At 39.3% G+C, this 117,488-nt stretch overlaps 5 protein-coding genes and 2 long non-coding RNA genes across 8 annotated transcripts; 3 read left to right on the top strand and 4 right to left on the bottom strand.

Moving 5' to 3' along the window:
* Positions 1-1,339: 1,339 nt before the first annotated feature.
* ar (androgen receptor) lies at positions 1,340-38,693 on the bottom strand. The gene is made up of 8 exons (XM_082548988.1): positions 36,595-38,693; positions 28,695-28,846; positions 28,407-28,523; positions 18,277-18,549; positions 9,956-10,100; positions 6,334-6,464; positions 6,075-6,226; positions 1,340-5,574 (listed from the first exon to the last, which is right to left on the bottom strand). Exons 1-8 carry the CDS (start codon positions 37,755-37,757, stop codon positions 5,416-5,418), a joined length of 2,292 nt encoding a protein of 763 aa, XP_082405114.1. The 5' UTR covers positions 37,758-38,693; the 3' UTR covers positions 1,340-5,415.
* Positions 13,747-15,586, top strand: LOC309715690 (uncharacterized protein). The gene is made up of 3 exons (XM_082549008.1): positions 13,747-13,895; positions 14,041-14,357; positions 14,566-15,586. Coding segments are annotated over exons 1-3 (675 nt in total). The 5' UTR covers positions 13,747-13,893; the 3' UTR covers positions 14,922-15,586.
* A 25,721-nt stretch (positions 38,694-64,414) lies between the features above and the next one.
* LOC309715688 (N-acetyllactosaminide beta-1,3-N-acetylglucosaminyltransferase 3-like) lies at positions 64,415-67,979 on the top strand. Its single transcript, XM_082549007.1, has one exon. It carries the CDS (start codon positions 66,127-66,129, stop codon positions 67,174-67,176), a length of 1,050 nt encoding a protein of 349 aa, XP_082405133.1. The 5' UTR covers positions 64,415-66,126; the 3' UTR covers positions 67,177-67,979.
* Positions 67,980-70,141: 2,162 nt separating this feature from the next.
* On the bottom strand, positions 70,142-80,665 carry LOC309715691. Its single transcript, XR_014279268.1, has 3 exons — positions 79,805-80,665; positions 74,081-74,153; positions 70,142-73,910 (listed from the first exon to the last, which is right to left on the bottom strand). It is a non-coding gene; the product is annotated as an uncharacterized lncRNA (long non-coding RNA).
* Positions 74,915-78,409, top strand: LOC309715682 (piggyBac transposable element-derived protein 4-like). 2 transcript variants are annotated; one of them, XM_082548989.1, is made up of 4 exons: positions 74,915-75,443; positions 76,362-76,530; positions 76,723-77,660; positions 77,750-78,409. In XM_082548989.1, exons 1-4 carry the CDS (start codon positions 75,315-75,317, stop codon positions 78,296-78,298), a joined length of 1,785 nt encoding a protein of 594 aa, XP_082405115.1. In that variant the 5' UTR covers positions 74,915-75,314; the 3' UTR covers positions 78,299-78,409. The 2 variants fall into 2 exon arrangements, with proteins under 2 accessions (XP_082405115.1, XP_082405116.1); XM_082548990.1 differs by having other exon boundaries at positions 76,339-76,530.
* A 10,682-nt stretch (positions 80,666-91,347) lies between the features above and the next one.
* On the bottom strand, positions 91,348-92,253 carry LOC309715003. The gene is made up of 2 exons (XR_014279122.1): positions 92,200-92,253; positions 91,348-92,052 (listed from the first exon to the last, which is right to left on the bottom strand). It is a non-coding gene; the product is annotated as an uncharacterized lncRNA (long non-coding RNA).
* Positions 92,254-97,480: 5,227 nt separating this feature from the next.
* LOC309715683 (moesin) lies at positions 97,481-116,657 on the bottom strand. Its single transcript, XM_082548991.1, has 13 exons — positions 116,338-116,657; positions 105,694-105,777; positions 105,292-105,387; positions 104,883-105,157; positions 104,707-104,790; positions 103,776-103,922; positions 103,598-103,694; positions 103,334-103,497; positions 102,973-103,103; positions 102,708-102,868; positions 102,525-102,617; positions 101,212-101,436; positions 97,481-99,746 (listed from the first exon to the last, which is right to left on the bottom strand). The coding sequence occupies exons 1-13, from the start codon at positions 116,347-116,349 to the stop codon at positions 99,582-99,584; spliced, it is 1,734 nt and encodes a 577-aa protein (XP_082405117.1). The 5' UTR covers positions 116,350-116,657; the 3' UTR covers positions 97,481-99,581.
* Between the last annotated feature and the right edge of the window lie 831 nt (positions 116,658-117,488).

The following is a 117,488-nucleotide window of genomic DNA, read 5'->3' as shown; positions in this document are numbered from 1 at the left end:
AACACTAACATTCAGAGCAAATCACAGACGGAAAATAAAATGAAAGGTGAATAGAATGAATATTAGCAACTTGTTCAACCATCAGAAGCTATCTCTGTGTATGCTTAGAACCCCCACCAACCCACCCACACACACTCAAAAGCTAAATTTTCTTTTTAAAGAAGTGAAAAGTTCTTTAAATGCTCAATTAAAATACATATTCAGTAGCAATAAAGTGGGCCCCAATCCTCAGCCCATATAAAATGTTGGTGAAGCATCTCCCCTTGTGGCGCTGAATTCCTAAAGTGACCACACAGCGCTATCTGACTACTACCATTATCTTTTTTTGTAAACCCCCAACCATCCCCTGAAGAGCATAACTGGTCATGTGGCTCTTCTTCCTGTGGAACTAACAAATTCTGGGAATGAAAGAGCACAGTGGGTCTTACCATTATGCACTATGCGGTTATCTGTCAAAGGCACTTTTGCATTGTATTTATGTTGCCGTCCACTCCTCCCTCCGCATTCCAGTGTACACTGCCAGCCATCCCTCCCTACCCCATACCTTGATCCCTCTGCAGTGGATTGGATGGTTGAACTGCATCGAGCATCAATGGAAATTCCCATTCTGATTTCATGCCAATTTATTTAGCCTTGAGCTTCAGTTAATTGCAGCCAAGCGCATGACTCTCAAACGGAGGAGTGCACACAAGAACAAAAGAATGTGTGTTGTGACTGAAAAATCAGCGCTAACGTTTTCCACTCTTGCATTTGGAATTAATTTGTCTGTGTTTTAATGAAGCGCTTATCACTAGATCTGCTCACTGATATCATGGAATTGCATTTAAAGTACATTTAAAGGAGTCTTATGCTTTTAATTATTTTCTGTCTCATATATATGTAGTCATAATGACAAATGTTTATATTAAAAATAACATTATTTAAAAAAAATAATTTCAAATAATAAATAATAATCTTGGGTTTTGCGTAAGTAATCTTGACTCCTTTAAACACCCTGCTTCAGTTTTTTTTTTTTTCTACTCTTGTCTCAGTCAGACGCCAACAAGAAGGGATGTCTTAATATTGGCTAAAGGTGGCTCAAAAGGAGGGTAAACTAAAGAACTGCACCAAATCCAACTAACTGATGTCAAAATGATATCTTCTGGATATTATTTTGAATTGTGAACTGTGTTGTGATGTCACTCCAGCATAAATTAAAGGACTACTTGAAAAAAGTTGGATTTTGGCCCAAAAGTCTTTTTCATTTTATTTTGCCCCATTGTCTTTCTTTAATGCAGGTTTTTGTAAGTTTAAAATAGAATTTAAAAAAAGAGTAAAACGTGAACCTTTCTTACCCAAATAGTCATCACAAGCACTTTTATTAAATTATTATTATTTTTTAGTTAAAGACAAATCTGTTTTTGAGTTTCAAGGCTCCAATAGAGCGTAGTAAAAAGACTGAAGAGTTTATTTATTCCAAGAAAACATATACCACTTTCAGAGTCAGAAATATTTTAATTGCCTTTAAAAGATGACACCTTTGAAAAACACACATTTTGAAAAAACAGAGATCACAAAAGATATAAATCATACAATAAACAACTTTGAAAGTCAAGTGTTTGGACACAAAAACAGACATCAAACTGATCAATATATACAGTTACTGTCGCATGTACAAAGAACCCTGTTAATATGCAGTACACTGGGCACATATCAGCTATTTCAGCAAAATACAAACGCCATGACCTTCTTTGAGTACATCAGTATCAAAATTTTACAGACGCATCTATGTCTTATTAATGCACTGTTGTGTTGGCTGTGCCCGCTGTGAAATGTGTAGAAAAGCTAAACCAGCATAAAACAACAATATTTAGAACCACAGTTAATTGAATGAGTTCTTAACTGCTGCAGCAGTCTTACATATGTAATATATTTTTCTGTAGACAACATGCTTACTGAAAATTCAGTTTTCGGAAAGGTGTCTTGTTTGCATCATGACGGAAATTGGTTTCTCTGCAACTTCTAAAGGGCCAAATCACCTTTAGTCTAAACCCATAGCTGTCCACTGTATTCTCTTTCCTCCCCTAGTCACTCCGCATAGCAAGTAGTGTACAAGAAGACAAGTTAAAAAAGCATGAATATGTTTATTTGTGCAGATGAAGTTGGATGCTCTACAGGGTTTCACTATAGCTTAGGAATGAATAGGCTACAAAGGAGCTGTGAAACTGACTGTGACAGACAGTCGATCACTGTGTACTGAACAACAATTACACCACCAACCAATATACGATAAACAGGTAATACACGGATGTCTGTGCGTCACTTTCTGTAAAGCAAAAAGTTATCCATACAACTACACAAACACATAATACATGCATCTACAATCTTCTAATGGAATGTGGACTCGTTAAGTGCTGAGTTATAAAACATTATCAAATGAATGAATTGTCAAAAGGTGCAGAAAAGACCACAGAAGTTACTTTTGCTGTAAGCACAGAGCAGCTTGATTGTGAGAAGGCAGGATGTGCTACAGTTGAGTCTCAATTACATCAATCAGTTGCATCATATAAGCCATGTTGTAGGCACAGAATGCCTTGCGTTTGAACACTTGAACAGACGTCTTTAATGAAATGTAGATGTGTATAATTGCATCCATTTCTGCAAATGAATGCTTTTCGGCTGTGACTGCGATCGGTTATCTTCAAGGCATTCCACAGATTTTTTTCCTTAATTTTAATCTCTGAGGTTTGGCAGTGCCTGTCAAGGATTCTTACATTCCACATCCGAGGGCCTTCCAGTTTTTGTCTTGAAAAAAATTGAATTTTTTTTCTGTCATTTGAAATTTGTTGCTCTGTAAAACATTACTGCTGCAATCTAAGATCTCTGGCACCCCGAATCTAATTCAGTATTTGCCTGTATTTGCTGCCATCCTTTTTTGCTTGCATCCCTACAAGACGTTCAGTCCTTGCTCTAGAAACTGACAGCCACAGCGCGAAGCAGTCAGCACAGTGTTGTCGTGCAGACGAAGTAAGAGCTGTGCATTCTACATGCAGCCCTGTCTGTTACAGCTGATGACATTATGTTAGCTTTCTTCTCCTTTCTTATTGCACTTAATACTAAGTGCAATAATCCTTTCTGTCATCGTTGTATTTTTACTCAGTTGTATATAGTATTTGTATTTGTATTCTATTTTTATCTTATTGTATATTTATTTAATTTTATTCTACTGTATATAGTATTTTATTTTATTCTATTCTGTACAGTTGTGTACTGTATTTATTCTTATTGTATTCTAATTTTTGCCTCATAACTTTTGCACTGTCCACTTCCTGCTGTGACAAAACAAATTTCCCACGTGTGGGACTAATAAAGGTTATCTTATCTTATCTTATTCTCATGACTCACTTCCCAGAGGCTTCTAATTGGTCACATCTTTGTTTTAGCTTTAAAAATAAGAGCGCTTATAGCCACATTCAACTTTTAAAATAATGTACGTGGCAATGCCAAACATCGGTACTTTTTAAAGGCACTATATTTACACAGTTCTGCATGCACAAAACGAGACAATGTATCTGTTGTAACATTAGTTGCATAATGAATTAATATTTTCATGACCAAATCATATTGTTCCATTTGATAGAAAAGTCACTAAAGAAAAGAGGTTCATTTTACGCTGACTGTGGGTAAGGAAACATCTTAACAGACGGTCTTTTTTTAACTTACAAAAAAGCAAAAACCAAAACAAAGATATCCAGTCTGCATATTTGCTGTTGTAAAGACGCCGTGGGTTCTGCGTGGTGGTCTGCAAGCCAAACAAGGTCAATGTGCTGCTTAAGATGTCTAAATATTAAAGTATTAAAGTACAAAGTGAGCAGATGATGTTTCATTTAAAACGTTTTTTTCATGACTTTGCTGAAATTTCACACTACGCTATGCTTCACAACAATCACAGTACTGATCATGTTCGAGTGCTGGACAATAAAATTCACAGAAGGCTTGAAATGAATGTGAATCTTTCACCTTGTCTTTAACATGTTCTTGTCTCCTTCTGAAAACATACATCACACGTCAGAAACACTTTAACAATGGGTCAAATGAGCAGAATATACAGCTATGAGGGATTGTATTGTGGTATCAGAGGCTTCAAATAAATCACTACTGTACTGGATTTATAATTTTTGTAATTTGTTTCTTTATACTTATTGAGGCATAACTAGAATATGGACACTTATATATAAGATTTACACTAATCAGTGCACAAAAAGTGAGATTTTTGTCAGTTCTTGTAGAAGTTTAGGCCTATGACTGTTCACTGGACTGGAATTTAGGCACCAAAGAAAACATCAATGAATCGAGGTAATTGATATGGAATTTGAATTTTTGTGATTTATATCGACAGAATTCTTATATATGAGATTTTGGTCATATCGCACAGCCCTAATATCACATCAATATGTTACCGGGTGTTGCAAATCATTCAAGGGAATTCACATTAAACAGAAATTCACATTATCTACTTACATTCAGACTTCCACTAGAACCTCATTGATAGATTTGAAACAGAAATTCAAAATTCCTCCACAAATAGCAAGCATAAACTGACAAATGGCGACACGCAGGCAGTCGGTCTGCATTTATAAACCAGACCGCAGTTATTTGGAAACATTCACCAGTCTGATAGAGAATGAAGTCAGTAAAAGTCAGACTGCAAGTGTTTAGAGACTGGTTGCCTCTCACTAGGTGTGCAGCTGTTTTGTGATCGCAAAAGTGGTTGTCCAGAGGTTGACACCCTTAACCTCTGGATAGTTGGTTGCCACAACTACTTGCAATCAACTGCTGAATGTGAAAAAAAAAATGTAATCATTGGACAAGTATTAAGTAGCAAAGAGGTTGACGTCCTAATTTTACTACTGTGGCATAAAGGATGTGGGTTTTTTTGTGACTGAGCCATACGGGAATCTCACTTTCACAAATATGAAATGAATAAGTGAACTGCAAGGCAGCAGCTAAAATACTTTGGTAATCCGAATATTATTTACGATTTGTGATTTCTTTGTCCGTTATACATAACGATGTCACAAAGGTTTAGGTGATCATGTTTTACAGACTTAACTGCAAATGTAAAGCTGAATCTCTCCTCCATCAGAAAACACAAACAATCCTCTTATGATCTCATGAACCACAAAGCTGTCATAAAAAGACAGCTCTTCAGGTAAAAGCTTTAATAGTTTTGAAGAAACAATCTCAATTATGGCTAAAAAGGCAAAAACCCCCAACCCCAAACGTAAAACGCCTTGAGCAATAAAAATGTGATTACAAGGCAGGGATAAAAGCAGTCAGATTGAAGATGTGGGGAAACAGTTTAAAGCCTTAGTTAAAGTTTACGGAGGCTGCAAGATGAGTCATTTTCTGATTTTTTTAAAAAAAAATCTCCTTCTACTTATGAAACAAGATTGGTTTAGCCAAACCTGCCAAGATCTTTGGTACATGTACTGAGATTATTTCTCCAATCATCTCTGGAAAGCTGACCTTGGTGTGAAGTGACTGAGCCTGGACAAAAAGGTCAAAGGTAAACTGATGGAGCTTCTTTACGGTCTGAAACAGAGGAGAAAAGAAAAAATCATAATGTGGATGAAATTTACTACAGATAGTATTTGGACAACAGCTTGGGGCACATGAGTCAGACATACACACAGTTAACGCTCTGGCATAAAAATGTGAGGATATGAATCATAGTAAACTCATCCATTAGGCCTTTTCCTGCCTCGAAGACCACTTCTGAGATTTTATACTTCTGAGTAATCAGATTCTTTTCCAATACTAGCATGAAGGATGTTTTTTGTTATGGGCTATTAAAGTACTCCGTCCTATGTGATTTAACTGGATGTGTTTCCAACAAATGTTTTAGTGTAATATAATTACAGCTCCTTCTTTACACTGTTTTTCCATTTTTTTTCTCTCAAATTTGCAAAAGTGCATCCATGTTCCATGCATCCACAAGTGAGGCTTTTTAGAAACGTTTACAAAAGTATGAATGTATCTTTTTGGAATAAGGATTTTTGTTTTTAGCCTGAAGAAACATCTCACCAACTCACCATCTGGAGAGAGTCCATGAGTCGTGTGAGCTGGTAGAACCTCTGAGATGTGTTCGTAGTCGTTTGAAAGTTGATGAGGCGGTCGAGTTCGTTGATGTAGGTGAGACGCAATTCGTCAAAGTACTTCTGACTCTTCAGACCCTCAACGGGAACTGGTGAAAATAGAAAGAAAAAAATCATGTTCATTTCTGACTGTACTCACTCCTCTGTATGTCCACTTCTTTATGTTTTCATTTTTGGCACGCAGAAGAGTACTTACTAATGCTAAAGAGGAGCAAGGCCTTCATGCAGAGAAACTCTTCCTGGGTGATCTGCAACATCTCAAACTCCTGAGAGAGATGCCTCATCCGTATGCAGTGCTCGTACATGGTGGAAACGTGCATTCTGTGTCTGCAAACGTTAGAGAAAAAAAAGGTCAGGATGAGGGGATGTAACCTAACGGGAATGTTCAAATCGCAAGAGGTGAAGGAGAAATTGCTTTACACCTTGGACATTTCTCCAGTAATCAGTAACTACTGAAGAGGAAAGAATGTCAGAGGTTAAATCCATTTCCATCCGGCACACTGTCTTTGAATCACATTATAACAATACAGATTTGTGCTGTGTCATCTTTGACATTAGTGCTGAGGACGTTAAAAACACACAAAACTCTTTTACACCAAAATCCAGTCATCCAGCCTAAGCTCAAAGTTCATGATGAGAGCTGATTGGGAATTTAATGTTCGTGCCTGAATGATGGGCAAAGAAGACATTTGTTATCAAACTTTGCCATCTCTTCTAACACGAAATCAATTTGTCACTTATTATGAAGCCGGCAAAAGACAGTTTGGAACATATTCACATTTTTTATTCTGAGAAAATAAAGGTAGAATGAAGCAAATTTTGGGAATTAGAATACAGATGTCAAGGGGGAAAAAAAAACTCAAATTGAAAAAAAAAATGGCATGAGATAGAGAAATGAAATGGAGCTGAATTTCCACCTTCTCACAAGAAATAAATGCAGAGTTTCCAATATGTGCCGGTATATATGAATAATAGTCACCAGGAAGCGTATAATCCAATTATATTGGACTTTCTGGAAAAGCTAACGATGAGTTATGAGCCAAGGTAAAAATAAATTGTAGGTTAGAGCAAGTTTTTTCCCCAGATTCATGATGATAGTCTGGATACTGAAAAGAAAATGACTGCTCTTTAATTCTATCTCGATAGCATCGCAGTTGATAGGCTGTCTCATGTTGAAGTGGTAATGCTGTTTTATTATATCCATGAAATTAAGCCTGATAAATGTACATCTGATGTGACTGTGGTGTCTTAATTCTCCAATTATGTTGACTGTAATAGGGTTTTTACCCTCTCTAAAGGACAGCCTGCTCGGCAGGAGTAGGAGTGGTAAGCGGCTAATTTCAAAGGTAACAAGGAGTACTTGAGTGCAGTAACACTGCTGCTCACATTTCTTTCACTTAGTTTAAATTATCCACATTTCTGACTTTTATGGTTTCCACCAGCCCCAAATCTGTCCTTAAAAGTTGAGCTCCTGGTTCACCACACCTTGAAAAACAACTGACAAAGTGGTCACAATCACGTTTCCGTGACTTAGCAGGATTTGAATTTTGGACGTAGATGGCTGTACTTTTTGAAAAGTCACATTAGTTCTGGATGCTGTTGAATGTTGCTTTGATTTATATTTTATTACCCCCAAATAATACCTGTCTGTGTAGCTACTTCACAGGCATTCAGCTCATTTAATCCAGTCATTTGATCCAGTTTTTGGCAATGCTTTTCCATTCTTTAATCCGTGCACTCTTTTATACTTAAAAGTACATATGTCTTTTTTTATTTTAGGAAAGAGCTAAACTTATTTGAGGTTATTACAATTAAAACATTTCTTTTTTAAGGGTCATGATCTCATCCTCTTCCAACTCTATCAAACTTCCAATCCTTGGAGTAACCCTTTAATAGAACTTACCTAGAGTACTATCTTTTCAACATTTCATACTTTAAAAAAAAGAGGTTGTGTTCAAGAAGATGCTGCCTTTACCTACAATTTTAACAATTTTAAATATGAACCTACTAAGTGAAAATGCCAGTCATTTAGCCTTTTAAAAACTGTTCATACTCACAAGTATTTTCAGTCACTATGGAAACTTGATACAGTAAAATATCCTCATCATTTATGAGCATAAAACCTGATTTTGGTATTGTATTCTTGCATCACATTAAGTTAACATTTTTCAAATTTACATCCACTGGCTACTTTATTAGGTGCACCTCACTGGTGTCAGGTTAGGGCCCTTTTGCCTTCAGAACTATTAATTCTTCATGGTAAGGTGCTGGAAACATTCCTTGGATATTTTGGTCCACATTAACCTGGTAGCATCATGCAGCTGCTGCAGATACTTCGGTTGCACACCCATGATACAAATCTCATACAAATCTCCTGTTTCACCATATCTCATATTAGTTCTACTGTATTGAGATCTGGTGATTGTGGTGGCCATTTGAGCACAGCAAACGTCTTATCATGTTCAAGAAATCAGCGTGAGATGATCAGAGGTTTGTGACATGGTGCGATAAAAAGCAGCCATCAGCCATCACCAACACTAGGCTGCAATGTTTGAGGCAGGATTGATCCATGCTTTCATGCTGTTTACACCAAATTCTGATCCTACCATCCAAATGTTACAGCAGATATCGAGACTCATCAGACCACACAGCATTATTCCAGTTATCTGTTGTCCAATTTTGGTGAGTCCATGCAAATTTCAGCCTCAGTTTCTTGTACTTAGCTGAAAGGAGTGGCACTCAGGTATCCAGTGCTCATCTGAACACACAATATGTCCAACTTGGGCTAGACAGATGTATTGTGTGTTTAGAAATACTCTTCTGTATACCTTGGTTCTAACAAGTGGTTATGAATGATTTTCTCTTCTTATAAGCTTAAAGCAGTCTGAGTCATTTTACATTCTGACCTCTGACATCAACATTCACCCAGAATAGCCACTCACTGGATATTTCACGTTTTCTGAACTCAGTAAATCCTATTGTAGAGATGGCTGTGCAGGAAAATCTCAGTAGATCAGCAGTTTTTGAAACACTTCAAAAAACACGCCAATTTAAAGTTACTTAAATCATCTTTCTTCCCCTTTCTAAAGCTCAAAATCTGGCAGATTGTCTTAGCTGTAATTGTAACACATAAACGTAATGAGTTGTTGAAACTGAACAGGTATACTGTGCATAATAAAGTGGCTGGTGTATGCAGATTGCACATTTCTTTCAGGCTGTAACAAATTTGCACTGGTGCTGCACATATGTTTAAAACTACTGTGTAAAAGGATCCTGTACATCACCTGCTTACACTGTTTGAACCAGACAACAACTGATATGTGTTATCTACTCCCAGCAGACTGTGTCAGTCAGCATTTGATGGAGCTAAATAAGAATTCATTTCTTGTAAACATTAGTATTCCCCACTAACTCTCACACAGACATCACCATTGTTGTTGCCGTCTGAAATATTCAGATCGGATTCATCTGCACTCTGCGGTGTTACGAGAGTCTGAATGCTAAAAAATTTTCCTTACTTTAATTTCACAGCAACAAAAGAACACCTAAGGAGAAAATTGGATGAACACACTCTTTTAAAAAGCCTGAAACTATTTATGCTTTACATTTTTAACTCTGGATATGTTTTTCTGTTTGTCTGTGAACGGGAAAGAAAATGAAAGGAAGAAGGGAAGATAAAGTGATGAAGGCAAATGAGAGCAGCTGCTTTCTCGCTGGTGGTGATCTCTAAATATAATGAGGAGCGCAGCATGTCAGTGACCCACTAATGGAATCCTTTCAGAGGATTATTGAATTCTAGAATTCAGAGCTGGACATACTCATTGAACACAAGGTCTGGGGCAAAGTATAGCATCCTGCCACTGGCATTCTTATAGGACCTCCATCCCAAGGCACACACCATCACCCCCATCCATGACTGCTGAATGATAGTCATCTGGTCATCCACATGGAGATTTCTGAAACCTGGGGACATACACACACACAATCACAATCAAAAATGAAATAATCTAATCTCTATCAAAGCACTTATTGTATGATTACGTGAGTTTGAAGATTGTGCCAGGGCTCAGCATTTTTATATACACTTTTTTAAATTATTTTTTAGGGAAACTTTCAGACTTTATTTCATCAGGTAGTAGAGAACAAACTGAAGAGCAGAGAAAGAGCAAAGGGAGTGACATGAAGGGAACTGTTCAAATGGGCAGAAACCGGCAGCCTTTCACTTGTTCGACCAATTGAGCTATAGAGTTGCCATAGCCACAGCTTTATGTGACTGTTCTAGTGACCGCCTTGGGTTGAAAAACAAGACTTAAAAGAGGATGAACAATGAAACGAGCAAAAGAAATGATTCTGTACAAGTAATTTCCTACCATATAGGACTTGTACATCTTAATTAGGTAAAATCACATCCAATTTTGATATTGTTATGGTTTAAAGTTAGAGGAGTAAGCAATCTGACTGACACACGTCCCAGAAAACAGAGTTTAGTCCATTGCTGTTTGGTAATCTTCACCGCTGCTAAACTGACTAAATGAGCTGGACTTCGAGAGTATGTCAGTGTTGCCATTTTTATCTGGCAAATTATATGACTTTGCTATGACGTACAGACCCGTTGACCAATAAGTTTTGTTAGTTTTTGTCAACTACCTTTTTTTTCTTCAGAAAATAAGACAACAACTAAATAAAAAAATAATAAAAAATAATCCGCGAGGACAAAAACTATGATGCAATGTAAATACGTGACAATACGTAAAAACGAGGTGAAAATATTCTGGAAGGAGACGAGATCCATTCAGAAGTAATCGCTCATGTAGCTCCCATACTTCCTATTTGTTTCCTGTCAAAATGTGACAAAATATATCAATTGTAGCAGCCCTTGGGATCAAGAACGCCATTTATTTCCTCAGCACACACGGCTCATTCTCTGGACATCATTGAGCACCGTGAAAACTCAGTCCTCTTGCCAAGGGTGCAAACTCCTGTGAACACTTAAACAGTTGGCCCGTTTCTCATGGGGTGCTGCTAGCTTGAGTGACACACATGTCTAAGGTAGACTTTATATAGCTTTTTGCTGTGCACGACCGACTGCTCTATACAGGTCGTGCCTCTGAGCGCATCCGTCATTAATGCTACTGCGCATAAAGTTCTGACAACCCCAGTAATGATGATTTATAGTCAGGGGTGGAAGTAACGAATTACAAATACTCACGTTACTGTAATTAAGTACATTTTTTGGGTACTTGTACTTTTACGAGTAATTTTTCAAGTTTGTAATTTTACTCATACTTGAGTACAACTTACACCATGTAATCTACTTCGCTACTTATAAAATCAAAAGTCACTACTGAGTACGCCCACAATTTGAATTAATATTCAAACCTTTCGTCTGCATTTTTGCAGCCAATAAGGCCGTGCAATCGCAACCGCGCCAATTTAAGACGTAAGCAAAGAATAAACTCCGCTGCAGCAGCAGGCACAGGTGTCTGGAGGTGCTAAATGGTGGAGTATAAACTACTTTATAGACGGAAGATTTGGAGACAAAGAAGCCAAAATGGAGACAGAGGACAACACTGTCAACCATGAAAACGACGTAGAAAAGACGGAGGACGCGTGCCCGTGGCCATACCTGGAGGAATTTTTCGTGTACAGAGGGAGAAAAGGAGACCGCGTCCAGATGCAGTGCAAACTTTGTTTGACCTCTACAGTCATTTCAGCTTACAAGACTTCAGCATCTAATCTAAAAAAACACATTGAGGTAAGAGGTTTTACAACTATACGTGTATGATATTGCTTTCTTATTTTTCATGTGTTTTAAGGTTACTAGTTTGGCTAAGATATTGTCACCGCCATTGGTTAGCCTGATATTAAAATAAGACGGAGCTAGCTAATGTGCGTGTGTGCATGCATAATTGAGCTACAATTCGTAGGAATGTTTTAGCTTATTATTTGGATAACCACCGTCATTACAATAAATTAAACTTGTAGTCATTTAAAACTCACAGGCCTACAATCAGCTGGCCTATTTAAAAAAACAAACAAACAAAAAAACAAACAAACTTGAACACAGTGCTGAGCTGCATCTCAAATTAATCTTCCAGCTCTCAGCTGACATGTACCAGAGCCCGATTGATGGATCAGTTGATCAGTATCATTGGCCTGATATAGGTCTATCATAGTGACATGGCTCTTAATCAGTAGGGTTATATGTTTCCCAATATGATATATTTTTTTAAAGAACATAATGTGGATTGTTTTTATTTGTTAGCTGTATGGGCAGCATTTTTGTGTATGTGATCCCTTTTTCTTAAATTAGATTTGCTATATACACATATTTTGCTCTCTTAGTATTTTTAGGACCTGACTAATACTGAAAACTTTAGGGTGATACTGATAAAAAGGAGTTAAAAATTTAGATACTGATACATTGGTCGATACTCTTTTTACAGATAGTATACATATTACAGAACTTAGAATGTATACAGAAATTCATGTTTTTTGCAATGATCGTTCAAAATTGGTTTACACTTGTAAATAAATACAGCAATATATCTGCAAAATTTGACCAATTCACCACTCTTTTATACTATGCTCAACAATCAAAGATTAGCTCAAGTCTAGTTGAATAATGTTTTAAAAATGTGTTTTCCTTTAGTGTTAATCACAGTGATGTTATGAAGTAATGTATGAACCTGACGTATGATAATATTTATCTCTACAGAGGAAACATCCATCGAAGATTGAGCAGTACAATATCACTGTGGCATCAACATCTCGACAGCGAAAGACCACAGCCACACCAAACAAGCGCTCAGCAAATACGCAAGCCAAGTTACCAGACCTGATGTTGAGAGCTGCAAACAAACATGTTCCACAAGCAACTGTTGACAAGCTTGTCATCAATTTCATATGTGAGGGTCTACAGCCATTTGCAGTGGTAGAACAGCCATCTTTCAAAGAATTGGTTACCACATTACAACCTCAAGCCAAAGTCATCTCCAGACCCACTGTCCGTGCCAGAATCTGTGAAGCTGCTGATCACATGAAGATGACTTTGGTTGCAGCATTGGATAAAGTCAAATTTGTTGCTACCACTACTGATTGTTGGTCAGCTCATCAGAAAAGTTACCTTGGAGTCACATGCCATTGGATAGAGGAAGAGTCCCTGGAAAGAAGATCTGCAGCACTAGCATGCAAAAGATTGAGAGGGTCTCACACATTTGACATGCTTGCTGGTGCGCTTGATGATATCCATTGCCAATACAAGATTAGAGGCAAAGTTGTAAGAACCACAACTGATAGTGGATCCAACTTTGTCAAGGCCTTCCACATGTTTGGGGCACAAAATGATGCAGATGAAGCTGAAGATGAAGCAGACCCAGAAACTCTTGACCTGACTGACCATAGGGACTACCATGAGGCAAGTGCAATTCTTGATGAAGACTCTGGTTTGGAGTATCAACTTCCGCCTCATCAGCGATGTGCATGTCACCTGCTAAACCTTGTGGCAACATCTGATGCTGCCCTAGCAGAGAGCATGAATGACACCTACAAGAGGCTCTCCCGTGCAACCTTTGCAAAATGCCAGGCCATTTGGAACAAAACTGGCTGATCTCATTTGGCTAATGAAGTGGTAGAGGACAAGTGTGAGCTACAGATCATTCGTCCCAATGCAACACGATGGAATTCAACCTACCTTGCCATTGATGAGAAGGGGGAAGATGCCACCAGGAGCATTTGTGAGGAGTTCAAGGTGAAAATGTGAGTAAAATTGGACACCTACCAATATGGTTGCAAATTTTGTGAATTTTCCTTAATGTATGGTTAAAAACGTGAGCAGACTCTTAATATTAAATCAGAAGATCCCTATTATAGTCATGGTGGGTTTTGTTGTTGTGTCTTACAGGTTGAGTCCTGCAGAAGTTGCATTCCTAAGGGAGTACTGTACCACCATGAAGCCACTGGTGAAAGCTTCAAACATCCTTCAGTCTGAGTCCACTTCCTTTATGGGATGGCTCCTGCCAGTAATCCAACAACTACTGTCCAAACTTAGCAGGCTGGAGACATCAAGCAAGACATGCGTGCCACTCATCAGAGCCCTGCAAAATGGCCTTCAAAAGCATTTTGGAGCGATGATGGAGGATCCAGAGTTGGCTGCAGCTGCAGTCCTCTTACCCAAGTTCAAGACTTCCTGGACTGACAGAGCAGATGTAATAGAGGCTGGTAAGGATTCATGTGATCCCATTTTTGTGTATTTTTACATTTGAACACATGCTTAAGTGAGTATTTCACCTAATACATTGTAAGTTATTGATGGTCTGTCCTGAATACTAAACAATCCTTTTTGAGAATTTGCCGATTTTAAATTTGTGTTCAGGAATAATCACTGAAATTTAAATAACAAAATTGTGTTATCTACTTGCAATTACAGCCTTGACATACATCAAACAACATCTTGAAACGACAGAGCATGAGAGTGAGGATCAGCAAAGAGAGTCATCTGATGAAGATGAATTCTTCTCCAGACCAATCTCCAGAAGGCTGCAAAGTGCAGTTGAGCTTGATGGTTATCTTGCTTGTGCCACAGACACCATGGAGCTGCTGCACTCCTTCTCAGCCATCAAAAACCTCTCTCTTAAACTGAACACAGCTCTGCCTGCTTCTGCTGCGTGTGAACGACTTTTTAGCTGTGCTGGTCTACTCTTCACTGCCAAACGAAGTCGGATTGCCTCTGTTAATTTAGAAAACCAGCTCTTGCTGAAACTGAACAAAAGGTTCAGAAAGTAAAGTGTGAAAGAAATGCTAAGAGTTTAAGACACTTACCTGCCTGTTGTTCAGTGTATGGGGAAAAGTTTAAATGGTTCTACGCATGTTCAGAAACATTTTTGTCATTGTTTTAACAAACAAAATTCCTTCTTTTATATCTACATTTATTTACAAAACAAGTTACCTTTCTATACCTTGTTCATCTGAAAAATGTGCTTTGAACATAAATATTTATACTGGTGAATCGAGTTGAATGCCTGCTATTGACAACAGAATAAAACATCAGTCTGTTAAAAAGTAATTAATACTCTGAGTAGTTTTTGAGAACAGTACTTTGTACTTTTACTCAAGTATTTTTTTAACACCAGTACTTTTACTTGTAATTGAGTACAATTTAACCAGTGTAACAGTACTTGTACTTGAGTACAAATTTTGAGTACTCTTTCCACCTCTGTTTATAGTACAGACCAGCAGTTCATGACATCAATGAAGAAGGAAAGAGTAGACATATGGACACATTTGACGTCAGGTAAAAGAAGATGCTTTGTATTTCGTGTGGAGCAACTCCGAACCAACTTTAGGTTGGAGGTTCTATGATCTTATGATATTTAGTCGACTAAAACTAAAAGCATTTATCTGCTTAAATAACTAAATAAAAATTTGCTCTCAAAATTAACTCTGACCTCCATAAAGTTTTCATATCAGTTTTGGCTAGCAAGACCCCTCCCTCTTGTCCAAACGGGGAGGCTTCAGAATTCAGAGAGCAGTAGGTGATGTCATGATTGCTACATCTGTCTTTTATACTAAGTCATTGATAATGACACAGGACATGCTGATTCTTTATAATCTTTTAAAATACTGGATACGCATGTGGCTGGGAATTAGAATGGGAGAGAAAAGAAGGTCAGTAGATCGATGCCCACAACCAAGGTTATTATAGTAAACTAAACTACTACTAACTCAAATTAGATGTGAAAAAACTTTTTGTTAACAACAATAAAAACTAGGCTTTTAAACTTAAATGATTTAGTGAACCTGGAATATTATTTACTGATTTTCCTAAATCTTGCTTCTGACACGTTCTCCATTCAATAGAGACAAGAAAATCCACTCTGGAAACTAACTGAAACTAAGTCTCTCTAAAACCTCAGAACAACCTTTGTCCAGGACAAATGCAGACAGTTTGAACTTAAAACAGTAATAGAAATGGTGGAGAAATGGGAGAAAGAGGAGAAAAGAAATTAGTGAACCGTTAGTGAATACCCTCCCTCTTGTCTCTCCAGCTGCTCAGAATGGAAGGCATCCAGCCCTCTCCAAGGACAGAATGGGGGAAATAAAAAACATGAATGAATGAATGGGTGAAAGAATGAATAGGCTGTGGCTAGGGACTTCCCCAGCAACAAATCTTAAAGTCTATCAAAATTCCCCCCAAACACCAAACAACAAACTTTTGTGTTGTCTTTGATTCATAATTAAGTATAACGTGTCACCAAATCTATTTTTAATCTGATGCAAAAATAAATAAAATAAAAAATAAAAACACTTGGCTGTGTGGCTGGAGTACACAACTTTAATTCAGCGATCAGAAACTAAAACATTTCTGCTTGGTCAAGTGACATCTGTTTGAAAACTCTCTGTGAGTGTAGACTATAGAACCAGAGAGTGAGGAACAAATTGTGCCTGTTTTGAACTTGAATGTTATTTGTCTGTGCCAATAATTGTGTTTGTATAGATTGCAAAATGCTCATGCTTGTTCTGAACGTCACCAGACTATTTGCGTGATTCGCTTGCCATACCTGCACCAGAACTGCCTCTCGGGTCATCTGGCACATGGCCTGATGTTCCAAAGAGCAGGTCAAAAACCTTTAGTGAGGCAGCTTTTAGATTTTATGCTTCACACCAGTGGGACAGCCTGCCCATGAGGTCTGAAATTATCAAATGCATTTTCCAATTCTTTTCATTCCAATCAATCCAGCTTTTTTATTAGAATGTCTAGTTTCTTAATTATTCTTTTAAAATCTTTTTTCACGTACTGGTTTTGAGATCTCATTATCAGTTTGTTAGTCTTCTGTATAACATTTTGAATGTCATCAGTACCTGAATGAGAAGTCATATGGTAACTACTGCAGAATGGTGCACACACAAGAGCATCTATCTAACAACCTACAGGCAAAACTACTAAATCTTCACATAGCTGCAAAATCTCAGTCATTAAACAATGTCTGCTGCACATGTTTGAATTTCCTCATTGTTGTGTTTTAATATGGGGCAAATTATTAAAACAACCTTTTTCAAACATTTTATTATGGGTAGGAGGAGAAGAATAGTTTTCTGTGACTGGAAAATAACTGATTTCTTTTTCCATTTAGGTTTTTTTTTTTGGTGGGATGAATCATCAAGCTCTACCACCACAGTCCGTCTGGGTTTTGTGTCCAGGTGTATGAGCACAGTGACACCTCTTTTCTCCTGTTACATTTTTCCTATCAGACAAAAGAAAAAAGGCCACAGGTTGCAGCTCAAAAATCTATCACTAGAGCTGTTCCGCTTCATTGTCTTACAGGTTGGATGGTTCTTACGAGACCGAATCATATTTAGAATTTGAAGAAAAAAGAATAATTTATCTTAGCGTGTTTTTTCTCTCTCATCTTAACAACTGATCAAATAATACTTGTATGTGATGAGAGGCTTGTAGTTACAAAGCCATAGTAATCTTCACCTCACTCTTCAGTTCCTCTGAGCTCTTTGGAGCATTTTGGCATTCTTTCGCTCATTGTATTGGTTTCATTCACTCTCTTTGCTCTCATCAGCAGGCAGCTGTTTTTTAGTGAAAAAGCTCTCATAAACCCACAGAACCTTACATTGCCAGCACCAAATCACATACAGACAGTGACGAGCCAGTTTCATGCTGGTTAATGACAGTGAAACAAAATCACCAGCCAATTACGCAAAGGTGCGAAGTCCAGGTTTTGTGTTTGGGCAATAACTTTTTGGATAGTTAAGTTTGCGTAAGCACAAAAGTTCAATTTACATTATGAAGCTGTTTCTGTGACATACAGTTGGATGAACACAGTGAAAGAGAGTGGCTAGACAGTTTTGTCAGGAGTTTGTAGAGGCCATAACAAAGCTGAGAGCAGATGTACATGTATTTCTTAAACACAATTACTAATGCTGCTCTGTGCCTGCCGATTGCTTAAACGAGTAACAGTTTTAACTTTTAATTTAAAAGTGGCAGCCTCTGTTCGAGACTGGGCAAAGACACAAAGACAGGCTATCCGGTGTACTAATCTCTTAAAGATCAAACTGGATCCATCTGCTAATGATAACTCAAAAGCAAAAAAAGATAATCTTATCACCTCTGCTGCAACCACTGTCCTACCTGGCAATCCTTTTGCCCATTTGACCACTTTGACAAGTTGTCTCTCTCCCAGTTCGTTGAGGCTGGAGAGCAGGGTGGCAGCGGAGTCCGGCTGGCCATAGTCATGGCCTGCATTCACAACCTCTGGCTCAATGGACTCCAGGATGTTGAGGAAGACCAGGTGGGAGTTCAGTTGCACACCAGATTTAGGAGAGACATGTGGATCCACTGGATCCTGAGCACCATGCTCTTCTTCTGGGCTTTTTTGTTGTCCAATCTTCTTCAGCTTACGTGCTATAAACAAAAAAATGATTTCATGTCTGTAAAGGTAACAGTTCTCATCAAGTTCAGGTTTGACAGATTTTTTTAAGTTATCAATCCAAATCTACATCTGGACCAATACAAGGAGAAGGTTTCTTCTTATCCTGTAGCAGCCATTCTGCCTAAATGATATATGCAGAATAAAATTGTGTTATTATTAACAGCAGCTGGCTGATGCCATAAAAAAATTTCAGTTATCATTCTGATAGCTTGATTTCAATGAAAATTAATCAAATCAATCCATTACATCCCCACACGCCATCTGGAACATATGGCTCTTTTTTATATGTAATATTATAGGAAACCAGAAAAAAAGCATTAACAGACCATACAAGTACTGCTGAAATACTGCATTCCTCTTTCCAAATAATATGTCATAAATGCCCCATACTGCAACTGTGGACCGTGAACTATTTTAAAAGAAATATTAAATTTGTCTCAATAATACTCAATACTGTGCTACTAATAGACTAGAATATTGAATCATATTTGATTTGAAAGAGGACTCACTGAACAGATGAGCCTCGTCTGATAGAAAGCCTACTGTCATCATGTGCGAGTCCTTACTGGTAATGCGGACATGAAAATATTCTTTTTCTTTTTGCCTTTGCAGAGTCCTAAAATATTTCCTTTAACTATACAGTTCAGTAAATTGTGCATTTCTACCTTACAATTGTGTTTCTTTGTGCAATGTATGTATCTTAAGAAGTCAAAGACAACAAAAGCAAAACCAACAAATACTGTATGTTAAAGTAAACATACTGGTTTCCCATCTTGAGCTTAACAAAGCTGTAATTCCTTCCTCCACAAATGCTGAAAATCCTGCAGCAGCTGCTCCATATGGCAACCTGCACTTACAAACCAAATTAGAGCAGGAGAAGCTGCCAAATACATTTAGCTCTTTAGCAGTCAGATTTAAGATCACCTATAATTTTTTTCCTAGAACAGTTATATGAACGGTTAAGCTTCGGCTCAGCCTGTCATTTGGGAATGTCAGCCCTGCTGAAGAGCAAGTGACAGGAAAATACAAATGGCAACAATGTGATGAGTGTACTGAAGAACACACACTTGTGTGCTCTGGCGATTTTTGAAGTGCAACAGGATCTTTTGTACAGGCGTAATTTTACAATGTATTTCTCTGACAATTAATCTGTTGTAGTGTCTGGGGGAAACAAAAAAGACAAGAAGATGGAGAATCAGACTATGAGGAACATATTAAATTTTTAATCTGTTTTATCAAAGCTGAGTGACAGTAAAAAAGTAACTGTTAATTGTCGTGCAATTGCCTCTTGCAGCTTCTGTGTGTAAAGAATGTCTAATTAAAACTGCAGCCTGGCTCTTCAGTTTGATAAATATTGAGCTGCCAGTTATAGACACGACTTAAGTCTCTCTCAGGAGTGGCAGAGCTGAAAGAAAATTGCAGATTATATAAGATGGATAATTTGTAAGTCTCACATTTCCACTCCTGATCCAATAACAAATATTTCAAGTAAAAATGGTTTATTAAAATTTTTTCCTTTGGATTCTCAACTGGTGACACAGGCAGGCATCTGATCTTTGCAGAGAACAATGTAAATGGTTGGGTCGAGCCAACGTGACACTCTCCATACTTGAGTTGAAGCCAATATAAAGAGACAGAGACACCCAATGGGTGGATTCAGGCTTTGTTACGCTCAAAGACTTGGTCTAGGAACAATAAATATGTCAAATCAGTGACAACCACCTGCATTAACTTGCATACGTTGCATACGCTTTGGCATCCGTGTCAATATTTCCAGCTCAAAGTGGTGGTAAATAAGCTGCTCCCTTATCCAGAACAAACCCATTTTCTCTCATATCAAATTCCACAGGCGAACTTTACCACTCTTTTTTTGCCAGGTCGATTAGTTGCTTTTGATAGTATCTGCATCACAATCACAATATTTATAGAATTCTATTTTTGGATAACTTCATCTCATGTGTAATGTCTTGCATTCTAAGTTTTGTCATTAGTTGTAAATTTTGTTTCTGAAATTATGAAAGTGTGATAGGATGGCAAAACTGAACATTAAACCAAGTCACAAAGCGTCACGTGCCAGAGAAATGCTCACATTTCTATATAAACATAAGAACTGTAAATTCAACATGCAAGTTCTTTACATTGTATACCATAATAATATATGGTAATGAAATCACCAGGACAACAATATAATATTTTGATCAGAATCATATATATTGTCCATCCATCCACACGGCATTTGAGTTCTGTTTTGGGAAAAATGCAGCTTAAACTCAGTTGAATGGAATAACATAATTCATTCAAATAATTTATTCAAAAAACAGTGAGGGAAATACGCTCAGGATAAATGTACGTATTACAATCAGGTTAAGTTATTTTTAGCTCGTAAGTGTGTAAATACCTTGAAATTTTACATTGCTGTGATGTGACGAATCTAGATTAAAAAAACATTTAATAACGAATGTAATAAAACATTTAAAAACAGTTCTTAGTCAGCTTTTTGGAGATAAATATATTTCTTAATTGTTTCTGTAAGAATAAAAACTTATTAAACCTTTACTAGTTCTTCCTATTTTATCTTTGTATTACTTTAAATACCAGCAAACTGTAAATAGATATGAAGTTAACTCTGAACCATGAAATAATCTAATTAATCTTTCATGCAATTTATTTTGTTTTTTCAGAGAGAAAAAATCACAATGGAATGTAGAATTCTCAAAGACTCACAAAAACACATGTATCAGGTTTGATATGCTTAGCTTTGAAGCGTTAAAACAATGAATCAACGCTGGGACAATGTAAAACTTTCTGTTCAGTGATCATTCTGGACTTCACACCGCAGCGTGTTTACTTGGAAACACAGATTTAGTGTCCCTGTCAAAATGTCAAGTAAGTGCATGAAATGTAAATCCTTCTGAAAAGAAGTGTTCATTATCTCCTCTTAATTACTACTGTTCTGTTTTTTGTATAGTATTTTATGCATTTGTACACACGATATCGTGTGTGATGCAGCTGATTTGAAAAAAAGAGAAAAAAAACTATTTGACTGCACAGAAAACATTAAAACTAAATAAAGAAATAGCAGAGAAAGCTCAGAGGTTAACGAAGAGAAATTATTATTCAGTTTATTTTGCCTGTTTTTGTCTCTTCGTCCTGGTAAGACATGTTGTAATGCCCTCCTTTCATGTTATTTACTAACCAGTTTTGGTTGGTAAGTCTGTTATTTCAGTTAAATCATTTTGAGAGTTTTCTGATTGGCTGTTAAGCACCAAGAGAGAAACTGTAACTGCTTACAACTGTCATTAAGTGTTTTAATTACTGTTTTAAAATGGGGTTTTTTGTGTGTTTTTCTGAAAAGACTGCACTAAACAAACAGAATAACAACATAAAAATTAGTTCTATATCTAATGAGCACTTGGATTTTTTCTTTGAAGAGAAAATGGTGAGATATTATATAGCATTTTAGTAAATTAAATCTAATTAAATAAGTAAATGAACTTTAGTTATTTATGATTTTTGTCTTGCTATTGCTGCCAGTATAAAGGGATTAGTTAAATCAGTATTTGTCAAAAGCATCTTGGCAGTCACACAAAGGTTGTTCTGAGGTTTTAGAGAGACTAAATGACTCCAGTTCTTTAACAGTACAGGTGCTATATGAATTTGAACAAATTGGTGTTTTTAATATTGGTGAAATCAAGATCTTTGTTAATTATTAGATAACACCAAAAAAGTTTGGGACGATGTATAAAATCTAAATGAATCGCTGAAAACCCATATTTTAATCACATGAGAACTTGAAAATTATCACATTTTTAAACCAACTAAGTGTACCACGTTAATGGCTGTGTTTTTACCACAGTGTAGTATTCCTTCTTCTTTCAACAACAGTCTATATTTGCCTGGAGACCAGATCCTGGACTTTGGAGAGGAACATTGTCCCATCTTTGTGCGATATAAGAGTCTAGCTGGGCAACAGTCCTGGGTATTCACTAGAGATGGCACGATACCACTTTTTTATGTCCGATACCGATACCGATATCATAAATTTGGATATCTGCCGATACCGATATGAATCCGATATAGTGTTTTTTAATCAACAAAACTGTTTTTTAAAATATCTTGCTGCATTTTGCAAGTCTGCAAGTTCATACTCAAGTTTAAAACAACAACTACACTAAAGCTATTCTGTTATACCTGTATACAAAAAAAATATTTCATAGTTCAGCAATACTGATCAATCTAATAAACTTAAACCTACACCATCCTCCCTATTCTGGTATTTTAAAGAGTACTTAGCGTAAATATTAAGCAACCTAACTAATAGGGTTCCAACTCCCAGCAACAACAAAAATAAATAAATAAAAAATAGGGAACCACCCCTCACGCTCCACCTCATGATGCTTAATCAACGTAATCAACCTTAATTTGATGCAGTGTGAAAAAAAATGCACAGAAATCAATTATTTTTCAAGAAATATTAAATAGATTCAACATCTTTCTTCAACAAAATTGCAGACTGCACAGATGGTACCTTCCCAAAGGAAAATGTACTATAGCTTACTAGGGTATATATATTAGACTTAATAGTCACTATATACAGTAATTGACTTCTATTCATTTTACATCAAATTAAAACTTTGGGTGTCAGATAATTATTTATTAAAAGCTAGACATTTTAAATGAGAATAAGAAAGAAAAGTATGTCTTTGTGCCCCCTTTTCCCAGTTAATGCCCTATCGGCCCCCCTGGCTAAACTTTGCTAGATCCGCCCCTGCACAGTTACCAGCCGTCAGCTACGTAGAAAAAGATCCTGGTATAGAAAGTAATATTAAATAAATTCTAACAACAGCTTATCAAGCTTAAACGTGCTGCTGTTGTTCAGCCGCTGGTTTGCTCTTTCTGGCGCAAAGTGGACCAAAAACAAACAAGAGAGACTCACGACAGAAAAGCCGATCAGCTGATCATTAGCAGTTTCACGATTGAAGTAGCAGCCGGAGAGCGAGAGGCAGTCGCTCGTTAAGCTTAACGTGGGAATGCTTTACAAACATTCAGAGATGGACTTACACACTTGCTTTACTTCTCTCGGGGATAACTTTGTCGGAGATGAAATGCCAGGTTGCTAGCGAAGCTCCAAATGCTATCCAGACCACCGACAGGTCCCGCATGCCACAGCTGCTCTATCACGTGATGGATACTGCTCCGACGTTCTGAGGCGAGTTACGGCGTGTTGCAAGTTTTGTGAGGTGCTTTCGTGATATTTAATGGATCGGATTACATTTTTTATTTTTCTCCGATATCCGATCCAGTAATTTAGGTCAGTATCGGACCGATACCGATACGTAATATCGGATCGGTCCATCTCTAGTATTCACTGTCACATTTTTGTTTCATGACGCTATTTTAATAGCTGCAGCAAGTGATTTAGTATTATCTTGCTGAAATATGCCAAGCCACGCCTGAAAAAGTTGTCTGGATAGGAGTATATGTTGCTCTAAAACCTGTATATACTTTTCAGCATTGGTGCCTGTCCAGATGTGTAAGAAGTCCAAAGGCACTCAAACATGCCCATACTGACAGAGATGCAGCGAGTCCCTCTCCTCTTTAGCTCAGAGGTTTACATGTTTTCCAAAAAGTTTTTTGGGGTTTTTTGAGATAATGTCCGTGACAAAATCTTACCTGATCTGTGAAGATCTTGTCAGAGGAGACCAGTGAGAGGCTGAGTGACTGCTTCAAAACCACAGACTGGGATGTAATATGTAGTCCACAGGCAGTGTTGGGGAGTAACGGAATACATGCACCTCCGTTACGTATTTAAAATACAAAATATGAGTAACTGTATTCCGTTACAGTTACCGTTTAAAAAGGGGGTATTCAGAATACAGTTACTTTGTTGAAATAAAAGGATTACACGGCGGTATTTTCCTCTTTCCTTTGTTAGGCTATGCCCTCGCTATTTTTGGCAATTCCACGCCGGTGGAAACTCAAACAAAACACGAATTAAGAGGCTCAAATGCCTGTGTCTCAATCTTGCGTCTCATAATGACGTGAAGAAATATAAAAAAAATTTATTTAATATGAAAGCAATAAGAGAGTGTTACAGGCATCGCCCTAAAGAATGTAGCCTCATGGGCAATGTAGTGCTGCAGGGAGAATCGACTGCCATACCCGTTATGTGTCTGTGAGCGAGGGAGGGAGAAAAAGGAGAGTACGAGCTGTCACCGAGCAGAAAGAGTGCTCTCTCCCTTCCTTTTAACTCTTTATATCGGACTTCAGATACAACATCACTAAATGTCACCTCCAGAAGTTCTCTTATGATAAAGTCATCAGTGGTTGTGTATCTGAGGAGAATGATCTGGAGAACAGGAAGGTCATCACTGACTTTGTCATCTAGTGTGAACTCAAACACCAGTTATATGAAGCAGATGGTGGTTGACTTCCAGAGAAAACTCCCATCACATTGTTGAACATCAGGGTCAGGAACAAACTGCTGGGAGTTCACCTTGTAACACTAAACTGGACTGGTCACGTAACACTTAAACTTTTGCAACAGGGGCCAAAGTCAGCTTCATCTGTTGGGCAGGCTGAGTTCTTTTGGGGGTTGGACATTACTGAGGACATTACTCAGATCACGGCACCTAATATTGATTTTCAACATTGTCCCTTGCAAGCAGATCTTTCTCCAGATTGTGGGACTCTTTCAATGATGATATTATAGTATAAGTATAATCAGTGCTTGATGTTCAAAGGCGTCAATTTTATGTTGAGGAACATTTTACTGAAATTGTTCCACAATTTGTAGATGCATTTTTTTTTGCAGATTGGTGAATCTCTGCCCATCTTTACTCCAAAGAAACTCTGTAAGATATTATTTTTATAAATGCTTATGTTACTAACATGTTCTCTATTAACCCAATTAGTTGCAACATGGGGTTACAGCTTTTTATTGCCCCCATCCAAAGTTTATTGAGATGTACTGCTGAGATTAAATTGAGTTATTATTTTTCATGAAAAAGTAAAATATCTGTTTAAATATCTTTTTAAAATAAAATATGGATTTATGAGATTTGCAAATAATTGCATTCTGCTTTGATTTACATCCTACATCTTTGGAATTTATCTTATTTATATCAATCAGAGAAAGCATGCAAACAGGGACACAAACCAGCACCTCACAGGTTACTACTTGACTGCTCTAACCTCAAGTCTTTGTCTAATCCAAGTTGCCCAGATAGCAGATATACGTAACCTTGAATTCAACCATTTTGGATGACAGTTCTTAAGGGATCTGAGCCTCTGCCTGGCTTGGGAAGACTTTGGAATCTGACAGGAGGAATTAGGGTAAATTGCTGGGGAAAAGGTCGTTCTACCTTGAGGCAAACGGAGAGATGTGAAATACTAATGTTATAGTTTGAACTCTGGAAGTGTTGTGCTAGAATTACAATAACGAGAACTGCTTGCTTTTGGACAAAGCCCAATTCTAGGTGTTCAAAACAAAGGAATACGACCCAATGGATGGTACAGCTGCAAAGCAAAACTCTGACGTGAAATCTGTATTCTACTGCCTGATTGAATTCTTGGTCATTTGAGCTGCTTGCCTATTCTTCTTGTTCCCTTCTCAATGTCAATTCTATCTTCATTACTCTGACCATTCATTTTCTTGCTCACCATTTGCAAGCTAATCAGTCTTCAGATGTCCATCCTTCAAATCTCTGTGTTCTTCTGTCACTCTGCCTTTCAGACTCTTTGTTGCAACCTGGCTCCAACTCATCTCCACCCCATCTAAGTCACTATATTAGTTCTTCATCTCCACCATCAGCAGCATCTAGACTCCAAGACTGTTTTGCCCTACCATTGTAGGTTCTACGATCTGCCATGCTCTACCTTCTTTGGAGTTTACCAGCAATATAGTTTATTTCTGAGAATGTGTACTTCAATGAATTATGTTCACTTGTTTCAACAATCTGTTATTGTTCAACAAAAAACAAAAAACGAAGAAGTAGATTTAACTCTCGTTTGTTGACTGTGAAGCACTAGCCAATGTGAATTTTAACATCCATCTCTTATATTCAGGTCTTCAGGTACTTTGAAGCCTTTATTTGACTTGGAAAGACTAGCATCAGTAATCAAAACAAATTGATAAGAAAGCGATTGACTTACCTCGAGGCAGACAGGGAACTATGAAACACCATGGTAAATGGTAAATTGACTGGTTCTTATATAGCGCTTTTCTACTCTCACTAAGCACTCAAAGCGCTATTATATTTACTGAAGCATTGCGCTAGCCCTGCCCTATAATTCAGATAACTTCCATTACTTGTTTTGGGATAAAACCTGCACATAATCCTGGATAGTACAACTGAATAACTTTTACCACTGTAATAAACTGACTTCATGACTGTGATTTTTTTTTAACTAAAGTAATATTACAAAATCAAGCAGTGGAACTTTGACAGAATGGCCCCAATTCACTGAGCTGCCTTATTTTTTCAACAAATGCTGGAGAAAAACAGTGGCTTATGTGCATCATTATTTTATAAAGGTTTAACTCTGACTTGCAGATTGTGATACACATCTCTTATACTCTTGTCAAAAGAAGTCAGGGGTTGGGTTCTGAAACTGCAAAGTTTTTAAAGAATGTTAGGCAGTGTAATGTTCTCCATGAAATGTATTTCCACTGGGACAGCAGATGTGCAGTGAGCTTTCCTGTGACTGCTCAAAATAAAACTCCCATCATGCTTTGGTGAAAGTAACTGTTTGTTATCTGTTTGCAGATGTAATTAACATTCCAGAAATAATATGGAATTTAAATTATAAGAATAACTCATAAGAATTATGATTAAAATAAATGCTAGACAGACAGACCTTCTAAACTACAAGAAGTGAAACAAATAGATCAAATCTAGTAGTAGGGTTATTATTTAAGGCATATAGATGCCAGTGGATTTGACATTTGGTAATACATTAATCATCATATTCTCTAAGCATTTTAGGACTTTAAAGTATTTCCAGTAAAACACCCTCTGGGATAATAGGACAAAACATATAATTTCGCTGCTTCCACTTCCACAAAATTATTGCCATATATTTCCCTGTTAGATGCCAAGAATGAATTACATGTCTGTGATGAGAAGATAAGTGAAAGGAACTTTTTAGCCACAACCAGAAAAGGTGTCCCTTTTTACTAACAATCACAGCATTAGATCACATTTTCCCTCCATGCGTTTGTCAGTGACTGGTGGCAAAATTACCAGCATGTCTGCTGCTTTAATTCACATGTCTCATGTCAGCTTTGTGCTTCTAGTACAATTTTCACCGTTAACAGAATGAGAAAATGGAAGAGAGTGAAAATTGAACACAAGCCTAAAATTAGTGCACTACATGTCAATCTTTACAGCCTAATATGACGAGCAGGTCTTGGTGACAGTAAGGAGAAGTGAATGGAAGAGGTCTAAATTGCATGGCAGCTCAGTCAGGGGCTTGATTATCAGTAACATCCCCTATTGTGATGATGCTGCAATTGAAGAGAGCCAGATAAGATGTGCAGTGCAGAAAGAATAAAATACTTGGTCTGAGGAAACCATTAATAGTGTCACTTTCAGGGCTTCACTTTTTTTGTAGTGCTTTGTTCATCTTTTTTTCCTCTCTCTCTCTCTCTCTCTCTTTTTTTTTTATATATATATACACACACACACACACACACACACACACACACACACACACACACACACACACACACACACATATATATGTATATATATATATTATATACCATTATAAACCATAGCATCAAGTCAACAAGTATTAGCTGCTTCTTTGCAAAAATCCATCCCACCTCCAAGAGTCATCCCAGCTTCAAAGCACTTCTTCAGGCGACAGGAGGGGCAGTTCTTTCTTCTTAGCTTATCAATAGTGCAGTCATTCTTGCTGGCACACAGGTATTTCTGCTTGCCTACAGGAGAAACCGTGAAACAATGTAAAAAAAATGTAAATCACTTAAACTGAAGACAACCATGAGCAAACACAAAACTCTTTAGGAACTATTAATGTGTAGAATAAAGAGCCAGAATCTCAAGTGGACTGGCATAAAACTCACAGCCCAGTTGGATGCTTTAAGATTTACCTTCGGCAGCCCTTTTGAAGAAAACCTTGCAGCTGCCACAGGTGAGTGCGCCGTAATGGCAGCCAGATGCCTCGTCCGAGCAGATAAGGCATGTCCTCTGTGGGGGAAAGAAGAACTCCATGGGAAACATGTGTTCTCTACTGGACTCAAACCTGCAGTCAAACACAAACCCCCCCCCCCAAAACAAGCCATTTATAAAATCATAAACCATTTTTATCCCACACGAAATTAAACTCATACTATACCACAAGTAAGCTACTTAATTCACTCATACCCAAGACCCATGGTAAACTCTAGTAGTTAGGTAGTTAGGTAGTTATAAAAAAGAGGACAGGCCGATGATGAAAGTGTGGGAAAGACTGAAGCACCGTGGCTATGGTACGGAGGGGGGCTGGGGTGAGTTGAGTGAGCTGCAACCTTGGACACAGAGAGATTGGAGACAACTCAGACACAATGCTGCCTCGGTGACGTGCTACTCAGATATCAAGGTTCGGTGTAAAAGAGACAAGCATGAAGTGAAGAGCCTCACTGTGTCCTGACTGATTTTAAGAATAAATAAAATATTCTATCAGAATGGGAAAACTCGAGCATGACACGTATGCATCTGGGCTTTGACAACTTTATAATAATAAGCAGCAAATCTAATTTGAATTCATTTTTATATGAGCTCTGTTACAGTAGACTTAAGTGTTTTAAGGAAGGGCCCTTTTGTTCAAAGCTTCACATTTATTTAATGCTTAACACTAACACACAAAGTCTAATTAGATTTCTTCGACACGTAGGTCCGGCTTGGTTGTGATTAAAAGATGACAGTTTGAGCAACGAGAGTTGAGATTATACAGAGCAACCTAGTATTCTTTTGTAGCCCAGGATCTGCTGATGATAAATGTGAAAAATATGCATGTCAATATGCCAATGCTCGGCGCACAGAACAAAAGAGGCCGCTAATAATCCCAACTGACAGATGAGAGCTTGAACTGATCAGATTTGCACATAATGTGTTAACAGAGAAGGTGACAATTTTCTCTTAACCCAGCCAGCCAAAATGTGGTATCCTATTATGCATAATTGTGTATATCCTAAGGCATGCGGTACTTTCCTTTTTTGAAAATAACTTACTGATCCAGCTTTTTGCTGTATTTAAAGACACTGTAATAGGCAAATTATCTGGGCTAACCACATTTAACTCTTTTATTGAAAACAGGAAGCTAGCAAGATTGGTTCACTGGTAGAACAAGTGCAACATGTTTCTTTTTTTTTTTTTTTTTTTTTAAACAGGGAGACTGGCTTTATTTTTTCTTGAATAAAGCCTGATGGGGAACACGCTTTTTATCTACTATAAAGTTACTCTAGTTACTTACTCTGTGGATTTGTGTGAATCCTTGAAAATGTGCTGACCTGCGTGGTGCTCACTTGTTTTAACTTATGTGTTTACATACAGTTTTAGGACGCCAGGTACTTTAGGGCACAGTTAATGACAAAAGATTCATGTTTGAAAAATTCCTAAGCTATCGTGCCAATCACCTGGATCGTGCTAACATCCAGGCCAGATGATGTAGTCCAAAGAGAAATTGTTATAAACACTTATTAGACATTTCCACCTAATCAGGCAGTCCCATTAAAATAATTACTTTAGACAGAGCAAAATTCAGTAAAAGGATGAAAAATAGATACATGCAAATATGCCTGATATAAACTTTTACATTATTGTTGTTGTCAGTCGTATGCTCACTCACACACCACAGCGGAGTGTGGCATTTATGTGTGTCTGACTGCATGCTATATGGTTTTATTTGACCTTTATTGCAATTTTAAAATACAAAAAAACAAACATCAGAGTTTAACAATATACACACTTAGCCTTCAGCATTTGACGTTTTAAACACTCTGATGTCATCTTCTGAATAATTACATTTGAATATAATTGGTATAGTTGTCACAGCGGGGTGCGCCGATGTGTGCGGAAACAGGACCCAAAAGCAGATGATGACGAGGAATAGTAATGATTAACAGAAAAGTGAACCTTTATTGCGATGACGGCAGGAAATGAACCAAGAGACCAAAGCAAACAGGCAAAACACTAAGAAACAAAACACTGAACTGACAAAACACTAAAGGTACTAAGACCAAAAACTATAACTATGACCGAGGTGGAAAAATAAACAGGCTATGACTATGGTGAGAATAAACAGACGAACTGACAATGGCATGAAGAAAACAAAAGGCTTAAATACAGACATGAGGTGATCAGGGGAAGTGGCGACACATGGGGGAAAACAGCTGACAGACATAAACCTAATGACAGGACCAGGAGAGGAAAGCTAAATACAATGAACAAAGAACACATGACATTGTCAGAATAAAACAGGAAATGACAACACAACTTAACAGACCTAATACGTGATGAAATAAATAGAAAACCCCAAAACATAGAAAACCCAGGAACAATAACTGCCTAAACTAAAGGCAAATAGGAAATAACACAAACTAATAACATATCAAAAAATACAAAGAAAACTCAGAGTGCTGGGTCGGAGACCCAGCCTGTGACAATAGTGACCATTTAAATATTTCCAAAATGAACAGATATTATTCAGGTTTACTCTTTACCTTGAAGCATATACCTCAAGGTAGTATTTTGCTACAACGTAAAAGTACAAATAGATAACTTTCACAGGTTAAATGAGACTTTTTCTGTTGCAATAATTAGCAAAAATTGTCCTGCAACAGCCACCTCCATGCTTGATCAGACACAATCGAGTAAAATGTTTAAGATGGTTCCTATTTGGTCATAGTCAGTTCAGCTTGTTTTTGTAGTGTTCCGGGATGGAACTAAATAAATTGGTAAACATCTGTTTTCATTCATTTATGTGGTCATGACTCATCCTTCACATACAAGAGGCGCTAGTCGAGCATGAAGTATTATGGCCTGATTTGACAGAGATCGCATTTACTTTAAGTACTGTATAATAATAATAATCACCGAGTAGGTTTCTTTACTGAGTTACTGTACTATGCAAGCCTCTCGCTGCCATTTGTGCTGCCACTCTGCATACTTGGTTGACTCCACACGCAGACGAAACAGAAACATTCTGTGTCCATTTCCTGCTCTTTGTTACCAGTCTTGTAAAATTCTTCAAAGCTTGGCTGGTTGCTATTTTTCTGCACTACCAATTAATGTCAAAGGGTAACCAACCAATCACAAGTTATTTTTGTAGAAAATTGCTGCTCAAAACTACTCCTATTAAGATTTTAACCAGAATCCTTCACATATCTACCAGACTGCCGCCGTGTCGCACTTCCGATCCCATATATGTCCCCGGGGGTTTGTTTCCAAAAACTTAACTGCTGCGAATCATTGAGGTCTGCAGCATTCACAGCGCTGAAAATGCAGTTTTAATGCTGTGAAAGTTTCAATAAATAATCTCTTTGTCTAAAACTGGAACTCTGGAAGGTTTAACAACAAAGTGCAGTAAACAAGAAATATCACATGGTAATACTAAACTGTATTTAACAGCTATTAAATTACAAATTGAAAAATTAAAGCATTTTGTTAAAATTATTTTTTTTCCCATAGTAGGTAAAATGTCTTGACTTTCCATCAGGCGTAGTCCCAGAATTTAATCAAAACTACAACTTTACATAATTGCCTGGCTAAATAACTCCATCCAGCTGTGCAGCTCACTGCCACGAGGTCCAAATGGGTAAAAGCATGCCTGAGTTTTCTCAGCTCTGCTTTGCAGTAAAACCACACAGATGTTCCTCATGCTCACAGCAGGTGTAACTGCAACATATACACATAACTATTGCAATGCATTTTTTCCAAACTAAATGATAGCAAGGCACAAAATCTTTCTGTTAAAACCAAATCTAAGAAGCAGCAACAAAAGGTAAAAAAGCAGGCTCTCGCTCATGGCATAAGAGAGATTTTAGCAATGTGGTGACAGGAAAAAGAGTTCAGCAGAGATCAGCTTTTTGCAAATGAACAGCAGATCATTGCTTTGGTTGCTAAACAAAGGCTGAATGTGTTTACAACTGGCTATGTTATTTATTTATTTCAACTTTTCTTTCCTACTTTTGTATTTTTTTAATATCCAAAAGTGTTCCATTCATTGCTCCTCAAACATCTCCCAGTTTTTGTAGTGGTGCAATTGTACAAAACATCCTGCACCTTAAGTCTTGAATCGTCTTTATGTTGTGTATAGATAGATAAAAAAGACAAGACAAGCTTGACTTGGAAAACTGTATAAGCAGGGTTTTGAAAGGGCTTCAGACATTAAGCAATGTCTCGCTCACTCAGTGTCCTCATGGTCTAAACTATAAACCACATAACCTCTCTGAACTGAGTGTGAGGACCTACTGATCTGTCACAGATCAGCTGCTTTCGCTTTCTAATTTTCTGTTTTGTGTTACTCTAACTTGCTATCTACATTGTGATCAGATTCGTGCTTTGCATCTTGCCACCATGCAGGAATGCCTACTTTGGAATCTTCCCCATAAAACGCCAGTCAATACCCTCAGAGGTCAGTGGCATCAAGTGTAAGAAAGTTTGCACCTTAGAGCTCTCTCTTTACATCTAGACAAGCTCCATTCGTTTGAAAGTGCCATTGAATACATATAAAAATAGGATTAGGAAACATAAATCGGTTTGTGGACGTCCATTTCTAAAGCCTCATGCTGAACATTTTTACTGCTGCCATCTTGTTTTTTTCTTACACCAAACATAAGTGCCAAATCTCACTGTGGCCCTGAGAACACTGCACTCATCTGTTAGTGATTTGTCATGTTAAGATAAGATAAACCTTTATTAGTCACGTGGGAAATTTGTTTGGTCACAGCAGACAGCGGACAGTACAAAGTTAAGACCATCAAAAATTAAGAAAAAACAATAGAATAGAATAAGAAAAAATAGAATAACATACTGTACAAAATAGAATAAAATACTATGTTGCATAAGAAAAATTGCACTTGCCAATATTGTACATAAGGGAGACTAGGTGAAGGTTACCATGGTGTACTGGATGTGTGTGTGTATGTGTGTGTGCACGCGTGTGTGTGCGCATATGTGTGTGTGAGTGCGCGCATGTGTGGTAGTCACAACCTAAAGTAGAAACTGACAATTAAGACCACGGTGATATAAAGACAATACTGACTATGGTGATAAATCAAAAGAGAAGGTATAGCAATTCTTTTCGTAGACCTCTACACAATCCTCAGGCATCTCCACCAGCTGATCTGCAATTTCCAGATCTGACATTCATGTCCTAACAGCCATGTGCTTTCTTTTTGTTGTTTTGATTCACTCTGCTGCTTGAATTTACACAATTTCAGGCCTGTCAATCAAACAATGTGCATTGCTTTAAACATCCTGAGTCTGCCATGCCTGCAAACAGCTGACCTCAACAAGGCCAGTGGCCAAGAATGCCTTTCAGTGCTAGAATTCAACAATATTTCCTTTCTGAAATCATAAAGGAGCTAACATCCCTGTACAGAATAAGGCCGGTTTACCAGCAGTGAAATACAATGAAATGTATTTCAGTGAAATGCTGGCTATCAAAGCTGAGGAAACCCTGTAGAAAATGTTTCAGTCTAAATCATTTATGTAAAAAGTCATCAAAAAGCAAATGATGGCACTGCTTTCATGAACCAAACCCTTGCTACATTTTTAAATGGTAAGTAATAATCTGTAACCAATTACATTCAGAGAATAACCTTCCCACCACTCCACGCTGCCTCCGCTACAGGTAAACATTCAGTCAAGGCAAATTACCATAAAACTAAAATAATACATATCTTCTGCCAGAAGGTAAACATGCAAGGGCTGGGAGTCTTTTCAGTTTAAACCTTGAGCAATCAAGCTGTTTTAGTGCCTAGAAAGAGCGAGTGAGGTCATCTATGACCCCATTTTATTCCATTTTATATAGGAATTCCTTTTTTAATGCATTTATCAAAAATACAACACAATCATTTCCCCACAAGGAACACTCCCATCTACGACACATGTTCTAGTATCGTAAATTATTGTTTTAAACCTGAGCTAACCCATCAACATCAACTGAGCTGTTTTCACTGAGCATTAAATATCTGCCCCAAGGCTTCTTCGGCAGTCAGTCTTGCTACTCTAGGTTTGTTAGCCATGTTTCACAATAATACAACACGATGTAATCATTAGAAGTGAAAAAGTGGAACAAAATTAAAACCCAGTAATGTCTAAGTGAAAAAAATCCATAAAACTTTCCATTACCCTTCTCTACACACAGGGATCAGTTCCTGGGTGAAAGTATGAAAAGTTAAAGAAGTAGACTGACAAGTTAATTCTGGAAAAATTTTTTATAGATTAAAAAATATATAGGTAGATATAACATGGTTTCAAAAATGACCTTCTTGGGTTGACTGCTCAGTAGATTAGGCAGACCACACTGCTACACCTCCTCTCAGCAGCTTTGTACAGAAATTCACTTTACACCACGCAGACAGCTATGCGGTACTGAACACTAACAGCCAAAGGAAACAGTGTCCCTTTTCTGACTGCACTAACAATCATTCACCCAGGTGAATTTGAGAAAGCTCTGCACAACACCAGCAGACAACACCTCTGTGTGGCATGCACGTCACACGATGGCTGTCAGTTAACGTGCCCACTTTGGGTGCTTTATAGTCTGAACTAAAATGTGTTGAGAGATTTTAAGAACCTGACACACTCAGAAACATTTGAAACTACGAAAGCACCAACTGTGCGTGTGGCTTGGGGTTTTTTGTTAACTTGTGTTGTTAATTATTCCCACTTTTGTGCCACAGAAACATCAAAATCTTCTCGCTAAAACAAGACTGTCTGCATCTCTTTATCACATTAACTTTGAATGCTTAGCTAGAGCCAAACTGATGTGAAACATCACCCAGTGGCCCAGGTAAATTAAGTTAAACTAAATCTTATTTTCAGGTACAGCCACCAAGGTCACTGTCGGGTAATACAAATGTTTGTCTATAAACTGCCTCATCTTTTTTGTCAGAATTCAAAATCATGGGGACTAACATTTACAATAGTCAAGGAACAAACAAACTTGAAGAAAAAGTCAAGCAGTGATTTTCCCCCTTTTTCTCCACTCTGTCATCATCTGACTTTATGAAATGAATACATCCACTATCATCTGAATACATACAACACTCTCTCATTCACTTTATTCAGAATTTTTTTTTTATTAAAAATAGAATCAAACTTTATTCATTACAAATGTTTGGAGGAAAAGGGTTGTTAAAATGTTTCCATGTATCGCTTTGATCTCCTTTTTTTTTTTTGCTGTAGCTATAATCAGTTTGGCATACTTCAATTATTGTCTTTTTTAAAAAATTAGACTTTCACACAGTGTATAAAATCAGCAGCTCTGGGTTACTGTAAAATCGCCAAATATGTGAAGCAGGTGTATTTCTAGATTGGAGCCTGAAACTTCTGCCTACACATTTTCTCAGCAGGGAATTTTTTTTAAACAGTCTGTTCAGTTTGCCACTATGGTTTGGAACCAGAAAAAACAAGTGTGGGGTAAATGTTTCCTGCATCAATAAAAGAACAACAACAACAAAGAAAAAAGAAATACGCGCACACACGCACACACACACACACACAGACAGTAAAGAAATTGATATGTGGTGTAGTATCAGTTGCCTTTTGCTGTTTGTCAGTCTGTGGATTGGTGATCTAATCCTGGTCAGAGACAGACCCTCAAGCCCCCTAAGGGACAAAGGGTCAACCTGTGGTCCTGAGTTTGAATATATATATATAAAGTAGAACGTTTGGCTCGCAATTACACCTAGAACTGTTCAACCTTTGGTTATACCGCAATATGAAATACATATTTATATTGTAATCACGTAAAATTACTATTACCAGCCGACTAAAGCTCACCTGGTGTCGTTGTAAGTGACATCCAGCCATTCGCCGACTTCACCCTTCATGTAGTTGGAGTTGGGATAAGGCGTCCTCAGCATCCCGCCAGGGTACCACTGTTCACGGCGCATTACGGTCCCGTCATATGGATTGCATATAAACGGGGAGTTCGCTCCCGAGCTCTGCACGTTCATGCACTGCCTCGACCCCCAAAACTGCGAGTTGTACTTGTCGCCGAAGCTGTAATTAGGCCTGCTGACCCACGACGCCCCTGCAGATGCACTTCCCTCAGATTTGACTTTGACGCCGTACCGTTCTGCCTGAAACCCCGTGGACCTATTCTCCACGGCATCCACGACGTCTCCGGCTTCCTCCACGGAGTTGTAAGCTCCGCATGGCCTCTGTGCAGCCGCGGGGCCGAACTGTGCCAAAGGCTCCGGCGCAGCTGGGGCGTAAGGGCAAGAGGCAGCGCACGCTATGTCCAGATGATCTATCTCTTTCGGAGTTATGTCATCAGCCAGGCACAGCGTGAAGTTTTGCGCGTTCACAGATGTCGCCGTGGAAGTAAGGTGATGAAAAGCCGCCGCGGGCTCTGAACTTTTGAACATTTTCACCTGTTGCTTGTGGTCGTGTGGCGGGCGCTCATCTCGCTCGGGACACCTGTACTCGGAGAGAGAAGCCGGGGCTCCGGGACAGTTCGCAGGCACGGCTTCCACCCCGAATAAATACTCTGCGCTCATTTGGTCATTTGCGGCACACGGCGGGAGAGAAACGTGCGCCTCGCTCGTGTCACCGGACTCCATGGTCAGACCCAGAGACACGGACACAGCTTTGCAGAGCTCCCTGGCTGTTTCTGAGATTGTGGCGCAGGCAGAAAAGGAGCGAATGTCGCCCACTCGGCACTCAGCGCTTAACTCCTCCTGAGGAGCAGCAGCTGTCTGGCAGCAGCGTTTCTCCATGTCACAGGCTAGCGGAATAATGTTTCCGGATCCGTACAGGTTTGCATTCTCGGATTCTGCCAAACTCCCGGCACTGCTTCCAGTCGGGGTTTTGATGAAATAGACGCGACTTTCTTCAGTTTTTTGCGCCATACTGGCAGCGGTCACGACGTTGCCTGTGTATGATTTCCTATCCTCTGGCCAGATTTTGGCACAAAATAACTGTCTGCTCGTTTGGCTCATGTCCCAGAAAGTGTTTGCTTTGCCAGGATACTGGACTTTGCACGTCAAAAAGTCTTCGCAGTTCTCAGCAGCACAACAGCCCAACTCTCACGTTGTGAAAAGCGTTTTGGTAAAAGGTCCTAGGTGAGCCGCAGGACTCACAAACTCCTCCTAAACTGAGATGTTCAGAGTCAGGCGCTCGACTTGTAGTTGATTAAAAGGGAATTCAGGGAAGGACTCTGTGTCCGTCAAACATGGCACTTTCCCCTCCAATAGGTTACAATAAAACCAAGGCGCCAATTTAATATGTGTACTTTAATAATCAAGTTCTATTTGTCATCACGCCAAAAGGCATGTTAAGAAGACTTCACACAAAACAATGTAATGTTAGCCTTTCTGCCTCTGGTTGTTTTACATCAGACTTGCATGTGTGCAGCCCATCACATTTTTATGGGCCCACCACAGCTTTTTCTTTTTTTCTTTCTTTTTTCTTCTTCTTTTTTTTAGTAAAATTCCACAGGGTACAAACCTATTTTCTTTTTATGTCTTGTCGGATTAAAAAAAAGACCTCAGCCTTTTTGGTTTGCGTCATGATTAATCTTTCCAATAAACGCTCTCCAAACATCAGGAGCAGATATAAGTGCAGTTTATGGATTTGTAAAACCACTTCAAATTGTTTAAGATGATTTTCAAGTTGGATTTGGTACTATTTAGCTCGCTCAGAGGCCTGTCTTCAGATCCAGACTTTTAGTCTTTTTAGTAGCTTACAGAGTAAAAAAGAAAAAAAAAAACTATCAAAGTGCCATTTATCTTTTACTTCTTCACTTTTTTTTAAACTTTCTTTGACGTTTGCTTTGCACAGGGCTGGATTTCAGAAGGAAGGACAAACAAACCCAACCCATCCTAATAACCTATGTTTTTTCCAGCATAAATTGACAAAAGTCACCAGAAATTCAAAATAGAATGCACAAAATGTCCTCAGTGTAGTAGTGTAGTAAATACTCATTATTTAGCAAATTATGCATGTCTTTAAGTTATCACTGTAAGTCTGGAGCTTCTCTGGTACTTGATTCTTTCAAGGTTCAATATGTAAAATCATATCGGGCAAAGTTCTCCAAAAGATTTGTGCAATTGCAGTATGACTGCCCTCCTAACCTTTCTTCAGATTTAGTATTCTTCTTATAGATCATATCATTTAAAAAAGAAGAATAATTCCCCACAACCTTAAAATTTGCCCTGACATTTTTTGTGTCTTTGAAAATGTCTGGTTCTTGACATGAATTTGAGACAAAGTCTTGTGGCTGTGTGCGTTCTGTGGTCTGTGAGCCACACACATCTAAACATGAAACTGAGAAAACTGAACACAGCTGCAGCTCCTGTTACCTTAAAATTACAGCGTGTAATCCACAATGTAGAAACATGGTGACAGAGGAGCCAGTGAAATTCAGAGCAAAGCTGATTCAGAGCCCAATGGTCTTACTGTGACTCAAACTAAAGTGTTAAATGAGAAAGTACATGATGGACACATGTGCAAAACCTGCTCCTCCAAAATGGGCAATCACATTACTTCATAGATTGTGTGTCATGCTTGTGAGCTCATTTTCCAAAAACTGAAAAGCACTTAATCACAATAAGATGGAAAAGACAACATCAGCAGTTCTGCATGTTTAATATAGACGTCAGTAACACTTCATAGTGAGGTGCACAAAATTACTAGATACTACAGTGCACAAGCTGCGATTGAGCGCTCAGTATTATGATCCCCCTCTTCACTTTGAGGGAACATATAAGTCACGTAATCACGACGATGAAGTAATGAATTGTGTAATAGCAATCCTGTAAGACAGCTTGGGATGCCTGAAAACAGTAACTAATTAGTATTTATTAATAAATGAGGAACTCTTTCCTGTACCGGACTGTTCTGAGGTAACCAGGAACCACTCAGGAAGAAAATGGTTGAAAATCATAAACCACTTATTATGTATGATTCATCAGCATGGATCTTGCTGTCTTTTGTCTTGTGACTTATAATGATAGTCATCAAAACGTATTTATTTGTTCCTTTTTTAAAAAACAAACAAACTAATCATTAAGACCTATACATTGGGTAGATAATTCAGGCATTAACTTTTAACAAAATAAATAGCAATTTATGTCTCATTTGTTTCTTTTTAACTGTCTTTTTGAAAGAACTGCTGCTATATCCCATGTGTAACCAAAGAAGGTAAGCCCAACGTCAAAATAATACGTCAAAGTAAGCTCTTTTGGCCAGAAGTGCACACAGGAATGTTGTTTGTTTGATGGTACACTAAAACAAGTGTAAACCAAGGTATTGTTGCTTATTTCTCTTCTTTTCAACTCATTGTTTTGAGGCATTTTAAATCCTCAATTTAAGCACCACATGATTTTTAAAGTTTGGACCTCCAAATGTAACTTAAAACCTCAAAGACCCTTATACGAATGGCCAAGCTAACAACAACAACAACAACAATCTTTATTTATAGAGCACATTTAAAAGCCTTGGGCATACCAAAGTGCTTTACATAAAACAATAAAAGGTTCAAACATTGATAACGGATAAATAAAAATAAGGAGTTATGTTCATAGATAAAAGCTACCAATAAGAATGACTACAGCACATGGGTAATAGCAAGATAAAAGCTGTACCACCATAATAAAAAACACCAATAGAAAGATAGGAGGGAATTAATACAAGAGGTCAATAGGTCACAGCAACCAAACAAACAAGCAAACAAACCAGCAATTAAAAGGTGGAGAAGGCAAGTTTAAAAAGATATGTTTTAAGCTGTGATTTAAAAGAATGAATAGAATCAGATGCCCGGATGCCAATCGGGAGATTGTTCCAAAGCACAGGTGCAACAAGAGCAAACGATCGATCACCTCTAGTCTTAAGTCGAGATCTGGGCTGAGCCAGCAGTAACTGTGACGATGACCTTAAAGCCCTGGCAGGAGCATAAGGGTTTAAAAGGTCCTTAAGGTAGCTGGGTGCAGTGTTGTTAGTAATTTTAAAAGTAAACAACAAAATTTTAAATTGAATACGATATTTGACAGGCAACCAGTGCAGATCGGCAAGGACAGGAGTAATGTGGGCAAACTTGCTGGTTTTAGTTAGAATGCGAGCTGCAGCATTCTGAACTGTCTGTAATCTCTGTAAAAGGGAAGAGTGGAGACCACAATAAAGTGAATTACAATAGTCTAGCCTCGACGTTACAAAGGCGTGGATGAGCTTTTCGAGATCTTTATGCGGGATATAGCGCCTAGCCTTAGAGATAAGACGAAGCTGGTAAAAACTAGATCTGACAACAGCAGACACTTGTTTGTCAAATGAAAAGGAGCTGTCAAATAAGACACCCAGATTCCTGACAGTATCAGAGAGAGAACAACTAAGAAAACCAAAGGCATCCCGGAGTTTGGCACGAAGGGCATTACTACCAAAAATCATAATCTCGGTTTTCTTCTCATTAAGGATAAGAGAATTCGACAACAACCACTTCTTGGCCTCAGACATGCATTCTCGGAGGCTATTCAGAGACAGAGCAAGATCGTTGTTTAGCTCAAAATAGAGCTGGATATCATCTGCATAATAGTGATAAGCAATATGGTATTTCTCAAAGATGGCACTTAAAGGAAGCAAGTATAATGAGAAAAGGATAGGGCCCAGCACAGATCCCTGGGGGACACCACAGCAAACAGGTACAGCCGAGGAAAAGGATGTAGCCAGATGTACCGTAGAGAGCCGATTGGAGAGATAGGATTTAAACCAATCCAGGGCAGCGCCCTTGATGCCTACAGTGTGCTCAAGTCTCGCTAATAAGATATTATGGTCAACCATGTCAAATGCCGATGATAGATCCAAAAGCACTAAGACTGAGGGGCGTCCGTTGTCAGCCATTAGTAGGAGATCATTGAAAACACGAAGCAATGCTGATTCTGTGCTGTGATGTTGTTTGAAGGCCGATTGAAATTTATCATTTATATTATTCTCATCAAGGTAGGTCTGCAGTTGGAGCAGAACCACCTTCTCAAGTATTTTAGCCATAAAGGGAAGCTTAGAAATTGGCCTAAAATTGGCAAAATCACTAAGCTCAAGGTTCCTTTTTTTTAGAACAGGTTGGATTATGGCATGCTTGAGAGCTGAAGGTACATAGCCAGAAAGCAAGGAGAAGTTCAATATGGACAATAAACAAGGTCCAATTACACTGAAACAATCCTTAACAATACGGGATGGGAGTGCAAGCTCTAAGCTAAGCCTAGTTGAGTCTGGCAAGTATTATTTCCATGAACTCAAGGAGTCCTTATGCCCAGGCAGCTGAAGAAAAAAAAAACACAAACCCATTGCACAGTGGCCAGGTGGCATATATATATGAATATTTTCAGTATTTTAATAGAAAATTGGCTTTTTAAAATATTTTGGAAACTTGTAAAAATCCTCACATCTATACAGTAATTGTAAAAGCATCACTTTTAAAATACTGATTGTATGTGGCACCAGCTAAGAGCAATGGCACAGTTCACATCTTTGAATCATAAGCCTGGAAATGGTCCACTTTTCTCCAGATATATCCAGCAATGGATATACGCAGGGTGTTTTAACTGCAATAAGTCAGATCAAATATGATTTCAGCGACGAAGCTTTACTCCTGAAAAACTCACTCTCAGCTTCTTTTTTCCATATAATTATTCTAAGCACACCGGTTGGATACATTTTCCACTCAAAGCCATCAACGTGTTTGCCTTTCAGCTGTCAGTGATTCTCAAACTAAAGCACTAAATGTGTGTCAAACACTGAGCCAACAAATGTTAGCTATAGTCATTAAACAGCATTGAACTCCTATTAACAGTATGAGCTGTCTGACCCTAAGGCACGTATTTATTTGAGTAGTTTCAGTGCAAAACTGTCTTTGCCTCCATAAAATCCGTGGCTCTAACCAGATCACTGACACTAAAGCCAATTATGCACTCAGAGCTAACAGGCAGGTTTGCTTTGCTTCTTGGAGGGAATGAACATTTTCCACTCTTTTCACACAGACACAGAAAACAACCCAGATCTGATGCGATTCAGGTTGTCTCTGCCTCGTCTCACTGTGTTTTTAAAATCTCCCCATTGTTTGCTCATTTACTACTCCCAGGATAATAGAAGGGTGATTGTGATTTTTGAAATGCCTTTAAAGGCAGACAGTAACAGAAAAGCTGCCATACAAACTGGGGAATCTGATGTTTGAACCAGAAACAAAAGATACCTTTGAAGTGCATTACAGAAACTCATGCAGCATTTTTCTGCTTTCCCCTTGCATTCTTGTTACGAAACCAATCTCCTGCAAATCCCTCACTTTTCTGGAAATATAAAACTCCATAGAATTATCTTTTCAACTGCTCTTTGTTTATGAATGAAATAGTTTTTTTTTTTTTTTCATGTCTACGGTTTCATATTATTTTAACAGATTTTGGAACATTTCATTTAGCATGTCAAACTTTGCTGAGGCTACTGTATACAGCTCAGTCCAGACCTTATTATCAAAGCAGATATTTTTAAGTAATTGTTGACCAAAACAATCTGAGTGAAGCTGAAAAATATATCTGAGCCTTGGAATGGAGGTATAAATGTACTTTAAATATAATTGTATTTAAATATAATTCGGTCTAATCAACAATATGCAATATGTTGCTACTCTGCAGTGCGCTAGTTATGATAACTTGTTACTTAATGCTAGCATTTTCATTTTTCCTGTTTTTTGTATGCATGAAGTTATAGTCTTAAAATAACCAAAAAAACATTATGTTTTTGTTACTTTTGTCATCCGAAATACAGAGCAACAGTGAAGTGTAAAAAAACGAACATATTTAGTTCTACTTTGAAACAGTAAAGCCATAAACCTTCATCCCTACCTGTGTATGTGCAAACAAATCAGAATAAAAGTCACTTCATTAATAGTAAACAAAAATATAGCATAGCCTAATAGCTTTAAAAATAAGCAAGTGTTTTACTTTTATGTTGACTAAAGCGTAGCTGAGATCAAGCATAGCGACAATGTGTTAAATCTTAAAAGATGGGGGGGGGGGGGGGGGGGGGGATTTTACTGTAACTTCTGAAACAGCATGTAATTGGTAAGAGTAGCTATTCTTTACTCTTTTTCTTGCATTGAGTCTTTTTGTTGCCATGAGTGCACAAACGCTTTCAGGGCTGAAGCATGTGCCTTCAGGGATGGCCCTGAATGAATGAGCAAGCCTAAGCTCCTCCTTTTAGATGCTATCTCTGCCTGAAAAAAATGGCATCTAAACATATTGCATTCCACACAATCACGAGGACAAATCGATGCCTTATTGCTTGTGATGAAATAATTGGAATTTAGGATTCCTTATAGTAAAGCATGCAACCCCATTGGTAACTTGTAATAACAGTGTAATAAGAATAGATTGGGCCACACCCCTACTAATGCCTTTTCTTTTAAAAACATGTCATTTCCTTGTTCTACCTTCATTGGAGGTAAGGCAACTCTATAAGGCAATTAGTATATATTTTTAGGTAAAACAACATCCTAATTTCAAAAGAAATACATGGTGAATGTTGGGAAATTACACCCTAAATTACATGCCAAATTGTGGTGCTGCCAGACATTTTCATGACTGAGGACTATTCTTCTGTTGCACATAAATTAAAACAGAAAAGCAGCTAGTGGTGCTTTTACAGGAGCAACCTCTTGATGGTGCACAGTGCTCCTTTGGCCCCAACCCATCACAGTCCACACAGCACAGTTCTTACTCTTTACATATACGAACAAATCAATGTCACATTTACCGTGCCCCTAGTGTACAACATTTCAGTTTTGATATGTAAACTTCACCGTGTCTGTTAGTTTTACAATTTCACATAATAATTGCTTTGATTGGAAACAGCTTGTTTCTGTCTTTTCTGGTGTTGCTGTAGCAAAAGCCGCTGTTTTTTCCTTTCTTTTTACTGCATGCTGTAAAATAGCTCATCTGTGACTTAGGCTGTATTACTGCAGAGTAGATCCAGAGACACCTTCATAGCCCATTATACTCATTTACATAAAAAAGCATCAGTTCTACATAGCCATTGGAGACATGTTCTCTGCTTGAGCTGTGTCCTCAGCACTGTGAATTTGTCTTGACACTGATCATTACAGTTTTTTTCTTAGGCTGAGTACTGATCGTAACTTTTCGCAAAAGATGGCCTTCACTAATATTTAAAAAAAAAAAAAATCTTCCTTATCTGACCGCTTCCCCCATGGCCGGCTTGAAGACTCAGTGTGGGAGGCAGCCTTCTGTCATTCTGACACAGTGGCCATTCTTTTTGAGCTGTTTCTGGAAGAGCAGGACTTTAGCTGGGGCTTTTTGTCTCTTGAAATATGCTGACATTTACCCTCTAGTTCTTTCTTAAAATGTCAAGGCTACTCATCATCACTAGTGAAACCCTTCAAATGATTTGCAACATTCAGACTTCTTGTCTGATTAGGATACATTTGGGTAGAGTAACCAGTGAATAATAAAATTAGCTCATGCCATGGAAAGATGCTGTGTGAGAGTGTCCGTATACATTTCTTGGACTTTTTCTTTTTTCTTTTCTTTTGTCAAATGTCATATTTTAGGTCATGGGTTTAGAGCAATCTCAAGGCTTTTCTGACACAAAGCACAACAGGAATCACAGCTTTTAGGCATGTTCAGGGCAATTAATTATGGTTAAATCATATGAATGCGCAATCAATGAATCAATGAAGTACAAAATTAAAAGGAAAAAACTGAAACAAATGTGAATGGAGTACAAAGAAAGTTCCAAGAGTTACAATGCTGTTTCATACAAATAAACAGTAACTTGTTCAAATGCATCGGCTAAAAAACCAAACATTTTGGCTAAGCATAATTGCGGCTCTTTTAACTTCAGTTTATGCTTTATAATATGATGTCAACATTATCTTTTAGTTTTAGCCGCGATGATAAGACTGTGTGACATAGCTGTATGAGCATCTTTTAAGATTTCCAACAAACAAACAGTCGCAATATTGTTTTAAATTATGTGTAAAATGTAGCGGTGTTATCTAATAACCAGAGCTATTGTCAGCTGTTGAGTGTAATCAGGTAATCAAACGGAAAAAATATCAGAGGGGATGATTATCCCACATTCAATCAGATAAAGACTCCAGTTCCTGCAAGTCAGCTTTCACTGTCTCATTATGTTTCCTGCTGTGCTGAGCTTTCTACTGTCCAACAAACCGCCCCTAAGACCTGCTCTTAGACCCACACAGAAACTGGAGCTTGAGCAGTGCACATTGTAGTTCCAAGCCAATGAATAAGAACCAAGATGGAAAAAAAATCACCAACTGAGAACACATCATGACACAATATTGTATGAATGAATGACTAAAGTTTATTTTTCAGGTTATATTATATGGAAAACAAGTTAGGCCGACTAAGAGTTTAAGTACAGTATTAAAAGCCCTCGGCCTTGGGACTCTGCCTTGGCTTGCTACTAACAGAGCATGTCTGCCAAGGCTGTCTTTTTTTGATCCGTGTTTGCCTTGATGTTGTTTACAGTGCAGCCTGAGAGATAAAATGCTGGGACTCCCACATGAGCCTGTTACTTACATCAGAGCTGAAATAGCAATATGTAAAAGTTAATTTATTTATTTAGTTATTTCTTTATTAGCTGAGAGTGATTGTGGTATAATAAATAAAATACTTACATATATGTGCATAGAGGTGTATCACTGCAGACACAGGCAGGTGTCTAGCCTTACCTTGTCTTTGTGTATAAGACCATACATGTGCTCCCATCAGCAGTTACCACCATGCTGACAGCACATCTCCCCTCTGCCACCCACAGCCAGCTCATTGCTCATTTTGAATACAAAAAATTCCTTACAAAAAAAGGAATTCACGTCTTGGCTTGAAAGGAGTTAAAAGATTAAAGTGTTACTGCTATTCTACAAGTAATACCAGGAACAACCTCTTTAACACCTCGCTAAAGATCTTTTAGAAGGGTGTTTTCTTTCTTTCTTTTTTTAATCCAGGAACTCACATGCTGTTTGTTTGTGACCTTGAATATTCCACTTTCCCAGATTTCTCAGTTTTTCAGGAGAAGAAGGTCTAATATCTCAGCCTTGGCATTTGCTTCCTAGAAACCTTGCTTTCTCAGCTCTCCCACACATTCGTGCCTTTATCCTCACCCTCTTTAAGCCCCACACTGATGGTAATATTAGCATTAATACATTGCTGGCGGTAGAAAAATAATAATAGTAATTTGACTTTGACAGTTCTTTCCAAATGTTTAAGCTGAAAAAAAAAAAGACTGTAAGAAAGAAATTGGCTCCCAATTTTCTCACTCCAAAGCCAGCAATTGTGAAGCCAGGGCAAACACGTCAGGTAACAATAAAATATCAGTGTAACAATATGGGTAAGTCAGTTTAATTGAGCACAAGATGTGAAATATCTCTCAAATTATAATTTCTGCTAGGTGACTCAAGCAAGGCTGCTCTTGGACAAGGGGGAAAAAACTACGACTTGCAGGTGTTAAATGTTGCTGTCTGTGTTTTTTTTTAAATCGAGGACATTTTGATCTGGCATTAATTCACGGCCTTCATAGTTCTTGCTCTTTTGCTGGAACAAAATTCAGTCCTTCAAGTGGATGGACAAAAGAAAAAAAAAGTAACCTAAAAAGTATCATGTTGGAACTCATGCTCTTCGACTTGTGCAAACATGCTCACATCCAGATCTCAGAAGGCTGCTGTGCCCACTCTTGAGTTCATGTGGTTTACTGCCACATCATTCCAGTTTCATCTTTCCACAGTTAGCTGCGGAGCTTTTTCATTTTAATCAGATATGCACTTATTTTCCCAGATGTTTTTCCTTCCCGCACTGAGTCAGTTTTTTGCTGACTACATCTGTTTTGTAATGCCTGGTCTTACAACATGCAGCCACCGAAACAGTAAGGCATAAATAAATGCATAAGGAAAAATTAATGCAACCGTGACAGTAGACATCAGATGACTGGGGAATGGCTCAGAGTTAGCGATCTGATGAGGGCGACTCAAGTCCAGTTTGATTTTTCACTGTGCTCAGTCTTGATTTGAACATTGCGGTTTCACTGGGAACAAAGTTGCACTGCACTAGTGTATTGGAAACAGACAGCAATCTGAATAAAGCTGAAGCCTAATCAGGTCAGTTTGACATGCTTGGAATGAATTTAACAACAGAGATATGGTTTGAATATTTACACGACAGTTCTGTTTTAAATGACAAAAAACGAAAAGAAAAAAAGCTCTCTTTGAATTTGTTAACTACCTTTTTTTTTTTTTTTTTAGCTTAGTGTTCTTGGCAGTTGATACAAGATATTTTAATTCTGTATAGCCAAAAAGTTTATATTACATTAGCAGACTTGACTGACTTCATGTTCCCAAGTCTAGCGGCACATGGTAGCACCTGTGTGGCAGTCAAAACAGAGAAACAAACCAAAAAGTTGCATTGCTGTCATCTGATCTTCAGCTACTATCATAGCCACTCCTTTCTCATAGCCACTCCTTTCTCTCCAGTTTGATTTTTGTTTTTATTTAACTCAGATGTGATTTCACAGCAGACATTACAGTCTGCCTATCTTTAAGCAATATTATACAAATCAGTCACATTTATCCTCTTTTGTCCGTGCAGTTCTGGGCAGTAATTTATTATTATGTCTGACTATGTGTGTTATTTATTCATGTAAAATAAAGTCTTTCTGTGTCCTAGACAGTCTTACATTTACTAAGACCACAGTGAAAAAAAAAAAAAAAATAAGACCACAGTGTCTTCAGTGGGAGTCTGACTTTTCCTAGTAGACGCCATCTAGTGGCCAATAATGAAACGGACACTTGCCAAACCATTATCTCCCTGTGATGTGTGCTTCCTGATGCTCCGTTTTTATTTATTTATTTTTTTTACAATTTAGACAAAAGCTTGATGTATTTCTGTTTTGATTGTTTTTTCAGTTAAATTATTACCTTTAATGGATGGGGAAAAATAATTCTCTTAGACATAATCTGACTGAAAAGTGATTAAAAATAAACACAAAAGCAATGACAAGAAATAATGCAAACAGATTCACTTGTGCTGAAATCTCAGCTGGTGATGTAATAGAAGTGAATAAAACACTGAGACATTGTCCTCTCAGTTCTTCCAGTGTACTGCAGTTCAGTGGGTGATTGGTTCAAGTGCTGTCATGCATCTGTGAAAGCATGCGCTTGAGGAGGAGCAGGAGCAGAGACAGGTGGGTTATATATAACCCATGTCATCAACTTTGCTGTCCCTGTTTCATTACTGTAAAATGCAAACGATGTAATTTTGTAAAAAAATATGTACATTAGATATGTGTATGTAAAGTGAAATCTTAGCCTGGTTTATTATTTTAGCGATGAAATAATTAAATTATTTTAAAATTATTTTAATAATTTAAAAATCAAAAATATTTTTTGATTGATTTTGCAGCTGCATGGACCTGCAGCCTTGGATGATGACTCAGTGTAGACAGAATCATAAAGGGAACACAAAAATAGGACATCCCAGAACTGAATGAATGAAATTTCCTTTTTAAATACTTTGTTCTTTACATTGTTGAATGTGCTTACAACAGAATCACACAAAAATTGTCTGATCCAACTTTGATGTACTGTCCTTAAAATAAGTCAAAATGAGGCTCAGTAGTGTGTGTGGCCTCCACGTGTCTGTATGACCTCCCTACAACGCCTGGTCATGCTTCTGATGAGGTGGTGGATGGTCTCCTGCGGGATCTCCTCCCAGACCTGGACTAAAGCATCCGCCAACTCCTGGACATTTTGTGGTGCAACGTGGTGTTGGTGGATGGAGAAAGACATGATGTCCCAAATGTACCCAATTGGATTCAGGTCTGGGGAACAGGCGGGCCAGTCCATCATCTTGCAGGAATTGCTGGCATACTCTAGCCACATGAGGTCTAGCTTTGTCTTGCATTAGGAGGAACCCAGGGCCAACCGCACCAGCATATGGTCTCACAAGGGGTCTGAGGAACTCATCTCGGTACCTAATGGCAGTCAGGCTACCTCTGGTGAGCACACAGAGGGGTGTGCGGGCCCCCTAAGAAATGCCACCCCACACGATTACTGACCCACTGGCAAAACCGGTCATGCTGGAGAAGGTTGCAGGCAACAGAACTTTTTCCACAGCATCTCCAGACTCTGTCACGTCTTTCGCATGTGCTCAGAGTGAACCTGCATTCATCTGTGAAGAGCACAGGGCAGTGGTGAAGTTGCCAATCTTGGTGTTCTCTGGCAAATGCCAAACGTCCTGCACATGCACATTTGTGGCCTGCTGGAGGTCATTTTGCAGGGCTCTGACAGTGCTCCTTCTTGCACAAAGGCAGAGGTAGTGGTCCTGCTGCTGGTTTGTTGCCCGCCTACGGCCTCCTCCACGTCTCCTGATGTACTGGCCTGTCTCCTGGTAGTACCTCCATGCTCTGGACACTACGCTGACAGAGACAGCAAACCTTCTTACCCCAGCTCGCATTGATGTGCTTATCCTGGATGAGTTGCACTACCTGAGCCACTTGTGTGGGTTGTAGACTCCATCTCGCTACCACTAGGGTGAAATCACCGCCAGCATACAAAAGTGACCAAAACATCAGCCAGGAAGCATAGGTATTGAGAAGCGGTCTGTGGTCACCACCTGCAGAACCACTCCTTTATTGGTGATATCTTGCTAATTGCCTATAATTTCCATTTGCACAACAGAATGTGAAATTGATTGCCAATCAGTGTTGCTTCCTTAGTGAACAGTTAGATTTCACAGAAGTGTGATTGACTTGTAGTTGCATTGTGTTATTTAAGTGTTCCCTTTATTTTTTTGAGCAGTTGAAAGATACTCAGCCCTCCTGCAGGTGTCACTGTTGCAGTGTCATTTTACCATCAGCTCTTCTGAATTCGTTTCCATTGCTTAGCACATACAGGCTGAGTATTGCCAGACTAACATGAAGTTTATCTTCTTTGTTAATTCCATAAAACTCATAATGCATATTTGTTCTGGGAAGAAGATCTTAAATGTTGTACATTTTACAAACAACAATGCATTAATTATGTAAACTATTAATCACACACAATCAAAAAAATAAAATAAAAACAAAACAAAACTCAAACATGCATTTCTGATAGGTCCTAACAGTTCTTCTGTCCCCTTTCCCCACATAAATATAACCCTACCCCTAACCCCAAACAGGTTAATTGTAAGCTTTTTGTGTTAAAAATAAATTTTAATTGTATCCATAAATATAAATATACCCTGGCAATGTTGAAATATGGTAAATTTTGTTTTTTTATAGGACATTTATAACAAACAACAACAAAAAAGCTGCTGCAGTTTTGGTTAGATAATGTGCATCCTGTTTCTTTTACAACAAGTCTTAAAGCCAATAATTTGGTATGACCACCTTTATTCTTCAACACAGCCTGAACTGTCATAGGCAAGCTTTCTTTAGTCTTTAGGAACACTTTATCAGTCTTCCTGAAGGACGTTTGGTGCTCTTCCTTGGATGTTGGCTGCCTTTTTTGTTTTGCTCTCTTAAGGAGGGCCAATTTATGACTGATATTGTGTCATTTTGTATTATTTTTGGGATGATTGCCATGCTCAAATGTGATTTCATTGCCACTCAGATACCTTCCAAATAATATTGCATGGTATTGTGTGGTGGATCAAAAACCTGATGTTATGTTTCCAGTGTTTCCAATACCACTGGCTAAAACGTAACCCCAAGCATTTCAAATTTGGATGAATAATTCCACAAGACCTGTTCAGTTCAGTTCCTGTGTAATATTTCCCTGTTTTCTTTCCTTAATAATAGATTCTTGATAGCCACCTTTCCAATGAGACCATTTTTGACATTTTTGATATCAAAGATATCAAGGCTTCTGACAAACATAGATGGATCAGCTGAAGAGCCAGGTGTCTCTGGTCCTGTGTCCTATTTCACAAGGACATGATTTTTCAGATGCTATTCATCCACTGTAGATAGATATTTTTTAAGGTCCAGTTTCCTCAATTCTTTTAAGGGCATACCATGCAGGGCATGTCAAGTTTCAGTTAATTTCTCCTTGTCCAAAAAACCAAAACAAAAACAGTGGAAAGACCTCCAGAAAATCTGAAAAACTACTTTAAAGAAATCAAGAAAGTCTGTCTCTCTGACAGAAAAATATAAAGAAATAAGGGTTTACTCAAGCCTTTTGTTCAGCAGTGTTTTTGTATAGTGTACAGCATGAATTGCTTGTGGTAGTAAGCTCTATTAGTGTTTCATTCACAGTGAGTCACAGGAAAGCTGATGGTAACATTGGTCAGTTTTTGGGCTGCCTCAGAAAAGAGGAAAACTAAGTCTATAGAGGTAAGAAAATGAGTGCCAGTCAGATAGTAGAAGTGTATAGAGATGAGTCAGTGTGTCTTGATATAATAGTCACTGCCACTCACAAAAACCTAATAATCCATCCTTAGGGATCATGGTAAGAAACACCATTTTCACTGTGTTGCTGTTCAGAGTAAAGAGGAAGAGGGAAATAGAGATCACAAGGATGGTGACAGGGCAGGAAGAGGAGATGACATGGAAGTGAGGAAGAAAAGGAGCAAATAATGTAAGATGACATGTAATGGAGCTCTTCCAAAGTGTTGTTATCTTTTTAAATTTTATAAAACAAGTGGAAAGTAGCTTTTAAAAATTTTCAGTAATTTGGATAGTAGACTTCTGGACCCAAACACTTAAACATGGATTTGGTTCTCCTCCAAAAGATGATTACATGAGTATGTCTTTGCATAAAGAATCTTGTTGTAAAGTGGTTTTGAATATGTTCTTTCCTGCACAGATCCACTTTTGAGAGCATCAGATTAAATTGACAGCAAACAAAAAATACATTCTTGCATTAAAATATAATGTATTTGTATTTATCATGTGTTTTTATATAAGCATACACTGGCCACTTAATTTGCAACAGCTGTTTAGCTGTGGATTTCAACACGATCAAGACCACCGACTAAATTTCAAACCAAGTACCAGAACTGGGAGAAAGGTGATTTAAGTGACTCTGAATGTGGCAGAGGTGGGACCAAGTCATTGTTTTGCAAGTCTCAAGTAAGTCTCAAGTCTTTATCCTCAAGTCTCAAGTCAAGTATCAAGTAATGTCAGGCAAGTCAGAGTCGAGTCTCAAGTCACTGGTGTAAAAGTCCGAGTCAAGTCACAAGTCTGAAACTTTGAATTTCAAGTCCTTTCGAGTCTTTAAAAAAAAAGAAGAAAAAATAATGTTGCAGTTATGCTAAATGTAAATATTAGACCATGTAATTTTAAAATCTGTGTTTTTCTCAACACATGACAAAATAGTGAACTTAGAAAATATACACAAATTGTGAAATTGCACCTCTTTAAAATGCAGCTCAATTAAACCTAGCTCCAAGAATAATTTTCACCGACAGTTCTGAGATAAGCTGCATGTTATTCTTGGATGCGGTTGTAGGACCAGCTTTAAAATCGCATGACAAAAATATCATATACATTAAAAAAAACTGTATCACCAACGTAGCCTGGACAACATTTGCTAGTTAGATGAAGTCAGCTATCTCATCTTAGCATATTTATATGCATATTTATAATCATACGGTTCTTGGAGTGAGTGCATACACTCATGAAGTTTAGTAACTTCAGGTCACTGCAACAAGCCCAGGTACAGTTTACCGACGGATGGGTACAGGACCTTGAAATGCACCGTGTAGAAAGTAAAGACCATCGTACGTATCATAAGTTTACCAGTCTCACAAATTGTCGTCATAAATACACATTCGTTAACCGTTTATTAATAGGACCTTTGAGCTCAACGGTAATTAATTAGTAGTGGAAATAATTTCTGGTAGCATCACAGAAATGTAGCAGTGACAATAATATTGTATGCTGTAATCGTACTGGGCAATTAGTGATACAAAACAACTGTTTTATCCTGTGAATAAAAGTATATGTTTTTGTCAATGTACCATAATAACAGAAGCGAAACGCAATATTGTGTCAGGACAATTCACTATTTATGCACAATAAACAAAGGAGCATAGCGCGACAATTTCTGTTCAGCGCCAGACTTGCTTGTAACCTATATCACTAATTATGTTATGAAAATGACGTATTAACTACTAAAAAACACTGACCTTCGTGTAAATGCTTGGAGCAGACTAACCTGTGAGCTGGAGGGTTCTGGGACGTTATATTTGATCTTTGAATGGCTGCGATCCAGGCCATCCGTTGCGTCTTTGTTACTTCGGAAACATGGCTTGAACAATTTCTCTTCAACGACGTAATCTGATAACAACCGATCTCTTTACCCGTCAGCTTCTCGTGGCTGTCATGCGACCGGCTATTGCAGTTAATAATACAACGGCTTCTTGACATTTTTGTGTTTCTTTTTATCGCTGTATAACTGATTTCAATTGAAAGCCTGCGTGCGCTAGTACCGCTTGCCACGAGTTCCCAGAATCCTTTGCGGTTCTACCCGTGAATGACGTCACATTTTCAATCTCTATATAATATGCATGTTAAATTTTATATTTGGGGTAAAATATCAAGTCTTTTCAAGTAAACCGGTTCAAGTCCAATTCAAGTCCCAAGTCATTGGTGTAAAAGTCCAAGTCAAGTCACAAGTCTTAGAACATTTTTTCAAGTCAAGTCTAAAGTCATAAAATTAATGACTCGAGTCTGACTCGAGTCCAGGTCATGTGACTCGAGTCCACACCTCTGGAATGTGGCATGTTTGTTGTTGCCAGATGGGCTGGTTTGAGTAGATCATGTTTATCTTCTGGGATTTTCCAACATAAACATCTCTAGTGTTTATAGAGAATAGTGCAAAAAGGAGAAGTTACTCAGTGACCAGCAGTTCTCTATGGATAAAAATTGCATTGTTGATGCCAGAGGTCGCAGGAGAATGGTCAGACTGCTTCAACCTGAAAGGGAGGTAACAGTTACTCAAATTTGTTACAACCAAGGTATGCAGAAAAACACGTCTGAATCCACAATGCGTAAAAAAACATGAAGATTGCCAACAGCAGCAGAACACCACACTGGGTGCCACTCCTTTCAGCAAAGAACAGGACGCTGATGAGTCTCTGTTCCTGCTCAGGTGTTAAGGTTAGAATTTGGTACAAAGAAGCATGCATAAATTGTATTAGCAGCTCAGGCTGCTGCTGATGGTGGAATGGTATAGGGGCTATTTTCTTGCTTTGGGCCCCTCAATACCAAATAAACATGGTTTAAACACAAGTCTAACTTGTTGCTGACTATTTCCATCTCTTCATAACCACAGTGTACTCATCTTCTTATGGCTGAGCTCAGATCGTCTTAAACATAACAACGCAGCACTGTACTCAAACTGTACAGTCCCCAGTCCTCGAACCAGTATAGCACCTTTGGTATGTCACGTAATACGAGAGTCATGTGATGTGCAGTCAACAAATGTATTGTTTCTTTAGAATGATAAATTCTCAGTAAAAATGTAATAAGTCAGATTCAAATGTGATATTTGAAACCTAAAGACAAACACATTTTAATCACACCTTAAACTTTGGGTACTGAACAACAAAGCCCTGTAATAATTTTGCAGATACCTGCTACTTGGGAATCTTGGAGCATACCTATCAGACTCTCCTTTCACTGCTTTATGAAGGGAATTCTTAATGAAAGAATAAAGTTACGTTGAAACCAAGCACACCATTGTTTTCCTTGTGACATTACTATTGAAAAAACAAAAGTTGTATCCAAGATGGCCGACTTCTAAATGGCCACCATGGTCACCACCCATCTTGAGGAGTTTGCCCCCTCACATATACTAATATGCCACAAACAGGACTTTAATATCACCAACCATTCCCATGTTATTACAGTGTATCCATATAAATGGCCCACCCTGTACTTGCATCTTATATATGAGAGTAATTATGAAAAAACAAGAAACATGTAAAACAAGTCAACTGTCAAGAGTTGATGCCAATCACCTTTCTTCTCCAGGTTTACATTCACCATCGCAATGAGTTGCTGTCATGTGATTGGGTGATTCCATATGTACGTTAAAAAGCAGTTGAATAGGTATCTCTAGTGAGTTGGCCCACGAGTATACATCGTGCAATCCAGAGAGGGAGAATGAACTTGAATATCAGAACTAGAAGCAGTCAGAAAGGCAATGATCCAAAGAGACAAATCTGCGCTTGTCTGAATGCCCCACTGGTGAAAATTTAAACAAAGTTGTATTTCGGCAATCCTTTTAGAGAATTCCTTCTTTGTTGCCAAAGCAGTTGATGAAGACAGAAGAAGTCGCTTCTTGTCAGACTTGGATGTGTGTGTGGGTCACAACTTTATCATCTGCACTGTGAATTCGTACCGTGTGCTTTCTCATCCCTCTCCATTCTGCCAACACATGTCCTGAGAAAAAAAGGATTGAGGATTTTGACGTTGCACTCAAGCATTTTGTGCACCCCTCCTATGTTAACAAAGCCTCTCTCCATTGTCTTATTTATGCCTTACTGACATATCTTACCCACCAAAAAGACTCACTCTAACAAGTGTCCCTTCCTCAGTTAAGTATGGCTGCATTTAAAAGAATGGACCTATTAATGAGCTCACTGAGCTCTGTGGTGTTTTTATTTGAAGGACCTTTTTCATCGTACACATGGAACATGTAATCCTTCTTCAAGCATCTTTCCACCTCAATTAACAATCTCTTCCAAAAGGATGCTCTGCTCCTCCAAGCACAAGTCAGAGTGACACTGAGAGTACAACACCCACAATGAACAGGGTCACACTGCACCACACTGAGTAGGCAAAGGCAGTACTTACAGTGGGGAGCCTACGTTTTGAGGAGCACCAACCTATATGGCAAATTACTTTTCATTTAAAAATTTCTGAAACACTACAATAGGTAAAAGAGAATGTGATTCAACAGTACGTCTACAGTTGTGCAAGAGCATGACTTAATCCTTATAATCATGAATGTGAAGAAGAGAGCTTTTTTTTTTCCTTTTGTTGATTAGTAAATTGCTGCTTCAGGATCGGTCTGTAACACAAGCTTGTACTCCTCAGATGTTTTTTTCTTTCTTTGGTCAGTTGCTTTCAACTTTTTAAACTTTGCTTTGCTTCCCTTTAATGCATTTATACTTCTCATGTTTCCCTGTTAAAAAAAAGAAGGAATAATTATAAGCATTTATCCTTTGAGTGTGTGATTTTTTCACAACATATTATACATATACAGCATATAGTTTTCGACATATTCCGCATACTCTGAATAAATAAACATCCTCTTTGAAACAGTGGCTACAGTTAAATGAGACATCGTGGCTCAAGAGTTGGGAGTTCGCCTTGTAATCGGAAGGTTGCCGGTTCGAGTCTCGGCTTGGACAGTCTCGATTGTTGTGTCCTTGGGCAAGACACTTCACCCGTTGCCTACTGGTGGTGGTCAGAGGGCCCGGTGGCGCCAGTGTCCGGCAGCCTCGCCTCTGTCAGTGTGCCCCAGGGTGGCTGTGGCTACAATGTAGCTTGCCATCACCAGTGTGTGAATGGGTGGATGACTGGATATGTAAAGCGCTTTGGGGTCCTTAGGGACTAGAAAAGCGCTATACAAATACAGGCCATTTACCATTACCACCAGTGTTGGTCAAGTTACTTGAAAAAGTAATCAGTAACTAATTACTGATTACTTCCCCAAAAAAGTAATCCCCTTACTTTACTGATTACTTATTTTCAAAAGTAATTAATTACCTAGTTACTTAGTTACTTTTTAAAAATACGATTTACAACCTGAAGAGGTGATAAAGCGATAGATCTTTCAGCCCAATTCTACTTTTTCTACATAATCCATCATACAAAATGTAATCAAATGGAAAAGTCTCTTTTTTTTAACTTGTTTTAATCTTTTAACTTTATGCATCAAGCAAAAATGTAATTATATGCAACAACATTCTCTGATTTGAATAAATTAGTTTAACATTTAAACCTATTTTCGACACATTCCAGCACATAAAATAAAATATTTTTTGTGTTTACACTCACTCTTTCAAATAGATGCAAGTAAAACACAGCAGAAAATAAATAAAGTCAAAGACTCAGTGGTCCTGTTGCTCTATTTTCACCTGTAAAGCAGGACTGCGGTAGGCGGAGGTTTACCCTGGTGCAGGTGTGCCGCGGTCAGTTGAAGAATCCGCGAGTTTCTCTGTGAGTTTCCCATTACGTCGTTGCGCACTCTGTGCTTGCTTGGAAGTTTAGGGGTTTTTTTCGCTGTAAAAAGAAGTTTTCTTCCCACGCACGATGGACGCTAATGTTTTTGTCACTGTTTATGGAATCAAACTCAAAGTAAGGTCAGTACTTCCACGCTTTAAACGCTGCACGCTCATACTCTCTCCCACAATCGATATGTGATCCATTGTTGATCTGCACACAGCTGTTGTCACTAACGGCGCACTCGCTTACGTCACTGTCGTGAGACATTCTCGTAAAAAAAATCACGGTTTTAGTAACGCAGCAACGCAGCGTTCCTACGAGAAAGTAACGGTAATCTAATTACCATTTTTGCAATAGTAATCCCTTACTTTACTCGTTACTTGAAAAAAGTAATCAGATTACAGTTACAAGTAACGCGTTACTGCCCATCTCTGATTACCACAGAATTTTATTTAGCAAAAATATCAACTGAGGCAATATTATTCTTTGGCCTAATGCATATGTCTGCCTTTAGCAGCAAGTACTCTGAATTTACTGAGGGCAGACTGTTTTCCAAGAAAGAAAGAAAGACAGACAAACAGAATAGACAGACATTTTCCAGACTACAAATGCCAGAGACAAACTGTGACTGGCTGAGTAAGTTCTATTCCTTTGCGCTCAACCTGAAACTTCTATCAGTTCATCTTGAGAGACATGCAGGGGTGTACTAGAAATTTCAAATGATCTGGTATCATTAATTATTTAATCAAGAATAGACTATAAAATATCAACTTTAAGTTCCTTGAAAGGATAAAGACTTTGCATGTTCGAACAAGTGAAAGATTTCGCACTTTGTTGCTTGCAGGGACAATGTGAGGATAGATGTTTATCAAGGGAAAGGAATCAGATAAGAGAAGGCATAAAAATACCTTCCACGGAGTAGTTTCATTTCGATTATTTAGGCAACATTCAGTTTAAGTTATTGTGAAAGAACTTGTTGAAAGGTAACTTGGTGCCATGGAATAAAACACATACTGTATATTCATAATACATATAATTATGTAGACAGACAGTCTCTCTTCAGACTTGTGATTTTTAGAGCTTTAAAAATAAATGTGTGTCCTGTTTGAAGAGACCTAATAGGAACAAACAAGCCTTTTTCATGAGAAAGGGGATTTCTTTATATGGTTGAATAGTGGTTATATTGATCACATTAATACTGTAGTTCCCAATCCCATCCCAGTTAAAATGTGGATATTTAAGCTGAAACAGAAGCAGGCCATGTGTTAAGTTTCATCTCTTTTGTTTTACCTAGGACAGTCTCTGCGTGGAAGCTGTTGTATGCTACATGGATTGCATCTCTCTAACACAAACTTTTAGCTTTATAATATCACCAAGGTATGACAAGTGTCTTTGTATTATTTAAATGTATTTTTATTCTACATCAAATAATAACAAAAATGTATTTTAGAAGAATGGTTTGACTTGGGTTTAGGGTTGGTCTCAAAGACTACACCCAGCCTAAATACATGCGGGTAACAGGCTTCAGTTAGGAGCCGTTTCTTACCTGCACACATTTTATGTTGACTACCTGAAGGATACTTACCAAGTGAGCTCATCCACCAGTATGTCAAGGTAACTGCTGACACACACACACACACACACACACACACACACACACACACACACACACACACACACCAGTTTTATATTGTTTATCATTATCAAATTTATCACAATAACATTTATTAATACTCCTTTTAAAACTCCACAAATTATGTAATGTCATTTTCAGTCTTTTTGCACACACAAAAGAAAAAACAAACTCAAACTACTTTGCAAGAAATCAGAGAAGCTGGTTTGTGCTTGAGATATCATATATGATACAGTTCTTTGTGTAAGAAGTCAGTTAAGTCCATTGTTTTTCTTAACCCTTGTATGGTGTTCGGGTCTGTGAGACCCGTGTTCAGTTTTTTTCAAAAGAAAAATTAAACAATTAATTATTTTTTCACGTGTAAATGTGTTGTGTCTTTCCACTCACTCCACTTGATTATAACTGATTTATTTATAACATTTTATATAAAAGAAAAACGAGAAGCACATTAATTCATAAATGTGATCTAACAAAGGTAAAGGGAAAAAATTAACCATGTTTGCTGTTCATATGTCTTGTAATTGGGATGAAGTAAACATCTGTTGAGTAATTTAACATAAAATTGTTTGATAGTGTTAATTTGGAAAGCCAAAACTCTAGCGGGTCCACCAGACCCATGAACACTGGCTGAGTAACAAAAATACGAACACCACACAAGGGTTAAATATTTTTAACACTATTTCACGTTATGTGGTAGTGTACAAACAAGTTTTTTGATACATATATGTACATACATATGTGCTCCATGGACATATTTGTCCATAGAACAAAAAGTCTTAAATGCCTGTATACTTCCTATAAGTACGGGGGGTTAAACAAGGCAACAACTAATGGAGTAAACAGCTAATATGACTCATGTAATTTATTTGAAGTGTGCAGAGTTTTGTGTTTAATCTGAAAGGTAAAAACTTAAATGCTTAATCATTTGAAAGGCTCTAAAAAGTCAGAGCATTAGAAAGTGAAACGGCAGCACAGTGAGGGCACAGCGATGCGATGAAGGCTGTCCCAATTCGAAGGCTGCTTGAAATGCGGCCCTCAAATGCGTCCTTCATTTCCCTGAATTTTAAGGACGTAGCGGTGTAGACTTCGTGGCCCAACATATCCCAGAATGCATAGCGCGGCGGTGGGTGTGGATAATTTTGCTGGGGGGGAAAAAAAAAAAAAACGGCGGATGAGGGGCGCCCGAAGAGTAAACTTTAAGTACTGAATATTATGTCACTTATTTATGTGCAAATGTTTAATAACGAAGAACATTAAAACATTACTGGTGGCCACAAGTCAGCAAAGTTATGTGACATTAGTGACATTAGGCCGGCCGCGTGGGAGACAGCGGCCGGCCTCCAGAGATCAGGAGCTGATGTCCAGCTGATGGCTGATGGCCGGTGACGGTGCACTGGTCGACATGGCTTGGCAGGCACCAGGCCTGGACGTGGCTTTGCAGGTCCAGATAAGGCAGGGGGCTGGACGGGCTCCTCGGTCGGGCCCTCCAGCTGACGAGATGTGATGCTGGTTGGGTTCTCTAGAACCCACAACTGGCGAAACAGACCCAGGGCCTGCAGGTGCAGAGTCGTCTGGCTGGAACGAAGCGGACCATAGCTGCGCAAGACACACAGCTGGCTCACGGTGCAGTGGCCGGGGTTGCACAGTGCAGTCAGGCTGTCCAGGCATTGACAATGATCCAAAGTTCATAGTGGGTTGGATGAGCTCGAGTGAGCTCTCCACTGCTGGACTCAGCGGGCCTGAGTCTGCTGAGGTCTGAAGTTCGGCATCTGAGGAGGCCCTGGCGAGAGGCTTAATCTCAGAAGTGACTGGTGAGGCAGCACATAGAACATCGTTAGCATAAAAATATTTGAAACCATAAATTCTCAGTTCATGATCACTTTCGGTAACTCGAGTGGTTGATGCCAACTCCCTGTAGGCATTGTCAACATAATTGTTCATGGTAGGATTACAAATAAGTCCATAGCTGAATTCAGAGTCGCATAAAGAGGCAGACATACTCGTGGCTGGCCTAACACTCTGCAACTGAGAAGCAGTGTCATCAGAGCTCACGTTCCCGTGCATTTGGTCTTGATCACTGTCTGCACTTCCAACATCAGGGATTACAGTATTAGAATCCACTACAATCTGCACACGGGAGCAACACTGTCTCGGATGTACGAGCCGGCTGCGGTAGAAAACAGTCTGAGGTGGAGAGAAAGGTCACGCAGCCCTCAGCCATCTTTGAGGTTTCACAACCATTTCCAGCAGGCTCAGAAGCAGACTGTACAGTTGACGTATGAACCTCTTTCACTGTCTCATGAACCTTGGCTTCATGTGGTGTGGCTATGGGAGCAACACTAGAAAAAGTCCTTAATTCTACAGAGTCAAGAACATGGTCTGTGATTTCTTTATGTGCTTCTTCAAAACAGTTACACAGTCTTTTCACTATCACAACACGACTCTAACTGTCCCTCGGTCTTAACCAGAGTTAGGTCGGCCACAGCATGGATGTCTATGAAATCATGATTAATGACAGGGCAGTCTTTAGCACCAGTTTCTTCGTAGCCAGGCCCACAAAAGGGAAACCCAGTACACTCTACTATATCAGGTTCATGAGATGAAAAAGCACAGTCACTCACCTCCGTTATAAGAGGAGTCTGGGACAAAACTAGCACGGGTGCTGACTGGACAGCTACTGCCTCCACCCGGGAATCAGATGCGGGTATAAGGTCGAGCAGCGCCACAGCCGCCTTGGAAGTGCACCCAGGGTCCTGAACATGCATTTCAAGGGGTGCTAGCAGAGGGGCAATAACAAAATTAGACCTTAACTCTTCAGAGACATCAGCACAGTTCAAACAGTCTTTAGTTGCTCCTTGAGGAAAGCTAGACAGTCTCTCTTCAGACTTAGAAAATGGTTTAAACAGAGTTTCAAACATGGCATGGGGTGGCTTGGTAATTGTTAAATTGTCTGAGTTAACAGGATTTAATTCTTGATCACACACAGAACTAGGACTGCTCGCTGATGATTTCAGCACATTAACTCGACAGTCATGTGATACAGAATACTTTGAGTCTGAACCTTTACTCCCAGCATCTTTCATTATTTCAGAAAAACTGACTGCAGGTTCACTGTGTGAGTCTTAATGGTTGATCTGATATCCTCGTGTTGGTGTTGTTCCCAGATCATCATACTAAATGTTGTTCCAGGATCAACATTGCAAGTGACCAATCAGAATGTTGTGACGTCATACTTTTGCGACTTCGGGAAAAACCGGCGTAAAACAAAAAACTGTACTTAAGCTGCGTGAAACCGCCTCTGTCCGCCGATCAACGGACCCTGACCCTAACCCTAACCGTAACCCTTTAATAAACAGTAAGCAGAATTGATATTGTCCTTGCAACATTGGAATTTCATAAATGCACGAATGGCTTGGCGCGCAAAGGAATAACGTCACAACAATGTGATTGGTCACTTGCAATGTTGAACCTGGAACAACATTTTCATGATGGTCTGGGAACAACACCAACACGAGGATATCAGATCATCCGAGTCTTAATGCCCTCATCACTGGTTAACTCAGAAAAAACCTTTGACTTGGTAGGATGACACAGTACAGAAGTACAACAGTTGGTGGCTGCCAATAATGGTGGGTTAGTTATCACAGTGTTGCACTTTACAGAAAATCCGTCCTGTACTGCGCTTAAAACCCCCGTAGAGCAGGGCGCTAGGCTAGTGTCGGCGGATACAGACACATTTTCATCAACGGCAACATTAGAACTAGTGATCGTAGTACCAGATTCAGACGTTGTCTGCTCAAAGCTTGCTGTACCAGGGTTAAATAACTCTGGAACAAGACAGTTACTGTTTGCATCAATACAACATTCAGGTTCAGAAGTTATGACGCCGAGGGCACAGTCATCTTTATTGCTATTATGGTTGTTAACTGGTTCATGGATGCTGTAACCTGCCGAATCAGCCAGGTCACAGCCAGACAAGAACGTTTTATTCACAGCTGCCCCTGAAACACTCTCCTTTGACTTGAGGTCTTTGGCTATGGGGCTATATACAGCGTCAGAAACTGAGTCAGTGGTACTCACGACTGGATGGCTGATGGAAGTTAACGCCTCAGATGGCATTAACTGAGGGACTTCCTTAGGCTGAGGCTCGGAGCGCCGACAGCAAGAGCGCCGCTTCTTTCTATCCGTGGAAGCTGGCGGAGTGAGGGGTGGAAGTCCCTAGAAGCTCCGGGGACCCCCGAGAGCCAGTCGAGTTCCCCAGAAAGAGTGCTCGTGCTCCGGAATGAGCCAAGGCCTCCACCGGCGCTCCTCGTCCAACAGAGCACTCAGTATTTGCTGTCGCTCTTCGTGGTCCAAATCTACTGCGTCTAGTGCTTCCCCACATTGCACCGTGGCAGGAAAGTGGCGAGACTGTGATGGCGATGAGGTGACTGAAGAACTGGAAGGCGATGATGGCGCAGAAGAGTCTGGTGCCATGGCGAACCTCAGCACGCCGACTCTAACCGCCTCGGGCTTGCGAGGCAGCGCGGTGCAGACAACGTTCTGCAGATCCCCTGGCAATCCCTCTATGAAAGCCGGGTATGCAGATATCAAACAGCTCAGCTGAGCTCTCACGGACTCCTTCTTCCTCTCCGGTCCGCACGCGGAGAAGATGATCCACTTTCCATGGAGCACAGTCAACCGAGTGTTGAACTCCCATTGGTCCTCACAGATGTCCGCTAGGCCCATGATATTCGCGTCCTACTGTCACGGACTGCCGGGGCAGACCTTGTGGAGTGAGTAGAGGACCCAAGAGCAGACAGAGGCGAGGACACAAAACTGGACTTAACAAAAAGCGAGCCTTTATTTAGAGCCGAAAACTCACAGAAAAACAACAACAAAGTAACTGAGGGAAAACCTGAACATAGACTGGGAAACTATGACTCTACTAAGATTTAGACTATGTCTAAACAACATTCAGACTATGACTTACTATGGCTGGGAAACTGTGACAAGGGGTAGGGGAGATAACACAGACTGAGGACTAAATACACACATGAGGTGATCAGAGGAAGTGGAGACACATGAGGACACAGCTGACACACATAACCTAATCACAGGACAGGGGAAGTGAAACTAAATGCAATGAACAAAGAACAGAGGACTCTTTCAAAATAAAACAGGAAACATGATGAGACAGACCAAAAAACATGGGCTTGACAACATGAGACGTGGAACACAAAGGGCAAATGAGATTAAGATCCAGGGGAAGGGGAAATGAGGAGATCCAATAAACAGAACTAAGGCTGAACAACTTAGGGGTTTAAGAGAGGTGGATGAACTTAACCCAAACAATAAATGACAAAACACAAAGACTCAAGTTCTAACTAATAATGCAAAAACAAGAACTTAACATATCCCCATACTTAAAACAGAAATACACAATATATAATGAACTCAAAATGCTGGGTCACAGACCCAGCCATGACAAATAGATTTAAACGTGTGCACCCAATTCTTGTTTTCTTAAAAATACATTCTGTACAGTGGAAAACAAACATTTCAAAGAAATAGTTAACCACCATCCCCCCAAATTACCATGACGTGTGTATGACGAGTGTATGTAAAATAATTTACATATTTTTCATGGCCTCAACAAACCCCTCCTACAACTGAGACTGCTTGCTTTTTGCACTGGTTGACCAATTTAGCCTGATGGCTCCCTGTTACAGACCATCTAGAGACAAATTAAGATGGTTTGGAAAGGACTAGCACAAATGTCAAGCAAGTTAAACCTGATTTGATTCAACAGTAGAAACCAAAGCATGCAGTTTTCAAATATTCCTCAACAGAAACTGTGGCTCCAGTAAGAGTGTAAGTGTGAGAATGTTAGTTTTCTGTGTAAATCATTTAGAACAGCACTTCCAGCTGCATCTTTCAGTTATTCTGTAGATAATTGGGTTCCAAGAAACCACACCTGCTTGCTAGGAAATAATTTGTCCCCTTTTCTTGTTTTTTTTTTTTTTTTTTTTTGCTTACAACAAAGTTTTACTTCTGTTTAGTCTTTTTGTGTGCTAAATAAACTGCTAACCATCTTTCTTTTGTTTAGAATAATTGTGAAGTGACAAAACACTGAAAGTCAAGAAAACCTGTTAATAGAAAGATTTAGAACTTTGAAAAAGATAAATACAATGCTGATTTTTAAATATTTCAAGACTTTGCATTCCAAGCAAATTATAACTGGAGCTCAAATCCTTTATAGAATAGAATAGAATAGAATAGAATAGATCAACGAAACACATTGGTAGCATGTAGATTTGCATTCAGATTCTTACAACCTAAGTATCTACAAAGTAATAGATAGTAATATAATGCACACATTTAATGCACTCTTATCTTTTTAATGTTATTACTAATTGGAATTTTTTTGTGACCACAGATTTTTGAAACAGACCACCTTAGGAGCAAGCAGTTTGCTGGTGGTGACTGGCCTTCTCTTGACTGTTGCTATTTTCTGTAAAAATATGTCAGACTCCCGAGATTCACTTCTTGAAGAAACCAGGAGAGATGATGTCATTAAGCCACCACAAATCACTCCAGCTCATCATATTTCCTGGTCAAGATGTCAACAAAACATGTCTGTTGCTAACATTAAGAACTTCAGCGCACTTCCTGATCATATAAAAGACTTTTTGTACTATCGCCACTGTCGCCATTTCCCCATGCTGCTGGACATTCCTGATAAGTGTGGAGGAGCTGAAGGGTCCTCGGATGTTTTTCTTTTGCTGGTCATTAAAAGCGCTCCTGTGAACTACGACCGCCGAGAAGTACTGCGCAAAACCTGGGCTAAGGAGAGATTACAGAATGGTGTGTGGATCCGAAGGCTTTTTATCTCAGGAACAACAGGTGTTGGTTTTGAGAAAAAGAGACTGAACACACTCCTTAAAATAGAGCAACGTGAGAACAATGATATTCTTCAGTGGGACTTTAATGACTCATTCTTTAACCTCACCTTGAAGCAAATACTCTTCCTCGAATGGATGGAGAGAAACTGTCCACATGCTCGCTTCCTGCTAAACGGCGATGATGATGTCTTTGTCAACACAGATAACATGGTTGAATATCTACTTCAACTTAAGGACAATGATGGACGGAAACACCTCTTTACTGGCTGGGTGATCCGATATGTTGGCCCTATTCGAGAAAAGTGGAGTAAATATTATGTTCCAGTTCAGGTGTATGAGTCAGAGTCATACCCTCCTTACTGTAGTGGTGGGGGTTACATTTTATCTGGCTACACAGCTTTGGTTATATACAATATGTCCCACTCTATCGCTGTTCTTCCCATTGATGATGTTTACTTAGGAATGTGTTTGGCCAAAGCAGGACTTAGCCCTGAGCGGCATGGTGCAGTGAGGATAAATGGACTTCACGTTCCTTCCACTACAGCTGATGACTATGACCCTTGTTATTATAGAGGAACTCTACTTGTTCATAGATTCCTTTCAGCAAAAATGTACTACATGTGGAACAAGATACATGACCCTAATCTGAAATGCTTTGCTAGTGGCTAAAAAAAAAAAAATCAATCATGACTTTGCCTGTACTCATTGATGCTGGCTGACTCATTTCTACTTAATTTGCTATACATATTCAATAAAATGCCAGTGTGGATAATACAGGCTCAACCGAAAGAAACTACTTTGCTTCAATTATCCCTTTTAAAACTTACAAAGTTTTCTGTCATTTCTTTATGTGTTATTGAGGTTTTTAAACTGGGGTTGTACATAATTGTGTGGAGTTATGTGGCAAGGTGCAATAGTCTGTCTGTTACACTCAAAGCCTTGTGATGTATCTGAATATAGGTCATAAACAAAAGGGTAATTATTCACTGCATATAGGGTTCAATAAAATACTTCCTGGTTACCAGTGGCAAGGTGAGGACATTTACAAATTAAAGTTAATAAGTGTGTGCTTCAAATTGAGTGAATGAAAAATTACATTACATAATTAACACAATCTTTACATGGTAATGGGACAGTATAACTGCATATACTTACAAATATTTCAAAATCACTGTATCCTTTAGTTATGAAGTTATTTTGTGCACATTCTGGGAATTATAAATAAATAAACACAAGAGACAAACATCCCATTAATTTTTGTGTGTAATCAGTTATAATCTTTTTATTTATGAACCCTTTTACCAACATTCTCAGGGCTGAACAGAACAATAGCTTTATTGCTGGATTTATAGATAAATAACACAAAGGGAAGGCTAAGTGACAGATGCCAAACAGAACATGCTGATACAGAGAATTAACAAAAGAAAAGGACACACAGCAGGAGGGAGATTGCGACACTGGATCGAGGGAGACAGACGATACATACAAGAGGGAATCAGAGAAGAAACACCTGGGGAATACGGTTGAACATGATCAAATAGATGAGACGGGAAGTAAAGTAAACACCAAGCACACAGGGCAAGAGAGCGCTAGGGACAGAGGCATGAATAGGGACGCTGACTGGCAAATAAACATGGAGACAAGACTGACTTAACAGGGAGATGCTGAAGGAAGCACACGGAGACGAGACCAAATAACAAACAAGAAAACCTAAACTAGAAATAATGTTAAATTCAAGAGTGGGAGAAAACTAAACCAAAAAAGTCTATAAGTCTATAAGCAATGATGAATAAACTGGACCTAAAAATTCATAAACACAAAAACACTGGGACAACGACCCAGGCACCCTAACAATGTGCCAGTCATGTATCTGTAATGTCAGTGCAAAAGCATTCTGCACAAAAGAGCAATCCACCGTGTCTTTCTTTAAGGTCGTTTACATGGCAAGTATATGGCAAGCAAGCTGTAATGTGTAGCACTAGAGTAATTACTGAGTATATGGTCTAGTATTAGTTATGAATTAGAATTAGTAATTACATTTTGGAGAGGTTGTTACCAAACACCAACAGAGTGAATCACAGTGGGAAAAATACATTATACAGTAAACACAGTCACTGTGCAATCAAGAGTCAGGTAAGAGTTGCCAAAAACACTGACTTTTTCCTGCACTACAGGGGAGCATCAAATGAAGGTCTTCCTTCTCCTTAAGCAGTAGGCAGGCACAGGATTGTCAGCAAGTGAGGTAATTATCACAGGTGAGCTGGAATGAATGGTAGTCTTTACAGTCAGTAGTTTTCACATTCCATTTCCATTAAATTCAGTATAATTCTGAACAGTTCCCCAGTGCTCTCGAATGATATTCAAAGTCTTCTTTGGATGTTGGCTTTGTGCTGTTCACCTTAAAGGTGCTGCTTTAAAAATGTTGAGATCTGGGCTCTGAGGAGGCCAGTCAATGACTGATAGTATTGTTTTATGAGATTTTCTTCCTGTTTTACTTACTTTACTTATCATATAAGGCTTATATGATTTACTCATGAAAGTGGCCACTTTCATATATTGTTTTAGTAAGTATCCAAAACACACAAGTTTCATTTATATAAATTTTCAAGGGATCTTACATCTGTTTTCACTCTTGTATTCGTTTCATACAAGTTTCACGCAAGACAGATACAAACTTTATAAGATTTATATATATCTTTTCCATATGGGTCTCCTCACAGCTTGCCTTACCTATAATGAGGTGATCACAGTAAATGACATATTATAATATTCATTCCATGCACTATTCAAATGGACAGGACAATGGTATACTGGTAAACATTACAGCGTTTCTTTGCAAGACAAAATAGCATGTGTGATGCTGAGCTCAATTTCTGAGTCAGCTATATGCTTTGCGTTACGCATTTAAATGTTTACTGCTTTTTTCTCTCCTGAAACTCAAAGATGTCTCAGAAACTTAGACAAAGTCTGGTGATCCTACTCTGCATCTCTGAGCATTGTTTTACCAGTTTTTTCTTTCCTCCTTCCAGTTCCGTTGTTTTGTACTTCATTTTATTATAAAATTCTTGTAATTTTACCTCTCAAAGTCCTGGAGAAAAAGTTTTTCTTCTTTCGGTTTTATGTCCAGTTCTTTTGTCTTGAAGAAACTGCAATGTTTCATCAAGCTTTATTTGGAGCACTTGTATTTTTCCTCCATGTCTTCATGCTTTCAATAAATTTCTGTTTTATGTCGTGTTGCTTTCTCTCTTGAAGCAACTGTTGATTTTTGTGCAGTGTCTTATTAAGCTTTCCCTGCAGCACTTTTTATGAGGATATTTTTTTGCTTGGACAAATTATCAGTAAAGTTTCAACCCCTGTTGTTTTTTTTAAAAAATGTGTTATAGCAATACCATACACCAAAAGACACACACATATATTTATGATTATTGGATACTGTAACCCAGGATAATATTGTTTGGTGTCAATTGTATTTTATATTTTTGGGAATTGTCCTCAAATCAATGTGAGTAGTTGTATTTTCATTGCTGTACTTCTTTTGTACTTTTGTTTTTGGTATATTGTTCTGTTATCAGTTGCACCACACTTTTCAGTCGCAATTTATTCATTTTTTTTAGATATTTTAGTCATACATGAAGATTCAAGGTCTTTATTGTTAATACAACAATATACACAGTGAACTAAGCACACAGCCCTGCAACGATCCTGTAATCAGTCTGAGGACTTTGGAAGTGTTATTTCCTATGAAGACAGACTGGGGCCTGTCAGTTAGGAAGTCCAAGATCCAATTGCAGACAGTGGTGTTTATTCCTAGTAGGTCCAACTTCTTTACAGGTTCTGGGGAATGACTGTGTTGAATGCTGAGCTCAAGTCAATAAATAGCATTCTTACATAAATGTCCTTTTGAGAGAGAGAAAGGTGAAGAGCAGGCGAGATGGCGTCATCTGTGGAGTGGTTTGGACGGTAAGCAAACTGTAGCTTGTCTAGATTCTTGTAATCAATCCAGGCCATGCACAGGTTGTTCAGTCTAGTCTTACAGTCTCAAATGACTACTCTATCTACCAGTAGCTGGTGTTTTGCCCTTTTGGTGTCTCTGGCAATTCCTTTCTGTTCACCGCACAATATCGAACTATTGGATAAACCTCGGTAGGGATGTTCTGACATAAACGGTAGTAACCAGACCGAAAAGCAGCGCACATTTCGGTGCTTTATTTCGGTGCTTTTTTTCCTGAGCTGTGCACTTCTAGCCAATCATTTTACGTTTCTGAGAATAGTAGGCGGGTCCAGGTACGTACGTTCTTTTAGAGCAGAGCTACAGATTAAAATGTCCAAGGTGAAGCGGTCAAAAGTCTGGCTGTACTTCACAGCAAAATATGCAAACTCAGCAGCAACAAGTACTTTAAGCTGATACTGTGATACTGTCAAAGGAGGTAACACCTCAAATCCGATGAAACACCTGGCGATGCATAGCGTTTTTTTTAAAAGCCCAGAAATGCGCCGTATTTGATAGCTTGCTGCGAGACCTCACACCGAGCGCATCTACTGCGGGTGGGTTGGCTGTTATGCAACATCCCCCAAAAACACGAAGAGGAGAGTCCTGGCCCCTAGCCCTGCCAGTGTAGCAGAAATGATGATGAATGATGATGCAGCAGCAGCCGTTCTTCTCTGCGTGAGTAGCTTCATGTTATTCGAGTGTAATTTACGTTGAGTAGGCTAACCACGTTATTACATTAATGCATGTAAGGTGAGCTAGCAAACATCATCATAGCTACATGCGGCTGTCTTCTTGTTTGATGGCAGATACTCCCTTCACCCTGGCCAAAAAGGCTAAAATGACCAAAGAAAAAGAGGGAAACAGCTAAACATGAGAGGTTTTTGGACAAAGTTTGTGTTTTTTCCATTGTTTAAGCACTGCTTCCAGCCAAGAGTGATACCATATATGCCCCATAGCTGCAGAAAAGGCTAACATTGTTATCTTTTTACAAAAACCAGCTGAACATGAGAAGTTTTTGGACCAATTTTGTGTTCTCCATTCTTTAAGCACCGGTTTGAGCACTGTTTGAGCACCGGCACCGTTTCAAAAGTACCGATTTGGCACCGGTATCGGATAAAACCTAAACGATACCCATCCCTAAACCTCGGTCATTTCACAGAAATACAGAATAGTGACAGGATACTGTCATTGCCTATCCCTAGTCTGGTAGAGGAGTTTAAATGTGAAAAAGTGAGGCTTGAGATGTCACTGATGGACTCCCGGGACCCAATAGTGAGAGGCACTGCTCCCACCCTAGAAACGGGGAGGAAGTGGACCCCAGCCACATCTGTGCTACAGGCCAAATCTGCTCTTCAGCATCGTGATGTGGTGGGTCACATCCAACAGGGCAGAGGAGGATTTGGTCCTGGAGCAGTAACACCTCAGTGGCAACAGGCATCTGTAACTGAAGGTCGAAAAACGGTGGTGGAGGAGGTGCGTCAACAGGAGGAAACAGCCAGACATGCCAGTGCCGTAGCGGTGGCCAAGCAGGGTTGCTGGATGAATTGGGAGAGTGTGGAAAAGAGGAAACTCTTGTTGGGTCAAAACATGTGACCCTGCTGGAATTCGACCACGAGAGACTGCAAACACAACACAAGAGCCACTTGAATGTTTTTACTTGAAAGGCGAGACTGCGCTCAGAGAGCTAACGATCACAGGGCGATCGTGGCTCAAGAGTTGGCAGTTCATCTTGTAATTGGAAGGTTGCTGGTTTGAGCCCCTGCTCGGACAGTCTTGGTCGTTGTGTCCTTTTGCAAGACACTTCACCCGTTGCCTACTGGTGGTGGTCAGAGGGCCCGGCGGCGCCAGTGTCCACCTTTGTCAGTGCGCCCCAGGGCAGCTGTGGCTACAATGTAGCTTGCCATCACCAGTGTGTGAATGACTGAATGTAGTGTAAAGCGCTTTAGGGTCCTTAGGGACTAAGTAAAGCGCTATACAAATACAGGCTATTTACCATCTAACACAAGCACCCCTGTAGCCCACACTCCAAGCTTCAGTCTCCTCTCAAAGTCTTTTATTCAGCTCAGTTACACAACCCCCCACCATAAAACCCCTGTGGTGTGCCATAAAAACTAAGGCACTGTGTGTGTGCATGCACGCACATTCAAATGCATGCATTTGAATGTGTGTGTGTGTGTGTGTGTGTGTGTGTGTGTGTGTGTGTGTGTGTGTGTGTGTCTGAAATGGTATACCAATGATTGGGAGAGGTTGGAGTGGTGCTTTGGTGGGGACTCTAATTGAAGTCTTCTGACATTGAGGACAACTCCTGCAAAACATAGCAACATCTGAGCGCAAACCAGGCCAGAAAAAGTATCGCTTGATGCGAGCGGTGGTCTTATGCTTCCCTAGGTGGCCAGCCCAGGGAATGGAGTACCCCAAAGTAAGCACTGTTTCACGGGCTACTTTAGGGACCACTAACTGTTTAACTTGGCCGTGCTGGTGGTATAAGATGCCATCTTGCAGAATGTACAGCTCTTTATTTGTGTCAGATTCAATAGAGTCCTCTTCCTTAGCCCTCAGCAACATGGCAGACAAAGTTGGATCAGCCTGCTGCATTTGTCTGATGTTCGTAGGTACTGAAAAACCTAAAGGCATATCTGGAGCAGCCTGAACTGATGTCTTTCCAACAGTGTGTTGAAATTTTTCACGTCTTCTTTGACTGCGTGGCTTCTGAGACTTCCCGGGATCTGTCTGTAGTTCAGCCTCAAAGAAGGATAAAGCACTGAGGGTTGCATAATGCTCATCCTGATTTTTAGTTTGAGCCCTTGTTATTGCAACATTGCACTCTTGCACTTCTCTCAACAAATCATAGATGACTGGCAGATCCTCCCCAAGAACTACAGGATAGGGCAGATTACACCAACCTTTAACAGATAGGGTGTCCCCTGCACTTCAATAAACAGATCAGCAGTAGGGTATGGTCTTTCATCACCATGTATACAGCAAACTGATATGGTTTCAGAGGGGCATGTGTAATCTTTAGACACATATTTCCTGTGTACCAGAGTCTGTGTGCTGCCAGTGTCTATTAAAGCATTAATTTCTTGTCCATTAATCTTAACTGTGGTGATTTTATTTGACTGCTTTCTCTCAGATTTAATATCCAGATTCTGGTGAGGCACAAAACACATCTGAGATAATTTGCTTTGATTATTAGGACACATGGGCTTAGTGTGACCTTCCTGTCCACAAAGGTAGCACACTGGCGGCCTTTTACCTGGCTTCGAGGTATTCAGAGGCTGCTTTTCCCTTGTAAAGGGCTTACCCACACCCGTCGCTGACCTCTGAGGATGCTGAGGGGGTTGCGACCGACGTGAATCTCTGGCAGCCTTCCATGCACTGTTGCCCCATGGCTGACTCTTACTTCGGGCAGCTACAAACACATCAGCCAGGGTGGCGGCCAGGGCCGTGCAGAGAGGTTTAAAGGGGCGGGTGCTCAAAGTTAAAAAGGGGCACATTGAACCAGGCTGAATAACAACAACACACATTCATCACGAATCTAATATGGGCAACAAGGCAAAGCAAACGTAGCCGATGTTTTACCTGATGGGTACAATGTTGCTGTTGAGGGGTTGCTGTGGATAGTGCTGGAAGGCAGGGCTGTGTTGATCTGAGACTGTAGACATTAAAAAGTCCATAGGAGAGATGGTAGCTGATTAAACAAGTGTCATGAGATAATAACAAAATGCAAAGATTGGTGACAGCACTTGGAACCATAAGGCAACAAAAACTGTTATAAATAATTTAGGCTCTGCCTGTAAATCACTCTTTGCTTCTCTTCTTCCTTCCATCCCATCATTTCATATATCACTCTCCACTTGCAGTCTATCTGAGAACAAAGCACAACTTGCTATTGCAATAAACTATAATCTAATTATCCACACCTAACAACTCTTGCACTTAATCTAAAATAAAATGATGACAGAAAAATGTTATAGCCCTGCCTTTAGTAGCCTCACACAGCTCCTACTGTTTCCTCCTCATGTCCTTACCAGGCATGTCTGGACAATGTTATATCATGAGTAATTTTTTTTTTAAAAATCCATCTAAATAAAACACACATGCACGCACACAGTGACATTTTAGACCTTCTTCAGAATACTGTATATACTATGGGCATCACGGTGCTGATTCAGAATCCTTACATTATTATTTATTACTAGAGCTACAATAATAAAGCAATGAGGGGGAAGTAATAAATATGAAATAATGTATTTATGATGATTCCATTTGTTTCACTATCCACTCTGTGCAGGGCAAAGCTTATTACATTTTTAAACTGTAGAGATACAATAATCTTACTGCTGTAAAATCCAAATTTTGTCTTATTTAAAATATAAATCTGATATAATCTGCTTCTTAATGTATGTTCTTTAACACTGGAATTCCCAGCTTCTACCGTTCTACCTTTAAAAGCCGGAGAGCAGTCAAGTCAAGAAGGCTTCTACCTGAGACCCCCGCGGAGTCATCATTTTGCGTTTCTACCTTTAAAAGCCGGAGAGCAGTCAAATGCTGGAAGTGGAAGCTAAATTGGCTAGTCATTCATATGTATATTGGGTCGTTACCTAGGAATTCTGGAGGGAGGGGATTGGGGGAGAAATCAACACACATGAGTCTAGGTCCTTTGTTGCTGACATTTATTGATAAAAACAGTAGTTTCATTTCATGTTATTTCCTTTTTCATTTCAAGCAAGGAAGTGGATGTAGTTAGTAAGTAAGATATTTCAGACATTATTCTGACACAGAGGAGGAGATACTGGAATTATAATTAGTATCTATGCATGCATTTGTGATTTTGTTTGACCTTCCCATTGCTCACAATTTGAATTTGTTCACACTGCAGATGAGTGTCTCAGTCCCCAAACAAGCTCTCTTTTTCGGTGGAGAAGCAGTCTCCTCATCCGCAGTGAGTGTGGAGAAATCAACACACATGAGTCTAGGTCCTTTGTTGCTGACATTTATTGATAAAAACAGTAGTTTCATTTCATGTTATTTCCTTTTTCATTTCAAGCAAGGAAGTGGATGTAGTTAGTAAGTAAGATATTTCAGACATTATTCTGACACAGAGGAGGAGATACTGGAATTATAATTAGTATCTATGCATGCATTTGTGATTTTGTTTGACCTTCCCATTGCTTACAGTACAAAAAACCAACCATTTGTACACATATGTACTAATAATAATAAAAAGTGAGTGCAACACTGCAACCCATCACCCCGTCGTTCAGTGGTCGTTGATCAGTGGTCCATTGTGGCACCATTCAGAGCACTGGTACAATAGTACCAGCAAGATATGGGAAGACATTGCAAATGTACTTGGATTTTAGGTTGCAAGCCACCCAAAACTTGATCCCAAACTTGTCAGGTTTACTTGCAATATACTGCAGGAAACCCGTCACCCCGTCGTTCTGTGGTCCATTGTGGCACCACTGATCAACGACCACTGAACGACGGGGTGACGGGTTGCATTGTTATGTGGTCACACCCCCGTCGTTGATCAGTGGTCCATTGTGGCACCATTCAGAGCACTGGTACAATAGTACCAGCAAGATATGGGAAGACATTGCAAATGTACTTGGATTTTAGGTTGCAAGCCACCCAAAACTTGATCCCAAACTTGTCAGGTTTACTTGCAATATACTGCAGGAAACCCGTCACCCCGTCGTTCTGTGGTCCATTGTGGCACCACTGATCAACGACCACTGAACGACGGGGGTGTGACCCCGCTGATCAGTGTGACCTGACCCCACTGATCAATTGTGATCAAGGGTATATATATGATACAATCTCACTGCACTTAGCCTAACCCTTCATTGCCCTGAAGAATCCTGTGGTGTACGGACCTCCTCTCCAAGGAAAGAAAATGCAGAGAAGACTCACCACCCAGCAGGCGTTGGAAATGATCCTGGCGGAAGTCGACCCTTGTGACTCGGATGGAGAAGACCTAGAAGTTCAGCCGGATTCGGACTCAGAGCTGTCTGATCAGTCTTCCGGTTAGTTTCATTTCATGTTATTTCCTTTTTCATTTCAAGCAAGGAAGTGGATGTAGTTAGTAAGTAAGATATTTCAGACATTATTCTGACACAGAGGAGGAGATACTGGAATTATAATTAGTATCTATGCATGCATTTGTGATTTTGTTTGACCTTCCCATTGCTCACAATTTGAATTTGTTCACACTGCAGATGAGGAGACTGCTTCTCCACCGAAAAAGAGAGCTTGTTTGGGGACTGAGACAGCGAAAGATGGCACAGTGTGGCGTGAAGAACATGTGGGGACCCGTCTCCCTTTCACCCCTATAGAACCGTACGCTGCAGATGGAGAGCCAACGGCTAAGGCCAGGAGAAGTATCTTGAGTCGCCTTCAGAGCTTCCTGTGTTTCATCACTCTTGACATGCTTCGTAGCATTCAAGAATGGACTATTCAACATGCACAGCAAACGGAGCATGTTTGTTGGTTCATGGACCTCCCTGAACTAATGGCATTTATTGCTATTGTCATCTTGCGGGGGGTTTACAGGGTTCCATCTGTAAATGACTGCTGGTCAGCAAACCTGGGAAACCCACAGATAATTGGAACTATGGCACGAAACCGCTTCCAAGACATCATGCAACACCTACGCTTTGATGACAAGTCCACCCGCTGTGATCGAGCAAAGACTGATAAGTTCGCAGCAATTTCCAGTGTGTGGGGATCATTTGTCACCAACTGCATCACGTGCTACAACCCTGGTCTACATATCACCGTTGATGAACAGCTTTTCCCATCAAAAACTCGGTGCAGTTTCCTGCAGTATATTGCCAGTAAACCGGACAAGTTTGGGATCAAGTTTTGGGTGGCTTGCGACCTAAAATCCAAGTACATTTGCAATGTCTTCCCATATCTTGGCAAGGACCCCAATCGTCCCACTGGGGAGAGACTTTCCGAAAATGTAGTTATGAGGCTGATGGAACCATTCCTGGACAAGGGCAGAAATGTTACCACTGACAATTTTTTCACATCGCTTTCACTTGCGCAAAAACTTCTTAGACGGAAAACCACCATCCTCGGCACAGTCAACAAGATTCGCAGGGAAATTCCTCAATCCACTAGACAGACAGATCGCAATGAATTCACCACTCAGGTATGTTGCAGGTCTTTTGTGGTTCTATGTTTATGTGTTTCATTGTGTGTAAAAGGGCTATGGAATTAACAATTTATCTTATTTCTTAGGTGTTTTCAACCTCTGCTGCCACGCTGACGGCGTATGCGGCCAAACGGAAGAAGACAGTATATATTCTTAGCAGCATGCACAGCGTGGTTCAGACCGAAAACACTACCAAAAGGAAGCCAAACACTGTCACCCTTTACAACAAGACAAAGTGTGGCGTGGATGTGATGGACCAGATGGTTCGGGAGTACACTGTCCGCAAAGGAACACGGCGCTGGCCAGTTGCCGTGTTTTATAACATGATTGACATGGCAGCACTGAATGCACATGTGCTGTATCAAGAATGCACCGGGACGAAGGAAAGACGGGTGGACTTCCTGGTAGCCCTTGCAACCGAATTGGCTCACTCTCATGTAGCTGCGAAGAAGGAAAGAAAAGAACAGTTGCTTCGGACACAACCCTCCACACCGAGCCCTGGAAAAAGGGCCACGTGTCAGGTCAAACACAGATGCAAAAAAAATCAGGCCACTGTGCGATGTGTTCACTGCTACAGGTACACATGTGGTAAATGCAGGCGACAGATACCGTGGCAGTGCCAGGATTGTGAGTGATTGCTGAAAATGTTGTAATGTACTCACTCAATTTTTGTTATTATTTGTAAACATGTGTACAAACGGTTGGTTTTTTTTCTATTTTCATCAATAAATGTCAGCAACAAAGGACCTACATGTGTGTTGAGTTCTCCCTAAGATGGCATACTGAAACACTCCAAGTGTTTGCAAGTAAACCTGACAAGTTTGGGATCAAGTTTTGGGTGGCTTGCAACCTAAAATCCAAGTACATTTGCAATGTCTTCCCATATCTTGCTGGTACTATTGTACCAGTGCTCTGAATGGTGCCACAATGGACCACTGATCAACGACCACTGAACGACGGGGTGACGGGTTGCAGTGTTGCACTCACTTTTTATTATTATTAGTACATATGTGTACAAATGGTTGGTTTTTTGTACTGTAAGCAATGGGAAGGTCAAACAAAATCACAAATGCATGCATAGATACTAATTATAATTCCAGTATCTCCTCCTCTGTGTCAGAATAATGTCTGAAATATCTTACTTACTAACTACATCCACTTCCTTGCTTGAAATGAAAAAGGAAATAACATGAAATGAAACTACTGTTTTTATCAATAAATGTCAGCAACAAAGGACCTAGACTCATGTGTGTTGATTTCTCCACACTCACTGCGGATGAGGAGACTGCTTCTCCACCGAAAAAGAGAGCTTGTTTGGGGACTGAGACACTCATCTGCAGTGTGAACAAATTCAAATTGTGAGCAATGGGAAGGTCAAACAAAATCACAAATGCATGCATAGATACTAATTATAATTCCAGTATCTCCTCCTCTGTGTCAGAATAATGTCTGAAATATCTTACTTACTAACTACATCCACTTCCTTGCTTGAAATGAAAAAGGAAATAACATGAAATGAAACTACTGTTTTTATCAATAAATGTCAGCAACAAAGGACCTAGACTCATGTGTGTTGATTTCTCCCCCAATCCCCTCCCTCCAGAATTCCTAGGTAACGACCCAATATACATATGAATGACTAGCCAATTTAGCTTCCACTTCCAGCATTTGACTGCTCTCCGGCTTTTAAAGGTAGAAACGCAAAATGATGACTCCGCGGGGGTCTAAGGTACTACCCCGAAATGACTGCTCTCCGGGGGTGTAAGTGTTAAAATACAGCGTGTGTTTTTAATATATTATAATTATAATAATGCATAATTATGTGGACATGCATATTAGAAATATAATCCCTCCAGAAAGGCAGGAAAAGCCCGGAAACTTACTTTAAAACTAAATATGTTCCCTAAAACGGTGACAGAGCTACAGACCCATGACAGCCTTACACAGGTAGCCAGCAGGTATGACCAGCACTACTTGTGCAGTTAATAAAAGGACAGGTAATGTTTGTCGCGCTGTTGCACACACAGCACGCTCGTTTGTTTCAGTTCGTCAGTTGCAACAAGACAGCTTACCAACGTGTACGTAATAAGCTAATACTCCTGGGTGCTATACACTACAGTGTACGCTGTACACCTACTTACTGGTTTTGTTGCATCAGTCTGTGTCTCTGAGTTAACTTGTGTTTCTCCTACCGCTCCGGACTGCAACAAATGCGCGTGCTCTTTGTGAGCTCTTTCCCGGCTCGTAACCAGCGTGTTCTGCCGTCAAGGGCGATCATTGGTTAAATGTGATCATGTGACTGATGCAAGCCAGATCCTTTTATTTAGCAAAACTGTGATTAATAGTTAAATATTATTGTTGAGGGGCACAGACGGGACTCCGCACGCACACACACATAAAAAAATAAAGAATTTTTTTAAAAAGTTGCCTCAACATAAGGGCACTTTGGGCACCCATCAGGAAAGGGGCGGGTGCTCAAGTCCCTCTAGCCCCCCCTCTGCACGTGCCTGGTGGCGGCCTCTGCAGCAGACTTTGGATTATGCTCCTTGATCCAGACCTGAAGCTCAGGACACAGCATTCTTAAAAACTGCTCCAAGATAATAATTTCACCAACTTCTTTTATAGTTTTTTTAGGCTGAATCCACTTCTCATAAAGTTCTTTCAGTCTCGCATACAGTTCCTTGGGACTCTCATCAAAAACGTCAAGACAGCGAAATCTTTGCCTGTATGTTTCTGGGTTTATATCATATTTTTGCAAAATGGCAGCTTTTACCTTATCATATTGCAGTGAATCGTCCACATCCATATTAACATAGGCACTTCGAGCCTTACCAGTGAGAAGAGGAATGAGGTGAAAAATCCAGTCTGACTCTGGCCAGCGACAAGCAGCTGCAATTCTCTCAAAAGTGGTCAGAAAATGTTCAACATCATCTTCAACAGCTAGTTTCTCCAGTTTAGGATGACGAATATGCACAGACTGACCTGTTAATATGGAGGCTGAGCCAGAAAAATTTACATTTTGTGTGGAAAGAAATTTCTTGTAGTTAAGCAAATACTTCAGTGAACTCATTTTGTTCGGTAATGGATTAGGATTTAATTTTATCAGAAAACCGTACAGTAATATTGGCTGTGGATGACAGGGTGAAGAGAGTGGGGGTCACCCAGAGTCAGAATCCAGTGAAATATCTGTGTCACCTCTTACAGTTTTCCTGTAATCTGAGCTCAAAGATGAGGATATTAAAAGTATAGTAGAGTATATTGGGTAAATTTTATTGTTAATTTTCTCTGAATCATATAGGAATTTGGGCTGTGGATCACATGGGGAAAAGTGGAGATACACCAAACCTGGGAGTGGATTGTTAAGTAAAATAGTGTCAGGACACAAAAGACTGCGTTTCTAAGCAGGGCTTCACCCATACCGTAATATGTGCAAGGTTAAGTGCAACCACATTTTCGGTGCGGCTGGCGGTGCAGCTAGCTTGACTGTGACTTCGTAAGTTGGCTGGGTCAATCTGGGATATGGTTTTTCAATTTTGTTGTCCGGGTGGAAAATCGGGAGAAATTGGGGAGAATGGTTGATGCCTTTAAGGCCTAGCATAGCCTGTAACGTTAGTATGACCGACACATTTTAATGAGTGAACTTGACTTTAAGTGACTTACAGGTTTCTTTGAAAAATACTTTCTTATATCCAGGTTCTTCCTTTTTGCTGCCATCCTCCTTGCAGGTCCTCGCAGCGCAGGCTAGCCGCTGCTAAAACTAAACAGAGCTCCCTGAAAGGCACAGCCAATCACATTGGCCATATTTGTCACATGAAGTAGGACTCCAGTAGAGAACGTAATTTAACTCTTTCTGCACCGCTAGGTGAATGAGATGTTGACAGATCATGTTTTTTCTTTCTATCGGTTTTGTTTTTCTTTACTCGAAGAGATCAAATTATTGGGGGGGACAATTCATTAATCGCCAGATATTGGTTGGTACATGTCCCTTCCGTCCATGCCAAATCTATGCCCTTGGTTGTAGGACTAGACTTACTCAGAGCAAATACACAAGGAGACACAATCAGGTCCTCAGGTGTCTAGCCGAGAAAGTTGAGAGCAAAAGAAAATCCATTGGCTTTCATCAACATTGGTCTGGGAGGGAGACAAGTCGAGGGCAAGCCCCTCAACCCCGGACCTGGGCCCGCTGAAGGTTGTCAGGGATTGGCAGATTTTATTATTATTAACCTTTATTTAACCAGGAAAATCCCATTGAGATTAAAAACCTCTTTTTCAAGGGAGACCTGGCCAAGATAGGCAGCAGCAGGTGTCTCACAGTTACAGAAATTACTCAAACACAGGCAGCAACAACACACATGCAACAATAAGTGAAAGAATACAAATAAAATAAAATAAAATTCAAAAAAAAAAAAAAAAAAAGTCAGTTAAAATGACAATCAATCTAATTGAAACAGTTGCATGTTATGGACTTGGCCTCAAGGATTCGTAGTTTAGATTTAAAAGCACTTAATGAAATGAATTCAGTTATTTTCCATTCCTTCTGCAGTTTGTTCCAAGCCAAGGGTGCTAAATGGACAAAAGCTCTTTTACCAAGTTCAGTTCGGGCAAATGGAAAAGAAAGCAACAAGTAACCATGTGGACAAAGAGAATACCGACCAGCATGTTTCATTACAAGCAGGGAACATATATAAGAAGGCAGCAACCCAAGTATCACCTTATATATAAAACTGTATAAATGAGAGTTCCTCCGACTTACCAAAGCAGGCCATCCTACCTGAGAGTATAACTCACAGTGGTGAGTCTGAAATTTACGGTTAGTGATGAACCTCAGAGAAGCATGATACACAGAATCAACCATTCGAAGACATTGAGCAGAAGCATTCATATATAGAATATCACCATAATCCAGCACAGGCAAGAATGTTGCAGCAACAAGCCGCTTCTTTGTATTAAAAGAGAAACACAACTTATTTTGAAAATAAAATCTCAGTTTTAATTTCAGGTTTTTCACAAGATTCTCTACATGTGGTTTGAAGGTAAGCGGGTCATCAATTAAGATTCCCAGATATTTATAGGTGTGAACCAACTCTATTTTATTACCTTCAAGAGTGGTTACTGATGGGATTGTTTGGGCTTGTCTCCTTGATTTAGAAAACAACATGAGCTTTGTTTTGCCTGCGTTGAGAACAAGTTTAAGCTGAAGTAATGAGTGCTGGACAGCAAAAAAGGCTTTCTGCAAGGAGTCAGTGGCTTGGACAAGAGTTGAACCACAGCTGTAAATAACTGTATCATCAGCATAGAAGTGCACGTTTGCATCTGCACATGTAGACTAAGATTGTTTACGTAAATGATAAATAGAAGGGGACCTAATACAGAACCCTGTGGCACTCCGTTGTGCACTGTAACAAAGTCAGAACATAGACCGTCAGATTTAATGCACTGAGTCCTGTTACTGAGGTAGTTTGAGAACCATGTCACTGCTCTCTCAGAGTCCTGACTGGAAGAGTCTAAGTTTGAAAATACAATGATCAACAGTGTCAAATGCTTTTGACAAATCAATAAAAAGGGATGCACAGTGTTGTTTTTTATCAAGTGCAATAGTAATATCATTTACCACTCTAATTGCAGCTGTGATAGTACTGTGATTCTTCCTAAAGCCTGATTGATATTCAGATAAAATGGCATTGGTGTGTAAAAACTCCTTTAACTGCTCACGCACAAGAGCTTCAAGAACTTTGGCCAGCACAGATAGATTAGATATTGGTCTGTAATTAGTTAACACTGCTGGATCGCCCCCTTTTAATAGTGGAATAACAAAAGCTGATTTCCATACTGAAGGAATTTTATTCGTATCCAGTGTGAGGTTGAAAAGTGTTGTGAGAGGCTCTGCCACAAAATCAGCTGCCAGTTTCAAGAAGTAAGGATCTAGTAAGTCTGGCCCTGGAGATTTTCTAGGATCTAACAGTTTAAGAGCTTTACAGACCTCCTGCACAGAGAAAGGAACAAAGTTAAATGGCTGACCAGTGTACACCGGAAGGTTTGTGCCAGATTTTACAGAGACTGGGTTCAGAGAGTCAAACAAAGAGTCAGAAGATATAAAGTGCTTGTTAAAGCAATTCATAATCTCCTTCCTATCATAAACAGGAACAGAATCCTTAAAAACATAGGTGGGCAGAGCGTGGGAGCTTTTACTCACTGAAAGATACTTAATGATTTTCCAGAACTTCTGTGGATTATTTAGGTTCTCAGTGGTGACAGACAGAAGAAAGAAAGAAGCCAATCACTGGGGTAGCCTGTTTTCCTCGCTTTGGCCCAAGCCAGGTTGCGCTCATGAATGATATCTGCCAGCTCTGGGGAGAACCAGGGGTTTTCACGACCTTTTATCCTATATCTTCTTAATGGAGCATGTTTATTCACAATTTGCATAAACCCATCCCTAAAGAATGCCCACACTAATTCTACATCAGGGATCAATCCTATTTTCTTCCAGTCATAGTTTGACAAATCATGATAAAATGCTTGTTCATTAAAATGTTTAAGAGTTCTTTTAAAAATAATACGATGTTATGACTTGGCTACTTTAGTATTTCTAATAGCAGCAACAACACAGTGGTCACTTAAGTCGTTACAAAAGACACCCAAAGATGAAAATTTATGAGGAACATTTGTCAAAATCAAGTCAATCAAGGTAGACTTTTCGGGGCTTTTGAGATTCCGCCGAGTGGGTAAATTGACCAGCTGGGTAAGACTGATAGAATCACAAAAAGATTTAAAATCATCTGAAACAGTTTTGAGCCAATCCCAGTTAAAGTCACCAGCTAGAACAAGCTCACCATAATTTAGTCTGGACAGCAAAAGGTTTAAAGAACGCAGAGCTTCTGTGGAGGCAGAAGGGGGTCGATAGCAACAAGCAACTGTTATGCAAAGACCCTTTGCAACACTCACATTCAGAGCCAAAAATTCCAATTGTTTGCAAATTGATTCTGATAGAACAATTGTAGCATCAAATTTTGACTTAACATAAGCAGCAACACCACCACCTTTCTTAAGCCTATCGGTGCGATAGATATTGTAGCCAGCCATGCTAACATGTTCATCAGATATATATTTAGACAACCAAGTTTCAGAAATGAGGACAATATCTGCATCTGTTGATTGAACCCAGATCTTGATCATATCCATCTTGGGTAACAAACTGCGCACATTAAGATGAACTATCTTCAGCCCAGGTGAGGATTTAAATTCAGATGGTGTCTGACTACATTGCAGCTCAGGGCTTGGGTTAGGTTGTACATTACCAGATAAGAGCAGTAGTAAGACGATCAGAAGTCTCTGCTTTGTACTTATTGATTTTGACTTGTGAAATGTTGAAACAAAGCAGGATTTTTCATAACTAATTTTGTAATTGTACAAAGCAAGAAGGTTTTGAAGGTGAGGTAAATCTTTCTGTAGTTCAAATGATAAATTAATGTCCTGTTCCAAATACATTGGAAATTGTACAGGATGTATAGCAGCAGTGACGCATGTAGATCTGGGAACCATGTCTCGCAGAATGGGGACACTGTTAAATGTTCTCATCTTAGAAAAATTGAGTGTCCAAAAGTCCCCCACGGCCAATAAGCAAAGTAAAGTTATTAAAAAAGCCATTATCCAAAACACAATGATTGTTGATGCTGAATTAAATAGGCTGCACAAACCTAGGATGGCAAGTAAGGCTCCAGCCAGAAGTTCGGGTCCTGGGGTCCGTTCTTCGTACCTCGCTAAGTTAGCTGGATTTGATTGTTGACGATTTCGCGTGATCGTGGATCGTTCGGTTCCCCGAAGCTCATTCGGGACTTGCTGTCATAGCAACAGATCCGTAAGCGTAAACCTGCTCGGGAGCAGGCTTACTTTATGTAAACAGGATTAGATCGCGGCCACTCAGGTATGTCCGCTTCATTTATACGAAAGCAACAGCGATATTTTACCACTGTTTGTCCATAAATAAATAACATCAATGTAACTAAAGATAATGCAGTACTTCATCCTTTTATTGATTCCATACAGATACATACAGGTCATTTCCTTAAAAAAGGGAAATGTACTATTAATCATTCTATTTCATGTATTTGATTATTACAGATGTAATTCATATTTTAGAGTAGTAATTGTAAATTACTTCGTGTAATCAAGATGAGAGACCACGGCTATAAAAGCGAAGGTGGATTTGGGAAGTCTGTCGCAGCCATGTCCTGTCCGTATACGCGAGCAGCCCATTGCGGAAGGTGCAAGATTGATAAGGAGAGTTCTCAGAATTCAGCATATATTGCGGGATAGACAGGATCCTTTAGCTCAGCGCGACAGTGTGCTCATAGAGAGATATCGATTTTCCCGTGAGGGTATTATTTACTTAACCAACTTGTTGACGAGGGGGTGCAGGACCACCACCTGTCTTTTTTTGCTCTGCCCTTTTCTTGGTTGCTGTTATAAACAAACAAACAGATTATTTCAGGCTCTCTTTCCAAGAGACTAAAAGCAATATAAGTGATAAATATTACCATTCTGTAGAATATTCTTATATTTCACTTTTACTTGTTCCCATGTTCTAGTGGGTCCTGTTGTGGCTCTAATGTGAAAGAGGATATAATGTAATATGATATAATATGATATAATATAATAAAATAAATGTACCCTACCGCCTACTGGTGATGGCCAGAGGGGCCGATGGCGCGATATGGCAGCCTCGCTTCTGCCAGTCTGCCCCAGGGCAGCTGTGGCTACAACTGTAGCTTGCCTCCACCAGTGTGTGAATGTGAGAGTGAATGGATAGTGGTATTGTAAAGCGCTTTGGGTGCCTTGAAAAGCGCTATATAAATCCAATCCATTATTATTATTATTATTATTATTATTAAATTACTTACGAGTTTAATTTGTCAGCAACTTTCTGCCAGCCCTCTCTCCTTGCTTTTGCAGTCTTTGCAGTGTTCCCTTGCGTTTTAATTAAACTCTGAAACTCCTGAAATCCCTCAATCAAGAGTTCTTGCTCTGCTGCCGAATAATACCGAGCGCGCTCCTTCGACATTTTCGCCGACCAATCAAAGGGTTGCCGATCAATGTTTCTACTATCGATGCGTAGCCCCTGTTAAGCCACCAAGTGAGCTCACATTACTTCATCCAGCTATACTAATCGTCAACAACAGGTGTGTTCGGAGAACCGGAATAGCGAGCTCAAAGTTAGCGCGATGATTTGATCTTGGATGTAGTAAGCGAGGTACGAAGAACGGACCCCTGGTGGCTTGCTAGCAGAGGGCTTCTGCTAGCACATTCACCAATGTGGTGTAGAAGGCTTCAATCAACAGCACAGCGCCCGATATATTGCAGATGAGCTTTTCGAGCAGCACAGGCCTTGGTGTGGTGCTGATGTCTTCCACTAGCAATACAGATGCAGTTGGTTTAGCCGGCAGCAAAGGCCCTGGTGTGCTGCAGACGGCCCCAGCCAGCAGATGCAAGTGGACTTGGATCAGAGGCTAATTTTTCCCACAGAGATCGTAACAACTACTCTGCGATCAGACTTCGTCCTTTGGTCTAACTCCCAAAAACTTGCGTACATCATTGAGCTGACGGTATCATGGGAGGAAGCATTTGAGCGTCAGAAGCTGTGATATGCCGACTTGGCAGCTGAGGCAGAGGACAGAGGCTGGAAGATCAAGGTGCGCCCAGTGGAAGTGGGATGCAGGGGCTTTGTTGCCAGTACAACAGCAAAACTGCTTAAAGAAACTGGGATCAGAGGACAGGCGCAACAGCAGGCTTGTGATGTAGCATAACTTAAGCAGCAAGGAAGGTGATGAGTAAATAGCATTAGCAGACGATTGAAGTTCTTTTTAAGCATATTTTATTGCTGGCATCTCCATTTTACCATAAAACAATCCATCAGGCATGCAAAAATACCACTGGCTTTATACAAGACTTTGCCCACACCTGACCTCATTAGTCCCTACCATTGAAACAAAATAGGTCAAACCAAATAATACAATTCTAAAAAAAGAACAGGAATAAAGTCATGCATGAAACTGACAAACTCATTTACTCAACTAAATGGTTTGTAAAGTAAAACACTGCATACAATATAACTCAAAAGGCTACTTTAAAGAAAACAAACAATACTATACAAAATGAAAAACCCTCCATTTGGTTACACCCAGTGATGCAATCATTGGCCTCATGACCCTATATAAACAGGAAGTAGTGGGCGGCCCTTCCCATACACCTGTCTCACATATGGGACCTGAATACACAACATGGACACCATGGTAAGTATAACCAAAGCAACATAAAGAAACATAATTTACCAGACATGTGCCTGTAAACAGAAGAAAATTGAGATGATCTGATGGTTAGTAGTGTTTGCTTTAAAACACATGCATGGATGTAAAGAATGTAACTACTGCTACCACAAACAAAACCCGGGATATTGTGTGTTAAGAGAAGTTACACCAGCAATGTCTAAATTAAAGCATTATGGCTGACTGTAAAATAACAGAACACAAAATAACAATATATGCAAGTGACAAATGGCAAATTAATTCCGTTCTAGCCACTTTGTCACAAGGCTATAAGAGAATTAGCTAACACTACTGAGAGGACCAGTCACTGGCTGTGGTTAAAAAGGTCTGACATCACTTGGGCAGCTAATGCAGTCAGCTAACCGCGAGAGAAAAGAAATATTCTGCTCTTCTCCCCTCTGCTCTTTTTCCCTTTTCTGGGAGGCAGTGGGGAGGTAGAGCATACAGCCCGATCAGGCGGGCTGTGCACTCTCCTATGTTGTCTCTTTTGTCTTACTTCTCTCTATCACCTTTTCTATCTCTTTGAAGAAGTGAGGATCCATAAATGTTAAAGAGGTAAGTATTATTTCTCAGATGCAGTGAATAGATAGGAGAAAATAAACTGTAGAAAACTAAACAGAAGAAAGAATAAGAGAAATAACAATTTAACATTTTTCAGTGAGCTTTTGCAGACTGAAGGAAGATGCAGCAGAAAACCAAAAGTGAAGCTTCCATTCTATGGTTATTGCTGAATAACGTTTCTAAACATGAAAGTTTGGCATGGCAATGTTTTTTAAATTCAAAAATCAAAATTTAAACGCAAATTGATTATTGGTTGATCCTGTCAGAGAAGACAGTGTTTTAGATGTTATACAAAAGGGCAAGTCAGACAGAAAGCACCATGAAAGCAACAACAGTGTATGTGTATGTGCTTGTGCATTCCACGATAATGAAAAACGTGAAAAATATGTTAGGCTCTTTGTGGTTTTAGATCAGTGAAATGCTACTGTACTGCAGGAGAAGGAACCAAAGCTTTGGTGCTGCCCTAGCATCTACTTTACATGTATGGACAATCTGTACATGCCACATACTGTATGCATTGGCTTTGCAAATGAACAAACAGTTATAGCAGCAACCATTGAACACACGGTTACTTCTCACAGTACTCAAAGGCTGGCAAAGATAAAAGTCAAAAAACTCTATTTACTAATTATGCCTATGCTATTATGAATGTGTTGCATGAAGCAAACATAAAACATGCTTCATAGCATTTAGCAACAATGCTACAACAAGAACATCTCTAATATGTGGTTTGGTAAAGAGGACAGCACCCAAGCACACTGGAGGCAGGATAAAATCCAAAATACAAAGGTCTTTTCTGAGACTGCCAGCAGTACACAAGAAAACAGTGAGTATGGAAAGACAATCCAAGATGGAACAGTCAAAGGGAAGAAGCCAAAAAACAAGCAAAGGAAATGTACTGGAGGGGGGGATGGATGAGGGAGCGATTTACAAGACTTGCAAAACTTGGAACTTGAATTATTTAGACATTGTGTTTGAAAGAAATGCTGGAAAGCTTTTTACTCCAAGTTCAAAGAGAAGAGGCAAAGAACAAAGGGTGACAGAGCACAGACAATTCACTGGATGATTAGCACATTTATTCACCATTGGCAGGAAAATGAACCAGTAATGAACCTGAAGAAAAGTAACATTAAATAGAATAATGGTAAATGAATAGAAATAGAATTATAAAAGAAAACAAGTTTGACGGGAAATACAGTTTAATTCATTTTGTCATACATTAACTTTCATGTAGTTGAATTTGTAGGTAGCATTTTTGTTTGGTCTTGTCAAACTCTGACACTCTTTAAAGAGAAATTCACACTCTGTAAAACAAAGACATGTGCAAGTACAATGTAAATAGGGGGAAGTTAGCATTTTGAAATGGCATTTATAGAAATGAATCAATTATTACTGAATACAGTTTTATCTCCTCTTCATCGATTTATCCTGTCCAAATTAAAGTATACAGCTTCAGCACCACTTACTGGACAAGCGTCATTACAGCAGCAAGACATAACCAAGCAAAAAACACAGGAAATACAGATAAACTAAAGAAAAATGGAAAAGAAACAAATGTAGGTCAAATTATATATCATTTGTGCCATGTAAAAGCAAACTTGGAATGAATTCTTTTTTATATCACCTGATATTTTTTTTCATAGGATCAAGTGTGAGGTGAATCCACTGGATTTAGACAGATTTTTGAAGTGTGTGTTGCAACATCTAGTAAAAAGTGCATGGCTATATATAACCAGCTGTCTCTCACAGGAGATGGTTAGACTGTGTCTGCAGTTCTTGTTATCAGAAATTATGCAATTTATAATTTGACAGCCTTATCGGAGGTTTATTTCTGCCATATAGTGAACTCAGCTTAAGATAGCAGATTGCTTTACCAATAGCCTCAGTGCACAGCAGTTTTTGATGACATCGGCTTGTATTTCATGAGGAACTGATCCTTTTGTATGAATATAAAGGATTGTATTAGTGACTCGGGGCTGTTCGGGTGGGTCATGAAACATGTGTTGATGTACCAGTCCAGACAAATGTTCATTTAAGAATATTTCCAGCAGTCTGTGAGGCTAGACAAGGCTCAGTGCTCAGTACAGCTTGACATTTGGATAAACCTCAGGAAAAAGGAAAGTAATCTGAGCTACTTCAGTTGGTCACAATGTAAAACACTTTTTAATTACTCCAATTCAAAGACGCAGGATCTAGCCAGCTGATTTCACTGCAAATGGGAGTGCCATTAACAACTAGATTGGGACCGTCTGCCTGCATAACACTGTCTTTTTAAAAGACAACGGTGCGTCATCTACACTCAATAAATTAAAGTGTGTATGACCGTTCATTGCTGATGCAAACCACAACTGCAGTGCAAATAGCTTTCATTTCTGCAGCCAAGGCAGAGTTCATGTGACTTGCACCATGTGTAACTTGCCCTTTATTCAGTGTAATTTGAAATAGATGAAGTACAGTGATAGTACTAAAAGGCTTATACGCATGACCTACGAAATCGAGTAATATATGCCTTTTAAATGATATTTACGAGATAAAAGCCTTATTTGGTGCCTTTTTCTTTGTTCTTTTGAAACAGCGGTTGGAAACAGCTATTCATTGCTATTTGAAACAGACATCCACATGTTTTCTTATGCCTATAGGCTGTACCATGTTGCTAGAGGAACAGGAAATACAAGCTAGTCTGATAAGTGTCTTCATTTAGTAGTCAGTTGGAGGATGAGCTTCTACTGCAGCACTAATACAGGCTACATAAATATGACACGTTAAAGATCACACATTTGGAGTATAAAAAAAAAACACACACACACGCATCATTTGCCTTTATTATATATTTCTCGCGCACTTGAGCAGATTATGTTATCATAACACAAATTCAGAGAACACCATTCTCTTCCCTTCTGTATGTCACATGTGAAACTGAAAAGACATGTGGCCCCACATGCGGACACAGAGAGGGCAGCTTCTCTGACGCTAAACAAAATAGTTTATGAAACCGAGAGAAACTGATCACATATATACTTTTGTGTAATGATAGCTGAACCGAGTAAAAACAGAAAAATTGTCTGTCTGTTACTGGAACATTGTTATGAAGCCTTCATGATGCAAATAAGATAGAAACAGAACCTATTTGATACAAGTAAGATTTCTGATTATTAAACAACTTTTAAGTAAACCATTAGCTTGCATATGAATTACTAGAGCAGCACAGATGATGCAGTACCTAAACATTTTACTTTCATTATTATTAATTTAACACTTTAACAGCTCAAAACCTTTACAGGCAATGTGTTTTATGCCCGTTACCTTGGAGTTCTCAATTTCTATTGGTTTAGCAGAGCACCCCGTGGAGTTGGCACATCAGCTTATGGGGTGATCTTAACTTGTAGACAAGTGACACCTCACTTGGGGTATTTGACAAACTGACACTCACTGATACAGAGTGTCCAACTCAGCTTGTCAAATACACTAAGTGGGGGGCCTGATCTCATGCAGCACCAAAGACTCTGGCTCTGTAGATTCAATGAACAAAGCATCAGGACCACTTTAAAAAACATGATCAAAAACCTAACAAAGCACACCAAGTATGTATTAATCTGATTGCATAAAGAGGTTTCCTTGGTATTGTTTCACAAACTTCATGCAAATGCGTGTGTTACCTGTTGCAGACGAGAGTCCAAGAGCAGCACTCTTCTTTCCTCTCCTTCACAATGAAGGCACTGTGCACAAGACAGCTCGTTTGACCAAAGCACTTTCAGCGCGTCAAAGAGGAAGTCAAAACAAGGAAGATAACTGCAAAGCTAGCTCTCAGGAAATGTGGGGAAATAAAGTGTCAACATGTCATGTTGTGAAATGCTGTTGACGGCTTAAATGGCTCACAACTTATGGTTTCCTGAGCCATATTCAACAGTTTTGTTCAGCTTTTGTTGCACTTATGGTTTCTTGATGCCTGCATCAGTAAGGCTCCTACATGAGCATGCACAGAGGCTCAGAGCATTACAAATCTAGGAAGTAGCGACCTCTCATGTGAGACCTAATTAATAACACTTTCACACCAGTTTGTGCAAAGTTTAGATACTGTTTCATGGTTTTATTTCAGAAAAGAGTTGCACAATTAGACCAAGAGGACATCATCATTTATTTTACTTTGTTTTAAATCACACTTCACTGTCATCACTTTAATCAAAAACATCATCTCTCACATGAGTTCTCTACACTGGCCCTCATCTTCCCCTTCCAGGAAAAGTGTTAAAGCCACATGGTTGATTGAGGCCTTATTCATTTGTCTGTTTCCACCAGTACTAATGCTGCCAGACAGCTAAAACAATACTTTCTATTGTCATACTGTTTCACATTACCGCCAAATTGTCACGACTAGAATGTGCCACGTACTTGTGCTGTGTAACGTCCTCATGTTACTCTGGACCAATGACCATGAATCAGTTGCTAGACTTCCCTAAATAGATACAACTATACTGTATGGTGAACTTCCGTAAGGCACTGAGTGAACACTGAACATACTGAATACTGGCTGGTCACATCAACATCAAGGTCACAGGCAAAGAGTAAAGAAACAGTTTGGATAATTCAAATTTGAATGGTTTGGATGAGGCACAGCTCAAGAGGGAAAAGGCCTAAACTTGAATCTTTTAACCTTTAAATTAAACTAATCCCCTATAATCAAAGATAAATGACTAGGTCGGGTATAGCACATCCTGTTTGGCACTTGGACACTGGCTGTAGATCTTTTGGGTCTTATAAGCACTTGAGCACATTGATGCCTAATCACACTGGGATCTGAGCAGGCCAGAGAAACCTTTTTGGCTCTTTGTCATGTTTATGGCTTCTCTCACTAATATTATAGGCTTTTTCCCTTTTCAATGCAGTTAGGTTCACAAGTTTTCAGACAATTTTGCCTCTATACATCACAAATTAAGTAGATGAATGATCAGGTTCATTCAAAGTGTTGTCTCACATTTGGTAGCTCTTCACTGTAACTCTCAATACGAGTCCCTAAATATATGTTGATGTAAGTGAAGTAGGTCATTATTATGGTAAAAATAAAAATAAACCTAAAAAAATTTGGGTCATTCGTAAAATTAATGAATGCGCTGTTCACTAAAGTAGATGTTTGCTGAACTTTTTTTCTCAGGTAGAAAAACCCATCTCACAACACATAGACAAGTATTGTCAAAGGTCTACAATCAGGAGACACCTTCATCAGTGGACATACAGAGGGTTTACAACAACTACTGGTTACACAAAGCTGAGCATGAGAAAGACCCACAAACAAGCAGCATCCAAAGGTGGCTGCATTAAAAGCCTGGCAGACCAACCCAAGGGAGCACATGCAGCATCCACAACTTTTTGTATTGATCTGCTAAAAACAATCGTTATATTTAAAATGATTCATTTGTCAAATTACTTTTGAGTATCTCAAAATGCACAGTAAGGATCAGTTAATTCCATTTGAATGTCACGGCTCACGTGGTTGCACTCACCTGTTACTTAATTTGATAAATCACCTTTCTTTCCCATTCTGATGCTCAGTTTGACTTTCACCAGCCGAGCATCAATGCAATGTGTTGGCACCATGTGATTGACTGATCAGACACTTGTATTGACAAGCAGTCAAACATGCGTGCCTAGAAAAGTGGCCAGTAAGTTTATATCATTCATACAGTAGACATGCAGCACATTGTATGCAGATGCAGACATGACATGATTATGTAAGTGAACTGAAGTTTCCCGTTAGGCCTGTATTTCAAAGTATGAACCATCGCTTACAGTTAAATGACTAAAGCTCTCAGAGTACAAAACTACAACACGGCTTCTTTTGTAATGCTGTTTCAAAACCTCCTCCATCAAATAAAAGCAGCAGAGTAATGCTCAGAAAAATCTATAATGATGCTATAGTTGCAAAGAGCAACACCACAAATTAAGCTCTACAATGTGGTTGTAGAGCACATTTTTATCCAGTGTTAAAAAGAAATGGAGAAATTTCTGTAACCTGAAATCAGCAAATAAAATGGTTTTATAAGTAGCCCCGGCCCTTTTAAATGCTTTCTATTTTCCCTCTCAAGCTGTGCACAGGTGGCAGTTCATCTGCATTTTTTTTCATGAGTCACCAGCGCCACGAAATGATTACAAATTTCTGTCATTATTCAACAAGCAAACTACTTTAATGGGATTTGGAGCACGTTGTAGCTTAGAGGGTGTTGTGCTGTAGTTAAGTTTCCTTCTGACAGAAGGAAAGAAGAAGAATGATGTCGAGAAAAGAAGAAGAGCTAACAGCTTCTCATGAGTCATTTTCTGCAAAACACTAAAGTACATTCTAGGAGCTTTGTTCATACAGGAAGAGTCATTGCATCTTATCTCTAAGTGGCAGTTCAGTGTGTGAACCATTTCAACACCCACTGTAGGCCACTAATACCACATATAGGGGAAGTTGGAGATTAAAAAAAACAGCACCTCCCTTTGGTGTTTAGAGTTGTTCAATTTCCTATTGCAAAAATAACAGAAAATTAGGTTACCTTCATTTATTTTGTGAAATATTTAGTGATCTACCAAAAATCAGCATTGGTGTAGAGAACTATACCAATACTACTACAACTGGTAGAATTTGGATTTCTTGTATATATTAAAATGTATTGAGTTGTCACATGGTTATCAAATGATTATCAAATTTGAAACAAAATGTTAAATGCTGCGCTCGGGCAGCAGGATCTCACATCTCCGGAAATGTGCTCTTTTGAAATGTTTTATTTTTAATCGAACATTTAAAAAGGAGACATTTAATCGAGGAGACAGGTGCCTCCTGCACTCTGCACACACATTCAAAGGTTGAAACTGCAAATTGGTGTTTATTTGCTTGCCTGAATGCTCCATGTTGAAATTGTGACACGTGGCATTTGAGTCTTTTTTATTTTAAGCAGTAAAAATCAACTCTTGGAAACATTTCAGTGAGTGAAAAATTAAATAATAACCTCCAGAATCTTCTGGTTTAAAACACAGTTCTTTAATTATTTAAACATATTGTGCAGATATGTAAACAGACTCATGTGATCTTTATAATAATCCAGTAATCAAATGTTTCACCAAAATTTGTGTGAACAAAATTAATCCTTTTCGAACTGCTGCCATGTCACCCTTGGTGCAGAACGGTGATGTGGCTGAAACTCACAGTTTGTAAGCCACCTTGTGGACACACTTGAGATTTACTTTTTGTTTTGTTCCTTTGTACTTTTTTTATACAGTGGGGCAAAAAAGTATTTAGTCAGCCACCGATTGTGCAAGTTCCCCCACCTAAAATGATGACAGACGTCAGTAATTTGCACCAGAGGTACACTTCAACTGTGAGAGACAGAATGTGAAAAAAAAATCTATGAATTCACATGGTAGGATTTGTAAAGAATTTATTCGTAAATCAGGGTGGAAAATAAGTATTTGGTCACCTCAAACAAGGAAAATCTCTGGCTCTCACAGACCTGTAACGTCTTCTGTAAGAAGCTTTTCTGTCCCCCACTCGTTACCTGTATGAATGGCACCTGTTTGAACTCATCATCTGTATAAAAGACACCTGTCCACAGCCTCAAACAGTCAGACTCCAAACTCCGCCATGGCCAAGACCAAAGAGCTTTTGAAGGACACCAGGAAAAGTATTGTAGACCTGCACCAGACTGGGAAGAGTGAATCTACAATAGGCAAGCAGCTTGGTGTGAAAAAATCAACTGTGGGAGCAATCATCAGAAAATGGAAGACATACAAGACCACTGATAATCTCCCTCGATCTGGGGCTCCACGCAAGATCTCATCCCGTGGGGTCAAAATGATCATGAGAACGGTGAGCAAAGATCCCAGAACCACACGGGGGGACCTGGTGAATGACCTGCAGAGAGCTGGGACCAAAGTAACAAAGGTCACCATCAGTAACACACTACAACGGCAGGGAATCAAATCCCGCAGTGCCAGACGTGTTCCGCTGCTGAAGCCAGTGCATGTCCAGGCCCGTCTGAAGTTTGCCAGAGAGCACATGGATGATACAGCAGAGGATTGGGAGAATGTCATGTGGTCAGATGAAACCAAAGTAGAACTTTTTGGTATAAACTCAACTCGTCGTGTTTGGAGGAAGAAGAATACTGAGTTGCATCCCAAGAACACCATACCTACTGTGAAGCATGGGGGTGGAAACATCATGCTATGGGGCTGTTTTTCTGCCAAGGGGACAGGACGACTGATCCGTGTTAAAGACAGAATGAATGGGGCCATGCATCGTGAGATTTTGAGCCAAAACCTCCTTCCATCAGTGAGAACTTTGAAGATGAAACGAAGCTGGGTCTTCCAACATGACAATGATCCAAAACACACCGCCCGGGCAACAAAGGAGTGGCTCCGTAAGAAGCATTTGAAAGTCCTGGAGTGGCCTAGCCAGTCTCCAGACCTCAACCCCATAGAAAATCTGTGGCGGGAGTTGAAAGTCCGTGTTGCTCGGCGACAGCCCCAAAACATCACTGCTCTCGAGAAGATCTGCATGGAGGAATACCAAAATACCAGCTACTGTGTGTGCAAACCTGGTAAAGACCTATAGTAAACGTTTGACCTCTGTTATTGCCAACAAAGGTTATGTTACAAAGTATTGACTTGTATTTTTGTTATTGACCAAATACTTATTTTCCACCCTGATTTACGGATAAATTCTTTACAAATCCTACCATGTGGATTCATGGATTTTTTTTTTTTTTTTCACATTCTGTCTCTCACAGTTGAAGTGTACCTCTGGTGCAAATTACTGACCTCTGTCATCATTTTAGGTGGGGGAACTTGCACAATCGGTGGCTGACTAAATACTTTTTTGCCCCACTGTATATAATGAACTGCATTCGGTTTAAAGATACACAAAACATTTAAAAGGAAAAATGACAACACAAGAAGACAAAAAGCTTTATTCTAAATTTCATTTATTGGTGAAAGGAAGACTTTAAGCAGCAAGATCTCATGAACAAACTGGGCAAGGCACTGTCTGTCAATGGTTTTATAAGTCAACATTATTTTCCTTTTTGAGACAAGACAAGCATCTTTTAATGAGTTATCACCTATGATGACTAAATTTCAAATTAGGCTGCTAACACACAAACTTTGGGGTAAAACACAAACTGCAAGGATCACAAAAGTTACTATTCAAGGCATGTAAAGGAATCTGTAGCAGCAATCCTTTGATCTGTTTTCATGGCACATAAAATAAGTAAAACTACACTGCTGATCAAAATGTGTCTTTTTTTCTTTCATTAAAAGACATCAAAATAAAATAATCAGAAATATTTATCACTAAAATAAATTTGGGCTTAATTTGAAATGTGAAAAAGAAATCAAATACTAATTTCTAAAAAAAAAAGGTTCAATGGTTTAACGCACCCTTAAAAGAATGTCCTGTACCATCTGGTTCTTCCACTTACAAAACGCTGTCTTTAAAAAAATGCTGTTCCTTTGAAAACAGGTATTGTTGACAAGTACTCCTAGTTTTCTACATTACAAAAATATCCTAAGGTGTGTCTCTCTTAGACCTTACATAATTGTATCACATTTGAAAAATCCCAAATACAAAAACACACAAATGTCATTAAATACATACAGTATATAAAAATGCATGCTTCGGAGAATGTGCCCATGTGGGACAGTATAATTTGACTCACTTGTAAAAAGGTAAACTGATTTTTCCAGTGCATGTCTGACGAAATTGTTTTATTTTACGCATTGCTTGTTTTAAGATTAAACTACAGCTTTCACCTTTACAGATGACTATGTGTTTAACAATAGAAGCCAACTTCACAAGTTACAATTACCATTGCTGTACTGGGTAAAACAATAATCACTATAATAACCAAAAAACATCCTCAGTGATAAGTAAAAGAGCAAAGACTTGATGATGATGGTTAAAAAAAATATTTTAATGGTTAAATGCAGCTGATAATTTCTACAAATTTCAATCAGATTTAATTTGCAGGTCAAATTTCAGCCTTGCTTCTTTCTTCAGCGTATGTAGGTCAGCATATGTAGATGTGCATATCAGTGCTACCTTCTCTTTTGATGTCTGAGCATGAGGAAAAAACAAGTTGCAGCGTATACGTTAAACTAAATTTGGATTCTTCAAACAACTGGATTGTTACAACATATGAGATTTGCAAATGACATACCAAGTTTATTCCGTCTCTAGGCACAGTTAGACATTTGTTTGCTTAAGCTTCAACAGCAAGTTCTACACTTTCAGCCACACAGCTGAAAGTGTAGAACTGAAAATGCAAAAAAAAAAAAGACAAAAATCCTTAGATCCTTCATATCACATTGCCAGTAGGCTGTAAATACTGTGACTTTTAACTGCTGGATGATTCTGAGCGCAGTAAAATTAGTAAATAAACTGTGAATTTTCAAAATAATAATAATAATAGAAAATATTAATAATACTGCTGCTGTTTTTTGTTCCATACAAACAATTTATTTATATTATTTGCATTTGCTCGTATAGATTGCAGTGCAATTAATTTTAAACTGCAGAAAAGCATTATTTTTCTAAAAAAAAATTAAAAATATCCAGCTTGCTGTAAAGAATCAAGTGCAAATGGCTTATGGCACAATTTGGATTTGTGAATGGCACAAAATTAAATGGATTTCTACAGCTTTTATTTAGAAATGATGATATAAAAATGTGAAAGAGATAAAACAAACTAAAAGTTGCTTGCTCAATGTGTCATGAAATGAGGCGTGAGCCCGTTACTAATATGCTACACATACCCCTAGTGAGGAATGTACTAATAAAATACAGTATGTCCCTTTTCAACCAGTGACTTGTCTAAAATTCAAAGTAAGAAATGGTAACAAACAGAACCTTCCAGATCCACATTTGTACAACATGCTGTGCTTTTGCAGCAACGTCATTTGGTGGATCTGACTTTATTTGGGTACAGAGAAAACAGCTAAAGTGAGGCAGGACTGCAGTCCAGGCAGAACGGCCCAGCTCTGTGGGCTTTTGCGTTGGTGAATGCAGACATCACATGCATTCAAACTCATCGATACGCTGTTTGGTGTTTCCTGACCGGATCTGCCTGAGGGTCTTGTACTTGTCACGTCCTGCTCGCATGTTGTCTGCATGAATGATGTCATTTGCCGTTTTCTTGCTCTCATCCCGGGCGTTGGCCAGCTCTGAGCTTAAAGCCTGGAAAGAAGGGTACAAGTATTATAAAATTACAGTTAACATGTGCGACTCGTTGTGTAATGTCATGGTGTTTTACCCATGTTCTTGCATCAACCAGTAAGTCACTTAATTGGCTCAAAATTGACATTCTACTCACTTATTTCTGCTTTTTAAAACCTGTTTTTCAAAGGGATTCAGACTTAAATGAGGGGATTACTCTTACCTGGATCAACTTCATTATTCTACTTTAAAACAAGAATCCCTAGCTGACTGTGTGTTCTTACGAGATGTAATCATAATGTTCCTTCACTTTGCCAATACAATATCAAAAAGAATTATATTTGATTTATATCCTCCCATTTCCTTCTGCAGGCCACCTCTGTCAGCATATTTTGATCCCTGTTTTTGCCTTGTGGCACCATCAGACAGTGCAACCATGAGTGCATTTCTCTAAAGATGCTCCCACAGACATCTCAGATTGTTATGGTAGAAATCAGCATCTGTCAGACCCTGAGTGACCAAATTCCCAGTGCTCAACCCCATCAAAGTTAAAAATAATGAGAAGCATGCTACTAGTTTCCCTCCTGCTCTGATACCTTCAGGCTCCGACACTGTGGACTTCCTTCCTTGCTCCTTTTTTCTGGGTTCTACAGAAGTTGATGTTTATTCTCAAGTTCACAAGTTTACAACTCCACGATAAAATGCAGAACCACTGTGGTCAGAAGCGGACTTTGACTGAACATTCAAAAACAGCAGACCACCCTGGGAAGACTGCTGTGCATGACAAACTGGTTTGAATCTATTTGAATCACGATTTTTAAGGGTAAAAATGTATGAAATCTTTACATCTGACTGTAATAATGAAGCTGTATGACACATACACGTATCTACATACAGTCATCTGACTGCTTTAGTAGCATGACTTAATTATGCGCATTCTTTATTTTTAGTTGACTAAAGCTACTTAAAATTGTGTCAACAGTAGTCAAAGAAACAACCAAAAAAATACTTAGATACTAATCAATACTAGAAAATACTGGATTAAATACTCATTTGCAACAGTATCAGTACCAAAAGTGTTGGCTTCGCCTTCTCAATCTGACACACAACTTCACACAGTACTGCTTTCCCTTTAATGCTTCACAAATACAGACAAGCAGGCACGCAGCCCCTCCCCACACTAGCAGCTGAAGTATTTGGCATTCACAACACCGAACAGCACTTTGGGAGGAAGTTCAAGAGGCCAGTAAAGCTCCCATTTCAACAAAACTGAAGCATTAAACAGTGTAAAAGCTAACTTGGCTTCCAAATGTTCTACATTAACAGGAAAATATAATAATTTGTGTGTCATGTTTCTCTTACAGTCCCAGAGTGAAACGTGACAAAAAACAGTGGCAGCCTACCAACTTTATTTGAACAACGTTTACTTTGTCACTTTATTATTTGTATTGTTTTAATGTTTATTAAAAAAATTCCAAGGACTTACAAGTAGATGTTTCTGTAAGCGTTCGTTCTTCTCAGCTTCAGTCATTCTCTCCTCCTCGCTGCGGTCCTTGTACGTGGCAGCACCTGTTAACTCGGCGCTGGCTTCGGCGCTGCTCTCATCATTCTCATCATGCTCGTTCTCTGCGTTTAGGGGCTCCTGAGGTACCATCACTTTGTTTTTAAGCTCTTCTTTGGTCTTTTCCAGGTCCTCCTGCACTGTTGTAGCCTGAGCAAATGTAGAAATAAAAGTGAGGTGTTTTAGAAATTACCCTTATTTAATGTCTAATGAAAATGACAAAAGTGGGGGGAGCTTAACTGATATTTCTGTATTGCCATTTTTCCTACAGCATGCAGTAGAGGAGAAATGCACAGGCAGACCTATGCTACATGACCCATAGCCAGGCTCTTGGTTTCCTGTTTTGGTTTCTCTCCACCCAAGCTATATATCTTGGATATTTTTATTAGGAAATCCCTTCAGGAAATTCAATATAAAACCGAGTGCTTCTTACCCGAGGCGCTATGAGTCAAAAACTAGCTATGAGTAAGACTGGAATTTCAACTACTATTTTTTCCAAAAATTCACACAATACTGAAACCACCAGTTTGCACAACTGGTTTTTACAAGGCAGAAAATCACAATGGTTTAAAAAGGGTGAACAGGATTTCCCTCACACAAAGACATCCATCATCACTACAAACACCATGAGTCACATGGGCTAAAAAAAAGAAAAAGAAAAAAAAGAAAGGGCTGGCACGCAGGATTTTTTTTTACCAAAAAAGACAAGAGGCAGGCTGGGAGAGTTTAACCCTCCCCCAAACCCACACAACAAAAAGACCCCAGGAATGCCTGTCCTGACTATGTCACAGAGGAGGGGCAATGTGACCAGCACAACTCTGATTAACTTCTTCCTGCCATAGTTACACTGACTTCGATTATCAATGAACAAAAAGGCTTTTAAGTCTAACAGTTGAATCTTTTCTTCTTCCTTTCACTTTTTGTCCATCCGTTTTTTATGCTTTTCCAATTACATTTCCAAAATTACTAAAATAATATTTTTCTGTCTTCATAGTATCCTAGTTACAGAACCACAAAAGATCAGTTCTCACCACAAGATGGCAGTAAAGCACAAGTTTCCTTTTTTTTGTTTTTTGTTTTAACTAGAAAACCAGGAAGAACAAACTGAGTTCTGCAACTGCATATGCAAATATCTGTTAACGTGTTTTCTATATAGACAGCATTTCCTCTATTGGCATATTGGCATATTTTTATGTTATCAGTTTTGAATAGCAAACTACGGAAAAGTCAAGCCACACCTTCTGCTGCCACTCTAATGCTTCTTCTTCCTTTTTCTTCTTGGCATCCTCCAGCAGGGAAATCTTGGAAGTCAGGTCAGCCAGCTCTGTGGCCTAAAAGAACATCATATTTGAAGCATCAGTACACACATTATTGCAGTTTTTTAAGTGTCAGTGTCTAATCACACTGGCTAACACACTAACCAGGTGCTCCTGATTCTTCATCTGGTTCTCTGACTGCTGCAGCAGCGCCATCTTGGCATCCTCAGCACTCTTAAGATCACTCTCCAGGCGTTCAGCCTCCTCCTGAGCACGCTTCCTTTCCTGCTCCAACTCCAGAGCCCTCTGCGTTTGCTCCTCCAGCTCTGTGGACACACACACACAAGAATTAAGGGTAAACATCATGTGAGGAAAACATTGTCATCATTCATTACAGGCAGCTTTTTTTGAACTCTCACAGCTTCCCCACCTTGCTGAGCTTTTCTCGTCTGCTCCTCGATCCGCTTTAACCTCTCCATCAATTCCTCCTTCTCCTTTTCGATCTTTTCCTTTTCCTTCTCTGCAAGTTCTCTTTTCTTCTTTTCATTTTCCAGCACAGCTCTAATGAAAACGAAATCGTTACAGGATGATTGTACGGAAATGTTTCAAAAGCAGAGCAGATAATCACCCCATTTTATATAGTATTTGAAAATAAAGCTAGTAATCTTTCTATAACTGTTACAATATCCTATAACAGACTGCATTTATTATTGCATCTTTGGAACAGAACTCACACAATCCATGTGTAAAATATTTGTAGGTTTTTTTGTTTGGTTCCATTTCGGTCCTACCTCTCCATCTTCTTGAGATTCTTCTCCTCCCGAGCCTGCGCCTTCATCTGTTGCACTTCAATAGTGTCGGGCTTGCGGCGGCGCATGTAGAGCTCATGGTTACCCATGCACAGAGCCAGAATACGCTTGTTGATGCGCAGCCTTGGAGCATAGAATACAAAGTCCTGCAATGGAAACATTTGAGACATTTAAAATGTCTTATTGTTACATGTTATTATTAATATTATTCTTAAATATAAATAACATAACATTATGTTAACATACAGGTGCTTTCTTGTCAATTGGTTTGATGACAAACTTCTTGTCATTGAAGGAAATGTTTCTTATTTCACTCCATGGAAATCCAATTTTGGGCGTCATTCTGTAAGAGAACAAAAATGCTTGGTCAGCACTGCACAGTGTACCTTTTGCGAAACACAAACCCTTCTGTGGAAACACTTACTTATCATTTTGTTCATAAATGTTGAGACCCAAAGCATCCACTCCCAACCACAGCTCTGTTCCCTTCTTATTTTTGATGTTGAAGTAATTGACTCCGTACATCTCGAGGTCCTGAGCAATTTTCAGATACTCCATCATGGATTCCTCTCTGTGGACAAATAAGACGTCTTTAACTTTTGCTAAAAGAAGAATTCACAGTCAGAGCGTGGCGTGCTGTTTGCACTGTTCTAACCGGCTGCAGAGGCCAAAGCTCAAATGCAGAGCTTTCAGGATGTGTGGTTGAGCGGGTTATACCTCTTTTTTAACCTTACCTGAACTATGAAACTTAACTGATCAACAGAGCAACTGGGGAAACATATAATGAATCTAGGCTGTGTTTACTGTTTATCTACGACAAGCTAACCTGACTGATGAAACACATATGGAAGCCAATAAAGGACATTCACTACTGTCTTCAATAAAGCATATACTAAAAATGTCAGTGGCACAAACAGTACTCAGATCAACAAACTGCAGTGACTCAAGGCCAGTAACAAACTTTCAGAGCACCTGTGAGTCAACACAAAGGCCGTGGTAACACACTCTCAGTTAGCTCTATCTCAAATTCACGGAAATGACAGAAGAGGGAAGAAACTGTAGCAACAGAGAACAACAAGGTAATTCAACTAGGAATAACTTCCTCAACAGTCTTATGTTTTAGTAGGTTATGAAGTGTGTATATAAGCTGTGGCTACCCTAATGTAGTCACTGAAGACTACATTGTAGTCAAGTGGCAGAAAAAATAAGTGTGCACAATGATAATGGAAAGTTTAAGCTACACATTTTCACATCCCCAGAGATGCAATAATTTCACAAATATCCATATTTTAGGCAACCGTCCTCTCTTTCACGTGTTTGTGTGTGTGCTGGGGAACACGCGTGTCGCTGATCACCTCATCATGCCCTTGTGCTCTTCATGCCACACTTGAATCCTCTCTTCCCACTGTTCCTTGTTGAGCTTGTGCTGATCCAGGACTCTGAGAACATGAGAGGCCCAAGTGTCAAAGAAACATGTCAGGAATGTTTCACGTGAACCTGCATATTGAAGTGGCAATAAAGCCCACGTTACCTTTGCGGAAGCAGGTGTTCACTGCTCAAATAGCCTGGTTTGTGGACTTCCTTATTGTAGTCGGCATACTTGGCCTGCACCGCGTAGGAGGCCAGAAGGACCGCTGTCTCTGGAGGGCAGTAGATGTCATCATTTAAGATTCCCTCCTTTACCTGCAGGAAGAATAGCCGCTGTGTGGCATCCTGGATTAACTCCTCTGAGACATCCTCGGGGAAGAACTTGGCACGGAACTTAAACAGCAGCGGGCTTTCCTTCCTCACATCCTGGGCTGTTACCTAAAATATGATCCGACACGGGTGAGAGGGTAGAGGTTATGCTTCTGTTTGTGGACTCGAGATCAAAAAGCGCAGTTCATGCTTGAAAAAAGACGGCCCAGTGAATGAAGTGTACTGAGTACTGAGGAGCTCACCTTCTTATTGAGCTTCAGCCAAGTAGAGAAACCCTTTGTGTCCTGGTACTGGAGTCCAAAGTACCAAACCTCTCGTAGGCCGATGGTTTTCACAACCTTTAAATAAAGACAGCAACAAAAATAAAAATATGAAATATAATTCCCTTGTTTTATTCTGTTATTTAAGGGGTTTCAGCCACAAAGATTTACTGCTTTCCTAATTTCAAATGTATTGTTTTTATCATCAGCCAAAAATAAAAAAAATTAATAGCCATGAAAATAATATATAATAATAATATATAATAATCTCCCGGCATTTTCCAGAAATAGGAGTACTAAACCCCACCACAGTACTCATCAAAGAGTCATCATTTATGTTTAATGGTAACTTAAGTGCTGGCTAGAGGAAACAGTTTCTCATACCTGGTCAAAGAGTTGCTTTCCTGTTGTATTGGGCTGAATGGCGAACTCCAGTTCGGCATCCATAGTGGTGACTCTTACGCTAATCTGAGGAACAGAGGAAAGGAAAAAAAACTTTTTCAAATATGCAAATAAAAAAAGACAGTATTTTGAGTATCATTGTACTATCATTGTATCATTGAAATGATTGTACCATATCATTTCTTGGTAAATAGAGAATAGACAAAACTAGATCTTCTGTTCTTCTCTTAAACATTATGAGACTCTGCATTTAATCATTAGTTATTATTAACCTGTCTCCCTCCCCTCACTCCCAACAGGTCGTGGCAGACAGCTGCCCCTCCCTGAGCCTGGATCTGCTGGAGCCTTCTTCCTGTTAAAAGCAAGTTTTTCCTTCCCACTGTCAAAAGGTACTCGCTCATTTGATTTAGAAACCCCTCTGTGTTAATATACGGTCTTTACCGAACAATAAAAAGCAATATATAAGCTCTCGTGCATTAAAAACTGTGTCATTCTATGCAAACCATTTAATGGCGACCATCTTTAACAAGTGTAGCATCTCAAAATGTGTGGCACTCTTGTAGAATTCATTAAATGTGCCTGCAATAAAAGTGTGCACACATCTCCCAGTCCTGCTGGAGAACAAAGTAACACTGCAGTCCAATTACCTTTTTACTATTTTATTCTGAAATTTAGAAAAGACTGCATCTCAGGGTTACGACGAATGTACCAATCTGGCTCTGTCTCAGTCAAGAACTTATCTACAGGAAGTAACCACATCCTTTGGTGGTCGGGCCCTGTGAGGCATGACTGTTAAACACTGAGCTCTCATGAGAGATGTGCACATCCTGTCATGCATCAGACAACCTGTCTGGTGTAGCAGGATTTAACAAGGTCGGTTTGTAGACAGAACTTTAGCTCGATCTCTTTTTCAGGTATCACACTTTGCTACCCTGGGTTATTCAGTAAACGAGGCACGCCTTAGTTAGACAAATTGTTATATCTGTGTCTTACAAAATCATGTCTGAAGTTGAACACATTTATTTAACCTTTTCTTTGGAAAAGCTTGCTCAGAAGGTGGCAAGAAAAGAAAAAGAAAAAAGTATGTACTCAGTAGGCTGTGCAGGAATCCCTCATTTATTGTGCCCTCTTAGAGACTAGGAAAAAAAGAAAAAGAAAAAAGAAACACCAGCATGCATGTCTATTGGGAAATAACTGTGCAGGCAGAGGCCCACGCCTGCCCTGAACAACAATGGTATGTATTATTTCCTAGTTGCGGGGTTGATTAGAGTTGCGTTCTTTCCCATCCATGTCAGCAGGACCCTATTTACTGCTCAGGACACTTGCCCCACTGTCACTTCCTGCCATCCCAGGCAGTTAAGAGCTGAGGAGAAACCTTAAATCTGGGCCCACTCTGAATGCCAACACTGCAGTCTAGAATCGTCTATACACAGGAGTTGTTAAGCTTCCAGTTATGAACTTTAGGCGATACACTTTTTTATATTTGAGCAGATAAGAGTTCAGTTTGTGGCCACCCTGATGGTGTCTAAGCAGTTTCATTTCCTGAATCAAAATAGTTAATCTTGCAAGAAAAGGGAACTACGCTTATACATTTTCTGCCTAGTTAGGGTGTGTCTCTCATGACCAGGGCTCAAAAACACTTAACACACTATTATTAGCACATGCTGAAAAACACCCTGTTCTGGCCCACGTGCCATGTTTCCATGACTTTCTCTTAGCTCTTTTTTTAATCGCACCAAAGCGATACTGCAAGAATAAAATCCCAAACTCGTACATTTCACATTGAGAAACACATCTGTGACCGATTTTGTCACATGGGTGTATTTGATGACTGACTTGTTTAAAGCTTTACTGTATGTCATGTGAAGCTGCTTATAACAATCTGCCACTTCACTGACTGTCTGAAACGTATGAGTTAATCTGTGTTATTTTATTTATATTTGTTTTAATGTAATACCACAGCTGAATGCTACAAAAATAATTCTTTTCCAGACTCAAATCAAAGGTCTAATGCCTTGACTTACCAACAACTGTTCAAGCCATGCTGGACTCACAACACAATATTAGTTATTTAACAAAGAATTATCAGGATACACATATGCTAAGGGTGACAATGCCAACATTGTGATGTTTAGTGGGTCTAACATTCACTTTTGTGAGCAAATAATGAGTTTGGTTGAGGCTGAATATAATTTAGTTATCAGAAATGTCACGGTAATCCTAAAAGTCTGCAATTTTTTCACTAATTTCATCTTAATGGCATGTTTGTTCAAACTGTACCAAGCTAACTATAATGCTGAAAACGCACGTAGCAGGTGAGAGCTGTTGGGCTTACTGAATACAGAAAGCTGCACTAACCACAAAGAATAAAAAAAAAAAAGGACGCAACTATCATAAGTAAAAAGTGTGCACGTGTCTTACAATTGTACAGCCACTGAATGGCAATGGGGTGATGAGCAGTTAACCTGAAAGTTAACTGGGGCCAAACATCTGGGTTGCCTTGTCAGTAAGAGGAAGCAAAACTGATGAAAACTAAATTAAACGTGGTGTTAAATATTGAGTGAAGACACAGTGATGCAAGCAGTCTGTCACTAATTTTTCTAGGTTCATCAAGCTTCCTTAGCAAAATCTTTTTTAAATCCCCTCTGTATATTCAATTTCGATTTAACAAACATGTTAAGATAAGATAAGATAAGATAAGATAGAACTTTATTAATCCCTCGGGTGGGTTCCTCTGGGAAATTCGACTTCCAAAAAAAGCACAGCAACGACCGAAGTTACAGTTACAGAACTGTTATATATATATATATATATATATATATATATATATATATATATATATATATATATATATATATATATATATATATATATATATATATATATATATATATATATATATACACACACACACACACACACACACACACACACACACACACACACACACACATATATAAATACAGAGACAAATATAAATAAAATATACAAAGGGGATAAATAGAATAAATAGGAATAAAAAATAAAAATACAAGTGAATTGCACATTTCAAGTATTGAGTCTATTGCACTGTTGACTATTTACAAAAAGTATTGCACAAGGTATTGTACAGTGAGGTGCAGAGGCACTACAGCTTAGTTGTTTCCCCTCCCTCTCCCCTCCAGAGAGGAGTTAAACAGTCTGATGGCGTGTGGGACAAAGGAGTTTTTAAGTCTGTTAGTTCTTGTCTTGGGGAGAAGCAACCTGTCACTGAACAGACTCTTCTGGTTGTTTATGGCCGTGTGCAGAGGATGCCCAGCATTGTCCATAATGTCCATCAGTTTCTTTAATGTCCTTTTCTCTGCCACTGTCACCAGAGTGTCCAGCTTCATGCCGACCACAGAGCTAGCCCTCCTGATCAGTTTCTCCAGCCTGGATGAGTCCTTCTTTGCTGTGCTGCTCCCCCAGCACACCACAGCATAGAAAAGTACTCCAGCAACCACCGACTGGTAAAACATCCTCAGGAGCTTCCTGCAGATGTTAAAAGACCTCAGCCTCCTGAGGAAGTACAGTCGGCTTTGGGCTTTTTTATACAGGTGCTCTGTGTTGCATGACCAGTCCAGTTTATTGTCCACCCACAGCCCGAGGTACTTGTTGACCACCTCCACCTCCTCCCCCTCTATCTGAACTGGCAGTGGACCTTCTCTAGACCTCCCGAAGTCCACAACCAGTTCCTTACTAAACCAGCAGAAACAGAGGTCACCGGAGAGCATTTGCTGCAATTAGGGCTGCCACGATTAGTCAACTAGTCACGATTACGTCGACTATCAAAATCGTCGACAGCTAATTTAATAGTTGACGCCTCGTTTGAAGCTTTGTAAGATCGCAAAAGACGCAGGAATAAGTAGTAGGATTTAAGAGTGTAATAACGGACTGAAACAGAAGATGGCAGCACTGTAACTGTGTAAACTTCAAATATCTGCTCAGTTTATCAAGACACCACATATTTTGAAAAGCGCTCCGACGTTTTCGGAGACGTCTGTTACCCACCAGCTGGATAGCTAGCCGGGGGCAAGGCTCACTAGAGCCGGTGAGAACACCGGACTCCGGGCAAATCGTTTTCAAACGCAACGCCCTCTTTCACTACTCAGGTTAAACATGATATATAAGTCACTTAGATAACTTAAAAATGTTATTGTTTGGCTTTTTTTTGTATTATTACGGAGCCCCGCAGGGGACATGGGAGGAAAAAAAAATTAGGGAGAAAAAAAAAAATTAAGACGAACTTTTGCGAGATCTCGCAAAACAAACTCGGGATCTCGCAAAACTTTTGCGAGATCTCGCAAAACAAACTCGGGATCTCGCAAAACTTTTGCGAGATCTCGCAAAACAAACTCGGGATCTCGCAAAACTTTTGCGAGATCTCGCAAAACAAACTCGGGATCTCGCAAAACTAACTCGGGATCTCGCAAAACTTTCTCGCGAAAGTTGAATTCCAACAATGGCGGCAGCTACTTAGTTGTAATATTACTCTTTCTGGGTCACAAAATACACTTTTAAGATATTTTGAGGCGTGAATGTAGTTGTGTAAACGTCAGATACCTGCTCGGTTTACAAGACATCACATATTTGCAAAAGTGCTCCGACGTTTTTGGAGATCTGACACCCACTAGCTCGAAGCTAACGGGAGGTCGAGACCTACTACAGCCGGGAGGAACACCGCTTTCCCGGCACATCGTGCCTCGACCTCCCGGTCGGCTTCGAGCTGGCGGCCTCCGAAGAATGCGGCTAAAGCTTTTGCGAGATCTCGCAATACTTTTGCGAGATCCCGAGTTTGTTTTGCGAGATCTCGCAAAAGTCAGTCTTAATTTTTTTTTTTCTCCCTAATTTTTTTTCCCTCCCATGTCCCCTGCGGGGCTCCGTATATTATTGATTATCAGAAGTGTGAGATTCTCCAGAATATACTCCGGTGTTCTGTTATATTTTAGATAGCAAGGAGCAGATGGCTGAGTTTATTAAACTTCACCGAAACAATCTGCAGATTTCATTCAAATTTAATAAATTATCATCTTGCCTTTATTTTTAGTTAGCACATACCTTAAACACTTAAAGCTGTAAGCTAATGATAGTTATTTAAGAGCAGATGCATGCTGGTGCAATAAACTGTACATTTTACGTCCAACGGATGCATGATCTGATTTGTCGACTAATCGCACAAATAATCTGTGACTAGTCGACTATCAAAATAATCGTTTGCGGCAGCCCTATTTGCAATAACTGCAATTACTTATTTTAAAGAAAAAAAAAAACTAAGTGCCAGCTAGTTTAACCCTGTAAGGTTTCAAGTCACAAGAGAGCTTCAGTAAATTTAATCTTTAGATACAGCCCCACTGACGTGCCAGAATTCAACTTCTGCCTTACATTCCCACACAAGAGTTATCTCCATGTGTTGCTCACAACTACAATCTGTCCAATACAAGCTGAGACGATAAAGAAGATAATCCTAAGTGGTTCCTGGAACAAGTAGGAATGAGCTAGGCTCTGGACTAACAGTTCTTTGACGTGAAAGAGCAGAGGGGTTTTTAAAGAAGGTCACTATCAGAGTGTACGATAAGCCTGGCTTATTTTACAACTGATTTATAACAACGAGAAACATGCATCAGAACATGCCATTCTTTCAGTGTTTACCCCAATAACCATAGCAACTGCACATTGATAATTCTGAGTCATACATCTGAGTCATGCCATGCATGAGAGTCACACAATGTCAGCATCTAAAGTCAACAACTGCTTAACAAAGCATCCTCTTGGTTGCCAGAGAAACGCTACTGCTGGCTCCACCGCAACCCGATTTACAGTTTGGTGTATCTGACAGATAAACTGAGGATGTCAGGGGCAACCAGAGTGCAATTCAGATTCCAATCCATTCAGGTGAAATGCATTTTTTCCTTCTTTACTCAAGCATGAGAGACATTTTAGTTTTACCAAATGGCTATAAATGCTCTCACTTCCATCAGATATGCTAATATGAATTGATCAATTGCTCATTCTGAACGAACAAAAGCTTTGAATCTGGTTCTATTACAACGAACACGGAACATTAACAGTTCAGGTTGTTTAAAGCGACATTTGACATGGTAAAATGTGCGAAAATGTCATGACTTCCACTTCCTGTGCGATTCACAATTAACATCTCGTTATGTTATCGCTCAAAGCATGGAAAATTAAAAAAAAAAACTTGTGGGCAAGATGATAAGCATATGACTCTCTGACTAGAGTTTGCAGTTAGTTAACAGGAAAATGGAAATAATTTAGCTCCATTATAAGTTTAAAATTGAATCCTCATTACAACCTTAAGGGTATCTTCATTGTTAATGTCACCAAGTCTTCTTTTCTGGTTATTTTGGGTTTACTGTGTGCTTACGGGTATTAGCATTAAACGAAAGAAATTCAAACTCTGTCACAGGAAGAGGAGGGTCGAAAAAAAAGGATCGTGTTTCTTCTTTCTAACCAGGGGAGAGTACAAACACGCACACACAAACACACTCAAGTTTGGGTCTTTTAGAGCCGTTTCCCACGACCACTGTTTATTTGATTTTTAAAATGTCGGCGCAAGCAAACTGGAACAGAGTCTTGTTAGTTTTGCTGCTTCTGGTGAAACTGCTGAGTGACATCTGTCTGAGCCAATCATGGAATTTACCGTCTGCTCTAAAAAATATCCAATAATAAGAAATCCCAAGCACCAACTGATTAAAGTATGTTTTATGCATACTTGTCTTCTTTGTCAGGTATTTTCTGGCACATTGTTAGAGCCATGTAGACGTGCAGAGATTAGGCAATAGCATGGAGGTGTTAATATGTGTCAAAGTGCAGTACAAATTTTCCATTCCTGACATCTTTTCAGATGACTAATGTTAAGTCCTGAAAGTTGCCACTGTACAGTAGAACTGCTATGCTACCTGTTCACCTTGTGTGGAATTATGATTTGTCCGTCTTTGTGTAGATCCAAATAAGCTAATACATTAGCAGGTCAGCAGGGTGGTTCTAAAATAAACTAAATTATCAGTTGTCAGCTGAGGCAAAGCTAACCAAATAATCAGCATAAGATCAAACTGGTCTATTGAGAACCAATGCTAGCTCATAAGCAACAACAAATACAGTATTAAGGATGTCAAATCAGAACACTACATGACCAGCAACAAAGTACTTACGTTCAGATCTTTGATATTTGCCACAGCTTTCAAAGAGAAACCTTTAAAAAGTGAACTTTTGATTGCAGTTTGTCCACCAGCTCTACCTCTACACTGTTAATCTGCTCTGCTATGTGCACCACAGACCCATATTTAATCTCCTGCTACTTGCATACTTCCAGGTCTTTCCATTTGCCACGTCTCCATAGACACGCTTGTTAAAAATGTGATCATTCCAAGGAGAAAGCTAGATCTGTCATCATTCCTGCAATTCGAGCTAAAATGGTAAGTTATGCTTAATTTTTATGTGGTAACAGCTGCCCATATGTGCATTTCTTGAGTCTAAGGAGTTAACATGAAAAAGTGTACCAGCTCTGAAATGGTTCTAGCGTTGAAAAAAACAGGTAGGAAAGTAAGTGAACCAACCGTCATGGGGTTGCATGAGTGGGAAAATCCTTTGCTTTGTAACAACATGGGGTGAAATTCTAGCAATAAAGCTGATAATTGTTTTGTGCTTCTGAAAATACAGCCTATTTAAAAAATAATTTTAAGCTACTGTTACCTTCTTGATAAAGCAGACAAAAAGCTGCAATTCCATGTAACAGCAGCACATAAACAAAATCAGTGTAATAACAGAGCTGCATTAGGAACTAAGAACAACAAAAAAACTGTGGCAACAACAGACATGCAGAAAAATTCTGAGAAAGGGTTTTGCACTGCTGTAGTGCAATCTAAAGTGGGGCATGGTATCTGAAGACCATGCGAAGGAAAGCAGGGAGGAGATCAGCCAGACTGTGATGTGAAAGTCCATATAAGGCTGCAGGCGAGGAAATTACCAGAAAGGAACTGATGTAAGTACAGAAACCTTGAGTCATAACACGACTTCCTAGGGAAACTGAAGGACTGCCAAAAGGAGTCCTCTAAAGGCTGAGCTTCGCAATAATTATTGCTTTTGAGTGACATTAAGCTTTATTAAATGTAACTTGAACACCGGAAAAATAAACTGTCTGAAAAACTAGGTTAAAAAAAACAGGTAATTTAAAACGATCTATGAATCCCAGAGGCAGCTTGGTGGGGACATGACTTTTACTTTTGCTGGATACAGAGTTGCTTGATTTGCTGAATCAGTTTATCTAACTTCCTTTTTTAATGCTCCTCATCTGTTGCATCTTTGCATAGCACCTTTAGCTAACGAGAAAGGAAATGAACCGATGAGTGTCACACATCTGAGTTTTAACCATTGCACCTGTTCACCTTTGTGCTACTGTGCATACAGGGTTTACTCCATCTACACAAATAGAATAGAATATATTTTCTTATAGTTCCAATGATTATACTTTTGGCAGTGGCAGCACAACGCGTGCTGTTCATTAATGAATATAAAAACCCCACAATCTGCTGTTTATTTTGAGAAAATGTTGCTGCTTCTTCCTGACCAACAACTGGTTTACTTTTTTCTAACTGACAGCATGACAAAAATGTGTTCTTCTGATTTGACAGTAACTATCATTTAGGTGCTTTTGAGGTGTTTGAGGTTCCCACTGGTGACTGCAAAAGCAGCTACTTTAAACACGGCTCTGGTTTTGCTGAGGTTAACAACATCCCAGCTGCACTCTGCAGACAGACGCTGATACTTAGCAATGGACTAAAATGCATGGCAAGTGAACAATTCATTATAGGAAACAACTTCAAAGACAAATATCTGTGTCTGTGTGGGACGCAAGCTCTTAGTTGAACTACATTTATTACAAACTGCACTTGGGTTATAATCAGTAGTGTAAGTAAATGTATGTGCAGAAAAAAAACATTAAAAAAAATGTTTGATTTTTTTTTGCTAATATACAATTGAAATTCAATAGTTATGTAGTGACTCAAGAGAAACATTTTTTCCTCACAATGGGTCTTTGGGAGGTGACTAGATACATTTTCAAGACTGGTACACTAAATGTAATTTTTGCTTCCCTGACCACCTGATAAATGAAAGTGTTGATTATACCATTTAAGTAAATGCTAGTAACTAGTGATTGGTTGAGCCAAAAATGCCTCCATGCAGAAAAGAAAAGAAAAAAAACAAAACATGCTGATATTAGACGAATTCCTCTGGGGAAGAAGAGGGTAGTGAAGGCTTTTTAATGCCAGGATGCTTGACATTTTTTTCTGGTTGACAACTTGGAAAAATATCAAGGAAGTACGAGCAGAAACAATACTGTAGGAAGAAAGCAGGTACGAGACTTGGAGGCTTTTTTTCTCTCCTTTGTAACATTGAATGTTTCCGGCCTGAATATAATATATGACTAGTAAAAGGTGATAAATTTGGTATCATACTCAGGTAGTAGCTATAAAACTAATCCAGTATTATATTAACCAATCTGTAAAATAATAGTTTATTATTTATAAAAATCTGACACACAATCTGGGGATAAACATGATAGCACTACGATGAATTACAGCATCTGCACTGTGAAATGTGAATCACTCTGTAGGCTATATAATGCCGATCACCTTCTCATTGGTCATGTGTGAATCTTTTAGTAGCATCATGTCCCTTTTACATTCAGAATGTGCACGTGGGTATCTCAGGACAATGTGCAGATAAGAAGAATGACTGCACACAGATTCAGCAGCTTCTTTGTTATCTTCTTCATTCAGAAAGCATTTCACTGAGTCAAAGCCCCACACACCTTCACCCAGCCGAGCAGAACCGATGAGTTTGAAACCGCATTCAATTCTTTTGTCCACTGATAAAGGCATCCACGGGAATATTGGGCTGTGCCTTTTATAATGCTGTAGGTCTGGACCCCCTTATTTTCTTTGTTCAGAGCTCCACCAGTACCAGCACAAATCTGTGAGTGCTCCTTCATTTCAAGAGCAGTTATTTTTGCCTTTATTTCATAACCTTCGCAATGTAGCATTAAAAAAGCTCTCTGTGTCTCCTCTTTTGCCTCCTAGCCGTTTGCAGATTTGCCTCCATTTGCTCCTGTTTTGACCATAACAGCTGGCCTGGCTGACAGTTCAAATCCTTAAGAGCTGACTGAGAGGGAGGCCTGAGAAGGACTAGCTCGCTGCTAGTCCAGGATACACCTCCGCAGAAAAACAGTATAAAAAGTATAATTTAAGCCTAAATATACAACTCTAGAGCATTTTAATAGCACGCGGCTTCCACCCTGAATGAATGATTTGATTTAAGGCGCTAATTTTAGTGAACACAGGGTAGGAAGCGCGCACGCGCACACACCTAACGGAAAGTACCACAGTAATCCTCGGGTGAGTTTGAAAGGATGCGAAAGATTTTTAAACACGGTAAAACCCATCGGACATGCACTTTAGTTTATCTTACTGTTGTTAGTGAATAACAACGCGAAACACCCACACCTAATTAAAATCGCGTACTGAAAAAGAGACAGAAAAGGCAAAGTAGCTTCTGACATAACAACATAAATGTACTTTTCAGCCTTACCGTTTTCGGCATCTTTCTTTTCTTTCACGTCCGGCTCAGGCTTTCTATGAAGTTATTAAATAAAAAGAGCAGTTTGCTAAACCAGGAGAAAACTTTTTCCCATCAGAACAACGGCGCCAACCAAACGCTTTCCCGTCTCGAGGAAACAAAACCTCACTTTTTTCCGTTGGACTGCGAAGAGCTATTTTCGACCCTACGCGAGTGGGGGTGTTTTTCCTTTGTTTCGCCTTAAAGTAAAATGGACTCGAGCTGGATTTCCTGCTAACGGTACCCTGCAAACCACACCCAACCCGATGACAGGACAGCGGAGTGAAAAAGAGGTTCAGGCCAGCAGCAGACTCCGCCTGCAGTAGTCGCATCATCATGGCTGCGGTTCACTGTCTCAGTCAAAAAAGTTTCCCAGCACTCTCACTTTTAGCAGACAGGCCACGTTAAATACCATTCTTTATATGAGTCTTTTATTTAAACGACGACCAGTGTGCTGGGATACTTTGAGAATACAAGAAGGCAGAAAGTACCAGCAAACATGTCAGTATCTAAAACAAGCCTGTTAGAGTGTCCAATATATTCGTCGTCGGCCTCTAGCGCTGTGCTAAAGGCTGGTAACCAATACTTTTAATCTATAAAGGCAGCTTATGAGAGATGGTGTTGACGCAGTCTGCTTTTTATCTTCATGTTTTGTTTGTTTATATTTTTTGCACAGTAGTTGGGTGGCGCACCCATAATTTCGTTGTATATGTTATGACGATAAAGGGCTACTACTCCGCCTATGTAGTGGAGAGCAGTGTGTCAGATGAATCACATTCAATTTGCAAATTCTAAAAACATTTTGATAACCATTAAACCCCTGTGATTTTCCACAATGATTTGTTAATACAAAAACAAAACAGGCATTTCAGCTTTACGTGTATTTTAAATCAGGGTTGAATTTGTTGACATTCAACATAATAAGATTTAGGCATTTTTCACAGTTCATGTTTGAGGTATATTTTTCCATTTCCCCATAAAATTATTTATTTAATAAAATTCAGTAGGCTACATACTGAACGTACAGGACGAAGCAAAGCACAAGATAGAAAGGAAGTATATATCCAATCGCACTAGTATCGATTCTTTAGTATAGATACTATCGATATTTCAATCGATTGCCC

The sequence above is a fragment of the Aulonocara stuartgranti genome (assembly GCF_965226115.1).
Source record: "Aulonocara stuartgranti genome assembly, chromosome: 10".
NCBI classification, from domain to species: domain Eukaryota; kingdom Metazoa; phylum Chordata; class Actinopteri; order Cichliformes; family Cichlidae; genus Aulonocara; species Aulonocara stuartgranti.
The sequence above is the reverse complement of the archived record's forward strand: the minus strand, read 5'-3'. Positions and strand labels throughout refer to the sequence as shown.

Coding starts and splice junctions, on each gene's coding strand:
- LOC309715690 (XM_082549008.1), top strand. Junction 14,358..14,565: donor AGCAGATGTAATAGAGGCTG/GTAAGGATTCAT, acceptor TTGCAATTACAG/CCTTGACATACATCAAACAA.
- ar (XM_082548988.1), bottom strand. CDS start 37,757: ATGAGCCAAACGAGCAGACAGTTATTTTGTGCCAAAATCTGGCCAGAG. Junction 28,847..36,594: donor GTCACTTACAACGACACCAG/GTGAGCTTTAGT, acceptor GTTTGACTGCAG/GTTTGAGTCCAGTAGAGAAC. Junction 28,524..28,694: donor CTTCAAAAGGGCTGCCGAAG/GTAAATCTTAAA, acceptor TTTCTCCTGTAG/GCAAGCAGAAATACCTGTGT.
- LOC309715688 (XM_082549007.1), top strand. CDS start 66,127: ATGTCAGACTCCCGAGATTCACTTCTTGAAGAAACCAGGAGAGATGAT.
- LOC309715682 (XM_082548989.1), top strand. CDS start 75,315: ATGCATGCATTTGTGATTTTGTTTGACCTTCCCATTGCTCACAATTTG. Junction 76,531..76,722: donor GCTGTCTGATCAGTCTTCCG/GTTAGTTTCATT, acceptor TTCACACTGCAG/ATGAGGAGACTGCTTCTCCA. Junction 77,661..77,749: donor GCAATGAATTCACCACTCAG/GTATGTTGCAGG, acceptor CTTATTTCTTAG/GTGTTTTCAACCTCTGCTGC.
- LOC309715683 (XM_082548991.1), bottom strand. Junction 102,869..102,972: donor GACGAGAAAAGCTCAGCAAG/GTGGGGAAGCTG, acceptor GTGTGTCCACAG/AGCTGGAGGAGCAAACGCAG. Junction 101,437..102,524: donor CATTAGAGTGGCAGCAGAAG/GTGTGGCTTGAC, acceptor ACATTTGCTCAG/GCTACAACAGTGCAGGAGGA.